This window comes from Phyllobates terribilis, unplaced genomic scaffold, assembly GCF_046119375.1.
Source record: "Phyllobates terribilis strain yellow unplaced genomic scaffold, ASM4611937v1 Scaffold_12__6_contigs__length_324123572, whole genome shotgun sequence".
Taxonomy (NCBI): domain Eukaryota; kingdom Metazoa; phylum Chordata; class Amphibia; order Anura; family Dendrobatidae; genus Phyllobates; species Phyllobates terribilis.
This window is the reverse complement of record NW_027362772.1, coordinates 37,881,251-37,986,254: the sequence shown is the minus strand read 5'-3', so window position 1 is coordinate 37,986,254 and position 105,004 is coordinate 37,881,251. Positions and strand designations below refer to the sequence as shown.

Sequence of the window (105,004 nt, the reverse complement as noted above, 5' to 3'; positions counted from 1 at the left end):
ATTCTTCATATGCAAAAAGGGTTGGTTTATATCTCTCTACAGTAAGTGTGGGTAGGTCTTTATCTGTTTACAAACAAGGGGGCTGTCTTTACATCAAAGGGGTTGGTTATTATCGCTCATCAAGCAGTGGGACTGGTTTTCATCTTTTCAGAAAGTGGGGCAGGTCTTTATCTTTCTACAGTAAGTGGAGGGTGGGTCTTACTCTTTATCTCTCTACAATAATTTGGGGTGTGTCCTTATCTCTTTACAGGATGTGGGTCTGATCTTTTTCTCTCTGCAGGCAATGGGGTTAGGTCTTTATTTTATTGCAAACAACAGGGTTCGGTATTTTTCTCTATGCATCTTTTTCTCTACAGGAAGCTTTGTCTGTCTGCAGGGATGGGTCTGTGTCTTTCTACCTCTGCTCTCCTATCTATCAAATTACATGCAGGAACAAAAGAGGAGAAGGTTTTCATTTTAGTTAAGGGCAGGCAAACTATTTGATAATGACAATGACATGTGCAATGCATGCTGGGTAACAATTGAAGGGAAGTTCCAACACTCTTAGTGCTGTCAAAATGCTGAAGAGAAACTGCTGTTTCAAAAATTGTGGATGGCAAGTTAAAGAGCATGTAAATTGGGTTTGTTCCTGGACATATTAGACTTGCATGTGCACTAAATGCAGATTTACCATGTGGGGTGATGGAAGCAGCAAGGATATGCTTTAATAAAATGGAAGTACAGAGCCGTTTTAACAAAAAATTAAGTAAACGTTTGTCTTTGCATTACATTTTATGCAATCTGGAACAAAGGATGTACTTATCATAGTGGCAGACCATGTGCAGTAGGTTTGCCCCATCCCTAATTGCACCTCAGAAGGGACACAGGAAGTAAAGGGTGTGGAAGGGGTAACAAACACCATGCCCTTCTGTCCTGGGCACCATTTTTGGGGTCAGCTTTCTCTTGGCTATGAGGCATCCTTTCTTTTGTTTACTGTATGCCACCGCCCAGCACTAAAAATTCCTGAGAACTTCACGCAAATCTTCTTGTATCACATGCTTTTTCTTCGGACATAACACCTTTATAATCTTTGGTGTGATGGTAACACTTAGTTTATCTCACACATGTTATATTTTCAGCTCTGATGCAACAAAAATGTTGCTTCCTGTGCCATTTTCTTTTTTTACATTGCAATAGTTCCTCAGTTTATATAAATGTAGATAACATGGAAATCAAAAAGATGGACATGTAAATGTTGAGGCTTCTCAAGTGGTGAGTTGTCCTCCCTACCCATATTAGTAAACATGGTAAGGACAGAGATGGGACTGTGCAATGGTCAGCCCCTATAGATTAATCAGTCTCATGTAGGCTGGACAACACTATTACTAGGTGCTGGTTTTAGGGTGGAGGAGTGTGGCTTAAGAAGGTCAGGGTGATGACACGGTTTTGCACTAGCTGGTGGGCATGGCTTAAGAATGGTGATGCAAGAACTTGGACCGAGTAGAAGATCACTTTGTCTTGTCTGTCTGCATTCTGCTTGCCAGAGGTCAGCGCTGAAGGTAAGGGACTGTAACTGCCATTGAACTGATTAAGCTTCACAATCTTGACTTTTTGAACAGGGATCTTATATCGTCAGTGTTACACTTACAGAAAAAGACATCTAACTGACCAGAAATCTTGAAAAGAGAGAAGAAATGAAACAGAAAGTTTGTGATAAGTTTCACATTTACTCTTCATTTAATTTATAATTTAAAACTTTGGATGAGGAGAAGGTTTTCTTCTTAGGGAGACCAGTTTATTGGTAATGCTTCATGAAAAATAAGTAATCAAATTATCTCACTCCCAGGAGGAAAGAAAATGGTCTGGCTAGTAAAACCTAATGGAGATAGTTGTCCCAAAAGTCAAAGTTTGACCCTTTAACGAAACTTACAACTTGACTTGGGATATGAGATAGATGTCTGGCTTGGCTAACATCTCTTATTATTTGGCTAGACTCATTAAAGGGTTCGATGATGACTTATAGTATATTACCTAATGTCCAGTTTGGTCATACAATGATGGTTCTAGAGAGAATATGGGACATTATTTGGTCAATGTAAGTGAACTGATTATGATCACATGAGTAAAGTTCATCTCACTAGAATTGGAAGAGCCTTTGAGTTTGTGAGTTAATAAATATACTACATTGTTGTACCCCACCACTTATTAGGGTCCCCCATTTAGACATTGAGTAATATAGTAGCTACCTCCAGTACTTGGCTCTACTGAGATAGTTTGATATCCTTCTGGCTTATTTCCAGTACCCAAACTCAAAGACTCTTTTTCCGATACCAGAAAGATCAACTTTACTTGGAAGATCGTAATCTTTACACTTACTACAATCATACAACTTTCCGAATTCTGTTTAGAACCTTCAGTGAACATCTCCAATTACAAACAATGGGAACATTAAATTAGATTTCTTAGGATTTACTCTATGACGCTGAGCAGAGAACCTTTCCCACTGTGGCATACCCAACCAATACTTGTATCACATGTTGGAAGGTGGATCATTTAAATAAATGACCAGCATAAAATGAAACAATTCTCCTCCAGGAGGGCCATTTTAAGCCTGACTTTATAAATTAATTTAGACAGCAATTTGATACAGTTTTATTAAAAAAACACAAAAATGATGAGTACACATACTCCTTACTGCTCAATTACCGTATAAACTATTACATCATGAGTAGATGGGAATTATCGTGAAATCTCATACTATTATGGCATTGTGATGATGTAGGCTCAGAAGCACAGTCTGTGCCATCAGCACGTAATAATATACAGCTGATGTGCTGCTGCAACTGGCATTTAACTGCTTAGATGTGACAGTCAATACTGTGATTTGCAGCATCAACCGTGTTTCCACCAAAAGTTAGAACCTTCCCTGAAAACAATCCTTGCATGATTTTACAGGATTTTTGTAGAATGCTTGAAATATAAGTCTAGTCAATTGCCCCCACTCACTTATGGATAACCCAGCATTTCTATTCTGAGATTAAAACTGTTTAAGGACCTTTGGTGAAATCACAGTATTGTTACCGTGATGTCACCAATAGTGATGTGCAAAACCCTGACTGTTCGGGTTCAGCGGGTTCAGCCAAACTCAGAACAGGTTAATTAAAAGTTCGGGTTCGGGTACCAGAAGAGTACCTGAACCCAAACACGGATCCCATTCACATGAATGGGGGATCCGAATATCGGGTGTTTCCCACGCTGTGGCAGCATGGCAAACACAGCCTCTGATTGGCGGTAAGTTCATTGCTGCAGTTTTCAGCTGGGGACGGTCGGTTCTTGGCACCATCCAGGTTGAAAACTACTTTTCCCAGACGTGGATTACAGTATGGGACAGAACTTCGGACAGGTGAGGGATATTGTTGTTTTTTATTTTTGTTTTCTTACAGGAGATAAGGGCATCGGGGATTAGGTGTTAGGTGAGTATAACACTGTTTGGTATTTTTAAATAAGAAAGTAAAACGGTGTTTTATTTCAAATAAAATACTTTATTCTGGTTGTTTGTCTTTATTTACAATATAACTATAGGATTAGTAATGGAGAGGCGTCTTATGGCTGCCTCTTCATTACTAACATGTGGGGTTGATGTCACCAGACAATACAAAAGTGACATCAACCCCACAAATATTACCTCACTTTCCACTGAGACAGGGCAATGGGAAGAGCAAGGCAAAGCACCAGAAATGGCACATGTTATTAACGCTCCATTTCTGGGGCCACTGAGAGCTGATATTTTTAGCCTCATAGGGGGCCAGCATCAAAGGCCCCTTCCCTGGCTATTAATATCATCTCACAGCTGTCTACTTATCCTTTGCTGTTTAGATTTTTTCAGGGACCCTACTTCAATTTCTTTCTGGGGTCCTTCTGTAATCTAGACAGTAAATGCTAAGCAAACAGCTGTGGGCTGTTAATAATAGCCAAGGAACATTTGGGCCTTATGGCCCCTTCCTAGGCTATTAATATCATCTCACAGCTGTCTGCCTAGCCTTTGCTGGTTTGATTTTATAAGGGACCCTATGCCCTTTTTTTCTGGGCTCCCCCTGTATTCTACCAGTAAATGCTAAGCTGTGGGTTGTTATTAATAGCCAGGGAACATCTTTGGATAATGCCCCCTTCCCTGGCTAGTGATATCAGCCCACCGTGGTCAGCTTTCCCTCTGCTGATTATAAAAACTACACGGGAGCGCACGTCGTTTTTTTAATTTATTTTTTATTTATTAACAAGTACAGTATAATACATACCCAAAGTATAGGTGTATGTGGTATCTGCACTAGTCCTGGTGAAGTTGAGGTGCTGATAGAAATCTTTAAGGAGAGATGAGGTTAAAATATAAATATTTTATTGAGTAATTAAAATATTCAAGTGATAATTGTATATTAAAAGCAATGCTTTAGGAAAGGGTCCTAGGTCAGGTAGGGAGAGGTGGGTATAGGTGGACGTGAAGAACAATACTGGATGGAGGTCACCTGAAATGGTCTGAGGTAGCTAGGTGTATAATACCTCAGGTTTGCATAGTAATGGGGTAATTAGATTACTGAACTGGAGGATGATGTCTTTTAGTTTAGTCAAGCTCGGCAACCTTTATGAGCAGTTCAAGATAAATGCTGGGAACCAAGGACAGAGGTCTGAGGTTGGAGGGCTGGATTTTTATGAGGTAAACCCAGATTTCTGGCTGGTGCTAGCCTAGCACTGTAGAGATGCAGTGAGGATCGGTAGGAACCCTCTGATCCCCTGTAGCTAGGGTTGCGTTCCTTGAGGTAGTAGCTGGATAGTGGTAGGCTGCCCGAAGTGATGGCAGAAAAGGGTTTTTGTTCCCAAAGAAATTAGTAATGAAGTTGCATATACTAGTTCCTAGGTTGCTCAGAGCGGGCTAACTGCTGTGCATAAGTAGGTTCTGATAGTAAGTATGGTCTGCTTTGACCAATGGGATACGTTAGCAAGGTGCTTGCAGAGATGTGCAGCTGGCAGAGGTCTGCAATGTACTGGTGGCATACCTAAAGATGCATTGTTGCCCGGCTATGGTCCATGGTGCCTAGAGGGCATGTGGACTAACTGATGTTTGTAGGAGCGTGCAGCTGGCAGCGAGCCAGATTACACTGATCATGTACCTCAAGATGCGGTGGATGCTGGCGCTGGTCCGGGGTTGTTGGGGAGCCTGTGAGCTCACTGACCTTTCAAGTTGAGAGAAGCTTGATGGGTTCTTGCAGCATGTGAGTCTTGCAGCACGAGAAGTCACGGTCAGAGACTCCAGCGAGAGCGGGCACAAGATTGACGGCGTAATCCTGCATGTTAGTATAAAACTGTCCAATGAAATACACGGCAATTCAAAAGTATTTCAGTGTTTTAAGCCAGCAGTTAGACAGCTAAATGTTTAAATCCCATAATGTAAGCAAGCAAAAAATTAAATAAAAAAGTAGGGGTATATTAGTGGCTTTGAACATGGGCTAAGAAAACTCATTCCAGAAAATCATTCCAGCTAAATTTGGGCACCAAATTTCAAATGGTGTTCTTTCCATTTTGTGTCCTGCTGAGTGCCCAAACAGTAGCCTAATACCACATACAGGATATTGACGTACTTCAGAGAAAATTACACCCCTAGATGAATTCCTATAGGGTCACAGTTTCCAAAAGTGGTTCCTTTTGGGTGTGTTTTTTGCTTTGGCACCTCAAGGCTAGAGATGACCAAATCTCTTGAAAGCTCTTTGATTCGGTCCAAATAAAGTCAGACTGCCCCGACTGTTGAGAATATACAATTTTTATGCTCTGGAAGAAAACAGAAACTGTGCTGTTCTGTCTGTATACTTATTTTTGTGTCCTCCCCTGTCCAGGAGATGTGGTATGATCAGACAATGTTCCTGTACAGTGAGACACAGCCATTACACAGTACTCAACAGGGGCATTTATAAGATTATCTCAGCACAGGAACATTTTTTAACACATCCAATTATGGAACTTATTATTATTTCAATATCTATTGATTAAAACTAACTTTGTTCGTGGGAAAAGCCCCTTAAACTTAATAGGTGCATATAAAATACTGATACCCTATGGACACCATTTGATTTTTGTGGATTCTTTGTAATGAATAGGAAACTGTATTTGTACTTTTACTGTTTTTGCAATTGTGGGTGTATAAATCAGATATCAAAAATGAAATTTAAAAGTGAATGACTTACGGATGTGCAAAAAAAGAAATACGGAAAACCATATGGACTTTTTTAAATGTTCTTTTCAACATAGCATAAAGGGCAGAAAAATTAAGTTTGGAAGTCACTAATTTTTCAATTTTTTTTTGTAAATTTCCAATCTTTTTTTAAAGGGGCATTCGGGTTGGAAAAAGATATCACCTATCCATAGGGATGGCCGGAGAAAGCCGAGTACAGCGCTCCTGAAGTCTCACAGGAATGAATGGACCATGTGTACTGCCGCTCCATTCTAATGGGAGATATAAGTGACCCATACTGACAATTAGTAGGATTATCAGTATTTGAAACCCCACCCATGTAGAATTTACTTTTTGCGTACATCTTCCCCTTTTGAGAAGTTCCCATCCACTTCCTCCTTCTAGTTTTGTTTGTTACTTATTATATAGCTGCCAACATAAACCACATTTAGTACTAAACTTCCGGAATTATCTGCTTAGTAAACTTAACCCATTTCCGTTGCTAAAAATTTACATTTAGCCACTTTCATTTTTAGTCTCTGTCTTTGAAGAAATGTAACTTTCATTTTCTTTCTGAGTTTTAAAATTAAGAAATGTAAGAATTTTTAAAAAATTGTGCTTAGAGTTGCCATTTTCTGAGCCCTATAGCTTTACAAAAAGCTAGAGCTTTGTAAGAACTTAATTTCTAGACTGGCTCACTGTAGTTTTTACTGGTAATACTTTACAATATGTATCACTTTTTGATTACTTTTTATCACACTTTTTTAAAGGTGACGGCAGAGTGATAAAAACCCCACAATTCTTGCATCAGCATTTTTATTGTTTATTTTTACATAATGCATGATATGGAATAAAAAATGTTATAATTTGAAATATTGGACTTTTTTACACGCAGTGATGCTAAAAATGTTTTTTTATTATTATTATTTTAAGAATGGGGAAAAGAGGGATGATTCAAATTACCTTCCTGAGAGAAGAATAGGATATGGGAGGAGACACTGAACGCAGAAATATATCATATCATGCAATTTAATTTAGTTCTTTCAGGCATAAACACTTTTTAGATGCTGTCAGAAATTGCATAGAAAAGTCTGAGAGTCCCGCTTGCCCCGCCTACCCAAGATAACCTGCCAATCACTGCATGTGGGTGGGGCAAACTATGACTCACTGGCTTTTTTCTAAATCCCGATATCTACTAAGCATCTTTCTACATATAAATAATAATCAAATATTAGAAATATATATATATTCCTGAGCTCAGTGTTCCCCTCTCTTTTCAATGCTAAGCTCAGAAAGAGAATTGAAAAATTCACTTAAACCATTCTTCTTATAAAATATATCCATGGTTTCTTTACATAAACATTAACTTTTTATGTATCGGAATCCTGATCTCTCATCCACCCTACAATTCGGTGTTTGCTTCTAAGGAGGTAGCAAAGGATCCTAAACAATTTTCTGCATATTCTTCCTATGTCTTTACAGCCTAAATGCTCTTTGACACATAAGAATTGGCAAACTGTCTGCCGATCTCTCTCCATTCCCAAGACTCTTTTTTTTTCTAACCAGCAGAGAGTTCAGCTCAGTATTACATTAAAACCCCTTAAGGACTAAGCCACTTTGTACTTTAATGACCGAGCCTCATTTTTAAAATCTGACATGCGTCATTTTATGAAGTAATAACTCATGAACACGTAAGCTTTTTCCAGTGATTTTGAGATTATTTTTTTGTGACATATTTTACTTCATGGTAGTGGTAAATTTTGATGTTTATGATTTGCTTTAATTTATGTAAATATCGAAAATCTTACAAAAAAAATAGAAAATGTTGCAATTTTCAAACTTTGAATTTTTATGCCCTTAAATCAACTTGTTATAACAAACAAAATAGTTAATACATAACATTTCCCATATGTTTAAGCATATTGTGGGACTTAGTAGGAGGGATCACAGAATTCACTGGATTTCTTTTGGTGGGAGGAACATAACTTGTCTAGAGCCCCTGTACTACCAGTGATGTGGACACCTCCTATGTTTCTGTTAACAGATGACAAACCTGAGTAGGGACTTGTTTTTTGTGGATTGAGTAGAACCTTTTTATTGGTGGCATTTTAGGGTAGAGAACATTTTGGATCAGTTTATATTTATCCTGCGCTCTACGCTGAGCACTTTCTGTATATCAAGATTCTCATCTAAATCTACAAAATATGTGATTTGTATGAAACCCGCAAGGGATCCATTCACTAAGGAGGCGGCAAAGTTACTCTGGACTCTGGTGCGGCTTCTGTTCGATGGTTTCCAGCATTTAAGATGGGCACAAAACAGTTGACCATGCTTTTATGCACACCTAAAATGATGGACACCCCCGGATCACTGGCCAGAAGGCTTCCACAGTGCTTCCATGTGCCTCATTATAAGGAATAAGGTTATAAGGTTCCGTCTGAATCACGTATTTCAGATATTTACACGGGAAGCATTCAGCGCAGAGCACAGAATATATGTGAGCCGAGCCTTACTGCAATCTTTGGGAGGCAGGATGAACAAATCAACAGCATGCATGTTCCTCATATGAGAAGAGTTAACATTTTATTGGTACTATTTTTGGGAACATATTTTATTATTGCTTTCTGTTCCGATTTTTGTAAGGCAGAATGAACAAAAACCAGCAACTCAGAGATTGTTTTTTGGTGGTTTTCTTGATTCACTGTGTGGTAAAAGTGATAAAGCAGCTTTATTCTTCGAGTCAGTACAATTACAGCTTTACCACATTTATATAATTTTTTTAAAGTTTTGCCACTTCTACACAATAAAAACAATTTTATAGAAAAAATATTGTTTTTGCATCACTTTATTCTGATGGAGCTGTATGATGGCTTGATTTTTTTGAGGGATAAGATGACATAATCAGCAGTACCATTTTTATTTACATTCGTCTTTTTTGATCACGCTTTATTCTTTTTTTTTTCTAGCAGTATGATGAAAAAACATAGTATTTTGCCACGGTATTTTTTATGACATTCACTGTAGGGGTTAACTAGTGTGACACTTTTATAGATCAGTTCGTTCTGGACTAAATATGTGTACCTTTTTTGTTTATTTTTGTTTTTACATAAGTATTTGTTTTTATTGGTGTCAAATTTTTTGTTCTTTATTTTGTGAGGGGGGGGTTGTTTTTTTTATATTTTTTTTCAATTTTCTTTTTAACTTTTTTTACTTAGTACCTCTATGGAACATTAACTTTTATTATTCTGATCACTGATCTCATGCATTATAATGCGCCAGAACTGCAATGCATGAGACTTGTGATTTTACAAAGGCAGAATGCCTGTTAGACCCTGCCTATTGTTTGTCTAACAGGACACCATATCTGGCACACCAGGATGTCATTTTTTGACCTCTGGGTGCCATGAAAACCATGGACTCCTTGTGATTTTGTTGTGCGGGTGCGGATGGGGTGAGATAGAGCCCCCTACCTCTCACAAACTTCCAAATGCCACGATCTCTATTGATTGAGGCATCTAAAGGGATAATCAGGCAGAGGCAGTGTGGGCACCAACCCTGGCCGTTACTGCAGGAGCTTGACTGTCAGCTGCGCCAAGCTTCCTGAGTTGATCATGCAAGGAAGTGCTGATATTTCCACACTTCCCATCAATCACATGCTATGATCAGTCAGTCAGATTGACTGACCGAATACAATAATCAGAAAGCAGGAACCACTGAAATGGGTCTCTGCATCTGTAGCCATGATGGTCAGCTGTCAGAGACAGTGAATGTTTCAGTCAGTGACAGCTTAAAGACATGATTTATACAGCACGTCATGATGCGGGAAATGACTCCCGTCTGACTGAGAGTGTGCAATGATGAAACTGAGCATTGCGTCACTCAAGCAAGCTCTCGTGTGAATTAATCTAGAGTTGCCCCTACACCTTGGACAACTAGTTTAACGTAGTCTTAACCAACTTCCTGGTTCCTTCTGAATCACATACACTCATCATTGGTTGGGCAGAGCGTGCATATAGCTTCAGTTTGTAGGGTGGAGTAAGTTTCTACCAGACACCTCTAGCGGCATCTTATAGACTGGAACAACAAAATGATTGGACGGCAAAACTCAACGTGCTTCATCTTTCTCTTCCTCAATATTGCCTCTCAGTAGAGTGTTGCCAAGGACTAATATACATAGTTGATCAGCAAATTTAAAAAAAAAATGAATTAAGACTCAAAGAAGCTTTTTGTTAATAAGATACACTATATAATAGTTTTTCATGTTTTGATACACTTTTGATTTGATAAATGAAAGTTACACTTAAGATTAGAATTTTGGCTATGTTCACACTTTGTGGTCAAATTGCAATTTTTCGGCAAATTGAGAATGCAAACTTAATGTGTTAATAAGATGTTAACAACCATGATTCACAACCCAGGAATAATATTACATCCTTGTGCACTTGGAGTACTAAGTAGAAAAATATCGGAGAAGAAAAGAATAAGTTAAGAAAAATATTTATACAAATCCGTGAATTGTAACTAAGATTAAATCAAGAAATGTCGATCCAAAATATAAGTGCATTGCCCAATTCTTTTGGGACAGTATAAAGTATAAATATGATTATTCAGCTAATTTGTTTATGCTACTTCTACAATGAGCTCATGACTTCTGCTTTTCTGAAGATTAAAACACATCATAAAATGTGAAAAGGGAAAGAAATGATACAGAAACAAAGCTCGCATCACAGGGGTAAGGTTCTGTAATCTTTCAGTAAACAGCTTCATAGATCCAGCACTGTACATATGCATTTAAATTCTTAAACGAAAATCCCATTTTAACATTTTGATTTCAATGTAGCATCTATTGGGGTCTTTGAGGCTGATACCATGTCCCTCTATTTTCCTTAACACTGAGCAGAGACATCTGTCTCTATAATTACCCTTGTGGGGGGGGGGGGGATTGGTAGTATATTTGATTTTCTCACTGCATTTTTTTTTAACCTACTTTACACCAGTGATGGGACAGTGGTAGCCCACAGGAGTTATTATTGTGGCCCCTCGATCCTCACTTTTATTTATCAGCTACATATCATATTTATCTATGTAGTGAAATATTTATCATCTTCGATAATGTGGTATTGATTTAAGGCTTGATATCACTGATGAGAGTCCCACTACTAGAACCCTGACTTCTGGGGAGACTAATTCTCCTTTTTAATAAATAGATGAATGCCCTTCATTACAGTAATAATTTTTGCAAATAGAATAAATGTTCTACATTTTGGGTCAAGGTCCCATTTGATGAGCCTATAATGTTTCTGGTTGACCACCTAAATTTTATACTCTGCCATTAAAATCCATTGCTCAGCATTGTTTTTATTGGCATTTTCGAGCCTCTGAAATTTCTAAGCCATAACAAGGGTTTTGAAATTTACCATAAAGTTTGAGAATCTATGGGGGTCTCAAATTATATTCCCCAGCAATATTAACTTCCAACATTTCTCAATGGCATATCACAATAGAAGCTAAGGTGGAGTTCTTCGTCACAGAGTATTTGGACCATCTGATATTTTGCAGTGACATATTAGATGGTACCATTGACCATCTTACGACTGTAAGGACCCCCTACACATTAGACTAACGACAGCCAAATCCACCGATATTGACTGGATCGGCCATGAGACTATTATGTACATGGGTTTTCCAACTCTCCCCTGACAGATGATGTCCGGTAAGAGAAGGGTCCAGCAAGTCAGAGTTGTGACAGCCGATCCTTTTTTTATAAGATGAAGAATCTGGCAGAGGCTTTCTCATAGAGGACACTGTAGTGCTCGGCTGAGATCTGTGTATGGAAGACATGCTTGACGATCATAGGAGGGGCTTTACACTGAAAGACCAATGAAAGTTTTGGTTTATTAATTAGAACCAACTTTTTTTCTGAGTAATGTAAATCTCAGCTATATGGTTAGGGATCATTACCGAGCCCCTTCATTTGTGGGATTAGTGGGATTCCAAGCTCACGAGCTACCACAACCTTTTCGTAAGAGGTTTCTGAGATGTTTCAAGTTAATCTTTTTTTATATTATGAATTTGTTGTTTCGTTTTTTCTTTTGTGTCCAATGATAACTCGCAGTGTGAAAAGAAAAAGTTAATGATACAAGGTAGGATGAGGAAGATATTGGCACTTGAGAGACCCGTCGACTTTCAAAATCAGTCTACCGAAGAAAAGCCCCCAGCTTTTGGTAGTAATAAGGTTGGCTTATTGGAGGCCTTATTCTGATGATCCTTAAAGGGGTTGTCCGGCCCAAAATGATAAGTCTGCAGTTACTCTGTGTGACTGCAGACTTATGAATCCCCCCAGCGTGCGCACTGTTTCTGAGCTGGGACCAGAGGGTATGTATGTGATAGCCCACAGCCTCACTATCAGTATTTGGTCAGAATTCGGTCAGTATTTTTTCTCAGGAGTGGGAGACAAAACCAGGTGAGGAACAATCAGAGAAAAGGTATAATAGAAACAAGTCACCAATTCTGTATTTATCACCCACTCCTGGTTTCAACACGCACTCTTGAGAAAAAATTCTGACCAAATACTGATTGTGGGGCCGTGGCCTAATACATACTCCCTGCCAGAACCCAACTAATGGGTGTGGCCTTGTTCCATACACTTGTATGGAGCGAGGCCTCACCCCATCTAGAGACAAGGCCGGCCAGCATGCATGGTCACCCAGTGGGTGTGGCCTTGTTCAATACAATTGTATGGAGCGAGGCCACGCCCACTAGTCAGGCTCTGGCAGGGGATATGTTTAACTCATATGGTTCAGGCTCAGAACTCGACGAATCCCTGCAACACACAGTGCATCTTCTGGGGGATTCATAAGTCTGCAGTCACACAGAGTGACCGCAGACTTATCATTTTGGACCGGACAACCCCTTTAACTGTGTCCTTCAACCTGTGACTCTCCAGGTGTTGAAAATTTACAACTCTCAGCCTGCGCAGTATACTAAGTGTTGTCATTTTACAATAGTTTTATTGACACCAATTGCACACTACTGATCCTCTTCTGCCATTTAATTCTTTGAGGTAGTGCTTTCTGCATCATGCAAATGCCCTGAGCACAGCAGAAGGCTTACTTGCCGTCATATGTAAATTGCAATACCACATACAACCATGAGGGTTATAATGATCATTGCAGTGTTTGATTGAATCGCTCATGCAGACTGCAAATTTTTCCCCTTCTTTTGAATACAATACATATAAAGCTAACTGTAACATACTACAGTGATGGCAACCGGCATAAATCATGTTTTCATTCAGCCCTATAGAGGTGTGGCTGCTCAAACAGAGGAAAGAGGATGGGCAAATAATTTGGATTTAGAAAACTTCCTCTAAATACCCTCCCAATAAGTTCTGGTATAGAATAAAACTAACAATGCTAATAAAAATAGAACCCATAAATCTACAGTTCAAGAAAGTTGCAAAATAATGAAAAAGGAAGAAATGAATTCTGTGTTCTCTTTGGGGGGAATCACTCAGTCAATCAGTGTAACATGAAATGTAAGCTCTTGGATCAAGGAGAATTGATGCTTTTAATCCCTCTCAGATGTTTACATTTACCCCTTTCCTTTATTTACCAACTTTACTGGGGCTGTTTATCAGGGGCACTAAGTTGGTACTGTTTATCAGGGGCACTAAGTTGGTGCTGTTTATCAGGGGCACTATGTTGGTGCTGTTTATCAGGGGCACTATGTTGTTGCTATTTATCAGGGTCAGTATGTTGGTGCTGTTTATCAGGGGCACTATGTTGGTGCTGTTTATCAGGTTCAGTATGTTGGCACTTTTTAACAGGGTCAGTATGCTGGTGCTGTTTATCAGGGGCACGATGTTGGTGCTGTTTATCAGGGGCATGATGTTGGTGCTATTTATCAGGGGTACTATGTTGGTGCTGTTTACCAAGGGCACTATGTTGGTGCTGTTTATCAGGGTCAGTATGTTGGCACTGTTTATCAAGGTCAGTATGTTGATACTGTTTATCAGGGTCAGTATGTTAGTGTTGTTTATCAGAGGCATTATGTTGTTGCTGTTTATCAGGGGCACTATGTTGGTTCTGTTTATCAGGGGCAGTATGTTGGTACTGTTTATCAAGGGCACTATGTTGGTGCTGTTTATCAGGGGCTCTATGTTGGTGCTGTTTATCAGTGGCTCTATGTTGGTGCTGTTTATCAGAGACACTATGTTGGTGCTGTTTATCAGGGTCAGTATGTTGGTACTGTTTATCAAGGGCACCTGTAACGGGTGTGTCAGAAAAGACAGACAGTAACCCTGCAGTTGGTTGTAGGAGATCTCTTCATTTGGCATTACAAACAACTTCTTTGAAGCTGTCTCTCTAGGACCCTGCGGCTACCTTCCTCTGGCTAACTAACACCCTGGCTTGGATGTATTAATACCTGTTGTGTGCCAGAGGGAGGTGCTGGCGATACTCACATTTACCCCTTGTGAAGGCTCAAAGCATTTGCATTACTTATTCCTCTCTGGAGCTGTGAGGACGGGTGTTCATCTCTCTGTAGTCGACTAAAAGCTAAGCTATCTTCCCTTGTCTGTTCCCCCTTTGTTGTCCTTAGCTGTCAGTGGGGATCAACTAGCAATCATCCCCTTCCTTCCCCAGCCAGGGCTTAACGCCAGGGCAAGACAGAGTGAGGTTCGCTTGCAGCGATTGGTGAAGACCCAATATAGGGACGTTAGTGGAGAAAGGGTAATGTCATATTAACTTAGGAGGTCTCCACTTCCCCCTTTCCCTAGTGTCTGGGCTCCTTTTCCCTCTTCCCTTTGTGTTGCATTGGTCTTTCCCACACCTTGCATGATATTATTGCTGGCCAAGCACATTTTGAAAAGGAAAAAAAAAAAAACTGACACTTTGTTGTTTTTTTTGTGTGTGTGTTTTTTGGGCGTGTTTTTTTTTTTCTTTTCTCCTTGGTATGGGTTCAGTTTCAGAGCTTGCAGAGTGGCTGCACAGCATGTCTCTGGAGGTGAATGATCTCCGCTGTGAGGTTCAGCAGCGGCTACAGGTCACCAATGTGGGGGTCTGCAGGTAGGCCTGTCCAACCTGAACCCGAGATTGCTCTCCCGGACAGGTTTTCAGGAGGTAGGGAAAAGTTTTTTGTTTTCAAGGGGGCCTGCAAACTGTATTTTAAACTTCATCCCTATTCCTCCTGAAATGAGGAACAATGGGATGGAATCTCACTGCTGCAGGCAGATCCTCAATCGTGGGCGTTTTCATTACCGCAGGATTCGGTTTGTCTCCAATCTGTAGAGGGGTTTTTTGAGGCTCTTGCCCTCATCTATGATGACCCTGACTGAGTTCCCTTGGCTGAGTCTAGGCTATGTCACCGTCAGCAGGGGAATAGGTAAGTGGAGACGTACAGTTCTGAATTCCGTAGATGGACAACGGATTCAAAATGGAATAACTCAGCCCTTAGAAGCCAATATTATGAGGGTCTTTCTGAAAGGTTGAAAGATGCCTTGGCAGTATATGAAACCCCTCAGTCCTTGGAGGCTTCCATGTTGTTCACCATACATCTTGATAGATGCCTTTGGGATAGACGGGTGACACCACCTTCTCCGGGGCCTTATTGTTGGGGTGATGTACAGTACAGACCAAAAGTTTGGACACACCTTCTCATTTAAAGATTTTTCTGTATTTTCATGACTATGAAAATTGTACATTCACACTGAAGTCATCAAAACTATGAATTAACACATGTGGAATTATGTACAAAAAAGTGTGAAACAACTGAAAATATGTCTTATATTCTAGGTTCTTCAAAGTAGCCACCTTTTGCTTTGATGACTGCTTTGCACAATCTTGGCATTCTCTTGATGAGCTTCAAGAGGTAGTCACCGGAAATGGTCTTCCAGCAATCTTGAAGGAGTTCCCAGAGATGCTTAGCACTTGTTGGCCCTTTTGCCTTCACTCTGCGGTCCAGCTCACCCCAAACCATCTCGATTGGGTTCAGGTCTGGTGACTGTGGAGGCCAGGTCATGTGGCGTAGCACCCCATCACTCTCCTTCTTGGTCAAATAGCCCTTACACAGCCTAGAGGTGTGTTTGGGGTCATTGTCCTGTTGAAAAATAAATGATGGTGCAACTAAACGCAAACCAGATGGAATAGCATGCTGTTGCAAGATGCTTTGGTAGCCATGCTGGTTCAGTATGCCTTCAATTTTGAATAAATCCCCAACAGTGTCACCAGCAAAGCACCCCCACACCATCACACCTCCTCCTCCATGCTTCACGGTGGGAACCAGGCATGTAGAGTCCATCCGTTCACCTTTTCTGCGTCGCACAAAGACACGGTGGTTGGAACCAAAGATCTCAAATTTGGACTCATCAGACCAAAGCACAGATTTCCTCTGGTCTAATGTCTATTCCTTGTGCTCTTTAGCCCAAACAAGTCTCTTCTGCTTTTTGCCTGTCCTTAGCAGTGGTTTCCTAGCAGCTATTTTACCATGAAGGCCTGCTGCACAAAGTCTCCTCTTAACAGTTGTTGAAGAGCTGTCTGCTGCTAGAACTCTGTGTGGCATTGACCTGGTCTCTAATCTGAGCTGCTGTTAACCTGCGATTTCTGAGGCTGGTGACTCGGATAAACTTATCCTCAGAAGCAGAGGTGACTCTTGGTCTTCATTTCCTGGGGCGGTCCTCATGTGAGCCAGTTTCTTTGTAGCGCTTGATGGTTTTTGCAACTGCACTTGGGGACACTTTTCAAGTTTTCCCAATTTTTCGCACAGACTGACCTTCTTTTCTTAAAGTAATGATGGCCACTCGTTTTTCTTTACTTAGCTGCTTTTTTCTTGCCATAATACAAATTCTAACAGTCTATTTAGTAGGACTATCAGCTGTGTATCCACCTGACTTCTGCACAACACAACTGATGGTCCCAACCCCATTTATAAGGCAAGAAATCCCACTTATTAAACCAGACAGGGCACACCTGTGAAGTGAAAACCATTTCCGGTGACTACCTCTTGAAGCTCATCAAGAGAATGCCAAGAGTGTGCAAAGCAGTCATCAAAGCAAAAGGTGGCTACTTTGAAGAACCTAGAATATAAGACATATTTTCAGTTGTTTCACACTTTTTTGTTAAGTATATAATTCCACATGTGTTAAATCATAGTTTTGATGCCTTCTGTGTGAATGTGCAATTTTCATAGTCATGAAAATACAGAAAAATCTTTAAATGAGAAGGTGTGTCCAAACTTTTGGTCTGTACTGTACCTCTGCCGGGAGAGCGGTCTAGTGGTGAACCAGTACTTTGGGAGGTGGAGGAACCCATGCAGTTAGGGGGTGCCTTTTCATCATACATTTCCCCCGAGATTCGCAAGAAAAAAGGTGTATGTTTTTTTTGTGGGAAAAGGGGACATTTTATTGGGAGCTGTCCTTCAATTCCTAAACAAAAGGAGACTCGATTCATTCTTGGTAGTCTGGAGTTGGATAAGCAAGGGGTGCATTCGTTGGCAACCTGCAGTTCCCGGTTTGTCCTGACAGCAGAGGTGGTGCTAGAGAGCAAAACCGAGAAAATTTATGGGTTTGTTGACAGTGGTTCAGGAGTCATTATGATTGATGCTGAGTTTGCAAAAGCTGGTGGCCTTGCTTTATGTTATTTAGCTAAGCCTATTTCCATCTTCGCCATTGACTCAGCGCCACTTGCAAAGAAAGCATTTACTCAGATTGCACATAATGTAAAACTGAGGGTGGGGTCAGTTCATTGTGAAATAATCCCTTGCTATGTCCTGGACAGTCTTCCCACACCAATTGTACTGGATCTTCCGTGGCTGGTGAAACATAATCCGTTAGTGGATTGCCAAGCCATGGAGATCAATGAATTGGGAAATTACTGGCATGAGAACTGTTTAGATATTTCTCTTTCTACTTTCTCTATGGAAATATTACCTGCTTTTCGGTCTGGTTTTGAGGACGTTTTTTCTTAGAGGGGGTGACAGTAATTGCCTCCTCATTGTGCATATGACTGCTCTATTAACTTGACCCCCAGAGCTAAACTAAAAAAGTCCACACTGTATAATCTGTCTGGCCCTGAGAGAGAAGCCATGAAGGATTTCATAGTGGAAAGTCTGGAGAAGGGAGATAGAGACCCTTTCTTTGTGAAGAAAAAAGATGTCGGTCTACGTCCCTGTTTAGATTTCTGGGAATTAAATCAATTTACCATCCGTGATCCATACCCTCTTCCTCTGATTCCTGATTTGTTCAGCCAGGTTGTAGGAGCTAAGGTATTCTCCAAGTTGATTTTAAGGGGAGCCTACAATTTGGTTAGAATCAGAGAAGGGGACAAATGGAAAACAGCATTCAATACCCCTGAAGGGCATTTCGAGAGTCTGGTTATGCCTTTCGGGTTCACCAATGCACCTGCGGTATTCCAGCATTTCATAAATTATATTTTCCATCATTTGGTGTGGAGGTTTGTGGTGGTCTATCTGGACGATATTTTGGTTTACTCATCTGATATTGAGACACATCGGGAGCGTGTTAAACAGGTGCTCCAGACATTAAGGGATAACAAACCTCATGCCAATCTGGAAAAATGTGTTTTCGCTCTTCAGGAGGTGCAGTTTTTGGGGTACTTGTTGTCACCATCGAGTTTTTGGATGGATCTGGAAAAGATCCGTGCAGTCCTTGATTGGGACCATCCCGAGAATCTGAAGGCTCTACAGGGTTTCCTGGGCTTTGCTAATTTTTACCGAAAATTCTTCCAAAATTACACAGTAATTGTGAAACCCCTTACTGACATGACTAAGAAGGAGTTTGATTTTTCCAAATGGTCGGATGCTTCCCTCCAGGCTTTTTCTTCCTTAAAGAATAATTTTGCTATTGCACCTATACTCAGTCAACCCGATGTTTCCCAGCTCTTTATTGTGGAAGTTGATGCGTTGTATGTGGGGTTTAGGGCTGTGTTGTCTCAGGGTCCGTCCCCTGGTAAATGGCATCCATGCGCCTTCTTTTCTAAAAAATTGTCTTAGGGGGAGAGAAATTATGACGTGGGTAATAGGGAACTTTTGGCAATCAAATTGGCATTCGAAGAATGGCGACATTGATTGGAGGGGGCTGTCCATCCTCTTACTGTTATTACTGACCATAAGAACCTGTCATATCTCCAGTCAGTTAAACGTCTCAACCCTAGGCAAGCCAGATGGTCCCTGTTTTTTACTTGGTTCAATTTTGTTTCACTTTTCGTCCAGGGGTCAAAAGTGTCAAGGTTGATGCTTTGTTCCCGAGCTGCCCTGGTGGTGGTGACTATGAGAACCCTACCCCTCTATTACAGAAGGGGGTAGTCATTTCGGCATTACAATGGGGAATAAAAGTATTTAGTCAGCCACCAATTGTGCAAGTTCTCCCACTTAAAAGATGAGAGAGGCCTGTAATTGACATCATAGGTAGACCTCAACTATGAGAGACAAAATGAGAAAACAAATCCTAAAAATCACATTGTCTGGTTTGGAAAGAATTTTATTTCAAATTTTGGTGGAAAATAAGTATTTGGTCACCTACAAACAAGCAATATATCTGGCTCTCACAGACCTGTAACTTCTTCTTTAAGAGGCTCCTAGGTCCTCCACTCATTACCTGTAGTACTGGAACCTGTTTGAACTTGTTATCAGTATGAAAGACACCTTTCTGCAGCCTCAAACAATCACACTCCAAACTCCACTATGATGAAGATCAAAGAGCTGTCTATGGACACTAGAAACAAAATTGTAGCCCTGCACCAGGCTGAGAAGACTGAATCTGCAATAGGCAAGCAGCATGGTGTGAAGAAATCAACTTTGGGAGCAATAATTAGAAAATGGAAGACATACAAGACCACTGATAATCTCCCTCGATCTGGGGCTCCACACAAGATCTCACCCTGTGGGGTCAAAATGATCTCAAGAATGGTGAGCAAAAATCCCAGAACCACACAGGGGGACCTAGTGAATGACCTGCAGAGAGCTGGGACCAACATTACACAGGCTGCCATCAGTAACACACTATGCCACCAGGGACTCAAATCCTGCAGTGCCAGACGTGTCCCCCTGCTTAAGCCATTACTTGTCTGGGTCCATCTGAAGTTTGCTAGAGAGCATTTGGATGATTCAGAAGAGTATTGGATGAATGTAATATGGTCAGAGGAAACCAAAGTAGAACTGTTTGGTAGAGACACAACTCATCGTGTTTGGAGGAGAAAGAATGCTGAGTTGCATTCAAAGAACACCAAACCTACTGTGAAGCATGGGGGTGGTAACATCATGCTTTGGGGCTGTTTCTCTGCCAAGAGACCAGGATGACTGATCGATGTACAGTACAGACCAAAAGTTTGGACACACCTTCTCATTTAAAGATTTTTCTGTATTTTCATGACTTTGAAAATTGTACATTCACACTGAAGGCATCAAAATATGAATTAACACATGTGGAATTATATACTTATCAAAAAAGTGAGAAACAACTGAAAATATGTCTTATATTCTAGGTTCTTCAAAGTAGCCACCTTTTGCTTTGATGACTGCTTTGCACACTCTTGGCATTCTCTTGATGAGCTTCAAGAGGTAGTCACCGGAAATGTTTTTTACTTCACAGGTGTGCCCTGTCAGGTTTAATAAGTGGGATTTCTTGCCTTAAAATTGGGGTTGGGGCCATCAGTTGTGTTGTGCAGAAGTTAGGTGGATACACAGCTGATAGTCCTACTGAATAGACTGTTAGAATTTGTATTATGGCAAGAAAAAAGCAGCTAAGTAAAGAAAAACGAGTGGCCATCATTAATTTAAGAAATGAAGGTCAGTCAGTCCGAAAAATTGAGCAAATTTTGAATGTGTTCCCAAGTGCAGTTGCAAAAACCATCAAGCGCTACAAAGAAACTGGCTCACATGAGGACCGCCCCAGGAAAGGAAGACCAAGAGTCACCTCTGCTTCTGAGGATGTTTATCCGAGTCACCAGCCTCAGAAATCGCAGGTTAACAGCAGCTCAGATTAGAGACCAGGTCAATGCCACACAGAGTTCTAGTAGTAGACACATCTCTACAACAACTGTTAAGAGGAGACTTTGTGCAGCAGGCCTTCATGGTAAAATAGCTGCTAGGAAACCACTGCTAAGGACAGGCAACAAGCAGAAGAGACTTGTTTGAGCTAAAGAACACAAGGAATGGACATTAGACCAGTGGAAATCTGTGCTTTGGTCTGATGAGTCCAAATTTGAGATCTTTGGTTCCAACCACCGTGTCTTTGTGCAACGCAGAAAAGGTGAACGGATGGACTCTACATGCTTGGTTCCCACCGTGAAGCATGGAGGAGGAGGTGTGATGGTGTGGGGGTTCTCTGCTGCTGACACTGTTGGGGATTTATTCAAAATTGAAGGCATACTGAACCAGCATGGCTACCACAGTATTTTGTAGTGGCAAGCTATTCCATCCGGTTTGCGTTTAGTTGGACCATCATTTATTTTTCAACAGGACAATGACCCCAAACACACCTCCAGGCTGTGTAAGGGCTATTTGACCAAGAAGGAGAGTGATGGGGTGCTACGCCAGATGACCTGGCCTCCACAGTCACCAGACCTGAACCCAATCAAGATGGTTTGGGGTGAACTGGACCGCAGAGTGAAGGCAAAAGGGCCAACAAGTGCTACGCATCTCTAGTAACTCCTTCAAGATTGTTGGAAGACCATTTCCGGTGACTACCTCTTGAAGCTCATCAAGAGAATGCCAAGAGTGTGCAAAGCAGTCATCAAAGCAAAAGGTGGCTACTTTGAATAACCTAGAATATAAGACATATTTTCAGTTGTTTCACACTTTTTTGGTAAGTATATAATTCCACATGTGTTAATTCATAGTTTTGATGCCTTCAGTGTGAATGTACAATTTTCAAAGTCATGAAAATACAGAAAAATCTTTAAATGAGAAGGTGTGTCCAAACTTTTGGTCTGTACTGTACATGAAAGAATGAATAGGGCCATGTATCCTGAGATTTTGAGTGCAAACCTCCTTCCATCAGCAAGGACATTGAAGATGAAACGTGGCTGGGTCTTTCAGCATGACAATAATCCCAAGCACACCACCAGGGCAACGAAGGAGTGGCTTCGCAAGAAGCATTTCAAGGTCCTGGAGTGGCCTAGCCAGTCTCAAGATCTAAACCCTATAGAAAACCTTTGGAGGCAGTTGAAAGTCCGTGTTGCCCAGCGACAGCCCCAAAACATCACTGCTCTAGAGGAGATCAGCATGGAGGAATGAGCCAACATACCAGCAACAGTGTGTGCCAACCTTGTCAAGAATTACAGAAAACGTTTGACCTCTGTCATTGCCAACAAAGGATATATAACAAAGTATTGAGATGAACTTTTGTAGGTGACCAAATACTTATTTTCCATCAAAATTTGAAAAAAAAAATCTTTACAAATCAGACAATGTGATTTTCAGGATTTGTTTTCTCATTTTGTCTCTCATCATAGTTGAGGTCTACCTATGATGTCAATTACCGGCCTCTCTCTTCTTTTTAAGTGGGAGAACTTGCCCAATTGGTGGCTGACTAAATACCTTTTTTCCCCACTGTATATCCTGAACTGGAGGGTGAGGTGTTGGAGGTTTATGGAGACGCCCCTGCTCCTGCCCTACAGGAAGGTTATTTGTACCATCCAATCTGTGCTGTAAGATTATTAAAGAACATTATAACTCTGTGCTTGCTGGTCATCCAGGAGGTAAGGCAACCGCAGACCTCCTCTCTCGTCGTTTTTGGTGGCCAGGGTTGCATCGGGATATGATTGAACACGTATCTGCTTGTAGTATTTGCGCGCATTCTAAGGTTTTGCATACCTGTCAGTCTGGTACTCTCCTTCTGCTGCCTATCCCTAATAGATCATGGACACACTTATCCATGGATTTTATTACTGACCTACTGATTTCAGCGAGCAAAACGGTGGTTTTGGTGGTTGTAGATAGGTTTAGTAAAATGCTTCACATCGTCGCATTACCTGCACTTCCTAATGCCAAGACACTGGCTCAGGTGTTCATAAATGAGATTGTGAAGCTTCACTGGATTCCCTCCAATGTGGTGTCAGATTTGGGGAACCAGTTTGTTTCCAAGTTCAGCAAGGCATTCTGTTCTCGGCTGGGGGTGCAGCTGTCCTTCTCCTCTGCCTTCCACCCTCAGTCGAATGGACAGACTGAGCGTGTTAATCAGAATTTGGAGACATACCTCAGGTGTTTCGTTTCCGAAATTTAGGAGGATTGGGCATCCTACTTACCGCTGGCAGAATTTGCCATTAATAATAATCGACAAGAATCAACTGGCAGGTCACCATTCTTCGGTGCATACGGTTACCACACATAATTTGGTACCTTTACTGGGGGAGAAGCTTCGGGAGTTTCTGAGGTGGAAAGGTCTCTCTTCAGTGTGGCGGGGTGTTCTCAGTAATTGAAAGATCATGGGAGACAGGTATAAACGTATGGCTGACAGAAAACGCTTGCCAGGTCCGGACCTGAATGTGAATGACTTTGTGTTGTTGTCTACCAGGAATATAAGATTGAAAGTTCCTTCTTGGAAGCTGGGACCAAGGTTTATTGGTCCCTATAAAATAACCGCCCTCATTAACCCAGCAACGTTTTGTCTTGAACTTCCTCAGGCCATTAACGTCCACAAAGTGTTCCATAGGTTCTTACTCAAGAAGTATGTGGGACCTCTTGAACCCTCACTTCTACCACCTCCCCCAGTAATGGTTAAAGGTAATCCGGAGTGGCAGATTTTGAGGATTGTAGAGTCTCATCTCCAATGTCGTTCTCTTGAATACTTGGTGCACTGGAAGGGCTATGGTCCAGAAGAAAGGATGTGGGTTTCAGCATCAGAGGTGAATGCTCCCAGGTTGGTTCATTCATTTTCCACCTCTTATCCTGAGAAACCTAGTCTTGAGTGTCCGGAGGCCATTCGTAGAGGGGGGGTACTTTCACGGGTGTGTCCAAAGTGACAGACAGTAACCCTGCAGTTAGTTGCAGGAGACCTCTTTGTTTGGCATTACAGACAACTTCTTAGAAGCTGTCTCTCTAGGACCCAGCGGCTACCTTCCTCTGGCTAATTAATACCCTGACCTGGTTGTATAAATAACTGCTGTGTACCAGAGGGAGGTGCTGGCGATACTCACATTTACCCCTTGTGAATGCTTAGAGCAAGTGCATTACTTCTTCGTCTCTGGAGTCAATTAAAAGCTAAGCTATCTTCCCTTGTATGTTCCCCCTTTGTTGAGGGTGAGGTTCGCGTGCGGCGATTGGTGAAGAACCAATATAGGGACGTTAGTGGAGACAGAGTAATATCAGATTAACCTAGGAGGTCTCCACTTCCCCCTTTTCCTAGTGTTTGGGCCCCCTTTACCTCTTCCCTTTGAGTTGCACTATTGTTTCCCACACCTTGCGTGACAGCACCATGTTGGTACTGTTTATCAGGGTCAGTATGTTGGTTCTGTTTATCAGGGTCAGTATGTTGGTGCTGTTTATCAGGGTCAGTATGTTGGTACTGTTTATCAGGGGCACTATGTTGGTGCTGTCTATCAGGGTCAGCATGTTGGTACAGTTTATCAGGGGCACTAGGTTGGTTCTGTTTATCAGGGGCACTATGTTGGTGCTGTTTATCAGAGGCACTATGTTGATGCTGTATATCAGGGGCAATATGTTGGTACTGTTTATCAGGGACACTATGTTTTTACTGTTTATCAGGGGCACTATGTTGGTACAGTTTATCATGGTCAGTATGTTTGTACTGTTTATCAGGGGCACTGTTGGTGCTGTTTATTTGAGAGCATTCTGTTGTTGGTTTTATTAGTTAGGGCCATACCATTTGGGTACTGTTTATTAGGGAGCACTTTGTTGCCATTTTTTTTTGGCAGGGGGCTCTTTGTTGTCTCTAACGGAGACTATGTATTGGTGCCTTTTATCAGTGAGCACTCTGTTGTCACTGCTTATTTGGTGTTTACTTAGGGAGCACTCTGTTGTAACTTTTCATGAGGAACACGCTACTTTTACTGTTTAATCCATTTCTGTACTAATACGCCCCACGCCATCACCCCCGGTTCAGTGAACCCGCACTGAACCGTGCACATGTCAGCTGATCTGTACAGCTGACATGTGCCCACAACAGTCACGGGTGGAATCGTGATCCACCCGTGGCTGTTAACCAGTTAAATGTCGCTGTCAATCTCTGACAGCGGCATTTAACAGCGCCTCGCCGGAAGCGCGTCACTTACCTCGCCCATCGGTGACCCCGTCACGTGATCGCGGGTCATCGATGGGTGATCATGACCACCCTGGGTCTGCAGCAGACCCCAGTGGTTGTCATGTAAAGATCGCTATGAGCTCCACCTAGTGGTCGGTGCTCATGGCACAGGAGCATTTCTGCTACATAGAGGTGATCTGTTCATCACCTCTATGTAGCAGAGGCAATCAGACAGTTGCTGCTTCTACTCTCCTATAGAGACTATTGAAGCATGCAAAAAGTGTAACGAAAATGTTTTTCAAAATATTAAAAAATTAAAAATAAATAAAAGTTTAAATCACCCCTCTTTTGCCCCATTCAAAATAAAATAATAAAAAATAAAGCCCACATACCTATATTTGGTATCGCCGCGTTCAGAATCAGCCGATCTATCAACATAAAAAAAGAATGAATCTGACTGGTAAATAGCGTAATGAGAAAGAAATTCCAAACGCCAGAATTAAGGTTTTTTGGTCGACACAACATTGCAATAAAATGCAAAAACGGGCGATAAAAACATTGTATCTACCCCAAAATAGTATCAATAAAAACGTTAGCCCAGCGCCCAAAAAATAGTCCCTCACCCGGCCCCAGATCCCAAAAAATGGAGACGCTACGGGTCTCGGAAAATGGTGCCATTTTTTAAAAACATTTTTTTAGCAAACTTTGGATTTTTTTTTTCACCACTTAACTAAAAAAGAACCTATACATTTTTGGTGTCTACTAACTCGTAATGACCTGGAGAATAATAAAGACAGGTCAGTTTTAGCATCCAGTGAACGTGGAAAGAAAAATAAGCAAAATACCACTGTGGAATAGCATTTTTTTTGCAATTTCATCGCACTTGGAATTTTTTTTCCGTTTTCCAGTACACAATATGGTAAAACTAGTAATGGCGTTTAAAAGTACAACTCATCCCACAAAAAATAAGCCCTCACATGGCCATATTTCCCAAAAAATAAAAACACTATGGCTCTGGGAACAAGGGGAGCAAAAAACCAAAATGCAAAAACGGAAAATCCCAAGGTAGCAAAGGGGTTAAAGGGGACCAGGTTTTTTCAATATAAAGCACGGCAATCATCATTAGTATTTTTTACAGATTTCTGGTGTGCTGTATGTATGTCCTCAATCCCCTCTGCATAGCACATAAAAGACCTTTTATTATGCGCAAAGACGGCGCCATCTGGCCCATTGGGCATCTGTAGTCTTGATCCGGTGCCTTCTCTCTTCCTACAATCGCTGTCCTCTTTCTCTGCTTCATGTAGATGACACGAAGTACAATATATCCCAATTGCGCTCCTGCACATCCATACTGTAGTGTACATGCGTCGACTTTACTTCATCGGCACTCTGTGGCTTTTCCTGGCGCATGTGCATGACAGTACTTTGTTCTGCCCTCTGCAAGGCAGAAAAGTGCACCTACATAGGGTGCAATTGTGTTCCCTTTATTGGTACTGTTTATTATTGAGCCCTCTGTTGGTACTGTTCTTCAGTGGCACTCAGGTGGCACCGTTTATCAGTGACTCTGTTGGTTTTATTTGCCAGGGAGCACTTGGTTAGGAATGCTTATGAGAGGACACTCTGCTTGTACTGTTCATTAGGGAGCACTTTGTTGATGGTGTATTGTAAGGACACTCTAATAGTACTGTTTTATTACTGTTTATTGGAGGTCAATCGGTTGGCACTCTCTATTGTGGGCACAATCCGTTGATATCATTAATCAGGTAGGATTCTGGTGGCACTGTATATCAGGGGTGGCATTTTGTAACTACTCTTTGTTGGGTTCACTCTGTAGGCACCTATCATCAGAGAGCACTCTGTTGGTACTGTTTATTGGGTTCACTCTGTAGGCACCTATTATCAGAGAGCACTCTGTTGGTACTGTTTATTGGGTTCACTTTGTAGGTACCTATTATCAGAGAGCACTCTGTTGGTATAATTTATTGGGGCCATACTTTTTAATCATGGAGCACTCTCTTGGTACTCTTAATAGGGGAGTACTCAGTTGACACTGTCTATTAGGAATGACTTGTTGGTGACATTTATCAGGGAGAACTCTGTTGGCACTACTGTCCCACAGTGTGGGAAAGACCAAATGCAACAAGAAGGGATGAGGGGAAGGAAGCCCAGACACTAGGGAAAAGGGGAGTCGAGTACCCAAGGCAGATCTAATAGCACCCTGCCTACCCTACGGTTCCTAAATTGGTTCCACACCAATCACCAAGCAGGAAACATAAGCCCTGTATATCCCTAGCGTTACGCCCTACATAGGGAGAGGGGTGAGCACTGGTCAGTCCCCACTATATACTAAAGACAACAAGGGAGACAAACGAAGGGGGGAAAACTTAGCTTGAGCAGACATCAGAGGGATAACACCAAATGTACTCCAAGGGCACCAGAGAGGAAGCTAGCGACTGCTATAGCTCCAAGTCTTCACAAGGGAAAATGAGAATATCACCGGCAACTTTCTGAAGCAGACTGAGAGTATATAAACATACAGACCAGGGTGTGTCAATCAGTGCAGGAGGGAGGTTGCTGCTGGGTCCAAAAGTCAGAAAGATTAAGAAGGCATCTGAAATGCCAAACAAAGTGATCTTCTGCAGCCAGCTGCAGAGCGTACTGTCTGTTACATCTGACACACCTGTGACAACTACTTATTGGGTGAAACTATGCTAGCACTATTTATTAGGGAGCTCTCTGTTGGCACAGCGTATTGGGTGGCACTTTGTAAGCATTGTTTATCAGGGAGTACTTTGCTGGTACTATTTTTGAGAATGCTATGTTGGTACTGTTCATCAGGGAGCACTCTATTTTTGCTGTTTATTACAGAGCACTTTGTTGGCAATCTTTATCAAGGAGCTATCTGTTGAAAATGTTTATATGGAACTCTCATTGTTTATTATGGGCATTTTTGGTTCAGTTTATTGAGGAGCACTCTAATGTTTATTAGGAAATACTCTCTTAGCACTGTTCCATTAGAAAGAGCACTCTGTTGGTACTGTGTATCGGGGGCATTTACTCTTTATATGGAACTCTCATGGCAAAAAGCATTTTTTGGAGCTCTTTGATGGTAAGTTTAGTATGTTACTTGGAGGAATTTTTTTGTGTAAATCACTTTGCTGGCGCTGATCATATGGGATATTCTAGTAGTATTCAGTATTGTTTATTATGTATTTTTTCATGAAGATCACAATACTGGCATTGTTTTTGTGGACATTATGCATTATTATTGTTAGAGGAAGGAGGATAATATGCTGGCACAGCTAATAAAGTCTCTATGGGGGTCATTATAGTATGTAAACAATTTTTTTGGAGGGGTAACTTAAAAAAATCACTTTTTACTGTAAAATCCAACTGCAATAGCAGGTCTTTTTTCTTGCAAATTACCGATTAAAAGATCTATAAAAATACATGATATCCTGCGAAAAGAACTTTTTCTGAGGAAGGAGTAACAGAATACTCTGAAGAGCCACCTAGTGGTGGAAATACAATGCATAACCTTCTTATTTCTTTTTTCGAATTTTTCACAGTCCGAAAAAAACAATAAATATTTTAAATAACTGTATCATAACTTCAACTGTTAGGAAATGAGAAATACAATATTGGTTTATATATTTTCTGTCTGATACAAGAATGTATGATCACAAATGGAACAAGCTAACCACCAAAATTTGAGTCTATATCTACAGTCATCCACATGTTCATCACGGGTCTTTGTTTCCTTCTTAGATCTGCCATGGACCTGAGACATGCTTTATTCATCGCCTTCATACTGAAAGGTATCCAGCTTCATATTTTTTACCTACTTCAAAGAAGTAAAATTCCTTAAAGGGGACAGCTCATTTTTTTAAAATGGGTAAAAATGGGAAGTGCTTGTAGAAATATGCAAGTTTGCAATTTAGTTATTATTAAAAAAAAAACAGATGGATTTTTAATTTTATTGTTTATTGCTCATTGCATATGTTACCAGACACCACTCCATTCTATCAGCAATGACTGTTATGCTAGATGAGCCTTGCAGTGCTTACAAGCACTTTGCTATAGAGATTGCATGTGCTGCTCTGAACCTGTATGTGTACAGCTTCAGTGTCATTGCGTTGCAATGATGCTGCAGAGCATGGAAGAGCGCACAGGTCAGGCCAGCGATGCAACCATGCCACTGGTCTGAACATTAAATGATCAGGAATGAACCCTGCCCTTTTGCCCTGGCAAGCAAAAGCCAGGATTCAGACATGCCCTGGCAAGCAGAAGCCAGGATGCCGTTCCCTGGCAAGCAGACGCCAGGATGCAGAATAACCCTGGCAAGCAAAAGCCAGGATGCAGACGTGCCCTGGCAAGCAGAAGCCAGGAAGACATGAGGCAGATAAGTGATGCATTCCTAAAGATGTGATGAACCTTTTATAGGAGTATACAACCAATAAATATGGGTTGTCTTATGAGGGTAATCCCTTGTCTTAAGTCCTATTATTCACATCTATGGTTTGGTTTCCCATTCTAAAATGAAAGATCAGCTATGTGGTTTGAATGGATAGTGACAGATTGATGGAGGTTCCAGGGCCAATCAGGCATTGGGCTCCTACCAAATTTGCAATAAAAAGTTTTTTACCCAACTTTCTTTGGCTTTGGAGCAGGAAAAGTACTTAGTTATGCTGCAACATTAGAATTGGTGATGAGTCTCAACTCCAAAAGCTGTCATTTGTCCATGGAGGATCAGAGCCAAAGTCATCCCATTTTTATGATGAGTGATGTTACCACTGACTAGAGCTTCATCAATTAATGTTTCATGAGATATTCTGGCATGTTTGTAATCCTCAACAATCCCTTTCTTAACAACTTGATGATTAAAATAAAAAGTAATGATATAAGGTAACCAAGTGTAAAATATACTTTATTTTTGTAATTGTTTGCAATATTTTTTTCTTCTTTTCAAGGTATTCAGTACAGTTCAGCACAGTATGACTTTGATGTTCCCACAAAACTTTGGGCAATGAAAAACTCTTGTGTTGTTATCCCCTGCAGTTATAAATACTCAGATCCTAAACGACCAAGTGAAATAATTACAGGAATATGGTACAGCTACATTGATGAAGAAAGCAATAAGAATACACAATTTATTAATAGTCGAACTCCTGTGATTCACACGTCTTTCATAGGAGACTTAGGCAGTGGTAACTGCTCCATAAAAATCCATAAAGTCCAGCATGAAAACTCAAAGATCTACAGATTTCGGGTAGAAATGGAAAATTTTCTCTACTCATACTATCCTTCTGTCTTGCTGAATATTTCAGGTAAATTATTATTTTTATGGAATTTTCAAGATGCTCTTATATAATGGAAATCTGTCAGCAAGTTTTTGTTATGTAATCTGAGAGTTGCAAAAATAAAGGGGCAGAGTTTCTGATTTAATCAATGTATCACTTACTGGACTGCTTTGTGCCATTTTGATAGAATCCCTGTTGAGCTCTTTATAACCCCCGCCCACACCCCTGATTGGAAGCTTCCAGTGTACAGTGTCAGCAAGCTGCCAATCAGTGTGAGGGGTGGGGTACACAGATTAGCTGGACTGTCTGGCACAGGACACCTAGTCAGTCAGTGATAATTTCCTGCTGATAAAACATTGATTGTATTAAAACATTAAAACTACAGCAAACTGCTGAACAAGTGACACATTCCTGTAATCAGACTTTCTGCCTCTATGTTAAGCTGCACAATTCTTCATTAAAGGGGTGACTAAGTTTAGGAAACCCTCCTTAATCAGTGAGAACCTCTTTATGTTTGACAACTGTTGGCATCTACACTGTTGGAATTCAACATTCGGCCATTTAATTCATTAGACACATTCCATGCTTCCAAGCTGGAAAAAACTCTTCAAGATAATTTTATTTTGGACCTCCATAATCCACATACATCTATGTGTGCTCCAACCTAAATAAGGGTTTGTCAAACCAATAAACCCCTTTAATTCTCATTATGACTTTGCACTTTATGCATTTATTTCCACAGAACTGTACTGCAGGAGTCAACGTTCGAAGCAATCAAATAATCAAATATGCCCAAATGCTAAACAATCAAATATTATATTAGTATATAGAATTATGTAGGTTATAATCCTCTTCTATTTAGTTATTCTGAGTCCACCATCTTAATTACAACTTATCGGAAGAGGTTAAACTACTCTAGGGTTTTACTCGTTATTATGCAGCTGGTAATGTTCACAGAAGCAATGCAGTTTAGTCCAAAAATGTAGGTTTTATGAAGCCCAAAACTTTTGTTGGCTTCATAAAACCTGTAGTGGTTTAAAAAACAGCTTGTTCTGAGCACAAAGGTATAACATTAAATAAACAGTACATATGACAGTAGGTAACAAATACCAGGGTGGGCTCACCCATCCTGATTAGTGTCCACACTTCTTTAGACTCTGGCTTCAGACTACATCAACACAAGATGTCTTTCTACTTCTACTCCCAGACAAGGAATGAAGCAGCTAAGACATCATAAATAGACTGTAGTGTTGAGCGAGCACTAAAATGCTCGGGTGCTCGAAGCTCGGGCCGAGCTCGTCGTGATACTCGGGTGCTCGACCCGAGCAACGAGCCCAATGTTAGTCTATGGGAGACCCGAGCATTTTTGCGGCGGCACCCCCGGCAGTCTGTAGAAAGCCTAAAAAGTGCCCAAACGATAGTGACAATGCTCAAATGACATGGGGACAGCATGGGCATCGTCCCAGGAAGCATTTCTGACCCCCAGGTCACTGCTGTCAACAACGTGGTCAGAGGTATTAAGCCACTTTTACAGGCTCACAATAAAACGTTCAAAAACGAAACTGAAACGGTTTTCCTGTGTAATATGTTAAGGAACTTCCTTTCCAGGGTAAAGACTTGTGTATAAGGTAAAATAAATAACCAAAAACAAAAATACTCCTCCACACCTTGGGCTATGTTCACAAGTAGCATTTTTTATGCGTTTTTACACTTTTGTATTGCTTTCAACTGTGACAAATGCATTCACCGAGAAATGTCATTTTAACATTTTACAATGTTATCTGGCCATGTACTGTGTGACACATGCATAGTGCTGAAAAGACATGGGAACAGCATGGGGAAGACCCCTGGAAGCATTTCTGACACCCAGGTCACTGCCTAAAAGTGTGCCCATCAGAAGTGATCCTTTCCGTATCAGAAGATGCAGACTTGCAACTATCCCTGTGCAAGTCCTTGTCCCAGGGCAGTGTTCAATTGTACCTCCCCCGTTCCTTGCAATGCAAGCGTAAGTGTGCAACATGCCACCCACCCCCAGGCTGCAATACCAGCATTGGACGAGCCCACCAGAGAACCAGACTCCTCCGGTGGGCCCTGGCTTCCCCATCAGGGGAGTTGAGAGTGCCAAGGTGAGGACCATGATAATGATGATAGAAGTTAGCATCTGCTTTGCTTTCTTGGAATGCCAGCATAAGTGTGCAACCTGCAACCCACCCACCTCCAGGCTGCAATACCATACTGCTAGCTTGCTTGCACTTGAAATGGGGCCTTTTAGTTTGGAAGAGGCCGAAGCTGGCCACTTCCTCATGGCTTCTTCGGCAGCGAGGTATCCATACTCAGTCCCCAGCCGCTCGGTGGCCGGGTGTCCACGCTCGGTCGCCAGCCACCTGGGGGCGGCCGGGTGTCGATAAACGGTCCCCAGCCGCCCCTATTTCTCCTTGGAACATCCCCCCACACACTTTTCTTAGCCCAGCCTGCTTTAGGGCAGCATTGGACGAGCCCACCAGAGAACCAGACTCCTCCGGTGGGCCCTGGCTTCTCCATCAGGGGAGTTGAGAGTGCCAAGGTGAGGAGCATGATGATGATGATAGAAGTTAGTATCTGCTTTGTTTTCTTGGAATTCAAGCGCATGTATGTAGTAGCGGCTAGGCCTGAGGTGGTCAGCGTTTTGGCGCATATCCGACCTCCTCCGAGGATTGCTGGATGTTTTCCTGCTACTATCTCAGTTCTATGAATCCCGTTAAAACAAAGCTTCAGGTGATGAATGAGGGATGAGGTGGTGGCAAACGAGAAAGAGCAGGAGGAACAGGGACCATTCACATCAATATCAGGCCAGTCAACCACACATGTCTAGTAGGATATGTTTCTGTACCAAAAGGAGAAGTTTGGCTACACAGTTATATGGCATGCAGTGAGTGCAATGCCTACCAAAAATTTTGAGTCACTCCAATGCCCCTTCTAAGTGACATGGAGGTCAGAGGGCCTTAACTAAACCGTTTTTTCCATTTATAGCAACTGGGTCTCCTGTGCACTGTTGGCCTAAGCAGTGAATGGAAGGCTTTCCAAAAATTATGAGGAACTGCAATGCACCTTGAAACAGACATGGATTACAGCATGCTAAAAACCTTCTACCCATTTTGGGGAGTGGGTCTCCCTTAGTGTTCGCCTATGCATTGAAAAGCAGACGCTGACTAAAATTAGGAGGAAATGCAATGCCCGTTGGAAGAATGGTGGAGTTCACACTGATATAAAAAGACAATATCAATGCCCCTTGAAAAAGTAGTGGAGGTCGCAGTAGCTTAACAAGACGGTTTTAATGCCCATTGGAAAAGTGGTGGAGGTCTCAGTTGCTTAACTAGATGGTTTAAATGCCCCTTGGAAGAGAAGTGGAGGTCGCAGTAGCTTAATAAGATGGTTTTAATGCCCCTTGGAAAAGACGGGAGGTCGCAGTAGATTAACAAGATGGTTTAAATGCCCCTTGGAAGAGACGTGGACGTCGCAGAAGCTTAACAAGACGGTTTAAATGCCCCTTGGAAGGGACGTGGAGGTCGCAGTAGCTTAACAAGATGGTTTTAATGCCCCTTGGAAGAGACGTGGAGGTAGCAGTAGCTTAACAAGACGGTTTTAATGCCCCTTGGAAGAGACGTGGAGGTCGCAGTAGCTTACCAAGATGGTTTTAATGCCCCTTGGAAAAGACGTGGAGGTCGCAGTAGCTTAACAAGACGGTTTTAATGCCCCTTGGAAGAATGGTAGAGGTCGCAGTAGCTTAACAAGACGGTTTAAATGCCCCTTGGAAGAGACATGGAGGTTGCAGTAGCTTAACAAGATGGTATTAATGCCCCTTGGAAGAGACGTGGAGGTCGCAGTAGCTTAACAAGACGGTTTAAATGCCCCATGGAAGAGACGGAAGGTTGCAGTTAGTGTTGAGCCACCCCTGTAGTGTTCGAGTTCATTTCGGTTCGTCGAACACCAATATGTTCACCGAACTGTTCGTCGAACTGTTCGTCAAACACCAACGAACACCATTAAAACCAATGGCAGGCAAACAAAAACACATAGAAACACATAGAAAACACCTTCAAAGGTGTCCAAAAGCTGACAAACTGCTCAGAAGACACAACTAACACATGGAAAAGTGACTAGTACATATAGTCCTGTGAAAAGAAAAGAGGTGGAGGAGTAAAAGGAGGGGGAGACACAGATATAGGCATGTCATGCCCTTCTAAAACCAAAAAAGTGCGAAGCCGACACAACCAGTCCGTTCCTGCCCGTGCGACCTCCGTGTCGCCGGGTTTGTGCCAAAGCCGCGGTGGACCCTGACGGCCAGCCCCCCTCTCTCATGGGGAGAGAGATTGTCGGCCCCTTTAGGATCCCTGAAGGGGTAAAGATGAACTCCATAATGCATGTGGAGTTTCTAAAACAGCACTTCCTGCCATGGTTCAAGAAGAAGAACCGTGTATTCCGCAGCAAGATCATTTTCATGCATGATAATGCACCATCTCATGCTGCACATAACACATCTGCATCTCTGGCTGATATGGGCATAAAAGGGGACAAACTTATGGTGTGACCCCCATGATCCCCTGACCTCAACCACATTGAGAACCTCTGGAGCATCATCAAAAGGAGTGTCTATGATGGCGGGAGGCAGTTCACATCTAAGCAACAGCTCTAGGAGGGTATTCTGTCCTCATGCAAAACAATTGAAGCAGAAACCATCCAAAACCTGACAAATTCAATGGACGAGAGTGTTCAGAAGCTCCTTTCGAACAAGGGGTCCTATGTGCAAATGTAACATCACCTAGAATAAAGTTTTGTGTTGAAAACTGTTTGATTTCAGTTTGTAATAACCTGCTAATGTTTATAATTTCAAAAATGACCATTTTTTTGTTCTTTATTAAAATGAAAAGGTTGATCGAAGAGTGTGGGGGATCTAAGAGTGTGGCAACCCAGTAGTCAGGATTATTTCGAATTCTAACTATCTGAGGGTCATGTTGCAGATAGTGCAACAAGAAGGCACTCATGTGTCTTGCGCACCTAGGAGCCCCAAAATTATTTTCCGGGCTAGATGCAGCTAAAAATTATTATTAATTTGAAAGCTGGTGGAGCTTAGTATAGATGGCCTAATAGAATCAGTACTGCAAACTGCTACAAGGCCAAAATTATTTTACAGGAAAGATAGAGATAAACATGATTAGTAATAATTTGAAATCTGGTGGAGCTTAGCATAGATGGCCTAATAGAATCAGTCCTGCAAACTGCTACAAAGCCAAAATTATTTTACAGGCAAGATACAGATAAACATGGTTAGTAATTTGAAAGCTTAAAACGGTTGGTGAGGTGATTTTGACAAATCATCAAGCTTTTACTCTCCCCTGGATGACACAGGGGTAAAAAAGTGGTTTCGGATCCATGATTTGTTCATGTTTATGAACGTGAGTCTGTCTAGATTTTCAGTGGAGAGTCGCGTGCGCTTATCTGTCAGCACACCACCAGCAGCGCTTAACACACGTTCAGACAGAACGCTGGCTGCGGGGCATGACAAGATCTCCAAGGCGTAAGTGGCGAGCTCCGGCCATTTATCCAGATTGGAAGCCCAAAAAGAGCAAGGGTCCAGTGACACAATCATGGCTTCAATGTTTACTTGGAGATACTCCTGTACCATCGTCTCTAGGCGTTGACTATGTGTCAGACTTCTTGTCTCCTGTGGCCTTGCAAAGGATGGGCTAAAAAAGTGGTGAAATGATTCCGCAAAATTGATGTTACCTGCAGATACTGTGTTTCTGTTACGTTTTGCGTGCTGAACATTCGACGATCCCACGGTTGGCAAGTTGGAACTGTGAGATTCACTACGTGCACCACTAGTGTTTTGGGGAAAAGCACATGTAAGATTCTGCAACAGTCTCTGCTGATACTCCTGCATGCGTGCATCTCTTTCTATGGCAGGAATAATTTCTGCAAATTTACTTTTGTACCGGGGATCTAACAGTGTGGCAACCCAGTAGTCAGGATTATTTCTAATTCTCACAATTCGAGGGTCATGTTGCCGGTAGTGCAGCAAGATGGCACTCATGTGTCTTGCGCATCCAGGAGCACCAAGTCCCTGTTGTGTTGGTGGCGAGGTAACAATCATGCTTTCTTCCTCTGCCCTCTCCCCCCAACCTCGCACAACAGAAATGTGATCAAGGTCTCCCTCATCTGATAAGCCTTCCATCAGTTCATCCTCCACTTCTTCCTGGGCTCCTGCACCTTCCTCACTAGTTTGGCTGCTACCATGCGCCCTGGTAAAACCATCTCCCACACCCTCACATGCCTGCCGCCTTGGTGCTGCAGACCGTCTGGACCTTGCATATGTTAGCCCTTCTGCATACAACTCCTCCTCCTCTACTTCCTCCACCTCCTCTTGTGCCACCACCTGACACCGAATTCTGTTTAACATGTGCTCCAGCATGTAAATCACTGGAATAGTCATGCTGATAATGGCATCGTCAGCACTAAACATCTTCGTCGCCATTTCAAAACTGTGCAGAAGGGTGCATAGGTCCCTGATCTGAGACCACTCCTCCAGCGTGATTTGCCCCACCTCTGGATCTCGTTGGCCCAGGCTATACGTCAGATCGTATTGCACCAGGGCTTGTCGTTGCTGCCACAGTCGCTGCAACATGTGCAGAGTTGAATTCCACCGGGTGGGCATATCGCATTTTAGCCGGTGAAGTGGCAGGCCCAACGACTTCTGTAGAGATGTAAGTCACTGAGCTGCGGAAAGCGAATGGCGGAAGTGAGCAAACAGCGACTGTGCTCTCTGCAGAAGGCCATCTAGTCCGGGATAGTGGGCTAAAAATTGCTGGACAACCAGGTTCAACACGTGAGCCATACAAGGCACGTGTGTGACGTTGCCCCAGCGAACGGCCGCACCCAGGTTTGCAGCATTGTCGCACACGGCCTTCCCTGGTTTCAGGTTCATTGGAGACAACCATTCATGAAACTGGTACTCCAGAGCTGACCACAACTCCTCAGCTGTGTGACTCACATTTCCCAGACATTTCAAAGTAAAAACCGCCTGATGACGTTGAGCCCTGCTGCCAGCATAGTAAGGAGGTGTGCATGATCCCTTCTGCGCAGTTTTAAAGCTTGTGGCATGACCAGACAGGCTTTGGGTGCAGGTAGAGGACCGAGAGGAGGTTGAGGAGGCAGAAGCAGTGGAGGAACTTCGAGATAAAGAGGATTGACGCAAAACTCGTGGGGACGGCAAGACTTGGACAGCAGCCCCTTGTCCTGCTGTCACCATAGTTACCCAGTGCCCAGTCAGCGACATGTAATGCCCCTGTCCATGCCTACTTGTCGAAGTGTCTGTGGTGAAATGCACCCTGTCACACACAGAGTTTCTCAAAGAAGCGGTGATGTTGTGTGCGACATGCTGGAGGAGCGCAGGCACACCTTTCTTTGAGAAGTCGTGCTGACTGGGCATCTGGTACTGGGGCACTGCGACGGACATAAGGTCTCGAAAATCCTCTGTGTCCACCAGGCGGAAAGGCTGCATTTCTGTAGCCAAGAGCTTGCAGATGGTGAAATTCAACCTCTTAGCTTTCTCATGGCTATGAGGAAATGGTCTTTTACTTGTCCACATCTGAGGGACCGAGGGCTGGCTGTTGTGCTTAGAAGGGGTTGAGAAGGGTGTCCCCGGCAAACTGCCGGTCTGTGAGGAAGATGCAGGCGGACATGTTAGGTTGCCTTGATCCAAAGGTGGTGCTATCGATGTCGGACAGCGCTGAACACCAGCTGGTGTTTCCACCTCCAAAGAAAATGATGACCTGCCAATCACGCTGGCTGTTGCGGGTAAAGAGGTGGCAGGTCTGCGTCACAAAACAGGTGTGACTGCTGTCCCCCCAGTCACAGAGGATGAAGAGGCCGCGGATGCAAAAGATGTGGCCGACGGTGGTTGGCCCGGCCAGCTAGACCGCATTGTAGCACAGTGAGCTTCCCACTGCAACTTATGCTTCATATCCATGTGCCGGTTCATGCATGAAGTACTCAAACTATGTATTTTTTGGCCTCAACTTAGCTTTTGCTGACAAATGTTACAGATAACACGAGTTGGGTCATCTTTATCGATCTGAAAAAATGCCCAGGCTATGCAAGGCTTAGCACCCATGCAACCTGAAGAGCCACCACGACTTGTGGTCAGAGGCAGAGTTGTGTTTGAGGATGCAGTTCTTGACGTGCTTCCAGTACTACGTCTCTGTCCAGGAAGGCGCAACCTGACCTCGTCGTCACTAGCATCCACCTCCTCTGCTGACCTCATCGAGTGGCTGACTGTGGGTTGACAGTAAGTGGGATCTCCAACCTCGTCATCATCACCATGTGTGTTATCACACCCGTCGTCCTCAGAGCTAACCTCTTCCTGCCCTGACAAAAAACTAAAGTTGTCGCTCCAATCAGGTATTTGAGTCTCATCATCGTCTTCCTCATTGTCTCCACCAACAGGAGCTACAGTTTGGGAACGAGGGTCTACATTATGGTCAGAACCTTCTGCGTCTGGTCCTGGATCCGACTCATAAAGATTCTGGGCATCATTGCAGATCATTTCCTCATCTGGATTCACAGAAGCTCTGGAGCCGACCTCCGTTTCCCAGGCTATAGTATGAGTAAACAGCTCTGCAGACTCAACCATCTGTTCTACCCCATACTCAGACCGACAGCTGGAGACTTGGGAGCTGTGAGGAAGCAAGTGCGATTGGGGTGACACCTCTGAGGACTGGAGTATTTGTGATGTTGAAGTTGAGGTGGAGGAGAGCCCATTTAAAGGAGCACTTGATATCCATTGAAGCACCTGCTGTTTTTGTGCCTAATCTGGAATTTGTAGCGATTGGCGTGTCCGTAAGAAAGGGATCTTATCACATTGTCCGCTAAAAAAGTAGACATCTTAGTTTGGCTGGAAGATGGTCTTTCTTCTGCAGATGTTACTGTTGCTTTAACACCTACCCCACGGACACAACCTTTTTTTCCCTTCCCAACATGCCTATTCCCCTTTCCACCGGCAGCAGGCCCTTTTCCACTCATTTTGGTGGTTAACTAATTCACAACTCTGGAGTTGTTTGCACAAAAAACAATGGATGGGAACCGAGCAGAGTTGAGTGGCCAAACTGTGGTATTAGCTCAAAAGTATTGGCTGGGTTAGATGCAGATAAAAATTATATTGAATTTGCAACCTGGTGGAGGTTAGTATAGATGGACTAATAGAACAAGTCCCACACACTGCTACAAGCCGAAATATTTTTTCAGAACTAGATGCAGAAAAAAAATATTTTGAATTTACAACCTGGTGGAGGTTAGTATAGATGGACAAATAGAATGATGCTATGCCCAAAAGGTTTTACTTCACTAGGTGCAGTAAAAAAAATTGTATTCTATACACAGGTGGTGTAGCTTGCAACACAGATAGGCTACTCCACTGACTAACACACACTGCAAGAGGCCAACAAGGATTTGCTTTGCTAGATTTAGCTAAATGCTTTGAAAAAAACTTGCACAGCACTGGCACAGACCTGCCTGGCAAAAAGTGATAGGAACTGATGTAGCCTAGCCCTCAAAAGGACTGCAATTACAATTAGCCTTTACTCCGAACCTATCTATTTAAGAGCACAGACCTGCCTGGCAAAAAGTGATAGGAACTGATGTAACCTAGCCCTCAAAAGGACTGCAATTACAATTGGCCTTTACTCCGAACCTATCTATTTAAGAGCACAGACCTGCCTGATAAAAGTGATAGGAACTGATGTAACCTAGCCCTGAAAAGGACTGCAATTACAATTAGACTTTACTCCCAACCTATCTATTTAAGAGCACAGACCTGCCTGATAAAAGTCATAGGAAATGATGTAACCTAGTCCTTAAAAGGACTGCAATCACAACTATTCCTTACTCCCAAGCTATCTGTAGATTTGTGCGAAAATTGGCTTGAAATTAACAAAGTATAGAGCACACAGCAACAGCGGTGCCGTCTAACATGCAGCTGCAGCAGTGAGAAAATGGTGGCGATGGGGAAAATGGCTGGGTCTTATAGGGCAAGGACATGTGACATACACTGCCAATGACACGTGCCCTTGCTTGTGTGAAAAAAATCAGTTCGCTCCGTGTGTGAGCTGCTGATAGGCTGACAGATTGCACCTCCCCACTGTAAATGCGGGAAAGAGAAAAAAAAATGGAGATCTTCATTATTTCTGCAGAGATCCATCCCCTGTCCCTCCCCCCACCCCGTTGTACCCTCAAACTGCGGATTAACACTAATTTTCAGCATTACTGAGAAAAAATCCAATTATGATTTTGGTGCACGAACAGTTATCGAACATAACCTTGAACAGCCGAATTTTTTTCAAATTGTTCGTGTTCGCCGAACGGCTCGGACACCGCCCAAAACAGCTCGAATTTGACATTGGCGAACAGTTCGAGTCGAACACCGCTCATCTCTATTTGCAGTATCTTAAGAAGACGGTATAAATGCCCTTTCGAAGAATGGTGGAGGTCGCAGTCGCTTAACAAGACGTTTTAAATGCCCCTTGAAAGAAACGTGGAGGTTGCAGTAGCTTAACAAGATGGTATAAATGCCCCTTGGAAGAGACGTGGAGGTCGCAGTAGCTTAACAAGACGGTTTTAATGACCCATGGAAGAGACGTGGAGGTCGCAGTAGCTTAACAAGGTGGTTTTAATGCCCCTTGGAAGAGACGTGGAGGTCGCAGTAGCTTATCTAGACGGTTTTAATGCCCCTTGGAAGAGACTTGGAGGTTGCAGTAGCTAAACATGATGGTTTAAATGCCCCTTGGTAGAATGGTGGAGGTTGCAGTAGCTTAACAAGACGTTTCAAATGCCCCTTGGAAGAGACATGGACGTTGAAGTAGATTAACAAGACGGTTTAAATGCCCCTTGGAAGAGACGTGGAGGTCGCAGTAGCTTAACAAGACGGTTTTAATGCCCGTTGGAAGAATGGTGGAGGTTGCAGTAGCTTAACAAGAAGGTTTAAATGCCACTTGGAAGAGATATGGAGGTTGCAGTAGCTTAAAAAGACGGTTTAAATGACTCTTGGAAGAGACGTGGAGGTCGCAGTAGCTTAACAAGACGTTTCAAATGCCCCTTGGAAGAGACATGGACGTTGAAGTAGATTAACAAGACGGTTTAAATGCCCCTTGGAAGAGACGTGGAGGTTGCATTAGCTTAACAAGACAGTTTAAATGCCCCTTGGAAGAATGGTGGAGGTTGCAGTAGCTTAACAAGAAGGTTTAAATGCCACTTGGAAGAGATATGGAGGTTGCAGTAGCTTAAAAAGACGGTTTAAATGACTCTTGGAAGAGACGTGGAGGTCGCAGTAGCTTAACAAGAAGGTTTAATTGCCCCTTGGAAGTGACGTGGAGGTTGCAGTAGCTTAACAAGATGGTTTAAATGCCCCTTGGAAGAGACGTGGAGGTCGCAGTAGCTTAAAAAGACGGTTTTAATGCCCCTTAGAAAAGACGTGGAGGTTGCAGTAGCTTAACAAGACGGTTTTAATGCTCCGAGGAAGAATGTTTGAGGTCACAGTAGCTTAACAAGACGGTTTTAATGCCCCGTGGAAGAGACGTGGAGGTCGCAGTAGCTTAACAAGACGGTTTTAATGCCCCTTGGAATAGACGTGGAGGTCACAGTAGCTTAACAAGACGGTTTTAATGCCCCTTGGAAGAGACATGGAGGTCGCAGTAGCTTAACAAGATGGTTTTATTGCCCCTTGGAAGAGACATGGAGGTAGCCGTAGCTTAACAAGATGGTTTAAATGCCCCTTGGAAGAGACGTGGAGGTTGCAGTAGCTTAACAAGACAGTTTTAATGCCCGTTGGAAGAGACGTGGAGGTCGCAGTACAGTATTTAAACAAGACGGTTTAAATGTCCTTTCGAAGAATGGTGGAGGTCGCAGTAGCTTAACAAGACTTTTTAAATGCCCCTTGGAAGAGACGTGGATGTTGCAGTAGCATGACAAAATGGTTTTATTGCCCCTTGGAAGAGACGTGGAGGTTGCAGTAGCTTAACAAGACAGTTTAAATGCCCCTTGGAAGAGACGTGGAGGTCGCAGTAGCTTAACAAGACGTTTTAAATGCCCCTTGGAAGAGACGTGGATGTTGCAGTAGCTTAACAAGATGGTTTAAATGCCCCTTGGAAGAGACGTGGAGGTCGCTGTAGCTTAACAAGACGGTTTTAATGCCACTTGGAAGATACGTGGAGGTCGCAGTAGCTTAACAAGACGGTTTTAATGCCCCTTGGACGAGACGTGGAGGTCGCAGAAGCTTATCAAGACGGTTTTAATGGCCCTTGGAAGAGACGTGGAGGTCGCAGTAGCTTAACAAGATATTATAAATGCCCCTTGGTAGAATGGTGGATGTTGCAGAAGCTACTGAAGACGGTTTAAATGTCCCTTGGAAGAGACGTGGAGGTTGCAGTAGTATAACAAGACGGTTTTAATGCCCCGTGGAAGAGACGTGGAGGTTGCAGTAGCTTAACAAGACGGTTTTAATGCCCCTTGGAAGAATGGTGGAGGTCACAGTAGCTTAACAAGACGGTTTAAATGCCCCTTGGTAGAGACATGGAGGTTGCAGTAGCTTAACAAGATGGTTTAAATGCCTCTTGGAAGAATGGTGGAGGTCGCAGTAGCTTAACAAGACGGTTTTAATGCCCCTTGGAAGAATGTTTAAGGTCGCATTAGCTTAACAAGACAGTTTTAATGCCCCTTGGAAGAGACGTGGAGGTCGCAGTAGCTTAACAAGATGGTTTAAATGCCCCTTGGAAGAATGGTGGAGGTCACAGTAGCTTAACAAGAGGGTTTAAATGCCCCTTGGAAGAGACGGGAGGGTGCAGTATCTTAACAAGACGGTTTAAATGTCCTTTCGAAGAATGGTGGAGGTCGCAGTAGCTTAACAAGACTTTTTAAATGCCCCTTGGAAAAGACGTGGATGTTGCAGTAGCTTGACAAGATGGTTTTAATGCCACTTGGAAGAGACGTGGAGGTTGCAGTAGCTTAACAAGACAGTTTAAATGCCCCTTGGAAGAGACGTGGAGGTCGCAGTAGCTTAACAAGACGTTTTAAATGCCCCTTGGAAGAGACGTGGATGTTGCAGTAGCTTAACAAGATGGTTTAAATGTCCCTTGGAAGAGACGTGGAGGTCGCTGTAGCTTAACAAGACGGTTTTAATGCCACTTGGAAGAGACGTGGAGGTCGCAGTAGCTTAACAAGACGGTTTTAATGCCCCTTGGAAGAGACGTGGAGGTCGCTGTAGCTTATCAAGACGGTTTTAATGGCCCTTGGAAGAGACGTGGAGGTCGCAGTAGCTTAACAAGATATTATAAATGCCCCTTGGTAGAATGGTGGATGTTGCAGTAGCTAAAGAAGACGGTTTAAATGTCCCTTGGAAGAGACGTGGAGGTTGCAGTAGCTTAACAAGACAGTTTAAATGCCCCTTGGAAGAGACGCGGAAGTCACAGAAGCTTAACAAGACGTTTTTTGTGCCCCTTGGAAGAGACGGGAGTGTGCAGTATCTTAACAAGACGGTTTAAATGTCCTTTCGAAGAATGGTGGAGGTCGCAGTAGCTTAACAAGACGTTTTAAATGCCCCTTGGAAGAGACGTGGAGGTTGCAGTAGCTTAACAAGACGGTTTTAATGCCCCGTGGAAGAGACGTGGAGGTCGCAGTAGCTTAACAAGATGGTTTAAATGCCCCTTGGAAGAATGGTGGAGGTCGCAGTAGCTTAACAAGACGGTTTTAATGACCATTGGAAGAGACATGGAGGTCGCAGTTGCTTAACAAGACGGTATTAATGCCCCTTGGAAGAGACGTGGAGATCGTAGTAGCTTAACAACACGGTTTAAATGCCCCATGGAAGAGACGTGGAGGTCGCAGTAGCTTAACAAGACGGTTTAAATGCCCCTTGGAAGAATGGTGGAGGTCACAGTAGCTTAACAAGACGGTTTTAATGCCCCTTGGAAGAATGTTTGAGGTCGCAGTAGCTTAACAAGACGGTTTTAATGCCCCTTGGAAGAGACGTGGAGGTTGCAGTGGCTTAACAAGACAGTTTTAATGCCCCTTGGAAGAGACGTGGAAGTCGCAGTAGCTTAACAAGATGGTTTAAATGCCCCTTGGAAGAATGGTGGAGGTCACAGTAGCTTAACAAGACGGTTTAAATGCCCCTTGGAAGAGACGGGAGGGCGCAGTATCTTAACAAGACGGTTTAAATGTCCTTTCGAAGAATGGTGGAGGTCGTAGTAGCTTAACAAGACGTTTTAAATGCCCCTTGAAAGAGACGTTGATGTTGCAGTAGCTTGACAAGATGGTTTTAATGCCCCTTGGAAGAGAAGTGGAGGTTGCAGTAGCTTAACAAGACAGTTTAAATGCCCCTTGGAAGAGACGTGGAGGTCGCAGTAGCTTAACAAGACGTTTTAAATGCCCCTTGGAAGAGACGTGGATGTTGGAGTAGCTTAACAAGATGGTTTAAATGCCCCTTGAAAGAGACAGGGAGGTCGCTGTAGCTTAACAAGACAGTTTTAATGCCTCTTGGAAGAGAAGTGGAGGTCGCAGTAGCTTAACAAGACGGTTTTAATGCCCCTTTGAAGAGACGTGGAGGTCGCAGTAGCTTATCAAGACTGATTTAATGCCCCTTGAAAGAGACGTAGAGGTCGCAGTAGCTTAACAAGATATTTTAAATGCCCCTTGGTAGAATGGTGGATGTTGCAGTAGCTAAAGAAGACGGTTTAAATGTCCCTTGGAAGAGATGTGGAGGTTGCAGTAGCTTAGCAAGACAGTTTAAATGCCCCTTGGAAGAGACGTGGAGGTCACAGTTGCTTAACAAGATGGTTTTTATGCGCCTTGGAAGAGACGGGGAGGTCCCAGTAGCTTAACAAGATGGTTTTAATGCCCCTTGGAAGAATGGTGGAGGTTGCAGTAGCTTAACAAGACGGTTTAAATGCCCCTTGGAAGAGAAGTGGAGGTCGCAGTATCTTAACAAGATGGTTTTAATGCCCCTTGGAATTGACGTGGAGGTTGCAGTAGCTTAACAAGACAGTTTTAATGCCACTTGGAAGAATGGTGGAGGTCGCATTAGCTTAACAAGACGGTTTTAATGCCCCTTGAAAGAGACGTGGAGGTCGCAGTTGCTTAACAAGACGGTATTAATACCTCTTGGATGAGACGTGGAGATCGTAGTAGCTTAACAAGACGGTTTAAATGCCCCATTGAAGAGACGTGGAGGTCGCAGTAGCTTAACAAGACGGTTTAAAAGCCCCTTGGAAGTGACGTGGAGGTTGCAGTAGCTTAACAAGATGGTTTAAATGCCTCTTGGATGAATGGTGGAGGTCGCAGTAGCTTAACAAGATGGTTTAAATGCCCCTTGGAAGAGACGTGGAGGTCGCAGTTGCTTAACAAGACGGTATTAATGCCTCTTGGAAGAGACGTGGAGATCGTAGTAGCTTAACAAGACGGTTTAAATGCCCCTTGGAAGAATGGTGGAGGTTGCAGTAGCTTAACAAGAAGGTTTAAATGCCACTTGGAAGAGATATGGTGGTTGCAGTAGCTTAAAAAGACGGTTTAAATGACTCTTGGAAGAGACGTGGATGTCGCAGTAGCTTAACAAGACGGTTTAATTGCCCCTTGGAAGTGACGTGGAGGTTGCAGTAGCTTAACAAGATGGTTTAAATGCCCCTTGGAAGAGACGTGGAGGTCGCAGTAGCTTAAAAAGATGGTTTTAATGCCCCTTAGAAAAGACGTGGAGGTTGCAGTAGCTTAACAAGACGGTTTTAATGCTCCGAGGAAGAATGTTTGAGGTCGCAGTAGCTTAACAAGACGGTTTTAATGCCCCGTGGAAGAGACGTGGAGGTCGCAGTAGCTTAACAAGACGGTTTTAATGCCCCTTGGAATAGACGTGGAGGTCACAGTAGCTTAACAAGAGGGTTTTAATGCCCCTTGGAAGAATGGTGGAGGTCGCAGTAGCTTAAGAAGACGGTTTTTATTCCCCCTGGAAGAGACGTGGAGGTCGCAGTAGAATAACAAGACGGTTTAAATGCCCGTTGGAAGAGACGTGGACGTCGCAGTACTTTATTAAGACGGTTTAAATGCCCCTTGGAAGAGACATGGAGGTCGCAGTAGCTTAACAAGATGGTTTTAATGCCCCTTGGAAGAGACATGGAGGTAGCCGTAGCTTAACAAGATGGTTTAAATGCCCCTTGGAAGAGACGTGGAGGTCGCAGTAGCTTAACAAGACGGTTTTAATGCCCCTTGGAAAAGACGTGGAGGTTGTAGTAGCTTTACAAGACGGTTTTAATGCTCCTTGGAAGAATGTTTGAGGTCGTAGTAGCTTAACAAGACGGTTTTAAGGCCCCGTGGAAGAGACGTGGAGGTCGCAGTAGCTTAACAAGACGGTTTTAATGCCCCTTGGAAGAATGGTGGAGGTCACAGTACTTAACAAGACGGTTTAAATGCTCCTTGGAGAGACGTGGAGGTTGCAGTAGCTTAACAAGATGGTTTAAATGCCTCTTGGAAGAATGGTGGAGGTTGCAGTAGCTTAACAAGACGGTTTTAATGCCCCTTGGAAGAATGTGTGAGGTCGCAGTAGCTTAACAAGACGGTTTTAATGCCCCTTGGAAGAGACGTGGAGGTTGCAGTAGCTTAACAAGATGGTTTAAATGCCCCTTGGAAGAATGGTGGAGGTCACAGTAGCTTAACAAGACGGTTTAAATGCCCCTTGGAAGAGACGGGAGGGTGCAGTATCTTAACAAGACGGTTTAAATGTCCTTTCGAAGAATGGTGGAGGTCGCAGTAGCTTAACAAGACTTTTTAAATGCCCCTTGGAAGAGACGTGGATGTTGCAGTAGCTTGACAAAATGGTTTTATTGCCCCTTGGAAGAGACGTGGAGGTTGCAGTAGCTTAACAAGACAGTTTAAATGCCCCTTGGAAGAGACGTGGAGGTCGCAGTAGCTTAACAAGACCTTTTAAATGCCCCTTGGAAGAGACGTGGATGTTGGAGTAGCTTAACAAGATGGTTTAAATGCCCCTTGGAAGAGACAGGGAGGTCGCTGTAGCTTAACAAGACAGTTTTAATGCCTCTTGGAAGAGAAGTGGAGGTCGCAGTAGCTTAACAAGACGGTTTTAATGCCCCTTTGAAGAGACGTGGAGGTCGCAGTAGCTTATCAAGACTGATTTAATGCCCCTTGGAAGAGACGTAGAGGTCGCAGTAGCTTAACAAGATATTTTAAATGCCCCTTGGTAGAATGGTGGATGTTGCAGTAGCTAAAGAAGACGGTTTAAATGTCCCTTGGAAGAGATGTGGAGGTTGCAGTAGCTTAACAAGACAGTTTAAATGCCCCTTGGAAGAGACGTGGAGGTCACAGTTGCTTAACAAGATGGTTTTTATGCGCCTTGGAAGAGACGGGGAGGTCCCAGTAGCTTAACAAGATGGTTTTAATGCCCCTTGGAAGAATGGTGGAGGTTGCAGTAGCTTAACAAGACGGTTTAAATGCCCCTTGGAAGAGACGTGGAGGTTGCAGTAGCTTAAAAAGACGGTTTAAATGCCCCTTGGAAGAGAAGTGGAGGTCGCAGTATCTTAACAAGATAGTTTTAATGCCCCTTGGAATTGACGTGGAGGTTGCAGTAGCTTAACAAGACAGTTTTAATGCCACTTGGAAGAATGGTGGAGGTCGCATTAGCTTAACAAGACGGTTTTAATGCCCCTTGAAAGAGACGTGGAGGTCGCAGTTGCTTAACAAGACGGTATTAATACCTCTTGGATGAGACGTGGAGATCGTAGTAGCTTAACAAGATGGTTTAAATGCCCCATTGAAGAGACGTGGAGGTCGCAGTAGCTTAACAAGACGGTTTAAAAGCCCCTTGGAAGTGACGTGGAGGTTGCAGTAGCTTAACAAGATGGTTTAAATGCCTCTTGGATGAATGGTGGAGGTCGCAGTAGCTTAACAAGATGGTTTTAATGCCCCTTGGAAGAGACATGGAGGTCGCAGTTGCTTAACAAGACGGTATTAATGCCTCTTGGAAGAGACGTGGAGATCGTAGTAGCTTAACAAGACGGTTTAAATGCCCCTTGGAAGAATGGTGGAGGTTGCAGTAGCTTAACAAGAAGGTTTAAATGCCACTTGGAAGAGATATGGTGGTTGCAGTAGCTTAAAAAGACGGTTTAATTGCCCCTTGGAAGTGACGTGGAGGTTGCAGTAGCTTAACAAGATGGTTTAAATGCCCCTTGGAAGAGACGTGGAGGTCGCAGTAGCTTAAAAAGATGGTTTTAATGCCCCTTAGAAAAGACGTGGAGGTTGCAGTAGCTTAACAAGACGGTTTTAATGCTCCGAGGAAGAATGTTTGAGGTCGCAGTAGCTTAACAAGACGGTTTTAATGCCCCGTGGAAGAGACGTGGAGGTCGCAATAGCTTAACAAGACGGTTTTAATGCCCCTTGGAATAGACGTGGAGGTCACAGTAGCTTAACAAGAGGGTTTTAATGCCCCTTGGAAGAATGGTGGAGGTCGCAGTAGCTTAAGAAGACGGTTTTTATTCCCCCTGGAAGAGACGTGGAGGTCTCAGTAGAATAACAAGACGGTTTAAATGCCCCTTGGAAGAGACGTGGACATCGCAGTACTTTATCAAGACGGTTTAAATGCCCCTTGGAAGAGACATGGAGGTCGCAGTAGCTTAACAAGATGGTTTTAATGACCCTTGGAAGAGACATGGAGGTAGCCGTAGCTTAACAAGATGGTTTAAATGCCCCTTGGAAGAGACGTGGAGGTCGCAGTAGCTTAACAAGACGGTTTTAATGCCCCTTGGAAAAGACGTGGAGGTTGTAGTAGCTTTACAAGACGGTTTTAATGCTCCTTGGAAGAATGTTTGAGGTCGTAGTAGCTTAACAAGACGGTTTTAATGCCCCGTGGAAGAGACGTGGAGGTCGCAGTAGCTTAACCAGACGGTTTTAATGCCCCTTGGAAGAATGGTGGAGGTCACAGTACTTAACAAGACAGTTTAAATGCTCCTTGGAAGAGACGTGGAGGTTGCAGTAGCTTAACAAGATGGTTTAAATGCCTCTTGGAAGAATGGTGGAGGTCGCAGTAGCTTAACAAGACGGTTTTAATGCACCTTGGAAGAATGTGTGAGGTCGCAGTAGCTTAACAAGACGGTTTTAATGCCCCTTGGAAGAGACGTGGAGGTTGCAGTAGCTTAACAAGATGGTTTAAATGCCCCTTGGAAGAATGGTGGAGGTCACAGTAGCTTAACAAGACGGTTTAAATGCCCCTTGGAAGAGACGGGAGGGTGCAGTATCTTAACAAGACGGTTTAAATGTCCTTTCGAAGAATGGTGGAGGTCGCAGTAGCTTAACAAGACTTTTTAAATGCCCCTTGGAAGAGACGTGGATGTTGCCGTAGCTTGACAAAATGGTTTTATTGCCCCTTGGAAGAGACGTGGAGGTTGCAGTAGCTTAACAAGACAGTTTAAATGCCCCTTGGAAGAAACGTGGAGGTCGCAGTAGCTTAACAAGACCTTTTAAATGCCCCTTGGAAGAGACGTGGATGTTGCAGTAGCTTAACAAGATGGTTTAAATGCCCCTTGGAAGAGACGTGGATTTCGCTGTAGCTTAACAAGACGGTTTTAATGCCACTTGGAAGAGACGTGGAGGTCGCAGTTGCTTAACAAGACGGTTTTAATGCCCCTTGGACGAGACGTGGAGGTCGCAGTAGCTTATCAAGACGGTTTTAATGGCCCTTGGAAGAGACGTGGAGGTCGCAGTAGCTTAACAAGATATTATAAATGCCCCTTGGTAGAATGGTGGATGTTGCAGAAGCTACTGAAGACGGTTTAAATGTCCCTTGGAAGAGACGTGGAGGTTGCAGTAGCTTAACAAGACGGTTTTAATGCCCCGTGGAAGAGACGTGGAGGTCGCAGTAGCTTAACAAGACGGTTTTAATGCCCCTTGGAAGAAAGTTGGAGGTCACAGTAGCTTAACAAGACGGTTTAAATGCCCCTTGGAAGAGACGTGGAGGTCGCAGTAGCTTAACAAGATGGTTTAAATACCTCTTGGAAGAATGGTGGAGGTCGCAGTAGCTTAACAAGACGGTTTTAATGCCCCTTGGAAGAATGTTTGAGGTCGCAGTAGCTTAACAAGACAGTTTTAATGCCCCTTGGAAGAGACGTGGAGGTTGCAGTAGCTTAACAAGACAGTTTTTATGCCCGTTGGAAGAGACGTGGAGGTCGCAGTAGCTTAACATAATGGTTTAAATACCTCTTGGAAGAATGGTGGAGGTCGCAGTAGCTTAACAAGACGGTTTTAATGCACCTTGGAAGAAAGTTTGAGGTCGCAGTAGCTTAACAAGACAGTTTTAATGCCCCTTGGAAGAGACATGGAGGTTGCAGTTGCTTAACAAGACGGTATTAATGCCTCTTGGATGAAACGTGGAGATCGTAGTAGCTTAACAAGACGGTTTAAATGCCCCATGGAAGAGACGTGGAGGTCGCAGTAGCTTAACAAGACGGTTTAAAAGCCCCTTGGAAGTGACGGGGAGGTTGCAGTAGCTTAACAAGATGGTTTAAATGCCTCTTGGATGAATGGTGGAGGTCGCAGTAGCTTAACAAGATGGTTTTAATGCCCCTTGGAAGAGACGTGGAGGTCGCAGTTGCTTAACAAGATGGTATTAATGCCTCTTGGAAGAGACGTGGAGATCATAGTAGCTTAACAAGACGGTTTAAATGCCCCTTGGAAGAATGGTGGAGGTTGCAGTAGCTTAACAAGAAGGTTTAAATGCCACTTGGAAGAGATATGGAGGTTGAAGTAGCTTTAAAAGACGGTTTAAATGACTCTTGGAAGAGACGTGGAGGTCGCAGTAGCTTAACAAGACGGTTTAATTGCCCCTTGGAAGTGACGTGCAGGTTGCAGTAGCTTAACAAGATGGTTTAAATGCCCCTTGGAAGAGACGTGGAGGTCGCAGTAGCTTAAAAAGACGGTTTTAATGCCCCTTAGAAAAGACGTGGAGGTTGCAGTAGCTTAACAAGACGGTTTTAATGCTCCGAGGAAGAATGTTTGAGGTCGCAGTAGCTTAACAAGACGGTTTTAATGCCCCGTGGAAGAGACGTGGAGGTCGCAGTAGCTTAACAAGACGGTTTTAATGCCCCTTGGAAGAATGGTGGAGGTCGCAGTAGCTTAAGAAGACGGTTTTTATTCCCCCTGGAAGAGACGTGGAGGTCGCAGTAGAATAACAAGACGGTTTAAATGCCCCTTGGAAGAGACGTGGACGTCGCAGTACTTTATCAAGACGGTTTAAATGCCCCTAGGAAGAGACATGGAGGTCGCAGTAGCTTAACAAGATGGTTTTAATGCCCCTTGGAAGAGACATGGAGGTAGCCGTTGCTTAACAAGATGGTTTAAATGCCCCTTGGAAGAGACGTGGAGGTCGCAGTAGCTTAACAAGACAGTTTTAATGCCCCTTGGGATAGACGTGGAGGTTGTAGTAGCTTTACAAGACGGTTTTAATGCTCCTTGGAAGAATGTTTGAGGTCGTAGTAGCTTAACAAGACGGTTTTAATGCCCCGTGGAAGAGACGTGGAGGTCGCAGTAGCTTAACAAGACGGTTTTAATGCCCCTCGGAAGAATGGTGGAGGTCACAGTAGCTTAACAAGACGGTTTAAATGCCCCTTGGAAGAGACGTGGAGGTTGCAGTAGCTTAACAAGATGGTTTAAATGCTTCTTGGAAGAATTGTGGAGGTCGCAGTAGCTTAACAAGACGGTTTTAATGCCCCTTGGAAGAATGTGTGAGGTCGCAGTAGCTTAACAAGACGGTTTTAATGCCCCTTGGAAGAGACGTGGAGGTTGCAGTAGCTTAACAAGACAGTTTTAATGCCCATTGGAAGAGACATGGAGGTCGCAGTAGCTTAACAAGATGGTTTAAATGCCCCTTGGAAGAATGGTGGAGGTCACAGTAGCTTAACAAGACGGTTTAAATGCCCCTTGGAAGAGACGGGAGGGTGCAGTATCTTAACAAGACGGTTTAAATGTCGTTTCGAAGAATGGTGAAGGTCGCAGTAGCTTAACAAGACTTTTTAAATGCCCCTTGGAAGAGACGTGGATGTTGCAGTAGCTTGACAAAATGGTTTTATTGCCCCTTGGAAGAGACGTGGAGGTTGCAGTAGCTTAACAAGACAGTTTAAATGCCCCTTGGAAGAGACGTGGAGGTCGCAGTAGCTTAACAAGACGTTTTAAATGCCCCTTGGAAGAGACGTGGATGTTGCAGTAGCTTAACAAGATGGTTTAAATGCCCCTTGGAAGAGACGTGGAGGTCGCTGTAGCTTAACAAGACGGTTTTAATGCCACTTGGAAGAGACGTGGAGGTCGCAGTAGCTTAACAAGACGGTTTTAATGCCCCTTGGACGAGACGTGGAGGTCGCAGTAGCTTATCAAGACGGTTTTAATGGCCCTTGGAAGAGACGTGGAGGTCGCAGTAGCTTAACAAGATATTATAAATGCCCCTTGGTAGAATGGTGGATGTTGCAGAAGCTACTGAAGACGGTTTAAATGTCCCTTGGAAGAGACGTGGAGGTTGCAGTAGCTTAACAAGACGGTTTTAATGCCCCGTGGAAGAGACGTGGAGGTCACAGTAGTTTAACAAGATGGTTTTAATGCCCCTTGGAAGAATGGTGGAGGTCACAGTAGCTTAACAAGACAGTTTAAATGCCCCTTGGAAGAGACGTGGAGGTCGCAGTAGCTTAACAAGACGTTTTAAATGCCCCTGGGAAGAGACGTGGATGTTGCAGTAGCTTAACAAGATGGTTTAAATGCCCCTTGGAAGAGAAGTGGAGGTCGCTGTAGCTTAACAAGACGGTTTTAATGCCACTTGGAAGAGACGTGGAGGTCGCAGTAGCTTAACAAGACGGTTTTAATGCCCCTTGGACGAGACGTGGAGGTCGCAGTAGCTTATCAAGACGGTTTTAATGGCCCTTGTAAGAGACGTGGAGGTCGCAGTAGCTTAACAAGATATTATAAATGCCCCTTGGTAGAATGGTGGATGTTGCAGAAGCTACTGAAGACGGTTTAAATGTCCCTTGGAAGAGACGTGGAGGTTGCAGTAGCTTAACAAGACGGTTTTAATGCCCCGTGGAAGAGACGTGGAGGTCACAGTAGTTTAACAAGACGGTTTTAATGCCCCTTGGAAGAATGGTGGAGGTCACAGTAGCTTAACAAGACGGTTTAAATGCCCCTTGGAAGAGACGTGGAGGTTGCAGTAGCTTAACAAGATGGTTTAAATACCTCTTGGAAGAATGTTGGAGATCGCAGTAGCTTAACAAGACGGTTTTAATGCCCCTTGGAAGAATGTTTGAGGTCGCAGTAGCTTAACAAGACAGTTTTAATGCCCCTTGGAAGAGACGTGGAGGTTGCAGTAGCTTAACAAGACAGATTTAATGTCCGTTGGAAGAGACGTGGAGGTCGCAGTAGCTTAACAAGATGGTTTAAATGCCCCTTGGAAGAATGGTGGAGGTCACAGTAGCTTAACAAGACGGTTTAAATGCCCCTTGGAAGAGACGGGAGGGTGCAGTATCTTAACAAGACGGTTTAAATGTCCTTTCGAAGAATGGTGGAGGTCGCAGTAGCTTAACAAGACTTTTTAAATGCCCCTTGGAAAAGACGTGGATGTTGCAGTAGCTTGACAAGATGGTTTTAATGCCCCTTGGAAGAGACGTGGAGGTTGCAGTAGCTTAATATGACAGTTTAAATGCCCCTTGGAAGAGACGTGGAGGTCGCAGTAGCTTAACAAGACGTTTTAAATGCCCCTTGGAAGAGACGTGGATGTTGCAGTAGCTTAACAAGATGGTTTAAATGCCCCTTGGAAGAGACGTGGAGGTCGCTGTAGCTTAACAAGACGGTTTTAATGCCACTTGGAAGAGACGAGGAGATCGCAGAAGCTTAACAAGACGGTTTTAATGCCCCTTGGAAGAGACGTGGAGGTCGCTGTAGCTTATCAAGACGGTTTTAATGGCCCTTGGAAGAGACGTGGAGGTCGCAGTAGCTTAACAAGATATTATAAATGCCCCTTGGTAGAATGGTGGATGTTGCAGTAGCTAAAGAAGACGGTTTAAATGTCCCTTGGAAGAGACGTGGAGGTTGCAGTAGCTTAACAAGACAGTTTAAATGCCCCTTGGAAGAGACGTGGAAGTCACAGAAGCTTAACAAGACGTTTTTTGTGCCCCTTGGAAGAGACGGGAGGGTGCAGTATCTTAACAAGACGGTTTAAATGTCCTTTCGAAGAATGGTGGAGGTCGCAGTAGCTTAATAAGATGTTTTAAATGCCCCTTGGAAGAGACGTGGAGGTTGCAGTAGCTTAACAAGACGGTTTTAATGCCCCGTGGAAGAGACGTGGAGGTCGCAGTAGCTTAACAAGATGGTTTAAATGCCCCTTGGAAGAATGGTGGAGGTCGCAGTAGCTTAACAAGACGGTTTTAATGACCCTTGGAAGAGACGTGGAGGTCGCAGTTGCTTAACAAGACGGTATTAATGCCTCTTGGAAGAGACGTGGAGATCGTAGTAGCTTAACAAGACGGTTTAAATGCCCCATGGAAGAGACGTGGAGGTAGCAGTAGCTTAACAAGACGGTTTAAATGCCCCTTGGAAGAGACGTGGAGGTTGCAGTAGCTTAACAAGATGGTTTAAATGCCTCTTGGAAGAATGTTGGAGGTCGCAGTAGCTTAACAAGACGGTTTTAATGCCCCTTGGAAGAATGTTTGAGGTTGCAGTAGCTTAACAAGACGGTTTTAATGCCCCTTGGAAGAGACGTGGAGGTTGCAGTGGCTTAACAAGACAGTTTTAATGCCCCTTGGAAGAGACGTGGAGGTCGCAGTAGCTTAACAAGATGGTTTAAATGCCCCTTGGAAGAATGGTGGAGGTCACAGTAGCTTAACAAGACGGTTTAAATGCCCCTTGGAAGAGACGGGAGGATGCAGTATCTTAACAAGACGGTTTAAATGTCCTTTCGAAGAATGGTGGAGGTCGCAGTAGCTTAACAAGACGTTTTAAATGCCCCTTGAAAGAGACGTTGATGTTGCAGTAGCTTGACAAGATGGTTTTAATGCCCCTTGGAAGAGAAGTGGAGGTTGCAGTAGCTTAACAAGACAGTTTAAATGCCCCTTGGAAGAGACGTGGAGGTAGCAGTAGCTTAACAAGACGTTTTAAATGCCCCTTGGAAGAGACGTGGATGTTGGAGTAGCTTAACAAGATGGTTTAAATGCCCCTTGGAAGAGACAGGGAGGTCGCTGTAGCTTAACAAGACGGTTTTAATGCCTCTTGGAAGAGAAGTGGAGGTCGCAGTAGCTTAACAAGACGGTTTTAATGCCCCTTTGAAGAGACGTGGAGGTCGCAGTAGCTTATCAAGACTGTTTTAATGCCCCTTGGAAGAGACGTAGAGGTCGCAGTAGCTTAACAAGATATTTTAAATGCCCCTTGGTAGAATGGTGGATGTTGCAGTAGCTAAAGAAGACGGTTTAAATGTCCCTTGGAAGAGATGTGGAGGTTGCAGTAGCTTAACAAGACAGTTTAAATGCCCCTTGGAAGAGATGTGGAGGTCACAGTTGCTTAACAAGATGGTTTTTATGCGCCTTGGAAGAGACGGGGAGGTCCCAGTAGCTTAACAAGATGGTTTTAATGCCCCTTGGAAGAATGGTGGAGGTTGCAGTAGCTTAACAAGACGGTTTAAATGCCCCGTGGAAGAGATGTGGAGGTTGCAGTAGCTTAAAAAGACGGTTTAAATGCCCCTTGGAAGAGACGTGGAGGTCGCAGTATCTTAACAAGATGGTTTTAATGCCCCTTGGAATTGACGTGGAGGTTGCAGTAGCTTAACAAGACAGTTTTAATGACACTTGGAAGAATGGTGGAGGTCGCATTAGCTTAACAAGACGGTTTTAATGCCCCTTGAAAGAGACGTGGAGGTTGCAGTTGCTTAACAAGACGGTATTAATGCCTCTTGGATGAGACATGGAGATCGTAGTAGCTTAACAAGACAGTTTAAATGCCCCATGGAAGAGACGTGGAGGTCGCAGTAGCTTAACAAGATGGTTTAAAAGCCCCTTGGAAGTGACGTGGAGGTTGCAGTAGCTTAACAAGATGGTTTAAATGCCTCTTGGATGAATGGTGGAGTTCGCAGTAGCTTAACAAGATGGTTTTAATGCCCCTTGAAAGAGACGTGGAGGTCACAGTTGCTTAACAAGACGGTATTAATGCCTCTTGGAAGAGACGTGGAGATCGTAGTAGCTTAACAAGACGGTTTAAATGCCCCATGGAAGAGACGTGGAGGTCGCAGTAGCTTAAGAAGACGGTTTAAATGCCCCTTGGAAGTGACGTGGAGGTTGCTGTAGCTTAACAAGATGGTTTAAATGCCTCTTGGATGAATGGTGGAGGTCGCAGTAGCTTAACAAGACGGTTTTAATGCCCCTTGGATGAGATGTGGAGGTCGCAGTAGCTTAGCAAGACAGTTTTAATGCCCCTTACAAGAGCCATGCAGTACAGCATAATAAAAACATTATTCCCATTATTGGGGAGTGGGTCTCCCATAGTCTTTGCCTATTCCTTTCAAGCAAAAGCTGCCAAAAATTAGGACGGGGGAACTTGCAAAGCTGGCAACATGGACTACGCTCACCCTGGTGGTATAGTAGTGGTGGAGGCTGAGGATAAGGAGAAGAGCAAAATACAGCCGAAATGAGGAAGCGTATACCCATGTGTGGGTGTGAAGCGGTGCATGGGAATACACCTCTCGAAATAACACAGTGGATTTGACTTTATGTTACTCCGCTGTCATTTGGTGGTGATGAGAGTCTGGCACAATCCAGCCATTGTTCATTTTGAGCAGCATTGTCAGTTGACAGGCGAGTGCGCTTATCAGTTATAATTCCCCCAGCGGCACTAAAAACACGCTCCGATAACACGCTAGCGGCAGGGCAGGCCTGGACCTATAAGGCGTACAGAGCGAGTTCATTCCAAGTGCCCAGCTTGGATACCCAATAATTAAAAGGCACAGAGGAATCACGGAGGATGCTGGTACGGTCGGCAAGGTACTCCCTCACCATCTTTTGAAACTTTCCACTCCTTGTGAGAGTACCCCGCTCCTCAGGGCCTATAAGCTTGGCGGGTCTCAGAAAACTGTCCCAGAATGGTGACAGTGTTCCCCTGCTGCTGCTGGATTGGAGTTGTGTCTCTCTCGCTTGTACGCCTTGGTTGGCCAACGAACTGTGACCTCTGCCGCTAGCGTGTTCACATGGTATTTTTTTTAACAGTTCTGCAGCAAGGGCCTTCTGGTACTGCCACATTTTTGTAGACCTCTCCACCTCAGCAATAAGAGAGTGAAAGTTGTTCTTGAAACGGGGTCTAAAAGTGTCACCAACCAGTAATGACTGTCACCCAACATTTTGACAACGCGAGGGTCACGGTTAAGGCAGCGTAACATAATGTCAGCCATGCATGCCAGACTGGTAACGGGCAAGACTTCCATGTCCTCACCAAGATGACGACTGACTATGCTCTCCTCCTCCTCCTCCTTCCCCCTGTCCTCAGGCCACCCACGCTGAACCGACTGTATGACAGTTGTACAGGTACTACCGTCTACAGCGCATGATACCAGCTCCTGTTCTTCCTCCTCCTCCTCCTGCTCTCCCTCATTGTCCCCCAATGCACATTGGGATGAGATTAGGCTGGGCTGTGTGTAATTTCCTGCCACAGCTTCTTGATCCATTTCATCATACTCTGGTTGCAATGCCCCCTCTTTAATTCTCTGCAGAGAGCATTGCAAAAGACAGACAAGTGAGATGCTGACGCTAATGATGGCGTCATCACCACTCACCATCTTAATGACCTCCTCAAAATTTTTAAGGATGGTACATATGTCAGACATCCAGGTCCACTCCTGAGGTCTTAAGTGTGGAGTCTGACCTGAATATCGACGGCCTTGTTTCAGCTGGTACTCCACAACTGCTCTCTTCTGCTCACAAATCCTTTGCAACATGTGGAGGGTACAGTTCCAATGTGTGGGGACATCACAAACCAGTCGGTGTGCTGGAAGCTGCAAACGCTGCTGCAACACAGCAAGAGCGGCGGAAGCTGTAGCCGACTTGCGAGAATGAGCTGACAGGCAGCGAACTTTGACGAGCAGATCTGGCAACTCGGGGTACGATTTAAGAAACTGCTGAACCACGAGGTTAAGCACATGAGCCAGGCATGGTACTTGTGTGATTTCGCCTCGCTTCAGAGCCGCCACCAGGTAAGGGCCATTGTCACACATGACCATGCTTGGTTGTAGGTTCAGCGGTCTCAGCCACAGATCTGCCTGCTCTTTCACAGCTGCACACAACTCACAAGCAGTGTGAGATTTATCACATAAGCTTATCAGTTTCAGCACAGCCTGTTGCCGCTTGGCTGAGGTAGTACTGCAGTGCTTCCAGCTTGTTACTGATGTGGTGATATCTGAGATGGAGGCTGAACATGAGGAGGAGGAGGAGGATGATGCACAGAAGCTGTACACTGTGGGGGCAACTCTGACTGACATAGGGCCCGCAATCCTCGGTGAGGGGAGGATGTGTTCCTTCCCAAGGTTCGACTGGGTCCCGGTTCCACTATGTTTACCCAGTGTGCTGTCAGGGAGATGTACCATCCCTGGCCACAAGCACTTGTCCACGTGTCCGTTGTCAGGTGAACTCTCCCAGTAACTGCATTGTGGAGGGCACGGCAGATGTTTTGGGACACGTGCTTGTGTAGTGCGGGGATGGCACACCGGGCAAAATAGTGTCGGCTGGGGACCGAGTACCGAAGGACGGCCACCGCCATAAGGTTGCGGAAGGATTCCGTCTCCACCATCCTAAAAGGCAGCATTTCCAACGCAAGCAGTCGTGAAATGTGCGAAATTAGGACTGTGGCCTGTGGGGCGTTGGCTTCGAATTTGCACTTTCGTTCAAAGGTCTGGGATATGCACAATTGAACGCTGCTGTGGGACGTGGACGTTGATGCTGCTTCTTGAGAAACTGCCATAACAAGTGAAGACTGAGAGGAGGGGGCATCTTTGCATGCAGTATGGACAGGGGATTGCCTAGCACACACAACAGGGGGTTCTATTACACGCACAACAGCGGAAGAAGCAGCGGTAACACCCGCTGACACTGGTCATGGACCCTGGGGTTCACCCCACAAAGTCTGTTGCTTTGCTGCCATGTGCCTGATCATGCTGGTGGTGGTCAGGCTGGTAGTTTTGTCACCCCTGCTGATGCTGGCATGGCAGGTGGTACAAATGGCCTTTTTGGGGTTATCAGCAGAGTCTTTAAAAAAATTCCAGACTCTGGAAGACCTACCGGTTTTACTGGCAACGTCCCTCGCGTTGTTGTTACGGGGAACGGTTGCCCGCCTTCTGTCTGCAGCCACCACACTGCTTCTTCCTGCCTGTTGGGGTACTCTGCCTCCCTCCCCCTGTGTGCTGCTGGCTTCGCTCTGCGTGTCCTCCTGCCACGTTGGGTCAGTTACTAGATCATCCACCACCTCCTCCTCTTCCACTTGCCGACCACGATCCTCCTCCTCACTTCGTGGCAATTGTGTCTCGTCATCGTTCACCTCTTGTGACAAATTGCCAGCGTCGACTTCCTCTGGCCGTGGCTGTTCAAATATTTGAGCATCGCTACATGGGATCTCCTCTTCCACCTCTTCAAGCAGAGCAGGCGAGAGGCACAAATATGGAAATGGACCAGTGAACAGCTCTTCAGAGGGTCCAACTGCGGGATCAGTTGCTGTCTAACGAAAATCGGCATGGTGGGAGGAAGGAGCATCAGGGTGAGGAGGAGTATGCGGTCGAGACTCACGGCTACTAAAAGTTGACCGTGTGGAAGACAGAACGGAGGTGGTGGTGCCCAGGTAAATGGAAGTATTATCTGCTATCCAATTAATAACCTGTTCACACTGATCAGTTCGAAATAGTAGTCTTGTTGTTGTGTGCTTCCCTAGTCATTCGGTCAAGAACTGGGAGCGAGAAGATGTGGCTGTTGGTTGAGGCACATTTTCACCTTGGCCATGGCCCCGTCCTCTACACGCACCATCACCAAAACGTCCAGTTCCACATCCCTTGCCACGCGCCTTGCCCATTGTAAATGAAGTAAAATAGCTTACTCTCGCACTATCAATGGTAAAAGGGTAATAAAAACTAGATTAGAACCGTGGAAGAGGAAAATCACAGTTATATTTTTCTGGCCTACACCAGAATCTTTCAAACAGATATATTTGTGTCTGAACAATCAGGGAGACACTATTACTGTTTTTCTTTACGGAAAATATACTAAAAGCTGGATAATACAGAGATCTGACCGTGGAACTGCAAAACCACAGTTATATTTTTACGGCCTACACCAGAGTCTTTCAAACAGATATATTTGTGTCTGAACAATCAGGGAGACACTATTACTGTTTTATTTTGCCGCAAAAAATGCCAAAAAAAGGATAATACAGAGATTTGACCTGTGGAACTGCAAAACCACAGTTATACTTTTCTGGCCTACACCACAATCTTTCAAACAGAATTATTTGTGTCTGAACAATTAGGGAGAAACTATTACTGTTTTTTTTTACAAAAAAAATACCAAAAGCTGGATACTACAGAGATTTGACCCGTGGAACTGCAAAACCACAGTTCTATTTTTCTGGCCTTCACCAGACTCTTTTAAACAGATATATTTGTGTCTGACCAGTCATGGAGACACTATTACTGTTTTTTTATGGCAAAAAATGCCAAAAAAATGATAATACAGAGATTTGACCTGTGGAACTGCAAAACCACAGTTATATTTTTCTGGCCTAGATCAGACTCTTTTAAACAGATATATTTCTGTCTGAACAGTCAGGGAGACACTATTACTGTTTTTTTTATGGCAAAAAATGCCAAAACAGGATAATACAGAGATTTGACCCGTGGAACTGCAAAACTACAGTTATATTTTTCTGGCCTGCACCAGACTCTTTTAAACAGATATATTTATGTCTGAACAATCAGAGAGACAGTATTACAGTTTTTTTACGGCAAAAAATGACAAAAAAAGGATAATACAGAGATTTGACCTGTGGAACTGCAAAACCACAGTTATACTTTTCTGGCCTACACCAGAATCTTTCAAAACAGATATATATGTGTCTGAACAATCAGGGAGACACTATTATTGTTTTTCTTTACGGAAAAAATACCAAAAGCTGGATAATACAGAGATTTCACCTGTGGAACTGCAAAATCACAGTTCTATTTTTCTGGCCTACACAAGAATCTTTCAAACAGATATATTTGTGTCTGAACAATCAGGGAGACACTATTACTGTTTTTTTTTACGGCAAAAAATGCCAAAAAAAGGATAATACAGAGATTTGACCTGTGGAATTGCAAAAGCACAGTTATACTTTTCTGGCCTACACCAGACTCTTTTCAACAGATATATTTGTGTCTGACCAGTCAGGGAGACACTATTACTGTGTTTTTTTATGGCAAAAATTGCCAAAAAAAGGATAATACAGAGATTTGACCCGTGGAACTGCAAAACCAAAGTTATATTTTTCTGGCCTACACCAGACTATTTTAAACTGATATATTTGTGTCTGACCAGTCAGGGAGACACTATTACAGTATTTTTTTTACTGCAAAATATGCCAAAAAAAAGGATAATACTGAGATTTGACCTGTAGAACTGCAAAACCACATTTATACTTTTCTGGCCTACACCAGACTCTTTTAAACAGATATATTTGTGTCTGAACAATCAGGGAGACACTATTACAGTATTTTTTTATGGCTAAAAATGCCAAAAACAGGATAATACAGAGATTTGACCCGTGGAACTGCAAAACCACAGTTATATTTTTCTAACCTACACCAGACTCTTTTAAACAGATATATTGGTGTCTGAACAGTCACAGACACACTCAATTTTTTTTTTTTTTGGGGGGGGGGGGATACCAAAAGGTTAATAAGACGCGTATTTGGACAGTCTGACTGAGGAAAAAAAAATACAGGATTTAGATGAAAAAAAAGGATTTTTCCTGGCCCCTGAGACCAGAGGATAAGTCTAGCTATTTGACAAGCAGGAGCACACAGGACTGTAATGCAGCGTTTGCTGGTATAACCCATCTCCTATACAGTCTGCCTGCCTGCCTGATATCGGGGATGGATATTAGTCCTGAGAAGGACTGTTTGTTTGATTTGGCAGGCTTTAGAGACCCTACACTACCTATTTTGCAGTATAAATCTCTCCCTAGGTCAGCAGCACTCTCCCTACGCTGTCTGATCTGGAGCGACTGTATCCAAGATGGCGGCGCCCAGTTTTAAATACTCGAGGTGACGCTGTGCGGCCAGCCAATCACTGTAATGCCCACAAACAACATGGCTGCGGCATTACAGTGACTGGCAATCCCTCCATGTTAATTGGCTCTGTAAAGAGCGCCAAACATGCAGGGCGGAGACCCGAGCTCCCGCCCTAGTAACCCGGAAATGCTCGGTGCTCGCCGAACATCCCGAGTAGTGAGATGCTCGGACGAGTACCGAGCAGTGTCGAGCATGCTCGCTCAACACTAATAGACTGTTCAGCTCCCAGAATGGAGACATGGGAGCAGCCAGTCCCGCCCATCTCTGCTTACTGCTTCTAAAAACCTGGACCAATGCTGCCCTATTAAAAAACCCTCTACGCACTAACAGTGCTGGAGCCTGCTTTCAAGATTTCATATCACTGAGGCTAGCCACCAGGGTGACATATATTTCCCGTACAGGACTTTACCACCTGTTTTTTTATACTACTTATATGTAATAAAGACCTATAATTACACCATACAATACAAGGCTCTCCTGAAAAATGTATTTAACCTACACAATAACAGGAACAAAAGAGACAAAAGTGCAATAAAATGTATTTTTATTGAAAGCACATATTGGAAAAATATGAAAAAAAATTAAAAAGTAGATGTTAAAGCAGAGGTGGGCTCCATTTGGGGTGCCTAAATGGTCAGATTAAAAAGTAGATATTAAAGCAGAGGTGGACTCCATTAGGGATGCCTAAATGGTAAAATTAGTTGCTAACATTCAGAATGCATATATTCCCGACCATTCCACACTTTATAAACATATCTAACAAGATTGTACAAAGAGGTAGGTGTCAGAATAGTAAATGTCAAATAACAATATTGTAAAGTTAGCCTGAAGGACTCAAAAACAACATGCTATTTAATAAGTCATATATAAAAGACACCATATTACAAAACAAATCCTCTAGGAATGATGAGACTTGAGTAGTTCCAATGAGAATTATGCATACATAAATGAACCAAAACCTTTTAAATAGATATTAAAGACATGATGTCGGTATAAAGATACATTTATGGGGTATGTCCCATATTGCATGCAATAATCTCACAGGATATACCCATGAGTATAAATAAATCTAGATGGACATATGGAGAAGTAGTAGCTAAGATAAAGCAGAAGTAAAAGAGACAAACCCAATGAGGAAGTCCAGCCAGAAGAACACCCCTGCTGCGCGTTTTGAGTTCAGCTTCTTCCGAGTTTTTGCAGTTACATACTTTACATACAGAAACAATGAAATTGTAGCAAGGCAGGGAACTCAAATTCCGGTGTCTCTCCTGCCTGTCCATTGGCCAGTGTTTTAGAGGCTAATATCTCTTTTTTCAAATATATATAATTGTATAACCAAAATAAATAATTTCTTAGAGTATTTCCAGTTTTACTTTCTTTCTTTCCCAATGAGCACAAAATCTGGTGAGAGATATCTACTGTGAGGGGAGATCTCATTCTATGCAGAATCAGAATGGCAAAGTGCAGCCTTATGCTCAGATCAGGCAGGATTTGACTGTTTTTCTGCTTTCTTTTGAATCACTGGTCCATAGAATACCAGCGGTGAATTAATTCTTTTATTTTTCTTTCTCATAAATTCCCCAAAAGAAAATCACAAACATTGTCATAGAAAATATTAAGAATTTCTCCCAAACCGCTCTTCCCCCCTCCCTTATTGACCATACGTCAGAGTAAAAGAAGCTCTCCATGCAAATTGCAACACATGCAGGAGAGGTGGCAAACTTTATTGTCCATTCAAATTAACATAAAATGTATTTCCTAATGGCACAGGCCCATGATAAATATATACATGAGTGAGGAGGATGCAGCTCCTGGCTTCAAAATGAATCTCTCTCACCTCCAGGGCATCCCCATTTGCTCACCATAAATCTGCAGTCTGGCCGGCACTGACACGAAATATGGAATATCGGAAGTTATATACTTCCAATAATAATGAGACACAGAGTCAGCTAAGGAACAATACACACAATTTTCCCAATCTGTGAGCCCTTCTGGTGAGCAATAATGCAAAAGTACACAGATAACTAACAGCAGTCACTTCATGTCCAGTCTCTAAAGAAAGGTAAATTTGTAATAAAACATATGGTATCACTTGCAAGCTTCTGCAATCAACCCATGAGGAGTTATTGTAGAAGTTAGAGTTTTTAATAAAAATATGAAGTGTGGAGCCCCACCCACGTGAGGTCATCACAAGGGGGGTTTGTGGGCAGGTCCCACTTTGGCATTAAAGACCCAGCTGAAGATGGGTCCATACTCTTGTTGGAAGTTACATATTTATGTGTAGCACGGGTACTATTCGATGGCGGCCATGACTTGGAGTGCTTCCCTCCAGCTAAACTGAATCGTCTCTGCAATCTTTATAGTAAGTTCTTCTTTAATCCCATTTATTTTGTGCAGCTGTATATTCTGTACTGTATTGTCTCCTTTGGTAAAACCTTTTGTATATTTTTCATAAATACTGCCTCTCTTTTGGATTAAAAAAAAAAAATAAATAATAGTCCTGTCCTATTTGCTCAAGAAATCGCAGTGGATCGTCTCTGTGAGTAATCAGGATCATGTGAATCCCTGACAAACATCATAAATTAATTATCCACTGCCAATCAATGTATGCTAATTAAGCAAAATATTTTCTCACCTCCAACCAAGCCTAAACCTTATTTCATACACATTATTTTTCTATATCAGAAATGTAACAAGATGTAAAATTCATCCCACATTAAAAAGCAGGATACAGCTGTTTCTTAAGGGTTAATCAACAAAAGAATGTATAGTAAAGAAGTACGGCACTCCTTGCATTGGTTGGTGCTCGGAGAGAGTCCCAATCCTTACCTATATGGAATAAAGAATTCGGCACTCAAAATAGCAAGTTGTGAAGAAGTTCCTTTCAATAGTGTGGTACAAAATCATTGTCTATTTCACCTCCTGCCATGGCTACGCACTTCAGTGTATGTTTGATAAAGGTCTGCTTGACTGAAGCATAGCTGACTTTTACACTGATTTTGGACCATGCTAGTAAAAGGAACTTCTTCACAACTTGTCATTTTGTGTGCCAAATTTTTTATTCTATAATCCACAAGAGGAGCTTGTAAAAGTGTTAATATTTTAGAGGAGGATGTAGCTACTTTTGTAAAGGGTTAATCCAAGTCTCCCACTACACATACACAGAGTGAATAGAAGCTGTTATACATGTACCTTTGGTGTTACTTTTTCTAATTTCCTCCTTCTCCTCCTGCTGTTCCACAATACACAGGAATCCATCTTACATCTCATCTTACATAATCACTTAAATCATCATCAGCATAATCATCATCATCGTAGATCTTATCTGTGCTTACATGCTGTATTTTCACTGCCTACCCCTCCATACAATGGTATCTTAGAAGCAGGAAGTCTCAAACATCTGTCAAATAGTGAGACAGTGGAGAGTCAACAACAAGGGCAAGAGCTTACAGTACATCACTAAGTCAGACAGGGTTATTTTTTCTAATTATTATAAATACTTGGGAATGGTTTTATATTTCAGCCTCCTATTACTTCATGAAGTTTTCACGAAAGTGATCTTTTCTTTAAGACTATTCCAATGTTTAGCCAACTTCACGTTTGATATTTTGATGGTAGAAGGACGTTCCTTGGCATAGGTTATGTTTCTTTTTAACAAAAAAGTAATGATTTTTTTTTGTTATTTGACTACAGATAACCCTCCACATCCCATTTTGATCTTTCCCAATCAGACCATCCCAGAAGCTACAGACGTTACTCTGAAATGTTCAACAGTCTACACATGTCCATCAGATCCTCCGGATCTGGTGTGGTCTTCTCTTGAAGGAGAAGTCAATGTAATGTGCAGTTATGAAGGTGCTGGAGTTTGGAAAGTGGAATCTAAGCAAGTCATTAATATGTCCAGAAAACATGATGGGATGTCCATTAGCTGCCATGCAAACTATTCTTCAGGAACAAAGTCGCAAGTCATGAGAGGGAACCTGAGCATCATCTGTAAGTCGAAATTGAAAAACATGTTAAAAGTGATCTGCAATTGATGTACCAATGAAGCAGATCATGGGGCCCCTGGAGAGGGGAGGGCAAATCGTGTTGACTAAATCCCCATTTTTAATGAGCTCTTAATTGACTAACTTCTAGTAAAGTCATTGGATGCTCATTGGAAAATTTCAAGTTGCACCGTTGTAAAATTGCTGAATTTGTCAAGGTGTCATGTTAATTGAGTGTCTTTATTACATTAGCCCATCTACCCAAAGTTTAGCCTTAAAGCCATTAAGAAATCTGCTCGGCTCCTCCTGCTCTCACGTCTCCCTCAGATACGATTCAATGCACAACATGAGAAGTTCCTTTTAAATGTTTTTTCTAATTAGATAATATACCTTTTTTATGGAAGCTGGTGGATCTAGTTGGATGGATCAAGTGGTGATGGAAATTTTGGCCTATCAGACGTTACCCCAACTGTGAGTGAAATGCAGTATTACATGGTAATCGAAGTTAAAAAGGACTTGTTACCAAGTCAAAAATGGACAATTTTTCCTCTTATTTTCTTCATTATTACCATGCCCCTTTGGTAAAGAGTTGACAGTAAAAATTGCACTAACTCTATGTCGAATTAAAAAGCAAGCTAACTGAATACTCTGGGGAGCAGCGAGAATAAAATGAAAGCACAAAAGCACATTTGACCCGGTGACACATCCTATTTAAAGTAAAAATTGGGTTTGTTGCTTTTAACCATCCAATCATATTATCCTATTTTGTTAGCTAAAAACCTTTGTAGATTCCAAACCTTGTAATCTTGTGATAGACAAAGAGGCCGGGATAGTCTGCAGAAGTGTGCAGAGGTTACAAGGTCACTTTTGTTTTACCAAACTTTGTATAAAAATAAAAGTACAAATTTAATCAAAAAAACTTTATAATATCCTATCAATTAAATATGTTTCTTTTTCTCCACTCATAAGCCACTTCCCCCACCTTCTGAATTTATTATTGAACCTGAAAAACTATTTAAATAGTTCTTGCCTAAGACTAGGAAGACTGCGGGTTTCCGAAGGGATTAGATTTCCCTATACTGAAGTCAAGAAAGAATCGATGAAAAAGTAGAATGGATGAATGAATGCTTCTTTTAGTGTTATATATCATCTTAAAGCTGGATGCACAGCTACACGGTTCAGTATTGCATTCTAATTGTCTCCTTGCTTCTACATTTGAGAGAGAGATAAAGAAAGACAGGAGAGCCAGAATTACTCATGTCTGTGTGCTGTGTCTGGGAGATAGCATAGCCTCTTGTCACCACACACTAGCTCAGAGATAAGTGAAAATTAGAGATAAAGTCTACAGAGGAGAAAACAGAATAAGTGAACAGATAGTCAGATATAGTGTTATTTGTCATCTACAAGTCACCTGTATGTATTCTGGAGGAAATCTGGGTGTTGTAAAGACTTACAATATATCCTCCCCCTGATGAAATAATGAGGGCTGAAAATAATTCATGTATATTTTTCCATATCTTTTGATATCTTGTATTATTTTACACATCCATTGTGTATTAACTTATTTATTCTCACTATAAAACTCATGACACTCTCTATAATTCATACAATCTTTTTAACCCCTTAACATAAAATGACCTATAGTCACTTCAGCATTAGGTTATGAAGGTGAATCAGGAGCTAAACTAACTTTACAAGTGGTAAATTGTGCCTAAAAGCAGCGAATGGAGATGAGTTTTGATTGCTGCTGCCAACTGTTAATATGCTGCTGTCAATATCCTTTTTTTTGCTTATATGGTAGGATTGCCAGTGCTTGTGTGCATTAGATCCCATTGGTCCCTCATTGTGCCATTGTTTGGTACCAAAGGAGACAGTCATTTTAACTATATACTATGGTATTGCAGTATATGGTTTAAGCAATGAAGCTATCAAAGGTTCAAAACCCCGAAGAGGACAAAAATGTTATAAAAAATGTGAAAAAAATTGTAAATTAAAAAAATACAGTACAGACCAAAGGTTTGGACACACCATCTCATGTAAAGATTTGTCTGTATTTTCATGACTTTGAAAATTGTACATTCACACTGAAGGCATCAAAACTATGAAATAACACATGTGGAATTATATACTTAACAAAAAAGTGTGAAACAACTGAAAATAAGTCTTATATTCTAGGTTTTTCAATGTAGCCACCTTTTGCTTTGATGACTGCTTTGCACACTCTTGGCATTCTCTTGATGAGCTTCAACAGGTAGTCACTGGAAATGGTTTTCACTTCACAGGTGTGCCCTGTCAGGTTTAATAAGTGGGATTTCTTGCCTTATAAATGGGGTTGGGACCATCAGTTGTGTTGTGCAGAAGTCAGGTGGATACACAGCTGATAGTCCTACTGAATAGACTGTTAGAATTTGTATTATGGCAAGAAAAAAGCAGCTAAGTAAAGAAAAACAAGTGGCCATCATTGCTTTAAGAAATTAATGTCAGTCAGTCCGAAAAATTGGGCAAACTTTGAAAGAGTCCCCAAGTGCAGTTGCAAAAACCATCAAGAGCTACAAAGAAACTGGCTCACATGAGGACCACCCCAGGAAAGGAAGACCAAGAGTCACCTCTGCTTCTGCGGATAAGTTTATCTGAGTCATCAGCCTCAGAAATTGCAGGTTAACAGCAGCTCAGATTAGAGACCAGGATAATGCCACACAGAGTTCTAGCAGCAGACACATCTCTACAACAACTGTTAAGAGGAGACTTTGTGCAACAGGCCTTCATGGTAAAATAGCTGCTAGGAAACCACTGCTAAGGACATGCAACAAGCAGAAGAGACTTGTTTGGGCTAAAGAACACAAGGAATGGACCTTAGACCAGTGGAAATCTGTGCTTTGGTCTGATGAGTACAAATTTGAGATCTTTGGTTCCAACCACCATGTCTTTGTGCGACGCAGTAAAGGTGAATGGATGGACTCAATATGCCTGGTTCCCACCGTGAAGCATGGAGGAGGTGTGATGGTGTGGGGGTGCTTTGCTGGTGACACTGTTGGGGATTTATTCAAAATTGAAGGCATACTGAACCAACATGGCTACCACAGCATTTTACCGCGGCATGCTATTCCATCCGGTTTGCGTTTGGTTGGACCATCATTTATTTTTCAACAGGACAATGACCCCAAACACACCTCTAGGCTGTGTAAGGGCTATTTGATCAAGAAGGAGAGTGATGGGGTGCTACGCCAGATGACCTGGCCTCCACGGTCACCAGACCTGAACCCAATCGAGATGGTTTGGGGTGAGCTGGACCGCAGAGTGAAGGCAAAAGGGCCAGCAAGTCCTAAGCATCTCTGGGAACTCCTTCAAGATTGTTGGAAGACCATTTCCGGTGTCTACCTCTTGAAGCTCATCAAGAGAATGGCAAGAGTGTGCAAAGCAGTCCTCAAGCAAAAGGTGGCTACTTTGAAGAACCTAGAATATAAGACATATTTTCAGTAGAGATGAGCGGTGTTCGAATCGAACTGTTCGCCAATCTCAAATTCGAGCTGTTTTGGGCGGTGTTCGAGCCGTTCGAGGAACCCGAACGATTTGAAAAAAATCCGGCTGTTCGAGGTTATGTTCGATAACTGTTCGTGCACCCGAATCGTAACTGGATTTTTCACAGTAATGCTGATAATCAATGTTTTTACACAGTTTGAGTGTACAGCGGGGCGGGGGGAGGGGCATGGGATGGATCTCTGCAGAAATAATGAAGATCTCCATTTTTTTTTCTCTTTCCCACATTTACAGTGGGGAGGTGCAATCTGTCAGCCTATCAGTAGCGCACACACGGAGCGAAGTGCTTTTTTTTACACAAGCAAGGGCATGTGTCATTGGCTGTGTATGTCACATGTCCTTGCCCTATAAGACCCAGCCATTTTCCCCGTCGCCACCATTTTCTCACTGCTGCTGCTGAGTGTTAGACGGCACTGCTGCTGCTGATAGTGCTATATTGTGTAACAGAATTGCAAGCGAATTTTCTCTTAAATAGACAGAAAGGTTTAGGGAGTAGGGATTAGTTTGTAATTGCAGCCCTTTTGAGGGCTAGGTTACAGCAGTTCCTATCACTTTTAGCAGGCAGGTCTGTGCTCTTAAATCGACAGATAGGTTGGGAGTAGTGACTAGTTGTAATCCAGCCCTTTTGCGGGCTAGGTTACATCAGTTCTTTTCACTTTTTGCCAGGCAGGTCTGTTTTAGTGCTGTGCAAGTGTTTTTCAAAGCATTTGGCTAAATCTAGCTAAGCAAATCCTTTTGGGCCTCTTGCAGTGTGTGTTAGTCAGTGGAGTAGCAGATCTGTGTTGCAAGATATACCACCTGTGTATGTAATACAAATTTTTTACTGCACCTAGCCAAGTAAAACCTTTAGGTCCTGTAGCAGTGTGTGGTACTCAATCTATTAGGCCATCTATACCAAGCTCCACCAGCTTTGAAATTAATAATAATTTTTAGCTGCATCTAGACCGGAAAATAATTTTGGGCATAGTAGCAGTGTGTGTCACTCATTGTATTAGACCATCTATACCAAGCTCCACCAGATTTAATAATAATTCTTAGCTACATCTTGCCTGTAAAATAATTTTGGGCATATTAGCAGTGTGTGGTATTCATTCTATTAGGCCATCTATACTAAGCTCCACCAGCTTTCAAATTACTAATAATTTTTAGCTGCATCTTGCCTGGAAAATAATTTTGGGCATAGAAGCAGTGTATGGCACTCATTGTATTAGGCCATCTAAACCAAGCTCCACCAGCTTTCAAATTAATAATATTTTTTAGCGCATCTTGCCTGTAAAATAATTTTGGGCATGTTAGCAGTGTGTGGTACTCATTCTATTAGGCCATCTATACTAAGCTCCACCAGCTTTCAATTTACTAATAATTTTTAGCTGCATCTTGCCTGGAAAATAATTTTAGGCATAGTAGCAGTCTGTGGTACTCATTGTACTAGGCCATCTATACCAAGCTCCACCAGCTTTCAAATTAATAATAATTTTTAGAGCATCTTGCCTGTAAAATAATTTTGGGCAGATTAGCAGTGTGTGGTACTCATTCTATTAGGCCATCTATACTAAGCTACACCAGCTTTCAATTTACTAATAATTTTTAGCTGCATCTTGCCTGGAAAATAATTCTTGGCATAGTAGCAGTCTGTGGTACTCATTGTATTAGGCCATCTATACCAAGCTCCACCAGCTTTGAAATTAATAATAATTTTTAGCTGCATCTTGCCTGTAGAATAATTTTGGGCATATTAGCAGTGTGTGGTACTCATTCTATTAGGCCATTTTTACTAAGCTCCACCAGCTTTCAAATTACTAATAATTTTTAGCTGCATCTTGCCTGTAAAATTATTTTGGGCATAGTATCAGTTTGTGGAACCCATTGTATGAGGCCATCTATACCAAGCTCCAGCAGCTTTGAAATTACTAATAATTTTTAGCTGCATCTTGCCTGGAAAATAATTTTGGGCATATTAGCAGTGTGTCATACTCAATCTATTAGGCCATCTAAACTAAGCTCCACCAGCTTTCAAATTACTAATAATTTTTCGCTGCCTCTTGCCTGGAAAATAATTTTGGACATAGTAGCAGTGTCTGGTACTCGTTGTATTAGGCCATCTATCCCAAGCTCCACCAGCTTTGAAATTAATAAGAATTTTTAGCTGCATCTTGCCTGTAAAATAATTTTGGGCATATTAGCAGTGTGTGGTACTCATTCAATAGGCCATCTATACTAAGCTCCACCAGCTTTCAAATTACTAATAATTTTTAGCTGCATCTTGCCTGGAAAATAATTTTGGGCATAGTAGCAGTGTGTGGTACACATTGTATCAGGCCATCTATACCAAGCTCCACCAGCTTTGAAATTAATAATAATTTTTAGCTGCATCTTGCCTGTAAAATAATTTTGGGCATATTAGCAGTGTGTGGTACTCATTCAATAGGCCATCTATACTAAGCTCCACCAGCTTTCAAATTACTAATAATTTTTAGCTGCATCTTGCCTGGAAAATAATTTTGGGCATAGTAGCAGTGTGTGGTACACATTGTATCAGGCCATCTATACCAAGCTCCACCAGCTTTGAAATTAATAATAATTTTTAGCTGCATCTTGCCTGGAAAATAATTTTGGCCATATTAGCAGTGTGTGGTACTCATTGTATTAGGCTATCTATACTAAGCTCCACCAGCTTTCAAATTACTAATATTTTTTAGCTGCATCTTGCCTGTAAAATAATTTTGGGCATATTAGCAGTGTGTGGTACTCATTCTATTAGGCCATCTATACTAAGCTCCACCAGCTTTCAATTTACTAATAATTTTTAGCTGCATCTTGCCTGGAAAATAATTTTAGGCATAGTAGCAGTCTGTGGTACTCATTGTACTAGGCCATCTATACCAAGCTCCACCAGCTTTCAAATTAATAATAATTTTTAGTGCATCTTGCCTGTAAAATAATTTTGGGCATATTAGCAGTGTGTGGTACTCATTCTATTAGGCCATCTATACTAAGCTACACCAGCTTTCAATTTACTAATAATTTTTAGCTGCATCTTGTCTGGAAAATAATTCTTGGCATAGTAGCAGTCTGTGGTACTCATTGTATCAGACCATCTATACCAAGCTCCACCAGCTTTGAAATTAATAATAATTTTTAGCTGCATCTTGCCTGTAGAATAATTTTGGGCATATTAGCAGTGTGTGGTACTCATTCTATTAGGCCATTTTTACTAAGCTCCACCAGATTTCAAATTACTAATAATTTTTAGCTGCATCTTGCCTGGAAAATAATTTTGGGCATAGTAGCAGTGTGTTGTACTCATTGTATTAGGCCATCTATACCAAGCTCCACCAGCTTTGAAATTAATAATAATTTTTAGCTGCATCTTGCCTGTAAAATAATTTTGGGCATATTAGCAGTGTGTGGTACTCATTCTATTAGGCCATCTATACTAAGCTCCACCAGCTTTCAAATTACTAATAATTTTAAGCTTCATCTTACCTGGAAAATAATTTTGGGCATAGTAGCAGTGTGTGGTACTCAATGTATTAGGTCATCTATACCAAGCTCCACCAGCTTTGAAATTAATAATAATTTTTAGCTGCATCTAGCCCGGAAAATAATTTTGGGCATAGTAGCAGTGTGTGTCACTCATTGTATTAGACCATCTATACCAAGCTCCACCAGATTTAATAATAATTCTTAGCTACATCTTGCCTGTAAAATAATTTTGGGCATATTAGCAGTGTGTGGTATTCATTCTATTAGGCCATCTATACTAAGCTCCACCAGCTTTCAAATTACTAATAATTTTTAGCTGCATCTTGCCTGGAAAATAATTTTGGGCATAGAAGCAGTGTATGGCACTCATTGTATTAGGCCATCTATACCAAGCTCCACCAGCTTTCAAATTAATAATATTTTTTAGCGCATCTTGCCTGTAAAATAATTTTGGGCATATTAGCAGTGTGTGGTACTCATTCTATTAGGTCATCTATACTAAGCTCCACCAGCTTTCAATTTACTAATAATTTTTAGCTGCATCTTGCCTGGAAAATAATTTTAGGCATAGTAGCAGTCTGTGGTACTCATTGTACTAGGCCATCTATACCAAGCTCCACCAGCTTTCAAATTAATAATAATTTTTAGTGCATCTTGCCTGTAAAATAATTTTGGGCATATTAGCAGTGTGTGGTACTCATTCTATTAGGCCATCTATACTAAGCTACACCAGCTTTCAATTTACTAATAATTTTTAGCTGCATCTTGCCTGGAAAATAATTCTTGGCATAGTAGCAGTCTGTGGTACTCATTGTATTAGGCCATCTATACCAAGCTCCACCAGCTTTGAAATTAATAATAATTTTTAGCTGCATCTTGCCTGTAGAATAATTTTGGGCATATTAGCAGTGTGTGGTACTCATTCTATTAGGCCATTTTTACTAAGCTCCACCAGCTTTCAAATTACTAATAATTTTTAGCTGCATCTTGCCTGTAAAATTATTTTGGGCATAGTATCAGTTTGTGGAACCCATTGTATGAGGCCATCTATACCAAGCTCCAGCAGCTTTGAAATTACTAATAATTTTTAGCTGCATCTTGCCTGGAAAATAATTTTGGGCATATTAGCAGTGTGTCATACTCAATCTATTAGGCCATCTAAACTAAGCTCCACCAGCTTTCAAATTACTAATAATTTTTAGCTGCCTCTTGCCTGGAAAATAATTTTGGGCATAGTAGCAGTGTCTGGTACTCGTTGTATTAGGCCATCTATCCCAAGCTCCACCAGCTTTGAAATTAATAAGAATTTTTAGCTGCATCTTGCCTGTAAAATAATTTTGGGCATATTAGCAGTGTGTGGTACTCATTCAATAGGCCATCTATACTAAGCTCCACCAGCTTTCAAATTACTATTAATTTTTAGCTGCATCTTGCCTGGAAAATAATTTTGGGCATAGTAGCAGTGTGTGGTACACATTGTATCAGGCCATCTATACCAAGCTCCACCAGCTTTGAAATTAATAATAATTTTTAGCTGCATCTTGCCTGTAAAATAATTTTGGGCATATTAGCAGTGTGTGGTACTCATTCAATAGGCCATCTATACTAAGCTCCACCAGCTTTCAAATTACTAGTAATTTTTAGCTGCATCTTGCCTGGAATATAATTTTGGGCATTTTAGCAGTGTGTGGTACTCATTCTATTAGGCCATCTATACTAAGCTACACCAGCTTTCAATTTACTAATAATTTTTAGCTGCATCTTGCCTGGAAAATAATTCTTGGCATAGTAGCAGTCTGTGGTACTCATTGTATTAGGCCATCTTTACCAAGCTCCACCAGCTTTGAAATTAATAATAATTTTTAGCTGCATCTTGCCTGTAGAATAATTTTGGGCATATTAGCAGTGTGTGGTACTCATTCTATTAGGCCATTTTTACTAAGCTCCACCAGCTTTCAAATTACTAATAATTTTTAGCTGCATCTTGCCTGTAAAATTATTTTGGGCATAGTATCAGTTTGTGGAACCCATTGTATGAGGCCATCTATACCAAGCTCCAGCAGCTTTGAAATTACTAATAATTTTTAGCTGCATCTTGCCTGGAAAATAATTTTGGGCATATTAGCAGTGTGTCATACTCAATCTATTAGGCCATCTAAACTAAGCTCCACCAGCTTTCAAATTACTAATAATTTTTAGCTGCCTCTTGCCTGGAAAATAATTTTGGGCATAGTAGCAGTGTCTGGTACTCGTTGTATTAGGCCATCTATCCCAAGCTCCACCAGCTTTGAAATTAATAAGAATTTTTAGCTGCATCTTGCCTGTAAAATAATTTTGGGCATATTAGCAGTGTGTGGTACTCATTCAATAGGCCATCTATACTAAGCTCCACCAGCTTTCAAATTACTATTAATTTTTAGCTGCATCTTGCCTGGAAAATAATTTTGGGCATAGTAGCAGTGTGTGGTACACATTGTATCAGGCCATCTATACCAAGCTCCACCAGCTTTGAAATTAATAATAATTTTTAGCTGCATCTTGCCTGTAAAATAATTTTGGGCATATTAGCAGTGTGTGGTACTCATTCAATAGGCCATCTATACTAAGCTCCACCAGCTTTCAAATTACTAGTAATTTTTAGCTGCATCTTGCCTGGAATATAATTTTGGGCATTTTAGCAGTGTGTGGTACTCATTCTATTAGGCCATCTATACTAAGCTCCACCAGCTTTCAAATTACTAATATTTTTTAGCTGCATCTTACCTGGAAAATAATTTTGGGCATAGTAGCAGTGTGTGGTACTCATTGTATTAGGCCATCTATACCAAGCTCCACCAGCTTTGAAATTAATAATAATTTTTAGCTGCATTTTGCCTGTAAAATAATTTTGGGCATATTAGCAGTGTGTGGTACTCATTCTATTAGGCCAACTATACTAAGCTCCACCAGCTTTCAAATTACTAATAATTTTAAGCTTCATCTTACCTGGAAAATAATTTTGGGAATAGTAGCAGTGTGTGGTACTCAATGTATTAGGTCATCTATACCAATCTCCACCAGCTTTGAAATTAATAATATTTTTTAGCTGCATCTTGCCTGGAAAATAATTTTGGCCATATTAGCAGTGTGTGGTACTCATTGTATTAGGCCATCTATACTAAGCTCCACCAGCTTTCAAATTACTAATATTTTTTAGCTGCATCTTGCCTGTAAAATAATTTTGGGCATATTAGCAGTGTGTGGTACTCATTCTATTAGGCCATCTATACTAAGCTCCACCAGCTTTCAATTTACTAATAATTTTTAGCTGCATCTTGCCTGGAAAATAATTTTAGGCATAGTAGCAGTCTGTGGTACTCATTGTACTAGGCCATCTATACCAAGCTCCACCAGCTTTGAAATTAATAATAATTTTTAGCTGCATCTTGCCTGTAAAATAATTTTGGGCATATTAGCAGTGTGTGGTACTCATTCTATTAGGCCATCTATACTAAGCTACACCAGCTTTCAATTTACTAATAATTTTTAGCTGCATCTTGCCTGGAAAATAATTCTTGGCATAGTAGCAGTCTGTGGTACTCATTGTATTAGGCCATCTATACCAAGCTCCACCAGCTTTGAAATTAATAATAATTTTTAGCTGCATCTTGCCTGTAGAATAATTTTGGGCATATTAGCAGTGTGTGGTACTCATTCTATTAGGCCATTTTTACTAAGCTCCACCAGCTTTCAAATTACTAATAATTTTTAGCTGCATCTTGCCTGGAAAATAATTTTGGGCATAGTAGCAGTGTGTGGTACTCATTGTATTAGGCCATCTATACCAAGCTCCACCAGCTTTGAAATTAATAATAATTTTTAGCTGCATCTTGCCTGTAAAATAATTTTGGGCATATTAGCAGTGTGTGGTACTCATTCTATTAGGCCATCTATACTAAGCTCCACCAGCTTTCAAATTACTAATAATTTTAAGCTTCATCTTACCTGGAAAATAATTTTGGGCATAGTAGCAGTGTGTGGTACTCAATGTATTAGGTGATCTATACCAAGCTCCACCAGCTTTGAAATTAATAATAATTTTTAGCTGCATCTAGACCGGAAAATAATTTTGGGCATAGTAGAAGTGTGTGTCACTCATTGTATTAGACCATCTATACCAAGCTCCACCAGATTTAATAATAATTCTTAGCTACATCTTGCCTGTAAAATAATTTTGGGCATATTAGCAGTGTGTGGCATTCATTCTATTAGGCCATCTATACTAAGCTCCACCAGCTTTCAAATTACTAATAATTTTTAGCTGCATCTTGCCTGGAAAATAATTTTGGGCATAGAAGCAGTGTATGGCACTCATTGTATTAGGCCATCTATACCAAGCTCCACCAGCTTTCAAATTAATAATATTTTTTAGCGCATCTTGCCTGTAAAATAATTTTGGGCATATTAGCAGTGTGTGGTACTCATTCTATTAGGCCATCTATACTAAGCTCCACCAGCTTTCAATTTACTAATAATTTTTAGCTGCATCTTGCCTGGAAAATAATTTTAGGCATAGTAGCAGTCTGTGGTACTCATTGTACTAGGCCATCTATACCAAGCTCCACCAGCTTTCAAATTAATAATAATTTTTAGTGCATCTTGCCTGTAAAATAATTTTGGGCATATTAGCAGTGTGTGGTACTCATTCTATTAGGCCATCTATACTAAGCTACACCAGCTTTCAATTTACTAATAATTTTTAGCTGCATCTTGCCTGGAAAATAATTCTTGGCATAGTAGCAGTCTGTGGTACTCATTGTATTAGGCCATCTATACCAAGCTCCACTAGCTTTGAAATTAATAATAATTTTTAGCTGCATCATGCCTGTAGAATAATTTTGGGCATATTAGCAATGTGTGGTACTCATTCTATTAGGCCATTTTTACTAAGCTCCACCAGCTTTCAAATTACTAATAATTTTTAGCTGCATCTTGCCTGTAATATTATTTTGGGCATAGTATCAGTTTGTGGAACCCATTGTATGAGGCCATCTATACCAAGCTCCAGCAGCTTTGAAATTACTAATAATTTTTAGCTGCATCTTGCCTGGAAAATAATTTTGGGCATATTAGCAGTGTGTCATACTCAATCTATTAGGCCATCTAAACTAAGCTCCACCAGCTTTTAAATTACTAATAATTTTTAGCAGCCTCTTGCCTGGAAAATAATTTTGGGCATAGTAGCAGTGTCTGGTACTCGTTGTATTAGGCCATCTATCCCAAGCTCCACCAGCTTTGAAATTAATAAGAATTTTTAGCTGCATCTTGCCTGTAAAATAATTTTGGGCATATTAGCAGTGTGTGGTACTCATTCAATAGGCCATCTATACTAAGCTCCACCAGCTTTGAAATTAATAATAATTTTTAGCTGCATCTTGCCTGTAAAATAATTTTGGGCATATTAGCAGTGTGTGGTACTCATTCAATAGGCCATCTATACTAAGCTCCACCAGCTTTCAAATTACTAGTAATTTTTAGCTGCATCTTGCCTGGAATATAATTTTGGGCATTTTAGCAGTGTGTGGTACTCATTCTATTAGGCCATCTATACTAAGCTCCACCAGCTTTCAAATTACTAATATTTTTTAGCTGCATCTTGCCTGGAAAATAATTTTGGGCATAGTAGCAGTGTGTGGTACTCATTGTATTAGGCCATCTATACCAAGCTCCACCAGCTTTGAAATTAATAATAATTTTTAGCTGCATCTTGCCTGTAAAATAATTTTGGGCATATTAGCAGTGTGTGGTACTCATTCTATTAGGCCATCTATACTAAGCTCCACCAGCTTTCAAATTACTAATAATTTTAAGCTTCATCTTACCTGGAAAATAATTTTGGGCATAGTAGCAGTGTGTGGTACTCAATGTATTAGGTCATCTATACCAAGCTCCACCAGCTTTGAAATTAATAATAATTTTTAGCTGCATCTTGCCTGGAAAATAATTTTGGCCATATTAGCAGTGTGTGGTACTCATTGTATTAGGCCATCTATACTAAGCTCCACCAGCTTTCAAATTACTAATATTTTTTAGCTGCATCTTGCCTGGAAAATAATTTTGAGCATAGTAGCAGTCTGTGGTACTCATTGTATTAGGCCATCTATACCAAGCTCCACCAGCTTTGAAATTAATAATAATTTTTAGCTGCATCTTGCCTGTAAAATAATTTTGGGAATATTAGCAGTGTGTGGTACTCATTCTGTTAGGCCATCTATACTAAGCTCCACCAGCTTTCAAATTACTACTAATTTTTAGCTGACTCTTGCCTGGAAAATAATTTTGGGCATAGTAGAAGTGTGTGGTACTCGTTGTATTAGGCCATCTATCCCAAGCTCCACCAGCTTTGAAATTAATAAGAATTTTTAGCTGCATCTTGCCTGTAAAATAATTTTGGGCATATTAGCAGTGTGTGGTACTCATTCAATAGGACATCTATACTAAGCTCCACCAGCTTTCAAATTACTAGTAATTTTTAGCTGCATCTTGCCTGGAATATAATTTTGGGCATTTTAGCAGTGTGTGGTACTCATTCTATTAGGCCATCTATACTAAGCTCCACCAGCTTTCAAATTACTAATATTTTTTAGCTGCGTCTTGCCTGGAAAATAATTTTGGGCATAGTAGCAGTGTGTGGTACTCATTGTATTAGGCCATCTATACCAAGCTCCACCAGCTTTGAAATTAATAATAATTTTTAGCTGCATCTTGCCTGTAAAATATTTTTGGGCATATTAGCAGTGTGTGGTACTCATTGTATTAGGCCATCTATACTAAGCTCCACCAGCTTTCAAATTACTAATAATTTTTAGCTGCATCTTTTCTGGAAAATAATCTTGGGCATAGTAGCAGTGTGTCGTACTCATTGTATTACGCCATCTATACCAAGCTCCACCAGCTTTGAAATTAATAATTATTTTTAGCTGCATCTAGCCTGGAAAATAATTTTGGGCTTAGTAGCAGTGTGTGGTACTCATTGTATTAGGCCATCTATACCAAGCTCCACCAGCTTTGAAATTAATAGTACTAATTAGCTTCATCCAGCCCGGAAATTAATTTTTCTTCCCAATAGTGGTAGCAATAGAAATATGGGGCGTGCGCCTGGCTAACAAAAATATACGCTTCATAACAGAAAACACCAGCTTAGCGCACTGCATTAATAAGATGACATCATCGTCTCTCCCAGTGCTAGGCCTACTACGCCGGCTAGCATTCATGTGCCTAAAACACAATGTGTGGGTCCGCGCTAGCCACGATGCTGAGGGGTCTAAAGTTGCTGTTAACGCTTTATCACAATTCAATTGGCAGATTTTCACAGAGCTCCTCCCCAACGCCCACCCATCGGGCAACAGTTGCCCACCCTCACTATGGGATCTAGTGGCGAATAGTTGATGCCATTAATCAGAGCGTCAGTTGCCCCGTCGACGGGGCAAGCATACGGTAAGGCATGAGAAGAGTGGACATGACTAGTAGCAGGCAGACGGGTTGACCAATGTGAACAAGCCAGATTACAAGTCACCATAGAATTTCTCCACCAGCTAATAATGAGGGGCATATCAGGGGCGTCAGCGCAGCGGTGTCTGACTGGAGTTGCATTTCACTTCCAACTACTGAATTGGGGAGATGTGACAAAGAGATTCATCATCAGACAATCCATAAAAGGGTGGAAAAGGGGTCAGCCAAGTCAGGAGTGTAGACGTCCCGTTCCGTGTCACTAAAACTGATTTCTCACATCATATCCCTAACACCATTAACGTGACACTCAAAATTTGAAGCAACACTACTGTCTACTGCATTTGCGATCGCCTTCTTCGGGGCGCTATGCATAAGCGAATTAGTCCCTCAATCCAAAATTTGCACCAGTGGAGGCTTATTACACCAGGACGTAGTCATAGCCAATAATGCAATACGTCTACGCATACGCCAATCGAAAACGGTTCCAGCGGGCAGGGGCACTTGGGTACTTCTACAACCCACAAACGGTACACTTAGTCAGGTAACAATAGCAAAATCATTAACCATCAGATCACAAAGTAATTTCTTCCTATCACACATTGATGGAATGCCATTATCAAGATACCAGTTCCAAGCTATATTTAATAAATGCATAACATCGGCAGGGAGCCACCCCAAAGATTATGGGACACACTCATTCCGCATAGGCGCGGCCACGAAAGCAGCAAGAGCAGGACTGTCACAAACGGAAGTTCAGAGGATAGGGAGATGGCGATCCACGTGTTTGGCGAGATACATAAGATCGGACATGTTATCCTAACGTGGTTTGTTTCTTTTACAGGTGATGCTAAGCCAACAGTGTGGGTGATAGGCCACTCGTATATATATTGGGCAGAAAAAAGGGCGAAAGTCCGCCCAGGCGGGGGAAATTAGAGTTTCATAACACATATTTCAACTGGAGAGGTATTAGAGGTCTGCTATGGCCACAGGTACTTGTTGGAGAGTTACACTTGTTGGCCAACTTGCCGGTGTGGAGACCCAGGGCATGCTGCAGCTGAATTATTTTAGAAATAATATGCCTTTCTAATGGAATGAGTATAAAGAGTTAATAAAGCTGTGACCAATCCTCACCCATCCAGTTGTAAGAGTTACATTATTGTATTGTCAAGGGCGCTAGGGGGGCTGAGCATCTGGGTTTGGTGGGGGTCCCCACAGTCTGCCTAGGCTAGATGCATTTAAAAATTCTTATTAAATACACAGGCGGCGCAGCTTGCTTTGCAGCAGGGCTTCTACGCCAAAGTGTTGCCTAGGCTAGATGCAGTTAAAAATTCTACGCTGACTAGCAGACACTGAAGCTTTGGAGCAGACCTCTGAGTAAACAACTCTTCAGTCTCAACCATCTGTGTTACCGGAAGCCATAGTGTATATAGTTTCTTACAGTTAAAAGGGGTGGGGGAGCGACCCAACCCACCTGGAATTGACGATGCCAACGTCACGTAAAACACAGCAAGGGGACTCCAAAAAGAGTTTCCATTTTTTCCAAAAATTGTGGCACAGACACCACTTAAGTGGCATCAATTGCCCCAGAGTTGATTAAAACGATTGGTGAGGTGATTTTACCAAATCCTCAAGCTTTTAGTCTCCCCAGGATGACACAGGGGTAGAAAAGTCCTTGCGGATCCATGATTTGTTCATCTTTATGAACGTGAGTCTGTCTACATTCTCAGTGGACAGCCGCGTGCACTTATCTGTCAGCACACCACGAGCAGCGCTGAACACACATTCCGAGAGAACGCAGGCTGCAGGGCATGACAAGATCTCCAAGGCGTGAGTGGCGAGCTCCGGACATTTTTCCAGATTGGTATTCCAAAATGAGCAAGGGTCCAGTGACACAGTCATGGCTTCGATGTTCACTTGGAGATACTCCTGTACCATGCTCTCTAGGCGTTGACTATTTGTCAGACTTCTTGTCTCCTGTGGTCTTGCAAAGGATGGTCTAAAAAAGTGGTGAAATGATTCCACAAAATTGCTGTTACCAGCAGATACTGTGTTACTGTTATGGTTTGAGTGATGAAGACTCGACAGTCCCACGGTTTGCAAGTTAGAACTGTGAGATTCACTACGTGCACCACTGGTGTTTTGTGGAAAAGCACATGTAAGATTCTGCAACAGCCTCTGCTGATACTCCTGCATGCGTGAATCCCTTTCTATGGCAGGAATTATTTCGGCAAATTTACTTTTGTACCGGGGATCTAAGAGTGTGGCAACCCAGTAGTCCGGATTACTTCGAATTCTGACAATCCAAGGGTCATGTTGCAGGTAGTGCAGCAAGAAAGCACTCATGTGTCTTGTGCATCCAGGAGGACCAAGTACTTGTTGTGTTGGTAGCGAGGTAAGAATCATGCTTCCTTCCTCTGCCCTCTCCCCCAAACCTCACACAACAGAAATGTGATGAAGGACTCCCTCATCTGATGAGTCTTACATGTCCATCGCCAGTTCGTCCTCCACTTCTTCCTCGGCTCCTGCACCTTCCTCAACAGTTTGTCTGCTACCATGCACCCTGGTTAATCCCTCCCCCCCACCCTCCCATGCCTGCCGCCTTGGTGCTGCCGACCGTCTGGACCTTGGAGATGTTATCCCTTCCGCATACGACTCCTCCTCTACTTCCTCCACCTCCTCTTGTCCCACCACCTGACTCTGAATTCGGTTTAACGTGTGCTCCAGCATGTAAATCACCGGAATAGTCATGCTGATAATGGCATCGTCAGCACTAAACATCTTCGTCGCCATTTCAAAACTGTGCTGAAGGATGTGTGGCGCCCCTGAGGGTTCAGTCGCCACAGAGGTTCTGCATCTCACCCAGAGGTGTGGTATCTCACCCTCAGGTAAGGAAGGAGTATGGCTCGGGACCCTAACACCTGCATCCAACACATACCCGCAGTGGGGGTAGGGCGAGATTGCTCCTAAGGGAGAGCACAGTCCCAGGTCCCTAGCTGGCGGAAGGGTCCTATGTAGTTGGTGTGGGTGGAGAAAGCAGCTTAGGGGAGCACATGACAGGGAGAGTATAAATAGGAAGCAATCTTAGAAAGAGCAAGCCAGTCAGAGGAGGAGAAGTGACAGGAGCAGAGGCTCTGCATGATCTCTGCTCCGGAGGCGGGCCTAGCCTGGGAGGCCCAGGACTGAAGGAGAGAAGAGAGGAGTGGGAGCAGGAAGGCTCCAGGAACCGAAGGGACCCTAGGGGTATGGGCCGTGCAGAAGGCCACCGTTACGCCCGCTGCTACCAGGAAGAATAGGGGTCAGGCCAGATAAGGGGAACCGGTCCCTCAACTAGCGGACAAACAGCAAGGCTCAACTAGAAACCGGAGGCTGCAGAATTTCATGTACTGCAGGCCAAAGTCCACACCAGTCTCACTAAGAAGGTATCCACATAGGACCCAGGGGACGGAACACACGTCGCTCGCCAAGGCCCGAGGATACCGGATAGAAGTGTCACTGGGTGTGAGGTGCAGGGAGAAGGCCAGAAAAAGGACACACAGAAGGGGTTTCTGCTAAGTACTCCGGAGCTATCTGGGGGTGGAATGAGCCCCTCACTGAGTACGCACAGCACGACGGGGGAGATTGCTCTGGTACCTGTAATCTGGACTGCAACAACTGTGAGTAAAGATCTTGGGACTGCATCACACGGACCCTGTGTTCATTACTGACTCCCTGCACTACAACCACCATCATCCACCCACACTGCCCTGAAGCTACACTCTTCCTGTGTTGAGTAATAATACCATTGCTGCAAAACCACCAGCTTCAGAGGACTGTTTCGCAGCGGCAGCCCCTTTGGCCGCACTCCACAGGTGGCGTAGTCGGACATTATAAAACCCATATATACAAATTACCCTTGGATTGACCGCCCTGGGTCACGGACCGGATCACCACCACAGTGACTTCAACCCCCAGCGTCTACCGGCCCGGCTTCCGGTACCCCACAGCCGAGGGGGCGCATCAACTTCATAGGTCCCTGTTCTGAGACCACTCCTGCAGCGTGATTTGCCCCACCTCTGGATCTCGTTGGCCCAGGCTATACGTCAGAACGTATTTCAACAGGACTTTTCGATGCTGCCACAGTCGCTGCAACATGTGCAGAGTTGAATTCCACCGTGTCGGCACATCGCATTTCAGCCGGTGAACTGGCAGGCCCAACGACTTCTGAAGAGATGTAAGTCGTTGAGCGGCGGGATGCGAACGGCGGAAGTGAGCACACAGCAACCGTGCCCTCTGCAGAAGGCCATCTAGTCCGGGCTAAAAATTGCAGGTAGTGCAGCATGAAGGCACTCATGTATCTAGCGCATCCAGGTGCACCAAGTCCCTGTTGTGTTGTTGATGAGGTAACAATCATGCTTCCTTCTTCTGCCCTCTCCCCCCAACCTCGCACAACAGAAATGTGATCAAGGTCTCCCTCATCTGATGAGTCTTCCATCAGTTCGTCCTCCACTTCTTCCTGGGCTCCTGCACCTTCCTCACTAGTTTGGCTGCTACCATGTGCCCTGTTAAAACCATCTCCCCCACCCTCACATGCGGGATGCGAACGGCGGAAGTGAGCACACAGCGACCGTACCCTCTGTAGAAGGCCATCTAGTCTGGGATAGTGGGCAAAAAATTGCTGGACAACCAGGTTCAACTCGTGAGCCATACAAGGCACGTGTGTGACATTGCCCCGGCAAAGGGCCGCAGCCAGGTTTGCAGCATTGTCGCACACGGCCCTCCCTAGTTGCAAGTCCAGTGGAGACAAGCATTCATGAAACTATGTCTCCAGAGCTGACCACATCTCCTCAGCTGTGTGACTCACATTTCCCAGACAATTCAAAGTAAACATCGCCTGATGACGTTGAGCCCTTCTGCCAGCATAGTAAGGAGGTGTGCATGATTCCTTCTGCGCAGTTAGAAAGCGGGTGGCATTACCAGACAGGCTTTGGGTGCAGGTGGAGGACCGAGAGGAGGTTGAGGAGGCAGAAGCAGTGGAGGAACTTCTAGATAAAGAGGATTGACGCACAACTCGTGGGGACGGCAAGACTTGGACAGCAGTCCCTTGCCTTGCTGTTACCATAGCTACCAAGTGCCCAGTCAGCGACATGTAATGACCCTGTCCATGCCTACTCGTCCAAGTATCTGTGGTGAAATGCACCCTGTCACACACAGAGTTTCTCAAAGAAGCGGTGATGTTGTGAGCGACATGCTGGTGTAGCACAGGCACACCTTTCTTTGAGAAGTAGTGCCGACTGGGCATCCGGTACTGGGGCACTGCGATGGTCATAAGGTCTCGAAAATCCTCTGTGTCCACCAGGCGGAAAGGCAGCATTTCTGTAGCCAAGAGCTTGCAGATGGTGAAATTCAACCTCTTAGCTTTGTCAAAGCTAGGAGGAAATGGTCTTTTACTTGTCCACATCTGAGGGACCGAGGGCTGGCTGTTGTGCTTAGTCGGGGTTGAGTAGGGTGTCCCCGGCAAACTGCCGGTCTGTGAGGAAGATGTAGGCGGAAAAGTTAGGTTGCCTTGATCCAAAGGTGGTGTTCTCGATGTCGGAGAGCGCTCAACACCAGCTGGTGTTTCCAATTCCAAATGAAATGATGACCTGCCAATCACACTGGCTGTTGCGGCAGGTCTGCGTCCAAAAACATGTGTGACTGCTGTCCCCCCAGTCACAGAGGATGAAGAGATCCGCGGATGCACAAAATGGGGCAGACGGTGGTTGGCACGGACCGCTAGGCCGCATTGTAGCACAGTGAGCTTCCCACTGCAACTTATGCTTCATATCCATGTGACGGTACATGCATGAAGTACTCAAACTATGGATTTTTTGGCCTCTACTTAGCTTTTGGTGACAAATATTACAGATAACACGATTTGGGTCATCCTTATTGATCTGAAAAAATGCCCAGGCTATGCAAGGCTTAGAGCCCATGCGACCTGAAGAGCCACCACGACTTGTGGTCAGAGGCAGAGTTGTGGTTGAGGATGCAGTTGTTGACGTGCTTCCAGTACTCCGTCTCAGTCCAGGAAGGCGCAACCTAACCTCGTCGTCAATAGCATCTGTGACGCACAGCTGCGCTTGGTATCACAGATCCTAGAAGGGTGCATTGATGGAATCCTCCACAAGAGGCCCCCATAAACATTCACACATCTCCATCTTCCACCTCAGACCAGCAGAGGGAGCCCGTTAGGGATATAAATATTGAAGGAGGAGCTTGGCAGTTCAGTTTCTCTGAAGAGTTCCTGCAGTAGAGAAGCATAAGAGAGGTCAGTCTGCAGTGGAGCTCAGTCTAGTCTAGAGAACTCAGTTAATAGTTCAGCAGTGGAGCACGAGGCTCCTGATAGCTAGATTCAGGGAGCCTAGTTAGAGCTTAAGGTGTGCCGGCGCCATAAGATCGGTGAAGCGCGGCAAGCTGCCATTTGTGTGTATAGCCTAGTGAGGGCCCGAGTAGGCCGAAGGCGAGTGGAGAGTGTAACTTGTCTGGGAGGTGGAACCTCTGAGCTATTATACAAAGGGGCAGTCTTTGTAAGGAGGCAGGTGGCTCTCAGGGAAGGCGGGAAGGTAGACACGGCAGGTGACAAGAACAGTCTCAGGGTAGAAGGACAGAATGGACACGGCAAGTGACGGGAACAGTCTCTTGACAGGCGGGTGGTCATGGCAAGTGACAGCAGAGCCTCCAGGTAGGCTAGCAGGCAGGTAACAGGTGAGCGCTACCAGGTGAGCGGGCAAGAGTCTCTGGACAGGCAGGTGATCACAGCAAGTGACGGCAGAGCCTCCAGGTAGGCTAGCAGGCAGGTAGCAGGTGGGCGCTCCCAGGTGAGCGGGCAAGAGTCTCTGGACAGGCAGGTGGTCACAGCAAGTGACGACTAAGCCTCCAGGTAGGCTAGCAGGCAGGTAGCAGGTGGGCGCTCACAGGTGAGCGGGTAAGAGTTTCACGGCTGGCTGGCAGGTGGTCACGGCCAGTGACGGCAGAGCCTCCAGTTAGGCTAGCAGGCAGGTAGAAGGTGGGCGCTCCCAGGTGAGCAGGCAGACTGATCCATAGACAGACTGGCAGGTGCTGGTAGGCAGACTGCCGGACCGCAGGAATGCAAGGCAGATAGACAGGTATCAGGCAGGTATCAAGCAGGAATCTGGCAGGTAACAGGCAGGTATCTGGTAACGGGACCTGAGGGCTGAAGCAGAGTTGATAGGCTTTGCAACAACATTGCTCGGGCACCTCCATTTTGGAGGAGGTGCCTTATATATGGTGAGATCCTCCGGCCATTGGCCGGGGACTCCTTAGGACGGCGCGCGCGGCCCCTTTAAGAGAGGGGGAGCGCGGGCGCCCTAAGCACAGTGGCCGGGAAGCAGCGCGCGCTGCCAGCAGAGCGGGAGGAAGACGCCGGGCACAGAGCGGAAAGGTGAGGGGAACGGCGTCCCAGCCTAGCAGGAGGCAGGGAAGCTGAAGCTACAGAGAGCTAGTACATAGGGGGCAGAGGAGCTTAACCAGCTCAGCCCTAAGCATTTACCGGACACTGGATACGAGCTTACCGGGATCTCTATGACCCAGTAAGGCATAACCGGAATCCCTGGAGAACAACAAGTCCCAGGATCGCTAAGGTGCTGATACGTAACAGAGCCAGGAGATGCTTAGGCCCCGCATACTGGGAGCGTGAACTCCAAGACAAGGCCCTACCACAAGGTCAGCCAGCGCAGGACAGAGACAAAGTTAGGCTTAGCTCCAGGCAGGTCGAAACTTACAACGCAGAGGCAAGAAACAGGAGGCTCTACACCCGCTCATTGGGGAGGATCCTGATATGCACACTTCACCCTACAGTGCTCCGGGATGTGCCTGAATTTCCACGAGTAAAACGTACTGAAGTGACTACCGTGTCTGTTCCCGTTCTTGCTCTGACCCAGCTGGGTCTCGCCTGTCCTGCATTCCCCCTGCATACGCTGCCCTGAGGCCTAGCTCCACCTGTGGGGAGCTATACCATCGAGCTGCCTTATCACTGGCCTCAGTGGACTGCTGCAGAGCTGGTGCTTCTCACCAGATACCACAGGTGGCGTCACGAACTCTTATAAAATTAACAATTATCCACCCTTTTAAAGTGTTACCCCAGAGTACGGGCCCGGGAGCCGACCACAGCGACATCCCAAAGGCCAGGCAAAGGCCAGGTTACCGAGGCATCCCCATCCCCTCGGCTAGTCACATCCTCCTCCACCTCCTCTGCTGACCTCATCGACTGGCTGACTGTGGGTTGACAGTAAGTGTGATCTCCAACCTCGTCATCATCACCCTGTGTGTTCTCACACCCGTCGTCCTCATAGCCAACCTCTTTCTGCCCTGACCGAAAAGTCAAGTTGTCGCTCCAATCAGGTATTTGAGTCTCATCATCATCTTCATCATTGTCTCCACCAACAGGAGTTACAGTTTGGGAACGAGGGTCTACATTATGCTCAGAACCTTCTTCATCTGGTCCTGGATCCGACTCATAAAGATTCTGGGCATCAGTGCAGATCATTTCCTCGTCTGGATTAACAGAAGCTCTGGAGCAGACCTCCGTTTCCCAGGCTATAGTATGAGTAAACAGCTGTGCAGACTCAACCATCTGTGTTACCCCATAACTTGGGAGCTGTGAGGAAGCAAGTGCGATTGGGGTGACACCTCTGAGGACTGGAGTATTTGTGATGTTGAATTTGAGGTGGAGGAGAGCCCACTTGAAGGAGCACTTGATATACGTTGAAGCACCTGCTGTTTTTGTGCCTCATCTTGAATTTGTAGCGATGGGCGTGTCCGTAAGAAAGGGATCATATTACATTGTCCACGAAAAGAAGTAGACATCTTAGTTTGGCTGGAAGATGGTCTTTCTTCTGCAGATGTTACTCCCCCCCCCCACCGCGGTGGGGCTCGACCCACCAGCAGACAGGCACCAGTATTGGGAGAGGGGGGCTGGCCGTCAGGGTCCACCGCGGCTCTGGCACAAACCCAGGAACAGACTGGCCGTGTCGGCTTCCCACTTCAGCATAGTCCCTCTTCCCGCTCGCGCCCGTAACCTCAAAGGGATGCGCAAGCTGTTTTTCTTCCCTGGGCTGTTCTCGCCCAGCAGGAACGTGGGGGAGGACAGGTCGGCCTTCCATTGTACTCCCTTACCTCCCTCGCCCTCTTTCCTTCTTCCTTTCTCCATCGAACCCCTCGGCTCTGTGGTGTCCCCTCTCCCTCCAGCTCTCTCCTTCTCACAGGTGGACTACCGCGTGTATTCACACTGTGGCTAATCTTTTGGGCCCAGGACTAAGAAGTTGTCGAGGTAATGGATAATATGTGCCCCTTTAGAAACGTCCATTACAACCCATTCGAGGAAGCAACTAATTGCCTCAAATAGTGAGCAGGATCTGGACCACCCCATGGGCAAACAGCGATCTATATAGTACGCTCCTTCCCAGAAGCAGCCCAATAGGTGGACACTATTCGGAGGCACAGGTAGTAAGTAACCGGAACGCCGCATCAATGTCTGTTTTGGCCATTAGGGTGACCCTTCCCAACTTCTTGATCCGCCTGATTGCCTTGTCAAAGGATGTACAGTTTATACTACTGTACTTGGTTCCACGTCGATGTTGTCGTTTACTGACCTACCCCTTGGATATGAAAAATGGTGGATTAGTCCGAATATATTGGGTTCCGTTTTTGGCACAACTCACAACGGGGATACCACTACGTCTTGTAAGGAAAGTGTTCAGAATGGAAGCGCCATTCTACCTAAAGATATTTATTTTTTTAATTTTCTTGTCACGACGTCTGGGTGTTGGTAGGCTGATTTTAGATTTTTACTCCAGCCTTTCTTGATTTTAGAAGGGCATGACATGCCTATATCTGTGTCTCCCCCTCCTTTTACTCCTCCACCTCTTTTCTTTTCGCATGACTATATGTACTTGTCACTTTTCCATGTGTTAGTTGTGTCTTCTGAGCAGTTTGTCAGCTTTTGGACACCTTTGAAGTGTTTTCTATGTGTTTTCTATGTGTTTCTATGTGTTTTTGTTTGCCTGCCATTGGTTTTAACGGTGTTCGAAGGTGTTCGACGAACAGTTCGACGAACAGTTCGGTGAACATACGGGTGTTCGACGAACCGAACCGAACTCGAACACTACGGGGGTGGCTCAACACTAATTTTCAGTTGTTTCACACTTTTTTGTTAACTATATAATTCCACATGTGTTAATTCATAGTTTTGATGCCTTCAGTGTTAATGTACAATTTTCATAGTCATGAAAATACAGAAAAATCTTTAAATGAGGTGTGTTCAAACTTTTGGTCTGCACTGAATATAAAAATAAAAAATTGCATTACTCTCCCTTTAAAAATAAAGAAATAATTATTATCAAAATTATTATAAATCATTTTTACCAAAAAAGTAAAATTAATCATCCCATATATTCGATGCTGTAAAGAGAAAAAAATTCAAAATGTCAGATTTGCTCTTTGTTGGTCACCACACCTCCCTAAGAACATGCACAAAAAGCCATCAAAACATCATATGTATCCCAATTGTTATCACTAAACCCATCAGCTCACCACACAAAAATATTCTTCAAACAGCTCAGTCGATAGAAAAATAAAAAGTAACGGATCTCGAAAAAAAGGCAATAAAATCCCCAATTTTTATTTTTTTAAAAATTTATTTTTTTCACCACTTAAACAAAATTATATGGAAGTTTGGTATTGCCATAATCACACTGACCTGGAGTAGGTCCTTTTTTTTCCATACAATGAATGGCATAAAAAAAAATAATAATTGTCAGAGGAAAATAAAAAAAATGCATTGTTTTTGCAAGAAGGAGAAGGAAAAATTAAAATGTTAAAATGAAAATTTGTTGCAAATGTTGAAGGGAATGTCCATGATATAAAGTGGATGGCCCATCCTTCATTGAAGATCACACACTGTAATATTATTTGTATGATTTTAGATAAGCCAGAAATCCTCCAGAAATCTCACTGCAAAAAGGACCTGAGTACAATAATCTGTGAATGTGCAGCAGTGGCGAATCCTTCAGCAAATATTACCTGGAACCACACAGAAATCAATGTCACACAGACAAGCGGATTCTCCATCAATTCTTCATCGAATGGCTCCAACACAATGTCCAGACTGGAAGGAACGATGATGCCATCAGGAGATCTATGGTGTACAGCCAGCAATATACAAGGCTCTGTGACCCACATCCTACCAATTTATGGTAATGACGATGGTGAAATATGATGTGGCAGACAGTGATATGTGGAGTCGGGAAGGAATCTTTCCCCCAATATGGGGCAATTATCACCTGCCTCATGGGGTCTTGCCTTCTTCTGGATCAACATGTTCGGCTATAGGCTGAACTAGATAAACTCAGGTCTACCTTCAACCTTCAAACCTATATATTAATTATTTATGGCTTGTTAAGTTTCACAGACTCTTACAAATGTCACCTAATACTTTCTAGAGTCTACAATATATACCAGTTGTGGATATAGTCAGCGAGGAAAGTATGTGGCCATACAAGTATATTTGTGTGAACGCTGGGCAAAACAAAAATTACAATGACTCTAGATTTGGATCTGAAGCTGAATTTTTTCCACTGCAGAGCTGAGTTTGTTAGATGAAGAAAACTTTGTGTCTGTATGCAGCAATGATGAGTTTGTCCAATGCAGTAGAGCCAGGTTCCTCTGATGCAGCAAAGTTGAGTTTGTCCGATGCAGCAGAGCTAGGTTTGTCCGATGCAGCAAAATTCGAGTTCCTCTGATGCAGCAAAGCTGAGTTTGTCCTTTGCAGCAGGACTGAGTTTGTCCGATGCAGCAAAGCTAAGTTTGTTCAATGCAGCAGGGCTGAGCTTGTCTGATGCAGCAGAGCTAGGTTTGTCCGATGCAGAAAAAAAAAGAGTTTCTCGGATACAGAAGAGCTGAGTTTGTACGATGCAGCAAAGCAGAATTTGTCCAATGCAGCAGAACTGTGATTGTCCGATGCAGCAGAGCTAAGTTTGTCTGATGCAGCAAAATTTGAGTTCCTCTCATGCAGCAGAGCTGTGTTTGTTTGTTTCAACAGAGCTGAGTTGGTACGATGCAGCAAAACTGAGTTTGTTCTTTGCAGCAGAGCTGAGTTTTTACAGTGCAGCAAAGCTGAGTTTGTTTGATGCAGCAGAGCTGATTTTTCACAATGCAGCAGAGCTAGGTTTGTTCGATGCAGCAGAACTCAGATTGTCTGATGCAGCAGAGCTAGGTTGGTCCAATGCAGAAAAATCTGAGTTTCTCTGATGCAGCAGAGCTGAGTTTGTCCAGTGCAGTAGAGCTGACTTTTTCCAACAAAGCAGAGCTGAATTTGTCTCATGTGGCAAAGCTTCTCAATAATGTGATTATCAATTAGATACTTTGTGATTTATATAACTTAGAAACTGTGCAATTTTATCCTGTTGTGATAAAGAATGATTTGGCTCCATTGCCCCTAGGTTACTTTGATTCATTTAGTATTCTTTCCATATTTTTTTTTATTTTTCTTGTAGGGAAGGGGGAGTGCAAATTATTTTTTTTTCACTTATTGACAACTCATTTAATATTCTACAATTTTAGAAAAGCCACAAATCCTCCAGGAATCTCAATGCAATAAGACGCTGGGTGCAATAGACTGTGAATGTGTGGTGATCGCTAATCCTCCAGCAATAATCTCCTGGAACAGCAGCGATGGCACCATCACTGAGGTCTCTAGAGTGTCCATAAACTCATCTTCTCATGGTTCCAAGATGGTGTCCCGGCTGGAAGGGGCGGTGATACCCCCTGGAGGTCTACACTGTACAGCCATCAATACGGAAGGATCAGTGTCCCAGAAGCTACCTATTTATGGTAAATCATGGCCACTGATATAAAGATGTGGCAAAACGCCATTGTTCATGCTAAATGGGGGGTGCGATGAAATGGCGTAAAATTGCTTACAGTCCCATGTAAAATTACAGAAAGTGCACAACCTTTGCGAAATGATAAACTCATCTCTGTTACAATATTACATGTAGCTCTTCAGAATAGACTGTTGCTTGCATACATGGTGAATAACACTATAGCTTGGCATTATATAACTTGGAGTTTGCATTTATAGCCAGTTTTCCACTTAGTTTATCTCTAATTTCAGTTGTTTGTGATCTAGCTGATATGATATCTTCTATACACTGCCTAAATAGAAAAGAGGAGATCTTGCTCCCCTTCTCTCCGTAGCACACTCCCAGAAGCATCAGCATTAGCATGGAGGACATTTTACAGCAGTACTGTGCAGTGTGGCTGTGAATCCAGCACTGAGGTGAGATAAAACACTCACTGGAAAGCAGCAGAAACCTCCATAGCCAATGTTTTTTTCATGCAGCTGCTTTATTTTGCCACTCAAGATGGACTTCAGCAGTATTTGAAGGTGAATGATCAGCTTAAGAGGCTGGTGTGGGGGAGGAGGGAGTTGAGAGGGCGAAGAGGTGAAATATAAAGCCGTTTGATGTTATTTTTCTTTTTTTGAATCAGACATGCCAGAAATTCTGCTGGAATCCCATTACAAACAGAATCTGAATATGATACATTGCAAATGTGTGGTGGTGCCTGTAACTCCTCTGTGGCTATCATGTGGAGCTTTAATGATCACCCTATAGGTCAATCAGTGGATGGCTTTACGATAATGACGTCTACAAGTGGAAACAAAACTGTGGCCGTCATTGAAGGGATTGTAATTTTCCCAGGCAAACTCTGGTGTTCTGCGAAAAATGATGAAAACACTGTGTTATACAATTTCCATTACACAGGGTATAGAAATTCTTCTTCTAATAAGGGTTATTCCACTTTTGCACAAACCCTTTTTGTTGCATGGGTCCCCGATAATAAGCTGCTGAGATCTTCAGAGAATCAGGGAGTATTTAATTTCTCTACAGTGCCACCACAGGGAAAAGTAAGCATTACATTGTTCCCATTTATTTCAATTGGACATCGTTAAAATGAATGAATACGCTGGGTTCTGCAGACTGGAGGCACTTTATGTAGCTTCTCTTTATTTATGTATAAAAGGTTTAAAAATAGTAGAATAAAAAGCACAAAAAATGGTTGAGCACAACAGCACAAAAATTAAAATGGCAGAAAATAAATATCCGCTGCGCTCCCAAGCAACATGCTTCAGACCTGCATGGTCCTTTGTCGAGCATGGCTTGATAAAGGATCAAGCAGGTCTGAAACATGTTGCCTGGGAGCGCAAAAGATATTTATTTTCTGCCTTTTTAATTTTTGTGCTGTTCTGTTCAAGCGTATTTTGTGCCTTTTATACAACTGGATCAATAAATCAATTATTTTAAGAAGATGTGAGTGCCGGCAGTCGTTTGTACTGGTGCTATTACTAGAATATTTTGTCATGCACCTGAACAGGTGAGCTAATTGCTCCTTTTTCACATTTTCTTTGCTCATATTATCTTTTTTGGTTACAGGCTAAATTGGCATATTCATCTCTTCTCCCTCTGTTATGCTTTGCTTGTGTCCCAGGGAGCCTGTCGGAGCGGCCTCCCATTGTAAAAGCCATCATGAAATTTGTAAATTGAAAATTGATTGATTTCAAGAGTTAAATCTGTTCATTTTATCACTGTGACCAGCAGGGGGAGTAGTATTCTTTACTTAAAATTCACTGCCGCCTTCAATCTTACAATGCACCTGATTTTGATGCAGAAATGCTGCAAATATGGTGCGGATACACAGTGGAAAAATCCACATCAAATCCACATATGTGCAGGAATGTTATCAGTTGGAAAACTGAAAACCACAATAAATTGCACATAAAGATTAATTTATGTGCAGAATATTTTTGCTGAGACGGGGCATTATCATGCATGAAATGATCTTGCTGCGGAATGCACGGTTCTTCTTCTTGAACCATGGAAGGAAGTGCTGTTTGAGAAACTCAACATACATTATGGAGTTCATCTTTAGCGCCTTCAGGGATCCTAAAAGGGCCGACAATCTCTCTCTGCATGATTCCAGCCCAAAACATTACTCCACCTCCTCCTTGTTAGCGCCGTAGCCGTGTTTGCATGGGGTGTCCATCAACTAGCCATCCTCCACTCCATCCATCTGGACCATCGAGATCATTTCATGCATGATAATGCCCCGTCTCATGCTGCACATAACACATCTGCATCTCTGGCTACAATGGGCATAAAAGGGGACAAACTTATGGTGTGACCCAGATGCTCCCCTGACCTCAACCCCATTCAGAACCTCTGGAGCATCATCAAAAGGAGTGTCTATGATGGTGGGAGGCAGTTCACATCTAAGCAACAGCTCTGGGAGGGTATTCTGTCCTCATGCAAAACAATTGAAGCAGAAACCATCCAAAACCTGACAAATTCAATGGACGAGAGAGTTCAGAAGCTCCTTTCGAACAAGGGGTCCTATGTGCAAATGTAACATCACCTAGAATAAAGTTTTGAGGTGAAAACTGTTTGATTTCAGTTTGTAATAACCTGCTAATGCTTATAATTTCAAAAATGACCATTTTTTTGGTCTTTATTAAAATGAAAAGGTTGAAAACTCTGCTGTGCATAATAATTTGGAACATGCATTTTGAGTGCAGTTTGATTTTTTTATTTTTTTTAAAATATACTGTTATCATAGGCAGTTTGTACAAAAACCTTTCAATTGTACTCTAATAGTTATTTGACTGGAAAATTACAATGACTGCAATTCATATAGGTAATTTGGGAAAATCTGAGAAAATATTATTTGCATAATAATTTGGAACACAGTGTACGTGTATATACCAGGATGGGGGCCCCGGGTTCAAATCTTGCACTGGGGCCCATCAGACTCTTCTTACTCCACTGTGTGATCCCATATGTTTATGTTACATTTTGTGGAATTGTAACATCTATTAGGATCCCAATCATCTCATTGTGTATCACTTTCTATTTGTTAGTGGATTGGACAATGCCTATCCTGATTGGTGGAGGGATTCTCGTTTTCCTCGTACTGTGTGTTACCGCTGCAGTCTGTGCAATGACAAAATGCAGGTATGTAATAAACAAGTATATACAGTGCATATATTGGTTTTATGGACAAAGAAATCACAGGTTCATGTTTTATAAATATACAAATAAGTATGTACAGTAAAGTTCAGGAATATAAAGTGCAGGCATGTATTATACAGAGACGTTCCAGGCCATAGCGGCATATTTATGCCATGCAGGCTCCTCACAGCAGCACTAGCTGTTGTTGTTGTGTTTAAAATTTGCTCCTGGGACATTTTCAAGAAATGGCCGTACCACTGGTTCCATGATTGATCCACTCTTTACTACAAGTACAATTGAACATCACGACCCAAGACTAACGCATCAAGAAGTGTCCATGCAAACCATCAGAAGACGTTTGCACGACATTGGACTATGAGTCAATCGTCCAGCTACAGGTGTTACACTGAACTCTCAGCATTGCTCTAAAAGGCTATCATGGTACAGAGCAGGTGGCGTTGTAGTCTGGAATGGAGGTCCACCCTCTTCAATGATGAGTCTCGCTTTTGTCTTGGATGCAATGATAGCTGGACATTAGTCTGGAGACCACATGGGCAACCACATAAATAGGCCTACATACAGAAATATCACACCAGTCCCACTTCTAGGATTATGTTGTGAAGTGACAAAATGTTCAGAATCTGGACCCCACTAATATTCATATCAGGTACACTAACATCTCATGATTTGGTCGTGGAACCAGTGGTACAGCCAGTTGCCCAAATTGTTCCAAGAGCCGATTTTCAACACGACGACACCAGGCCGCATGATGGCTCGTGTCACTGTAAGCAGCCAATGTGGCCTAAACATGCTGCCATGGCCTACAGCGTCTCCGGTCTTGTCTCCCATAAGTAATAACCTCTGATAATGTTTGGCTTTATACGCTGGCACTATTTATGGGGGCATTCCTAGACTATTTATCTAGGCACCCCAGCACTGTTTTTGGGATACTTTTTCTTTATAAGAACTTCTATAATTACTAATTATCCCTGCAAATTCCTTATTTCTACCTTCTTTCTGCATCAAGGAAAAATAACATTTCAAAACCAAACAGTTACGTAATGGAGGATAGAACATATAACAGTGATATCAGTACGAAGGAAAGGAAGAAGAGGCATCATTCAAGTAGAGACGACGAGGACAGAAATACTTGTGCTATATATGGGGTAAAATATTTTGGAAGATCATTTGTCCCACATAAAAAGCAATTGGGTTTTATTACAGTCTATAGATTTCCCCTCCATCATCTTGCCTTGTCATAATGCAGTTTGAGTAATGATAGAAGACTCATGAATATTTGCAGTTCACTTGGGATGGGAATCAGATGTGAATAGGGCTTAAAAAAGGATGTGTTTATGCAATTGATGTGAATGGTAATTACTAATGTGGCCCAATGAGTATCACCATGTCGGCTTCTTCTGGTGCATAACCTTTTTTTGGATCTACTTTTAAGCCTACACTGATTCTTGTACTGGCCACTAGTGGGAAAATGTAATATTACATGTTAAACATTCAAATGATAAACTTTGATTCTACCAAAGTAGGAACTCTTCTTTAGTGACTCTGATAGTCCTCTCTCACTTTAAAAATGTGGTAGGAGAACAGTTTTTAAAAAAAAAACCACAGAAAAAATCACATATTTTAGAACAAAGCAGAATGTGGGGTTTTTTTTACACCAGGAAACCAGAGCACATCAGTTAGTTGTTTTCCCCCTTTAAATTAATTTCGAAAATTGAAGAAATCTGTTACTTCTCTGTGTTTTTTTCATCTTTGCACAGAATGTATTTCTAATCTTCTAACATTGTTTCCTGCTTTACAGAACTCAGGAAATATTTACATGAATTCTATTTCCCAGGTAATTTGTTGCTATAATTATATTTTTGAAATAAATTGTTCAGATGTACATTTTTTTCTACATAGGGAAATCGGTGAACAGTTTGTTCCTCAGACACTGAAAGTACCTATTGCGCAGTCAATATCCAGAGCTGTAATCATAATTCTGCTGGTTGTTAATGAAAACAGTAAACAAGCTTGTGCACAGGACATTCTAAGAGCTTAATTCAACTGATAAAGAGATTATTTTTGGCAATCATTTCACCATCCCTGGTGTAAAGTCAACATTATACCCAAGGTAACACCTCACATAGCATCAAGGTGACCGCTTGTTTGGCTGACAGCTCTCTCTTCTGGCTCCCTTAAGCATCCCATTCACAACATATAGCTCTCAACCTAATGATTGTTCGGCCAACAGCTATATTCCCTAAGTCCATTAAACATAAGTACCCTCAACTGGGCACAACTCTTCGATGATCCCTGAAGAAGTCACTGCCATGCTCCTCTGGTAGAGACTTATTTTATGGAGAACAATAGAATTGGCTCTTAGAAATATTGTATGAAATGGCAGATCCTTTAGTCCCCCGATATCACCTGTCAGAGTCTGGAGTCCCTCATACATATTAGACTGTTGGACGATGCTGCCGATATCGGCAGGTTTGGTCATCGTTAGTCGTATGTGTATGGTGGGTCTTTACACAAGCTGTCTTTGTTTGGCCAGGTTAGGCAGAAGCCATTGTAAGAGGCAAATAAAATTATATTTTAGATACCCTGAAGTTAATCTGGAATTTTTCAATGTCTGTATTTAGCAGAATCATGAAGAAGAAGTTTATGTCAATGCGGAAGAAGAAAAAGGAAAGAAAGAGAACAAAACAGAAGACATTTACATCAACTGCTTATCTTATTAATAGCTGAACCTCTGAAGAACCCTTGATTGGTGGTGATACTTATTGAATCTTATTCATTTTTCACCTTTGTCTTTGGGAAAAGTTCACTTGGTTGATCTAGTTAGAGCTGATGCATGATGACTGTATTGTGTACTTAGTGAAGCACTTTTATGGGATTTGTTCAACTTCATCTCTGCATTTATAAACTGTGGTTCTTTTTTGAGGGACATTTTTGGTGATAACTCTTATCGTGGTATTCATGTCCATGTTTTTGCTAGTTTTGTAATTTTAGTTTTACCAATTTTCTTTTTGTGCACATTAATAAAAGTTGGAATTGTATAAACTGTGTCAGACAAATTTATTACATATGTTGAATTCATCACACCTCATCTGTTTGCGCCTCCTTTTGGATATTTGCTACTATTCATGGAGTTTAAATCCGGAGTGGTGCCACCCATGTTTATTTCCTTGTTCCTACAAGCACCACTACCAAAGACATCATTTTCTACATTGTACACCACAAAAGAAGACTTATCAAGTAAGTATTTACTCCTGAGGAAGCTGCATTATGAACAGTACACATGATGTCTCTTACAATGTTCACAACATATGACGTCTTCTATAATGACCAATACATATGACTAGGGATGAGCAAACCCGTTGAAGTTCAGGTTATAGTACTCAACCCGAACTTTAGTCATAAGTTCGGTTCGGATACCAGATGTCACGCAAGGTGTGGGAAAGACTTAGTGCAACACAAAGGGAAGAGGGAAAGGGAGCCCAGACTCTAGGGAAAGGGGGACTGGAGATCTCCTCCGTTCATCTACAATCACTCTGTCTCCACTAACATCCCTATATTGGCTCTTCACCAATCACCGCATTCAAACCTCGCCCTGTCTTTCCCTGGCATTTGGCCCTGGCTAGAGAAGGGAGGGGGATGAGCGCTAGTCGATCCCCACTGTCAACTAACGACAAGAAGGGGAAACAAACAAGGGAAGATAACTTATCTTTTAGTCAACTTCAGAGAGATAAACACCCTTCCTCATAGCTTCAGAGAGGATGAAGTAATGCACTTGCTTCGAGCCTTCACAAACGGTAATGTGAGTATCGACGACACCTCCCTCAAGCAGACAGCAGGTATTTATACACCCAGGCCAGGGTGTTAATTAGCAAGAGGAAGGTATCCACTGGGTCCTAGAGAGACAGCTTCTAAGAAGGTGTCTGTAATGCCAAACGTAGAGATCTCCTGCAACTAACTGCAGGGCGACTGTCTGTCACTACTGACATACCCGTGAAACCAGAACTGTACCCGTACGTGAACCAAAATCCGAACCCCATTGAAAACAATGAGTACCCAGACTTTTGAGCAGGAATACTCTCTCTTTCTTCCCGGAAAAGTATGTGTTCGTAGTGTAGCACCAGACATTAACTGTCTGGTTCAAAACTCAAACTTTTAAGCACGGGTTTGCTCATCTCTATATATGACGTCTCTTATAAAAACCATTACAGATGGTGTCTCCTATAATGACCACTACACATGATGTGATATCCTATAATTACCAGTATCCATGATATATTTTTTTATACTGATTGTTATTAGTGTTGAGCCACCCCCGTAGTGTTCGAGTTCGGTTCGGTTCGTCGAACACCCGTGTGTTCGCCAAACTGTTCGTCGAACTGTTCGTTGAACACCTTCGAACACCGTTAAAACCAATGGCAGGCAAACAAAAACACATAGAAACACATAGAAAACACCTTCAAAGGTGTCCAAAAGCTGACAAACTGCTCAGAAGACACAACTAACGCATGGAAAAGTGACAAGTACATATAGTCATGAGAAAAGAAAAGAGGTGGAGGAGTAAAAGGAGGGGGAGACACAGATATAGGCATGTCATGCCCTTCTAAAATCCAAAAAGTGAGAAGCCGACACGTTCAGTCCGCTCCTGCCCGTGCCACCTCCATGTCGCCGGGTTTGTGCCAGAGCCGCGGTGAACCCTGACGGCCAGTCCCCCTCTCCCAATACTGGTGCCTGTCCGCTGGTGGGTCGAGCGAGCCCCCCTGTGGTGGAGGCAGCTCTAAGCTTTTTAATTTAAATTGTCTCTCTAATTTGAATGAATACACTTTAAATCCATTTACAAGGATCTATTGGAGGGCAAGTCTCATGCCAGCAGCCGCGTAATTCCAGCTCCAGTAGCGTCCACTAAAGCTGCTGCAGTTAAAAAGCTTTTATAAGGATCGAGCTCGGCTGTCCACCGCAAGGCATCCTACTGCCAGTCCCAGCCCCTATGCCTTGGGGTGCCTCCTGATGCTCTTCACTGAGTATCCCGTGGTCCCGAAGCATTTCCTTTGAAAAAATTAAGTGTCCAAACTACAGGTGGTGTAGCTTGCTTAACAGCCGGGAAAATCCGCTGACTAGCAGACACTGCTACTAGGCACAAAGTATTTCCTGGGCTAGATGCAGTTAAAAATTTGTAATTAGATACTCTAGTTGGATGCTGAGAAAGCATTCCATAGAGTCTCCTGGCACGCCATATATGATTCTCTTAAAAAGCTTGGGGTAGGGGTCTAGGGGACCCTTTTATAGCCAAAATCACGGCCCTGTATCGCAATACGTCACCTAGGCTGAAGATAAATGGAACTGTAGCACCCTGAGGGCTCGGTTGCTACAGAGGTATTGCACCTCACCCAGAGGTGTGATATCTCACTCTCAGGTAAGGATGGAGTGTGGATCAGGACCCGACACCTGCATGCATTACACCACATTGCCGTGGTGCAGGGCGAACAATATGCCCCTGAGATGGGCACGATAGTCCCTGTCCCTGGCTGGAGTGGGGGGAGGGAACACTGAGGAAGGACAACCCTGTAGTGCAGGAGCAGGGAGGAAGCAGTTCCTGGGTGCATTGAGAAACGAGTATAAAAGGTGGGCACCATCTTAGTTCAGTGCAGAGAAGTCTGAGCAGAAGTGGCAGGAAGCAGGGGCTCTGCATGACCTCTGCTCCGGAGGCGGGCCTAGTAAAAGAGGCCCAGGCCTGGAAGAGGGAGATGGAAGGAAGAGGAGCGGAGAAGGCTCCAGGAACGAGGAACGAAGGGATCCCAGGGGTGCGGACGGGCGAGTCGCCACCGCACGCCCGAATCCACCTGCATGGAGGGGTCAGGCCAAAGGGGGAGACCGGTCCCCTAAACTAGTGGAGGCAGGAAACGACCCTCAGCTAGAAACCGGAGGCTGTGACATTTTATGTGGCGCAGCCCCTCACTACACCCGCTAGGAGGGCAGCACATAGGGTCAGGGAAACTGGCGCCAAGTTTACCAAGAGGAGGCCCGAGGCAGCCGGACAGAAGTGTTGGTAAGAAAGGCCAGACAAAGGACACACAAAGGGGGTCCTGTGAAGTGCTCCAAAGTTATCTGGGAGTTGTCTGAGCCCCTCACCTGGTGAGCACAGTACGACGTGGGCAGCCGTTACCTGCAGACGTGGTCTGGATAATAAGAACTGTGAGTAAAGGCCCTGGACTGCATCACTGACTCCGTGTCGTTACTGCTGCTGCCCTGCACCATCACCCCCATCCTCCGCATACACTGCCCTGAGGCTATACTCCTCCCGTGGGGAGTTATGCTACGCTCTGCTGCACCCACAACACCAGCCTCAGCGGTCTGCCCTGCAGCGGCGGTTCACTCTGACCGCAATCCACGGGTGGCGTAGTCGGACATTTAAACATCAAAACCACATAAATAGTTCTGCCACTGGTTTGACCACCCTGAGCCACGGAACCGGGTCGCCGCCACGAAGACTACAACCACCAGCATCCACCAAAAAGGGTCCGGCTCCGGGTGTCCCAAGGCCCAGGGGGTGCATCAGAACATTTTCATCACCTTTCACAATCACCAATGGGACAAGGCAGGGTTTTCCTCTGTCCCCTCTCTTATACATCCTAGTGATGGAGCACCTGCTCTCATCAATTCGCCATAACCCCAATATTAGGTGGATTGAGGTGGGAGGCACCGAGTACAAGTGCTCTCTATTTGCTGATGATGTACTATTATATATCACTCAATCACATATATCCATCCATGCTGTTATGGATGAAATAGATCACTTTGTTACATGGTCAAATTTTAAAATCAATGCAGCGAAGTTTGAGGCCCTCGATGTCTCCCTCCCCAAATCCATATAGGATTCCATCCAGTCCAACTTTCCCTTTGCCTGGCCCTCACAGGGTATCAAATACTTAGGAATTCCTATTCATAGAGACCTCTCCCATCTATGTTATCTTAATTTTGGGCCCTTTATTGAACAACTCCATACAGACCACGGTTGGCAAGTTAGAACTGTAAGATTCAATATGTGAACCACTGGTGTTTTGTGGAAAAGCACATGTACACTGCATTCCAAATTATTATGCAAAAAGTGTTTAGGAGTGATAAGGGAAGAATTTGTTTGTTTGTCAGTTAAACTCATTGATGGTGATGTGTGTCAGGGCTCTTTATATCACTGTAAGCAATTGCAGACACCTGTGCTAATTAGTTTGGCAGGTGTGTCCAATGAAAGGCAAGACTACTTAAGAAGGCTGTCTCACATTATTAAGCAGCCTACATTTTCTGCCAAAATGGGAAAGAAAAAGGATGTGTCGGCTGCTGAGAA

The 105,004-nt window shown here is 43.1% G+C and overlaps 1 protein-coding gene across 5 annotated transcripts; it reads left to right on the top strand.

Annotated features, from left to right (window-relative positions):
- The first annotated feature begins 1,419 nt into the window (after positions 1–1,419).
- On the top strand, positions 1,420–100,668 carry LOC141173011 (myelin-associated glycoprotein-like). 5 transcript variants are annotated; one of them, XM_073657630.1, is made up of 10 exons: positions 1,420–1,538; positions 29,181–29,230; positions 30,471–30,739; positions 66,798–67,097; positions 92,566–92,835; positions 94,202–94,471; positions 97,557–97,650; positions 98,675–98,813; positions 99,467–99,502; positions 100,290–100,668. In XM_073657630.1, the coding sequence occupies exons 1-10, from the start codon at positions 1,455–1,457 to the stop codon at positions 100,386–100,388; spliced, it is 1,611 nt and encodes a 536-aa protein (XP_073513731.1). In that variant the 5' UTR covers positions 1,420–1,454; the 3' UTR covers positions 100,389–100,668. The 5 variants fall into 5 exon arrangements, with proteins under 5 accessions (XP_073513731.1, XP_073513735.1, XP_073513734.1 ...); XM_073657634.1 differs by having other exon boundaries at positions 100,293–100,666; XM_073657633.1 differs by having other exon boundaries at positions 1,442–1,538; positions 30,383–30,739; positions 100,290–100,666.
- Positions 100,669–105,004: the final 4,336 nt, after the last annotated feature.

Excerpts from the sequence above, each read along its gene's own strand:
- LOC141173011 (XM_073657630.1), top strand. The coding sequence starts at position 1,455 with ATGGTGATGCAAGAACTTGGACCGAGTAGAAGATCACTTTGTCTTGTC. Across the intron at positions 29,231-30,470 it reads CATCGCCTTCATACTGAAAG|TTATAAATACTCAGATCCTA; the intron begins GTATCCAGCTTC and ends TATCCCCTGCAG. Across the intron at positions 94,472-97,556 it reads CCAGAAGCTACCTATTTATG|TGGATTGGACAATGCCTATC; the intron begins GTAAATCATGGC and ends TCTATTTGTTAG.